Here is a 144,179-nt window from a genome sequence, read left to right as displayed (position 1 = left end):
AAGCACTTCTAGCCAGTTATCTTTATTACTTGTCTCTGAAAAACTTTTTAAAATGTATAAATCATGCCTAATTTTCTGGCTGTACAAAAACAGGCCAAATATGAACGTGGGCTTTAATTTGACCAGTGCTTCTTATAAGATTTCTCAAGAGGGGATCATGGGTACAGAGTTTCCTATGCTGTTAAATGGTTACAACTTTCTTTCTTTTCTTTCTTTCTTTCCCTCTTTCTTTTCTTTCTTTTCTTTCTTTCTTTCTTTCTTTCTTTCTTTCTTTCTTTCTTTCTTTCTTTCTTTCTTCTTTCTTTCTCTTTCTTTCCTTTCTCTCTCTCTCCTTACTTCCTTCCTTCTTCTTTCTTTCCTACCCTACCTCACTCTTCTTAACTTCCTTGCTTTCTTCCTTTGCTTCTTTGTTCCTTTCTTTCTACATTTCCTACTTTTTTTCTTATTTTAATAGCTTTATTGACATATAAATTACAAAAATATATGAGACATAAAGTGTGCAATTTGATAAGTTTTGACCTATGCACACAACTGTGAAAGCATTAACATAATATAGATAATGAACATATTTATACCCCCAAAAGTTTCCTTAGGACTTTTGTAATCCCTCTTTCCCTACTCTCCCCTCATCCTCAGGCTACACATCATCTGCTTTGGCACTAGAAATTAGTTTGTATTTCTAAACTTTTATGTAAATAAAATCACATAACTATTTTCTATATATTTTGTACTTGCAGTCAGCTTGGTTGGATATGAAATCCTTTCTTAATTCTCACGCACTGAATATTTTTAATATTTTTCTCCATTCTTACTTTTCTTTGGATGTTAATTTAGAAAAATATAAGTCTAAATCTTATCCTTTTGCCTTTGTAAGTTATTTGATGTCTTTGTGTCTGGAGTCTTTATGTCTGGAGGTTTTGGTGATTTTTCTTTATCTTTTCAACGTAATAGTGGTACCAATATATGTCTCAGGATTGATTATTTTGGGTTGGTTTTCTCAGCTGTCTCATGGGTTCGTCCAGTATCAAGGTTCATTTTCTTTTTTCTTAATTTCTGAAAAGTCTTTGGATTCCAGTTTTGAATATTAGTGGGGTTTTTGTTGTTGTTGTTTTTGTTGTTGTATTTTCATTCTTCTTGGACACCATTTATATGAATGTTGTTTCCACATTGCCTGATTCTTTACTTAATTTTTGTTCTTATGGCCTTTTTTTATTGACTTTTTAGAATTCATAATGCTATTATACTTTCTTAAATTAGTTTATTATGACATGAACCCCCACAGCCTAGTAGGTAACAATTTACTTCCCTCAGTGAGCTTCTTCAATGATAACTGAACTTCTTGTTGTGGCCAAACTTAAAGATTGTGCTCTTGAACAAACCCCTCAGTTTCTGCTTTATTAACCTTCTGTCCTGCTAAGCTGTCAGTGAGCAGTGCTCTGCTCAGCACGACTGTTCTCCTATAACTGCTGCATACACCTACATAATAGCAAACATAAAGGACATTGTTCACCCAAAACACAGAACAAGTAAAATTGTGTTGTAACAATTTGCAAACCATTCCTTGAAGGCTTTGGAATAAGAGAAGTATAAAATAGAAATATAGAATAATTACTACAGCCATGAAAAGTACTACTTTAGAGCCCATAATCTTTTGAGAAATGTCTGTTCATATACTTTGCCCAATTTTTGATGGAGTTGTTTGTTTTTTTCTTGTAAATTTGTTTAAATTCTTTGTAGATTCTGGATATTAGCCCTTTGTCAGGTGGATAGATTGCGAAAATTTTCTCCCATTCTGTAGGTTGCCTGTTCACTCTGATGATAGTTTTCTTGCTGTGCAGAAGCACTTTACTTTAAATAGATCCCATTTGTCAATTTTGGCTTTTGTTGCCATTGCCCTTGGTGCTTTAGTCATGAAGTCTTTGCCCATGCCTATTTCCTGAATGGTATTACCCAGGATTTCTTCCAGGGTTTTTATGGTTTTAGGTCTTAAGTTTAAGTCTTTAGGCCATCTTAAGTTAATTTTTGTATACGACGTAAGGAAGGGATCCAGTTTCAGCTTTCTGCATATGGCTAGCCAGTTTTCCCAACACCATTTATTAAATAGGGAATCCTTTCCCCATTGCTTGTTTTTCTCAGGTTTGTCAAAGATGTGTGGTGTTATTTCTGAGGCCTCTGTTCTGTTCTATTGGTCTATATATCTGTTTTGATACCAGTACCATGCTGTTTTGGTTACTATAGCCTTGTAGTATAGTTTGAAGTCAGGTACCGTGACGCCTCCAGGTTTGTTCTCTTTGATTAGGATAGTCTTGGCTATATGGGCTCTTTTTTGGTCCCATATAAACTTTAAAGTGTTTTTTTCCAATTCTGTGAAGAACGTCAACGGTAGCTTGATGGGGATAGCATTGAATCTATAAATTACTTTGGGCAGTATGGCCATTTTCACAATATTGATTCTTCCTATCCATGAGCATGGAATGTTTTTCCATTTGTTTGTGTCCTCACTTATTTTGTTGAGCAGTGGTTTGAAGTTCTCCTTGAAGAGGTCCTTCACAGCCCTTTTAAGTTGTATTCCTAGGTATTTTATTCTCTTTGTAGCAATTGTGAATGGGAGTTCACCCATGATTTCGCTCTCTGTTTGTCTGTTACTGGTGTAGGAATGCTTGTGATTTTTGCACATTGATTTTGTATCCTGAGACTTTGCTGAAGCTGCTTGTCAGCTTAAGGAGATTTTGGGCTGAGACGATGGGGTTTTCTAAATACATAATCATGTCATCTGCAAACAGAGACAATTTGACTTCCTCTTTCCCTAACCGAATACCCCTTATTTCTTTCTCTTGCCTGATTGCCCTGGCCAGAACTTCCAATACTATGTTGAGTAGGAGTGGTGAGAGAGGGCATCCTTGTCTTGGGCTGGTATTCAAAGGGAATGCTTCCAGTTTTTGCCCATTCAGTATAATATTGGCTGTGGGTTTGTCATAAATAGCTCTTATTATTTTGAGATACATTCCATCAATACCTAGTTTATTGAGAGTTTTTAGCATGAAGGGTGTTGAATATTGTCGAAGTCCTTTTCTGCATCTATTGAGATAATCATGTGGTTTTTGTCATTGGTTCCGTTTATGTGATGGATTACGTTTATTGATTTGCGTATGTTGAACCAGTCTTGCATCCTAGGGATGAAGCTGACTTGATCATGGTGGATAAGCTTTTTGATGTGCTGCTGGATTCGGTTTGCCAGTATTTTATTGAGGATTTTCGCATCGATGTTCATCAGAAATATTGGCCTGAAATTTTCTTTTTTTCTTGTGACTCTGCCAGGTTTTGGCATCACGATGATGCTGACCTCATAAAATGAGATAGGGAGGATTCCCACTTTTTCTATTCTTTGGAATAGTTTCGGAAGGAATGGTAGCAGCTCCTCTTTGTACCTCTGGTAGAATCTGGCTGTGAATCTGTCTGGCCCTGGCCTTTTTTTGGCTGGTAGGCTATTAATTACTGCCTCAATCTCAGAACTTGTTATTGGTCTATTCAGGATTCGACTTCTTGATTTAGTCTTGGGAGGATGTATGTGTCCAGGAACTTATCCATTTCTTCTGGATTTTCTAGTTTATTTGCATAGAGGTGTTTATAGTATTCTCTGATGGTAGCTTGTATTTCTGTGGGATCAGTGGTGATATCCCCTTTATCATTTTTTATTCTGTCTATTTGGTTCTTCTCTCTTTTCTTCTTTATTAGTCTTGCTAGCGGTCTATCAATTTTGTTGATCTTTTCAAAAAACCCGCTCCTGTATTCATTGATTTTTTTGAAGGATTTTTCTTTTCTCTATCTCCTTCAGTTCTGCTCTGATCTTAGTTATTTCTTGCCTTCTGCTAGCTTTTTAATTTGTTTGCTTTTGCTTCTCTAGTTCTTTTAATTGTGATGCTAGGGTGTCTATTGTAGATCTTTCCTGCTTTCTCTTGTGGGCATTTAGTGCTATAAATTTCCCTCTAGACACTGCTTTGAATGTGTCCCAGAGATTCTGGTATGTTGTGTCTTTGTTCTCATCGGTTTCAAAGAACATCTTTATTTCTGCCTTCATTTCGTTATTTACCCAGTAGTCATTGAGGAGCAGGTTGTTCATCTTGACATATACGTTTAACTATTGAAAGTCTTAAATTTTGTGTGAGACAGCTCAACAGCCATGAAAGAAAATCTTTGGACATCTCTAAATATTGAAGCATGGTTCCATTTATTCCCTTGATACTGAGAAAGGAAAAATAATCTTTTTCTTTCAAATCCATGACACCCTATATCTTTTCATACCATGGCATTATGATGTCATAGGGTGGTATGTTTGTTTATTTGAGTTATAAGTAAATATATTATGAGAGTATATTAAGTAAGGGAATTGTGGTTCAGACCATTAAATTGGAAGCAAAAGTGGTTTTCTCATAGCACTGGAACAGATTCCGACTCCCTCTACAGGTTCATAAAATCCTGTCTACATTGATATGAATTCCTGTGCACATACTCCGGGCATAAGAACAATTTATAAAACAACATGTTCATAGACAAGTTAATGGATGTATCGTCTGCCTTCTATTACACTGGATACAGTAGAGAAATGATAACTAAAACTATTCATTAGGGACAAATTGCATATTGTACTTCAACAGGGCTAAAGGAGTGAGCCAAACGTCCTGCCCTAAAGGAATTTTTTATCCATTTTAAAATTTATTTCATTTCAATAGTTTTTGGGAAACAGGAGGGATTTGTTTACATAGATATTTTCTTTAGTGATAAATTCTGAGATTTTGGTGCACCTGTCACTCAAACCATGTACACTGTACCAAATATATAGTCTTTAATCCCATACCTCCTCCCATTCTTCCTCCGAGTCCTGTAAGTCTATTATATCATTTTATGCCTTGGTGTCCTCATAGCTTAGCTTCTACTTATAAGTGAGAACATACAACATTTGGTTTTCCATTCCTGAGTTACTTGACTTAGAATAATTGTCTCCAACTCCAACCTGGTTGCTGCAAATGCCATTATTTTACTCCTTTTAATGTCTCACTAGTATTCCATGGTATATGTGTATACACTACATTTTTCTTTATCCACTTGTTGAGTGATGAGCATGTGGGCTGGTTTTATATGTTTGCAGTTGCAAATTGTGCTGCTATACACATGCATGTGCAAGTGTCTTTTCTATATAGTGAATTCTTTGCCTCTGGGTAGATACCCAGTAGTGGGATTGCTAAATCAATTTTTAAAACTAGAAGATCTCTTTTGAGATGTAAACAGCCTGATGAAACTCTAGGGATGAAGGTGTTGACTTGCTGTATGCATCTCTTTGTATTTCTTTTTCTCTCAGTACTAAATAAATTAAAAGCTTTAAGGATTTGAAATGGAAACAGAGCCCCATGTTATAATTTTAGATGTGGCAAATTAGACTGTTCTATTAAAAATATTGGATATTTCTGTATGTCCTTAAGGGTAACCTATATATTTTGCACAAGTTTCTCCAGTGCAAGAAGGAAAACAGCTCTGTTATCCATCATATTTTCAGAAACGATCCGATCTGGGTGACAACACACCAGGCTCAAATTACTTATTTATGCAATTAATGCCCAAGTATGTTTCTGTCTGAACAACTATTTGCCATTTTTCAAGACTGTTGACAATACTTTATACCAAAACACTATAAGAAGTTGAATCATCATGGATGGACTCCTAGACCGAGGTTTTTTTTTTGTTTGTTTGTTTTGTTTTTTTGAGGTGGAGTCTCACTGTGTCACCTAGGCTGGGGTGCATTGGCCCGATCTCAGTTCACTGCAACCTCCGTCTCCCCAGTTCAAGCGCTTATCCTGCCTTAGCCTCCCAGAGTGCTGGGATTAGAGGTGCACGCAACCACACCTGGCTAATTTTGTATTTTTTGTAGAGACGGGGTTTCAACATGTTGGCCAGGCTGGTGTGGAACTCCTGACCTCAGGTAATCCACCTGCCTCAGCCTCCCAAAGTGCTGTGATTACAAGCGTGAGCCACTGCGCCCGGCCTTCCTAGACTAAGTATTAACATGATAGGTGGAAAATATTGATACTAGAGCAAGAGCCATCATATTAGAATCATTGTAAGAAGACATTAAAGAATAGTAATAAGATGAATCAACTTAATGAAAGACCAGGAGGTACGCTTTCTCTTTCTTTATAATTGACAAGTATATTAGAGGCATTGCTTTTCAAACTGGGGGTCCCTGGGCCAGTAACATTGGCATCACCTAACATCAGAATGATACTCTAGTTTAACAAGGTAACCAGGTGATTTTTATTTATACCAAAATTTGAAAAAAACTATGGTAGAGTAGGTTAGTATGCATAACTTCATATTAAAATTTGTAGAGTTTTAAAATATCATCCACATTTTAGGTTTGGCATCTTCTCTCTCTCACTCATATTTTGCCTCCCTGTTCTCAAAAAGAAGAGGTGACTCCACTACCTTTAATTTAATTTTATTTTTATATTTTATTAATTTTATTTTCAAAGCCATAGACTGACATGAGAAAGAAGAGGGACAATCTCTTTCACAAAGAAAGAAGTTTGCCTTTTCCAAGATACCTTGGATTCAGAAAAGCTAGATAATTATTGCTTTAGACTCTAAGTTATGGCATACCCTGTCTTCCAGGAAGAACAGTTATTTTTCCTTCTTGGCTCTGAATTCTCACAATAATTAATACCTTTTATGTCAAGAACATATAGAGAAAATACAGTCTCGAGTCCCACTTTGTATGTCATTTTCACAGAGACTTTTCTTTATTGTTGACAATATAGGGAATCCTTGAGATTATGACTATTGCACTGACAACTCTCTTTTTTTAAATCTATGGATTATTCTTTCTCATTCTGTCCTTTTTTTCCTCTTATCGGGGTGCCAGGAAAATGGTATAAAACTTTAATCAGTAAATTTCACTGCGTGTTTTAAGCTTAAAACACATTTTAATGAGCTTAAAACACATTTTATAAGCTTAAAACTATTGTTTGAAATAAGGCCTCTCTTTCTCTCTGAATTTTAAATGTCATGCTATATGAATAATTGAAGGTAACCCTTTTACGTACTGTTAATTTTAATAAGCAGTACCATTACCATCAATGGCACTATGGTACAATTCTTGTGTATGTATTCATTAAACTAAATATAGTTACACGATACAATTTTTAAAATTACTGCCAAATGTAACAAAGCTGCACAAGGAAAAATAGGTTGCTTCCTTAGTAATTCTCTCAAAATATTTAGTTAGTATTTTTAGAATAAACACCAATTTTCAAAATGTAGTATCTTGGCTTCTTTAAAATCACATTGAATTAAATTTGATTTCATCCATTTGGTCATTTGAGACTTTACCTCCAAAAGCTACAATTCTGACATAATTTCAGAGGTGCTTGGCCAAGTACAATAGAAAAAGAAAATGTATAAAGAAATTTGAAAGGTAAAAGAAGTTACATAATTTTAGACACTAATATATTTAAGTGAACAAAAGTTCTATAATTATTTAAAAAGACACAAATACACTGGATGAAACATTATAGTTCAAATTTAGTATGAACTTTAAAGACTGATTTTCAACAGATTTATTTTATTAGGTTTGTGGAGATTCTACCATAATGCATTTTCTAACTCCTAGCTCCTGTCTGATGATTGATAGACTCATTTCAATATTTTGTCAGAAATGTTCAAGCTCAATAAATCATATAGGATGCTATGTTGCTTCCTATAATCTTCTGTGCTTTTGGTTTATTAAACAAGTGAGAGCAAGGATATGTATTAGCAGGAATGCAGGAGAAAACCATAAGAAAAAATTCGTTTTCACCATAGACTTCCTTATCTCGGAGCCCCATGCCCTCTATTCCACTAAAGTCTTTAATCATGGATTTTGGTGTGTTAAATTTTTTTAAAGAACATTAGCTTCCCCCACCACCAAATGTGAAAATAATACAATTTTATTTCAGTCAACTAGGAAAATGTATAAAAGTTTAAAAGGAGAGGAACTACTCTTGCTTCATCTGCAATCCTACTATCTAGGCATAATAAATACCAATATTTGCTGTGTACTTTACTAATCTTTTTCTCCCTTTGGAATGATACTGCATCTACTCTTTTGTACCTTGCTATTGAATGGCTAGTAATATAAAATTTTTATTTTTGCTTTGAAACATGCTCCCTTTTAAAATTAAAATATGTCTGGTTTAAAATTCAAAATAGAATACATAATGTAAAATTTCAAAGTCTTTAAAAATGTTCCATTTTCTACAGGTAACCAGAGTTATCGGTTTGATACACATTGGGACATTTTCTTTTATGCATTTAAGGTATGTGATGGGTGATATGTAAAACAGCTACTTTATATTTTATAATATAATTGGAGTATAGTGTATTAACTTCATATTGATAAACATTTAGTTTATTTCCAAATGTTTCCTATTAAGAGCATGTTTCAATAAACTCATGTGTGCATACAGTTTTACAAATTTAAAATAATTTTAAGCATTTTTGTAAGAATTCCTAGATTTGGGATTGCTTGCTTACTAGGCAAGGATATTTTATATTTTGATAAGTACTTTCAATTTTCTTCTAATACTTTCCTGGTGATTTCATTCATACACAGTGTTTGAGAGCATTTGATCTTTTGCTAATTCTGTATATCATCAATTCTTTTCATTTTTGCCAATATCATAGAAAAATTGAATTTCGCTTTTGTTTTAATTTGCAGAGATATTATTAGGATTTATTAGTGAAGTTCAGCATCTTTCATATGCATATTAAAATTTTTCATTTTTTTCTACTTTTTGGATCTGCTTGTTCATTTAGGTCAGTTTTATTTTATTGTTTATTTCTTACTGATTTGTAGAAGCTCTTTACCTGTTGTCTATGTTGCAAATATTTTTTCTAAGTGTATTTCCCGTGTTCTAAGCTTGTTTATGTCATCTTTAACAGATGTGCATTTATTTTTATATTGTAGTCTGTTTTTAAGCAGAATCTTTTTTGTAAATAAGAGTAATAGTTTGTCTACATAGCACTTACCATGTACCAGGCAGTATTCTAAATACTTTACAAATATTGACACATTTAGCTTTCATTGCAGCCCAGTAAGCCCCTGTTGTGATCATTTCATTATTCTCATTATAATAAATGAGAAAATTGAGGTACAGTGCCACAAATGCCTTAAACTGCTAAAGCTGTGACTAGAAAATAGTAAAAGTAGGACATGATCTTGGGCTGTTGGCTCAGAGCCTGTGCTTTAGCTTCTCTGTTACATTATCTCTTAAAAAAGAAATCTAAGTTCCTAGCTGTTCTTAGGCTGCTGGGATTTTAGAGAATACATCACAAAAGCTATGTGTGGGTGTGCAGAGTCTTGCCATATGTAGAGATGGACTGTTAACTGTACATGTGGGGCCATCCACGGGGAAATTCCCCTGGAGTTCCCATTTCCTCACCTGTTAAATTTTAATATCATTTCTCTTTTTCAACAGGAGATTTTGATGCTTCTTAAGATTTTAGAAGAAAAAAAGTTAATTAAATGTATATTAATAAAGATAATATTCTAAATGTTCACTCATGTTTACACATTTGCTAACTGTATTACAGATGACTTCATCAGAACAAGAATCTATTTGCAGAATAGAAAGGAAAGCATGGAAGCAATGAGAGCCTTAGGGTCTTAAATTTATCTTGCAGAGAGTAAAAGTGAGACCTAGAATGTCCAACAGGAGGCCCTGGAGTAAGAGACAATTTTAGCATATTTGCCCCGCAGGAGTTCTGTCCCAATTCCCACAGAATGAAGTGAAATTTGTGGGCTTGCTGCTTGAGCATATCAGTGTGGACACCCCAAACAATTCAAGATTACGCATCAATTTGTTTATACCACTTTTCATGTCTTATTGATCAAATTAGTCAACCATCAGATTTCCTCTTCATTTTATAACATATATATAGGCATTTGCATATGTCTATTTCAACTTTGCAAATGGTTTTATAGACATTTGAAATAAGCTATTAAGTTGGTTAAAATAATGGCATTTTATTAGCAACTAAAGTAATTGTATAATTTATATGCCTATATGATGTATATATGAAACTTTCTTTGCTTTTGATGATAAATATGTAAAATACAATTTCACCTTTTTCAGATAAAAGCATTGCTTATTCTCTTGCAACTTTAGTTCTTTTGTCCAAATATTTCTGTGGGTATAAGGCTGGTATATACATCTGGTAGTCTTCTCCAAAAGAATTGTTGTGTATTTTTGTAATCTATCATGTAGTCCCAGAGATAGTTGATTACAAAATTATTGTTTCTTGAAAGATCTGCGATATTATCTTTCAATAACATCTAGCATAAGAAGTTTAAAAGAAAAAATAACCAAATGCTTTAGGGCTTTTCAGCTTTATTCTTTCATGATTTCAGGGTGTGGGTGAAGCAGATTAAAATCGTATTGACTCAGAGTATTAAAGGATTGTATTTTTCTTAAAAACCTTCACAGGTGATTTCATTCCGTAAAGTCCCAAGACAATTATCAGTTCATTTTGGAATGGTGAGAAATCTGCTAAGCAAAAGTTTATCTGATAACATCAAATTGTGGATATCTTCTTCTTTACTATTACTATAGGAAACGAAAGTGAAAGTAATGCAAATGTAAAGAATACCTAAACTCAAGATACTAAAAACATCACTTTTAAATTTAAATCTAATTCTGTATCAATTTTACAAATTGAATATTGGTATTATATTGTTATAATATACAATATTTTGCTACTTGTATTTTAAAACAAAAGCAAAATGAGAACAGAACCACACCATTCCCCTACAGTTTTGCAAAAGTATGTATTGTCTTTATTCCTGTACATATATGTAACATTTTTTAAAAACTTGACTTTTTTAGGGCAATTTTAGGTTTATGGCAAAATTGAGAGGGAGGTACAGAATTATTCCACACATGGTCAGCCTCCCACATTATCAAGTCCCACACTAGAGTGGCACATACGTTACTATTGATGAACCTACATTGACACATCATTATCGTTAAAAGTCCATTAGGTTAGGGCTCATTCTTGGTGTTGTACAATCTGTAGGTTTGGACAAATGTATAAAGACATGTACCCACCATTATACTACATATGTATACATGTAGTATATACTCTTTATACATAGTGTGTATATATATATACATTATGTATTATACTATATATTATACATAGTATACATATATATAGTAATATACATAGCGTATATATATATATTTTCACTGTCCTAAGAACCCTCTGTTCTCTGCCTGTTCATCCCTCCCTCCCTCTCCTTTATAAATGTTTATGTCCTTTGCACATAGGCAGTGTATTGTCACATCATTTTCTTTCCTATGAGATTTGTTAGGTGTAGTTATTTCAGTCTGGCGGTATTTAGGTTTTGCTTTCTTGGTGTTCTTATTTTGAAAAACAGAGGAGGGTTGAGAGACAGTAGAAATGGCAGGGCTATACAAATTTTCATCTGCAACCAAGAATATGTATGACAACACTTTGCATAATATTTATACATGAACACACGTAATTTATAGAATTTAAGGCTAGATAGGACTTTGAGGGATCATCCAATCCAATGCATGAATATGTATTTATAAACATAAAACACATATGCGCTCTCTGCTGGCTCTGGTTTGGGTATTTCAGCTTTGGAATGCTCACTCACTAGGATTAAGGTTCGGCTGGACCACCCACAAAAGCAAGGCCACCCAAGGGAAAATTCGAGATCTGGACAAGCAGAGTTGCCAGACTTGCCTGGGAGAACAGCTGGCCATCCCGGCACCTGCTGCCCAGCTCAAGACAGCTGGGGATGAGGCCACGTGGGCCCAGCTGCTTTTAGGATGGGCACTGACAAAGACCACTGCCACTTGGCATCTGTCAACTCTTGCTATATTTGGCTGAGAAAGTTTGGCAGGGAGATGTGTGGTCTACCAAGTAAAATTTAGGCTGATTAGTCATAAACCAGGATCATAAAAATCACAGGGCTGGAAGGAACTTCCAGTGAAGTAGGTTTCAAACTTTGGTGTGAATTGGAATAATATTGGGAGCTTCCTGAAAATGTTCATTCCCAGACCCCACCCCTTACAGAGTCTGATTCAGTGGGTCTTGGGTGAAGCTGTTTACCATTTGCATTTTTTCAGAGACCTCCTCAGGTAGGTTTAATATATGTGAACCGAGGATTTTAAAAGTTCTAAGAAATATCACAGTTTATGACTAATCCGTCATTTGGGATGCTTGGTAAAAATAAGTATTACTAGGTCTTATCTTATTGACTCAAAAGGGCGTGTATGAATCTGTCTGTAATGGTGAATTCACCACTTGCTAAACACATAAATATAAGAGGATCATTAAAAATGACTATGTTTATATTTCTTACTGGTTAAATGGAGGGGATGAGTCTTACTACACATTTAAAAATTATTTACACATATGGGATCCCCTAGTTTTCTTTTGAAATAAACTCAAAAGAAAACTAAGGGATCCCATATGTGTAAATAATTTAAAAATTTTTAAGTTTAATTTTTTTTTCCACACAACATGTAGATCATTTATTTTCCTTCTAGTCCTGGGTTCAGTACATAGATGGCTTCTCTTCACCCTTTGGGTTGACAATTTTCTCCAAGTTGCTGCTGATGATATGATAAAGCTCAGCATAGAAGGCCCTCAGGTCCAGCACCATGGCCCTGAGCTCCCCATAGGCTGCCTCATCTGGCTCAAGCACCAAGGCCCGGTAATCCATTACATGAGTCTCCTCGGAGGCCTTGGCCACAGGATCCCCACGTTCTGAGAAGTACTTGGAAATGGTTGTCTGGAAAGCTTCCACTTTGATCTTGACGGCATTCACCCTCTCCAGCACCTTCTCCTGGATTGCTACCCCAAACTCATTTCCATCGTCAATCTTAGGGATCAGGTGTTGGATCCACGTAATCACCAGAATGCATTTCTGTTTGAGAGTCCAGACTTCTGGCTTAACCAGGGCAAAGAGGGACAGGACTTTCTCATTCCCAGGGAGAAATCCACACTTAGGGACGTCTTTCTTCTCCTGCTTATCTGTTTCCATCTCATCATCCTTGGGTGGAGGGTCTGGGATGGGGACGTCCAGTGGGGACCGGAGGGAAGTCAGGTCAGCCACATTGAGGGAGTCCTCTTGCAAGAGCTGATTCAGATATATGATTTTCTGTGGCAAGAATCTGCAGAGGAATTCTTCAGCCTCCTGGAAAAGATTCTGCCTGAAGACCTCCACCTGTTTAAGGGCTTCTCCGCTCAGGCGCACCCCACAAGGCTTGGCCATGCTGCTTCAGTCGCTACTAGAAGATCTCTTTTGAGATGTAAACAGCCTGATGAAACTCTAGGGATGAAGGTGTTGACTTGATGTATGCATCCCTTTGTATTTCTTTTTCTGTCAGTACTAAACAAATCAAAAGCTTTAAGGATTTGAAATGGAAACAGAACCCTGTGTTATAATTTTAGATGTGGTAAATCAGACTGTTCTGTTAAAAATATTGGATATTTCTGTATGGCCTTAAGGGCAACCTATATATTTTGCACAAGTTTCTCCAGTGCAAGAAGGAGAACAGCTCTGTTATCCACCATATTTTCAGAAAATGATCTGATCTGAGTGGCAGAAGTTCTGGGAAACTGTTTGCATACTCCTCTCTTCTGTCTAAGGATTTTTCTAGGCTTTAGAGCATCTATGAATTATCCCAAATTATATTAATGTGAGTTATATTTTCTGGAGAAGTGGTTCATGGCTTTCATTAGAATCTTAGAAAATGAAAAGCTAAGATTGACTGCATCTAATGGGATGGTAACTAAGCAGTGCAATCACCCAATACCATATTTTGTCAAGAAGGAAGGAGAAACAGCTATGTAAGACTTAAAACGTTCATGTTGGTGAATGTAATCTTTAAGCTTTCATAGTGTGATTTGTAATTTTTTTTTCTGTCAGGCAAGTAAAATATCTCAGTGAATCCAAATATAATTTTTAGTTTATAAAATAGTCTAAATGCAGCATGATAGTTTTGATATATATGCTTTGCATGGTGTGAAAGTCTGTGCAGCTTCTCTTTAATTTCACCATAAAGAGGTCCTATGCATTTGCCTCCCTGCTGTTTGATGCGGTTGGATCTTATCTATTCCACCATCTAATAATATGTGTCTCCTCCCCCCACAAACATGAGCATGCATACATTTTGAAGATCCCCATTTCTCTCTCTCTCATCCTTTTATTGCTGCTATGATAGATTTTTTTCTGATTCTTACTTGGGAGAGAATGGCAGAACGGGATCCCTAAAATCAGCCAAGCTGATTTAAAAATGTTTAAATTTTAAAACATTCCTGCTACATGGAAATGTGGAGCAGTTGATCTTCATGTGTCTGCAGTTCGAGAGTGATGGTTGTTCTGTTTGAGGAAGGAGGAAAAATGAAAGCAAGCAATCTAGTGCATGAGCATGAGAGAGGAGAGAGAGAGAGAGAGAGAATGAGAATGAATGTCTCCAGTATTTAAGCCCATTTATGAATGTTACTTCATTAAATGTTCCAAAATATATATAGCAGATTCATTGCAGGAATTGTTTAGAAGTTGTTGACATATTCTTTTGATCTGAAATCAAAATCTTAATTTTTATGTTGTTTTCAAGGCATTTTTTAGTTTATTAAAAAATGGTTTAAAGATAATTTTTTAATTCAACTCATATTCTTGGGTTTTTAGCAAATTTGGAGGAAAGCTGTTTTATTTTTATCAAAATTCCTCAATATGAGGCACAGATTGGTTGACTTTCATTGGCAACAAGGTTAGCGGTGGGGTTATGTCTTCCAACCACCTTTCCTTCCCAATTCTATCATGTGATATAATAAAAAATACGTTCGGGCTTCTTCCTGGGTTCCTGGCATAGAGTTCTTAAAACCCTTGGAAATTCCTCAGATATAACTGTCTTTTGTTATTCATCACAAGCCATCTGATTAAAGAGGTGGAACTTTCAATCCCACTCCCTAACCTGCTAAGAGAAGAGGGACTGGAGATTAAATTTAATCATGTGACCAATATTTTATTCAATCACATATACAAAAGAAAAGCCCGTATAAAAACCCTGAAACAATGAGGCTCAAGGAACCTCTGGGTTGGTGAGCCCACAGATGTGTTGGGAGCCTGGAAAGGATATGGAAGTTCTGCACAGGTCCTACGCCCCTAGCCTTGCCCTATGCGTCTCTTCCATTTGACTATTCCTGAGTTGTATCTTTTATAGTAAAACTGTAATAATAAATAGGGCACTCCTGAGTTTTGTCAGTCATTGCAGTGAATTATATAAAACTGAAAGAGGATCATGAGAACCCTGCATTTATAGCCAGTTGATCAATAGTATGGGTGGTCCCCATACCTCAGAAGTGTGAAACTTCTGAAGTGAGGGTAGTCTCGTGAGACTAAGCCCTCAAACCTGTGGTAACTGACATTAACTTTAGGTAGCTACTGTCAGAATTGAAGCGAATTGTAGGAATCCAGTTGGTGTTTGAGTGGAAATTACATACGCCACAACATATGAAATGTCTGGAAATAGAAGCAAGTCAAAGGGAGCTATGTTTTTAGGTTTCTGGCACCTTACTGATAACACCAACCCTTTTGACCAGGATGTCTCTGCAGTCATGGGCTCTCTATTAACATGAATTTCCTGAGTCCTGACTATGTGCAAATCACTATTCTAGAACTGCAAACGCCAGAAAGATGAATTAGACATTGCTTCTGTAATGAAGAATCTGAATTTACTAGCTAAAGAATTTCACATTCAAGAACTATACCATAAAATAGACAGATTATGTGGTAAAACCAAGGTATCATAAAAATGTGTAAAAGTGAACAGTTCCTGTAAGTTGGGAGAAAGTGAATACTACTACTACTACTACTACTAATAAACAGCTTCTGTGAAGAATGCTTATTTGGACTTGTCTTTGAAAAACTGAGCCAATTAAAGACATCCAAAGAGATACAGAAAAGCTCACCACCAATATGTTGAAAAATTTCTCACCTATATAACACTAGGTTATATAATTAGGAAGAAATAAGTCAAGAATGAGAGTTACTTTATGAAAGAGCAGATCCATTCAAGATACTGTTTCTTTTCCATTGGCACATTCTACAGTTTTAGTGTGGCACATTGAAGTATGCTACAAATGTTTGTTAAATAAAAGAATAAATAATCTTTGTTTTAAAAAGTCTTGTGCAAGTGCCATACTGAAGCTGGTGATAAAATGGCAAGAAAAAGAAAGACAGGGTCCTGGCCCTCATCTAAGTTTATGATTTGGGGTGAGAGAAACAATATTCTACTAATTTTACAGATACATATAAAATTATAGCTGTTGAAGTGCTATCAAAAAGAGGCTGTACAAGAGTGAAAACTGAATGAATGTGATGGTAGAGACTGGTTTAGTCAGGAAGGTTTGTCTGAGGAAATAAAAGAGTTAACTGGGTGAATGAGGCTAGAGTTTCATGCAAAGAGAATGGGACAAGGGTGATAACAAGGAAATAATGGGGCAATATAAGATTGGAGAAAGAAGATTAAGACTTCACATAGCAAATCATTATTTAAGACCAGTGGGGATCCATTAGTGAGTTAAACAGAAGGGGCTAGGTGACATGAGCTGTGTGTTTTTAAAAGATGCTTGGTGGATCCTGGGCTAGTCTTCTAACCTGTGAGTCATTTTCTTGATCTGCATAATGGAAATATTAACACTACCTTGCAGTGCTATTATGAGCATTTAGGAATAATAGATATGCATGTCCTGAAAAATATAATAGGGCTAGAGTAAATGATAGTTCTTTATCATTGGTTAATATTGGGGTGTCATGAAGATTGAATGGAATGACAAATGTGTTGTTCCTGAAAAAAATAAATGTTAAGTATGTATTTATCTCCTTCTCTTCTCTTCCTTGCATAGCATATTGAAAAGAGCATAAGAGTTTGAGTCAGAAAACTTGAGTGAGAGCTTTGATTATGATTCTCACCTTAGGCAGCTCCTTCTCTGAGGCTCAGTGCCTTCTCTGTAAAATCAAAACAATAATTCCTGACATATCTACTTTAAAATCATTGACAAGCTTTGGCAAGATAATGTATCTGAAAGTTCTCATAACCTGGGAAAATTTATAGAATAAATTGTGTTTTCATTATTTGACCTTCTCTTAATATTGGCAAGCATTTCAGTCTAATTCTGACAGTAAAGCCATCAATCACTGTGAATTTCTTCCCACTTCCATTACTTACAAATTCATCAATGTAGAGATTTCAGACTTTTGGTCAAATGATCCCACACCTGGGTAAACCTGTCAAACTGTCACCTTTGCATCTCACCTCTTAACTTTTCTGGCCTGTAGTGCAAATAATTTTTTTTAATGCCCAGTGTTCATCAGGAAAGACTAAGGTTTCACACTCTTTCAGTTCAGGTGCTAAATTCAATAATACCGAAATCCCTATTTTATTACTTTTCTTCGACTTCTGACTTCTTTCCTGAACTGATGTGATTTCTTCCTCAGTTAAGTTATAAAAGAGGACCAGACTTTTCACCTTGAAACCTAACCATTCTCTTGCTTGATTTTCTGCACTATTTATCAGATGTTCTTTTCATTCTTATTTTAGGTAAAAACGTAACATGGCTGTATTATATCTCATTTCCTTGATGAATAATTTATGTTTTAGGCTTATTAATTCTTTGAATTTTATTTTATCATGTTACCTGAGGCTTTTAACCTTTTATGAAAAAGTTAAGAAAAATATAGACACATAAAATTTTTGTATTTGTCTGCTAAATGATCTTGTAGCAAAGGAAAGATTAATTAAAGAACACGTCTGTGTTCAAATTTAAATTATGAAGAAGATATCTGTCAATACATTCAAAAGTGGAAGTTGTAATGTTATATAGTTTCACAAATGAGAGAAACAAAGTATACTACAGTGGAGTTGTGATTTACTTTGTATTGTCTTTCCTTGAATTCCTACTACCCAAATATGAAGTTTTAGTAAAGCATTTTATAACCTTAAGAATATAAATTTATATAGAAATCTCCTATTATACTTGAGGTTATAATATGAATGCAGGAAATAGAGCCATTAGTTTGCTATTGATTTTTTAATTTTTGACAGAAAAAGATAGCTTAAAAATTATTTTCATGTTTGCTCTTAGAACACAGCAGGCTTCTGTGTACATTCATTAAACACTCTGAGGAGGGAAGGATATGTCCTGAAGACATTATTTAGAAAGCCAGAAATATTCTTCAGTAAAGACAGTAAAGATGATAAGTGAAATATACAAATTTGCTAAAAAACTGAGAGGTACTGAAACCCAATTACCCTTTATAATCTTTTCATGCTTTTTGTTACCATAGGAATGTATAACTTGTGCAGTACAGCCTGTGCTGATAATACTAAGGAGTTAATGGGCATTCAATCTAGAGAAACATTGACCTGTTTGGATCCAGTGACTAAATCTATTTTTCTCCTTTATTGTAGCGAAGGAGGACAACCAACAAGGAATCTTGGGATCCCTCTCCCTATACCAATAGGTTTTACTGATCCCAGAGGTCAAAATTGGAGTTGGCTTCTGATATGGTTTGGCTGTGTCCCTACCCAAATCTAACCTTGTAGTTCCCATAATCTCCATGTGTTGTGGGAGGGAGCTGGCAGGAGGTAGTTAAACCATGGGGGCAGTTACCTCCATGCTGTTCTCGTGATAGTGAGTGAGTTCTCATGCGATCTGATGGTTTTATAAGGGGCTTTCCCCCTGCTTTGCTCAGCACTTCTCCTTGCTGCCACCATGTGAAGAAGGATGTGTTTGCTTTCCCTTCCACCATGATTGTAAGTTTCCCAAGGCCTCCCCAGCCCTGTGAAACTGTGAGTCAATTGACCTCTTTCCTTTATAAATTACCCAGTCCTGGATATTAGCAGCATGAGAACGAACTCATACAGCCTCTTTTTTCCTCTTTAGCTCTCTGTTGTTCACTCTTACCACTATCTCCAATTGTGCAAACAATAAAATAACTCACATTCAAAAAACTACTTTGTACTGGACACCTGCTATATGCCTTATGTCTAGCCCTAGTAATAATACTTTGATATTAGTACTATTATTAGTTTCATTTATATTCATAGGAAACCAGAAATTATGGAGTTTAAATAAGTTTCTAAGGATCACATAAGTAGGAAGTGATGGAGTTGGAATTCAAACCCAGGTATTGCATGCCAGGAAAATTAAATTGAGGCAAGAATGACATAATGCATCAAAGGAAGCCACCAATAACTAAAAGAGCAAACAAGAAAGAGATTTAGAGACTTCCATGGAAAACAAAACAAAATAAATCAAAAAACAAAACTTTTATTCTTAACATGGGATAGAATCATTTCTGTAATGGGTGCACTAATTTTTTTACAATAGATGAAAAATTTAATGAACCACAATGAAAGAATATTAGAAAAACACAGTCATGTATTTAGAAATAGCATGACACATAGCAACACCTGAGTAGGGGATGTCACAGTTTCCTTCTTTGAAGAGTATAAGGGAAATATAATACAACTCTCTGAGTTTGAAATTGTGAAGTTTCATGTGAAGATAAAGTCCATTGCTGTTCTACAATTCTTCCATTAAAACACAGTCACAGAAAGGGGCAAATAAAACCTTGCAAAGGCAGCTGCACGGACTAGAAATTTTGATCTTTAATATAAAGCTGTGAATATGGTAATGCTTGTCAAGAAAATTTAACTTAAGCTACAAATAATGTCATATAGGGGCAAAAGGAAGGCACCAGTAACTAAAATAGGAGCTTAGAGGCTAACCACACTGGTCTGAATGCTGGTGAGAATTTGAGAGTCCTCCAAAATACAATAAAGAGCAGCCCCACTGTAGGGCTGTGTAAGCTGTTGCATGAATGAAAGCCATGTTTCATGAACTCTATTTCGTAAGTGGAAACTGGGCTTTAGACTGGCTCTCTTGTCTCTCATTAGATGAAATGTTGGAATTTTTGATCCAAATTAGAGGTATACTTAAGAAATGGACATTAATAGAACCAATCAACAGTTTTAAAGAAATGCATTCAATTAATGGAACTATTTCTGGTGAAACGTGATACAAGCTTTTGAGAAATTTAAATGTTGGTCACTTTCTTTTAATAGTTAGCTTTGATACAAGTTTCTCCGATAAGAAATATAAGAACTCTGAGAAATCAATTTATGTTTTCATCAAGGTTGTAAAATAGCCTTTAAGTTTATAGAAAGTCTGATTCCAGCAACTAAAATATATTTACTTGTAGTATTCTGAAATCTCCAAGAGAAGCTATTGTATTACAGAGAGAATAGTGGACTGAGAAACAGATGGTGTTTGTTCCAGGTAGGGCTTTGTCTCATTTGGATATGTGGTAACAAGTGAATCACATCAACCTCTTGGGGCTAATTTTCTCATCTGTGAAAAAGTGTGAGTACTTTTTAGGTCATCAGTGAGGAATGTTTTGTTTCTAAGACTGCATAAAATTCCTCACTGTTATTCATGAGTTGAAAGTTAATAATTTGCATGGATAATTTTCTGTTTGATAAAAAGCACTGTTACCAAAAAGATGATTAAAATCACTTTGGAATTCTTATATAGTAAACTTGAGGAGCAGATGCCTGTTACTAATTGTTCTTGGCAGCTCACAGTGAGTTCCAAATGACAGAACTAGAAGCCATCACAAACAGTATTGGCATATTTAACAAGAAGCTCTGTTGATATTTGGTTTTGCAAATTCACATTAATGGAGACACCTGTTTAGAATATCAGCTACTACTGCGCAACCCCGTGGAAAGAAACAACAGAAAGAAAATTATTTAATTGGAATGAGTGTTACTAACTGCATAAACATTCTGTGGTCAATAATTTCAGTCCCAGCTGGAAAATAAATTGAAGAGACAGTGCATTAAGCAGATGATTGTGCTAAAGTAGCTTGCTGTATTCTTGTAAACAAGCATCAACTGATTTTTTTCTTTCTTATTCCTTTTACGTCATTGGTTCTCAAACACGGCTGTGCATTGTTGTTACCTGGGGAGCTTTAAAAAGCCCCCATTTCCCAGACTGCACTTCCATACAAATTAGAGCTGAATTTCCAGGCCTGGACTTCAGGCATTAGTGTTTTTAAAATTCCACACAGTATTCCAATGTGTAGAGTTGTTTGAGAACAACTATTCTACAGAAACAAGTTGTTTTTATATTCAAAGCTCTTATAAGTCTTAAAATGGGCTTGATTTAAGAAAAATAAAGGTCTATAAAAATTAAAATTAAAAGGCTTAAGAAAAATTAAGGTCCATAAAAATTAAAATGCTCATGATTTCAGGACCAGTGGAAATGCTTATTCAAGACATTTGTTTCCGAAATGTCAGTAGTAGATGTTATATTTTTACATAATTATTTCATTCACATTAATGTTGCTCTACTATGATATTGTAATAAATACAGATGTTAGCTTCATGGAAAAACTTAGAAATTTCCTTTTATTTAATTCAGCCTTAAAGAAATTTGACTCATGTTTACTAGTTAACTCTGAAATGCACTGAACTTTTCAATTTGTCATTAGAGTTCTTAGCTTTGCTAAGTCCACCTGAATATATTCATTATTAAGCTGAATCTTTTGATTTAACTCCCATATTTCAAGCTGTCTGTCTCTTGTCCATGGAAGACTTCCAGGTCTCCAGCTGCTAGGCTTTGCTTTCTTCCAAAAAGATTGTCATCTCCTTGGTCTTTGCTTCCTTTAATGCAAGTTCAAATTTTTGTTAAGTCAGACATATCGGGAACTTTAATTTTAACATTTTTTGCAGTTATATCTTTTTTTTTTTGCAATTGTGTCCTATGATTCCTGTATTAAATCAATTATTTCCCTTTTTAAAAACATATCCAAAGAATCCTTTCATTTCCTGTACCTTTTCAAACCTCTGCATATCCTGGGTGTCAAAGTCCATATTTTTCAAAGCAGCTTTGTTCTGAAATCCTGCTCTCCACAACTATGTCTTTTTTTCCCCAAGTGATTCCAATTGTTTCATTTTTTGTTTTTCCTTTCAACTTCTATTTTAGGTTCAGGGGATACATGTACGGGTTTGTTACATAGGTAAATTGCATGTTGTGGGCATTTAGCGTACAAACTATTTCATCACCCAGGGAATAAGCACAGTTTACAATAGGTAGTTTTTTGACCCTTACCCATCTCCCAGACTCCCCTCTCAAACAGACCCCAGTATCTATTATTCCCATCTTTATGCCCATTTGTACTCAATATTGAGCTCCTACTTGAAAGTGAAAACAGGCGGTATTTGGTTTTCTATTTCTGTGTCAATTTGCTTAGGATAATGGCCTTCAGCTTTATCCACATTGCTGCAAAGGACATGATTTCATTCTTTTTTATGACTGTGTAGTATTCCATGATGTATATGTACCACATTTTCTTTATCCAGTGCGGAGACCAGCTTGGTCAGGGAGACCCTAACCCAGCGGAGCTAGAGGAATTAAAGACACAGACACACACACACAGAAATATAGAGGTGTGAAGTGGGAAATCAGGGGCCTCACAACCTTCAGAGCTGAGAGCCCTGAACAGAGATTTACCCACGTATTTATTAACAGCAAACCAGTCATTAGCATTGTTTCTATAGATGTTAAATTAACTAAAAGTATCCCTTACGGAAACGAAGGGATGGGCTGAATTAAATAAATAGGTTGGGCTAGTTAACTGCAGCAGGAACATGCCCTTAAGTCATAAATCTCTCATGCTGTTGTCTGTGGCTTAAGAATGCCTTTAAGCGGTTTTCCGCCCTGGGCGGGCCAGGTGTTCCTTGCCCACATTCCCATAAATCCACAACCTTCCAGCTTGGCCATTATGGACATGTTACAGTGCTGCAGAGATTTTGTTTATAGCCAGTTTGGGGGCCAGTTTATGGCCAGATTTTGGGGGGCTTGCTCCAAACAATCCAGTCCACTATTGATGGGCACCTAGGTTGATTCCATGTTTTTGCTATTGTGAATAGTGCTGTGATGAACATGTACGTGCATGTGTCTTTATGGTGTAATGATTTATATTTTGGGGGGTATATACCCAGTAATGGTATTGCTGGTTCTAATGGTAGTTCTATTTTAAGTTCTTTGAGAAATCTCCAAACTGCTTTTCACAGTGGCTAAACTAATTTACATTCCCATCAGCAGTGTATAAGCATTCCCTTTTCTCTGCAATCTCACCAGCATCTGTTATTTTTTGACTTTGTGGCAATGGCTATTCTGGCTGGTGTGAGTTGGTGTCTCATTTTGTTTTTGATTTGCATTTCCCTAATGATCAGTGATATTGAGTATTTTTTCATATGCTTGTTGGCCACGTGTATGTCTTCTTTTGAGATGTGTCTGTTTGTGTCTTTTGCCCATTTTTTAAACGAGGTTGTTTGTTATTGGCTTATTGATTTCCCTCCATTATTAATACATCAAGTTTAGATTCACATTTACTTTTAAAAGATAGTGATTCATTTTCAAGTTTTACTTACAATGTTACTTCCAGAGGAAGTTTTAAATAATATCTCTTATTTCTACAGCTGTATTTTTTTAAAATGAGAATTCACAATGTTGTTTTTTCTGCAAGTATTTGACGTGGAAAAAGAGAAAGAATATTTGATTTTCAGAGGAAGTTGTAGTTTAAGTACCTTTGAAAACCAAGAGATGATAAACTGGCCCAACAAGTAGAGAAGTGACCTGAGAACACACACAAAAAAATTGTCATGAGCTAGAAGACAGGACTTTTAACTCAAAAACTTAACTGGGAATAAAAAAGAAGCATCTAGATTCTTCCAATAATTTTATTAGATAATCTATTCTGAGGAAGTCTTGGAAGAAAAATTAAACAATTTAAGAATAAAAAAATAAGAAATACTTTGATAGAAATAGCTGGCCATTATGAAATTAAATTATGATTACTCAAATGAAGAAGGAAACTTTATAAGGTGATGTGATGCAAATTTGACAGTAGACAATCAGTAGTGATATTAAAACCACATTGTCAACTCAGCAGCCATACACTCCCCATTCATCCCTAAATAACTCCTAATATACGACAACAACATAAAACATGAACAACATTCATTTGCTTTATTAATAATAATTTCATTGGCTATTTTCTGGTCAGTGAGGTCAGAAGGATTGGGCACATTGAATTGCAAATCACCTAAGGGCCAGAATCAAATGTCCTATGACTTATGTATTTTTCATGAGAATTGGCAGAGCAGAGGTTTTTGAAAACACTATCTTTAACTACCTTTTATTGTTTTTCCCCATTAGAAGTTACTCCACCCCTGGTTCAATTAATGGGTCTTTCCCCTTCAAGATGGCATGTTTCTCATGGTGCTTTGACTTTTATAGTTTAAAAAAAAAAACCTCAGAAGCTTGAAGGAATGTCTGCAGTGCATTTCTCTTGTGATTAGTCCACCATGGCCAGGTACTGGACCCTCAGGAGAGCAACATTAGGGGAGGAAGATATCCAACCTTTTCTATTTCCCCTTATCGAGGGTTTTTCTTCATATACGTATAATTATCACCCAGAGTGGAGAATTATATAATTATATAAATGCAAGAGGCCCAAGAAATAAAATATTCAATAGTAGGCAACCCAAATTTGGGAAAGCTCTGAATGTAGCATATCTGTAAAAATCAAAATGCTTATTTCTGCAGGATATTGCCCTTATCAAACAGCTTTTAAATAAATTATCTCCTTTGATTCATATGCAAACATCTTGAGATATAGGGCATGTTTTATTATGGCCACTTTATAGATCTAAAACTGTAGAAAGGTTAGGAAAACTATCCCCAGGTCCTAAAGCAGTAGTTGCAGCATGGGGCCTCACATTCCAATTTTGGATTATTTTTCTCAAGTTCTTTCACTGCGTCATGCAATACAGCAGTCTGTGCCTGTCACTAGAAGTCAGTAGAAATGAAGGTGAGTCTATTAGACTATATGTCTATTAATCTCTAGGTGTATCTATGAGCTTGTTGTGGCTAGATCCTATAGAAATTTTACCAACAGGAATAACTAAAAGCATATATTTTTTTTCAGATACTATGAAACTCTGTGAAGCAAGGATTAGAAAAAAGATTCAAAATACATTCCGAGGAGCAGATCTTTCTGTGGTAACACTGCATTCCAAATGTGCGAAAAAGACAGGGAAAAACATGAACTGCAATAAATTACGGCTAAAGTGAGTTAGCTTATTAACTTCCTTTCTCTGTTTCCTGGTGACTGGCAGCTAGCGGTTCTTAGAAGCTTTCAAAACCGGGAATGATAGGCATCCTCAAGTTCAAAGACTCCCTTGAAACTTTTGGGCCTACAACTGCAGCTAGAAGTCCTGTTGAAACAGGCTTCCCTGGGTAATTTCCAACACAGTTGGATACACAGCGCTGTGAGAACTAGCTCCCTCAAGGTTGTTCATCACTGACATTCTGGTCTTGTCTAGATTTGGGGAAACAATGGCTGCCTGTGAAACTGGCCTGGGGCGTGTACACCTGGCATCTCTAACCTGAGCCACCTGACCCTGGTCACTACCACAGTACTCAGAATCTCTCCCCTACACAGGTGTCAGGCCCCTCCTGGCATGCCTTACACATAATTAGAAAACACATCTCTACAGGCAGCTTGAAGGGGATTTTCCCTTAGAGAAGAAAACCCTGGCCACCTTTTTGAAAAATCCAAATCCAGAAAACTTTTTTTCTTACATGAGTCAGTTCCCTTGAGATAGATTGTCATCACTGATATTAAATCATATAAATATGGAAGATCCATATGTTCGCAATAATTGGCTAAGTAACCCGTGTTTAGGAACAGAGAAGAACTCTGCTGAGAAATAAAAGATGTTATGGTCTTTTCTTGATTGGTTCTAGTGAAAATGAAATTGGTAGAGGCAGCTTAACTCCTACGGGAATTATTCCCTTTCATTTTAGTGAGGAAGGTGGGTATGCTGAGCAAGAATGATCGTATCTGAAAGATGAAACACCGCTAACAAAAATTCCAACTTTTGCTTCTTAGTTCTTTGAAAAATAGCAAAGAATTCTGTAAGCAACTCTTAGTGGGGCTCTTCAAATAACAAAATTAGTGGCTTGGTAACGTTTTAATAAAACTCATCTGCCTCCATCAGGACCCAGGTTTTAGAAGCCAGTTGTGGAGTGCTTCATTAGATTTCACACACAGATCACTCTTCACCAGATGTAGTTTAGCTAAGACCAGAATCTGAAAGAGGTTATATCATAGGAACACTGGCTCTTGCTGAGAGCAGGTCCAAATACTGGCTATGAGAGAGTAGTCTTTGAGCCCACAAGGACCTTCATCTCAATGGATCTCAGGCCAAGGACGCTTCAGAAAAGAGATTGCTGAAAAAGGGACTGATTGCTCCAATGTCTAGCTCATTGTTAATTGGATTTAGTGTCCAGATCAAAGTCTTTCCTTCTATGTCCTTATGTAATCCCAAATGGTGACAGAATTGATTTATGGTCATGAGAGATCCTTCTCTACATTTGGTACTAGAAATTGGCAGCTGCTCTGAGAATCCTGAGAGGCAGAGTAACTTGAACACGGATTTGGGAAATTTACAAATTCTTCTGATGGGAAAATGATAGAGGGATATTAAATATCTTACAGAAAGTATAAGATACCTTGTCGTCTTTCTACAGACTAGATGGCTTAAATGTGATGTGCTGACATCTCTTCAAAGGCAGGTATATGTATTTCCAGTGTCTTTCAGTGAGAAATGTTCCTTATTTTTTTAGTATATTTTGCATCATTACCATGATAGTTTTCCTTCAGTCAAAACTACTTATTAAAAATTTATTTAAAAATAATTCAAAGTGCTTGTTGGAACTACAAAAATGTGCAATATTATTTTACGGTTCCTATATTAAGATGCTTAAGTTTAGTTTGCCAAGTAACCTGAAAGATCACTTGTTCTTGTGTGTTTTATAATCCACTCTAACACATGTGGGACTGAAGTTTGGAGCCAAAATATTTTTTTTCCCTTACTGTTAATTCATTTGCAATTCTAGACCTCCAACTGAGGTGAAACAACTTGCTTGTTGTTCCTCAGAATCTTTCAGTTTTGTGAAAGATAATGGTAAAGACAGACCCAACTAGCCCAAACATATCAATACGCAATGTAATAGATTTGTTTTCTGCTTATTATACTAGATTCAAATATACTTCTTGAAGAGCATGTTTCTTAACCACATTTTCATCAGAATTCACTGGAAGAAACATCATTTTGATTCTTTAATAAAGTGCTGTGTTTCTCTCAGGGTATAAACTGAATTAGTTCAATGCATTTCTTGAATTATCTGGAAGCAATTTTTTCCTAGGCTAACATATATAGAGACACTGCCCCACCCCTGCCCCCCACCCTGCCCCCATGCACACATGTTCCTTTTTCACTCTTAGGCTTTTATTCCTTGTTAGAAATTTTATAAAGAATATAATAAATATTTAATTTTTTCCTGAGTTATTGTTTCTGCAACTAGAACGCAAGCTCTATGAATGTAGGGGGTGTTGTCTATTTTGTTTATTGTTGCTCTCCAATACCAAAAATGTACCTTGTCCATTGTAGATGTTCAATAAACATTGGTTCCATGAATATGTGACTATTCCTGAAACTTGAATTCACTGGACAATGGCACAAGCTCTTCGCCGGTTCTTGGTTTATGTATCTGGACAGTCATTATAGCTCTAAACTAAACAGCAGAGAAAGGCTGGTTTATTCCACTAAAGAACCAGTAAAATATAATAATTAGGGTTTTTCAGGAAAAATATGATGGGAAGTTGAGCCTCCCTTCAAAGAAACTGAATTAGCCTTGTCAATTATGTATTGAGATTTAAAATGGGTTGCATATTATGGCAACTTTCTTTTTAAATGGAGCCTTTGCATCAATATAAACTTCATGGTTAAAAGTCACAGTAAGATATCTTGCTAACACATTTGAAATCTGACTTTTCCCCCATTAAGATATATCCAAAGAATAGTCAGATAATTTTTTAAAAGGTATAATGTTTAATTGTTTCAAGGAATACAATGAGGCTGTTCAAAAGTACTTAAGGTAAACACATATTTAAATATCAAATAATAAAATATTTTGGTATGTGCTTATTCAAATTTAACTCATAGTACAAATCTGGTTAAAAGAAAGGGATTACTGTAAATGAAGGGTAATTAAGGCACTACATTCTGCAGAATTGGGTTCTACTCCATTTTGAAACAAAATGTTGGTAATTGAATCAAAATCACAGCACAGAGAACAATAATGCTATAACATGTGCTGAAGTCAGATTTAGAATCACAATGAAAAGTATTGTTTCCCTGTTGCTGTTTTTTTTGTTTTGTTTTGTTTTTAGTGTTAATTATTTAGTAAGTAAAGTTTAGAGAACTAAGAAAGTAATAACTATAGACAATGAATTTGCTTGACATTCCTATGCTCTTCACATACATTTGCAGTAGTTTTATCACAATACAGAGTTTCTCTAATGGGCACAGAGCCATTCATTTGAGAGACCTTTTATGTGAGGGTAATATTTTACTTACTTGTAGCAGCAGCTTTGCAGCTGCTTTCTTCATACAGATTCTGTAATTATTGAATTTGGGGAACAATCAATCACTAAAATTAAGAAAATGACCCCAGCATACATTCACTAAAAAGTCAAGAGCATTTTTTTGTTGTTTTTCTCAAGGATCTACTTACTATAATTGTTGGAAATATGGCTTACTAATAATTCAGAAAAAAGGGTTGATTCAAGGAGAGGCTGGGTAAAAATGTTCCTTCCAGGGTTGATGAATCTACACTTGCCTCAACAACCTGAATATCCTTCCCATAAAGGACAATAAAAGAACTATGGCTAACTGATTTACAAAGAGATTTTGGAAGCAGGCAATTCTTTCTGTCCTGGAACAAATCTTTTCTAATGCATCCAGTCACATCAACAGAGATAGAAGTATTTGTCAAATGCATTTTTTTTACATAGTAAGATGCTACTCCTTAAAATGTGATACAATTAAAATTATGCAGAATGAATTATGAAGTGGTGCAATATTTGCTTTTATCTTTTCAGTCCCAATTTAAACTCTGCTTTACTTTGATAATAGTTAAAGTAATATTGCTAAATAGAGGAATTTGAATATAAAATTTCACCACCTGATTACAATTAATATTGTACATGTATGTGAATAATTTTTGACTTTTTTGTCCTTGTGTGGCACAGAACATGGGACTATTGTTCTGAGAAGTAAAACCTGAATGTTCCAATAATGGAATTTTTTTCTGCCTAACTTTTGCTATGTACAAAATAAGGTCATCAGTTTTTTACTGAGATGCCTCTCTGCTTTTATCTTCCTCTTTTCTTCTAGTTATAATTCCTATTATTCCAAAATTCAGAAAGGAACAATTCCCAAAAATGTGTTCTGAGATGATTGTTCATGCTGTTTTAAGCTTCCTTTTCCTATAATCCTAGGCTAAAACATTGCAAGAATCAATGTGTAACTAATACTTTGGGGAAAACATTAATTTCTACCACTAGCTTTGTAGGTTTTACATAATTCTTTATGGCACCTAATTATTATTATCATCACTAGGACAATATTGTTCTAAACCTTTTATGCCTCGAGGATTGAGGATCTTTCAGTCATACTGATTAAACAGCTTTGTTTTATGTGCAAGTGGCACATGTCTTATGTGGATTTTGTGAGATAATGGACAGGTTTTCAAATTCATTACTATGCTTCTGTGGCAATAAACATTTTCTAATTATATTCTCCTCTGATTTAAAAGAAAGCAGTAATGGTTTTAATACAAATAAATTATTTATAAATTGATAGCTCAGAAAAGTGCATGAGAAACATGGTTGTTTCCATTCCTTATTATTAGAAAGAGGCTCACACAAACCTTTGATATCAAAGTACTCAGCTGCTACCTCTATCATCTATGTTTTTTTCTGTATGCCAAATTGTCCCATATAGCTATAATTATCTTTAAATAAATTGTCAGAAAGAAATAAAATAACTTAGGAAAATGTCTCCTACAGCAAAACAGTCTTTGTAAATATTGCCTTTCTCATTCCCCTTCTCAGAAACTCAGTATCTAGCAAAGAATTATGTGCAAATGTCTCCCAACATATGTCACAATTGGTAAGTGAATTAAGGAATAATACTTTCTGATCATGTCATATTCAGCATTTTTCAGGTGAATGTAAAAAAATAACATCAACAACCAAAACTTTATAATGTTAAGTTTCAGTACCACCAGAGATTCTGGTAAAATATTAGCATGGACAAAGTAATGAACAGGTCTGTGTTTGAAGTCAGAAAAAAATCTATATATCCTGAATTTTCTAAATATTTCTTTTTGATGAGAAGTTTAGACATGGTGGGAATAAGTTTTCCTTCAAATGCTCTTATAAATCTATGTTTTCTTTGCCTTGATAAACTATTTTGGAATTATTAAATTGCAGCTGCAGAGGAAAGTGATTTCAGCAATACTGCACTCTGTATGCTGTCCAGAGTTTCAGTCAATGGGGGATTCACATACTGTGATATCAGGGATCTGATTTGAGGATCTGAAGAGGGAGACCTGGGAGAAGAAAGGATCCAGTGCTTGCTCATACATTATTTTAAAACCTTTATTAGCACTTTAGATGTCAGAGTAATGAGAAAGAGGGAAAATACCTTTGTCTCTAGTACATAATGAATCTACCCCTTAATAGACTGGTCATGCACAATGAAACATAACTGTGGTTTACTTACATATGTCAACCGACATTTCCCCAGGCTGCTTTGTGTGTAGGGAAGAGACGAGCTTTTGGAAATTAGGAATGTACTAGTAAGTAGGAGAGCTTGCAAATTGTCCCAATTGCAATAGGACTTTATTTCAGTCCATATTGGGTTCTAATAAAAGTATTCCCAGTGGGCCCAATTCAATAGCTTCCTGCCATAAAACATCTACATATGTTGCAGGAAGCATCAAGAGCAGAAGACCCTTGAGAGGAAAAAGTCAATAATAACGTATCTACAGAACCTCTCAGTATCAAGAAAACATACACCTGCACTTCCGCAGCTGGTGAACCAGAGATGCATCAGAATGCCACAGCTCTGTGTCTGTGCCCTGGACACATAGAAAGAAGAGTAAATATTGATGAATAATTTCCACTTCCCTTTACTTCCCTATTTTTGTGTTTAATACTCTAGGCAAGGGCAGCATTAAAAAAGCAGAGCCAATAATGACTTATGATGTGTGATTAGAAGGGGAAAGAGAAATAGACCCTCACCTTCAAATGGACCCTCCTTATGTTGTTTGAACTTTCCCATATTAAATACTTCCTAAAGTACCTTCATAAAAACTGATCATTTGAGCCGAGATTGGTACCTTTTCAGGAAGCCATCGCATTGGTTTCCTGCGTGTGCCACTCATGGCTGCCACATTCAGTGTCTGGTAGAATGGAGATCAAGTAGACAGAGTTTAATGAAGCAATAAATTGGGAGACTGTGCATTCTCCTAAACCAGGAAGAATACACAGGCAGCTGCTCCTCCCATACAGGACTCTCTAAGCACTGGGTCTCTGGGTTTTAGAGCAAGAACTAAACAGAAAGGTGGTTGGATCAAACCTCACCATCATTCTACCATTGATTGGGATCAGCCCTGACTAGAGGCATTTGTCAATGGTAAGTGAAAGTTATTTTGCTGAATCAAAGAGAGAAAATATCCAGAAAATATAGCAGCAATGCTTGAAATATCTATGTAGAGTCCATACTTAGCCCACCCAATGATGTCAGTCATTACTACAGATTTTAATAAAATAATTAAAGGCTTTTACTCCAATATCACCCTACTAAAACTACTTCCTTAAAAGTTATCAATGGCCTAATAATTAGTATATTTAATTATCTTTTTCACTCTTCATTGTTTTTTACACACACATTTTTATCCCTTACATTTTTTAATACTTCAGTGCCTTTGTCCATGAAAAGTGCCAGAGAGAGATAGTGTCTTGAATCTTGACTCAAAAGTGATCTCATGGATTTAAAACTACAAATTACTTTTCTGCTATGCATCAGAAGGCAGTTGCCCTCAGGCAACCTGATGCTTACTGCTTAAAAAAGCAATTAATTAGGCAATTGATTAAGAAAAGAAAGAAAAAGGAAGACTTCTTGCAGCATTACTCAGAACATATGTACATCTGTCCATGAGTTGATGGACTCCAGACGAATTTCCTTCTTCTCTATGCACAACTCAAAGTTAAAAATAGGTGGAGTTCAACTTCTAACCTGATGTGTATATTGTTGTTGCCTTTCTTCCATTGGTGAAACATACACAGGGCTAGATAAATTATTTACAATCTTTATTTTCTGACATTTATAAGCAATGTTCCTAATACTTTCAATAAGGGTTAGTCTTCTCTTTTAAGGTGTTTGGTTTTGAATTCAAAATATGAGGATTTATATGATTCTGGAACATCTCCAGATTTACAAATTCTTCGTTGCATTACAGCTCTTTAGAGGTAAGGGTGTGAAAGGACGTGTAAATATTTGGTGAGTAGCCTGAGTCATTCCAATGGAAATATTCTCCTTATAGTATTTTGGCATAAACTGAAAATGCCTCAGGCCTGGGCCTTGAGTTTTGATTCAAATGTAAAAGATTGAAAATGAATGTAATATATAGGGACATCTTTAATCATCCCCCTGAGTCCTATATTTTCCATAAATACCCATCATAAAATGGGAGTTTCCTAATGCGTGTTGAATTAGGAAAGTATAGTGTAGGTGTGATGTCTGAGAGAGGCCTTGGTGAGGCAGAAAGTGAGGACCAAGCCATCTCACTACTGCTACTTCCCAACTTAAGCAGGTAGAAAGCAAAGAGTTTTCTTAGGTTAAGTGAAATTTCCCAATTCTCTAATATAGCTGAGCCTCTGAACCAGTGGTATAAAATCTTAAAACTGGAGGATATGACTAGATTCTGCCTTTACTAATTGGCTTTTGCTATTTCAACTCTGTTTATGATTTTATGAGAACTGTACTATACATGTTACCTAATCTTTTTTATCATTCTTGTATTTTGTAATTTTTTTATTTAGATAATAACACATATACAAAAAATATTGAAATTTTTACATATATATCTACTGACTTTACCACAGCCTGGATTAAGATGTAGAACATGAAGTATATCACAAGAACTGTTCTCATGCCCCTGTCATCCATATCACCCCATTAAAGGTAATTCTTATTCTGGTTTTTATTACTATTAGTTCTACCTTTTTCCAAATTTCATATGAATAGAAATTTATAGTATATACTCATTTACGTTGTGGTTTTTTGGCCCAAATTATGCCTGCAGTAATCAGCTATAATGTTGTGTGTGGCAGTAGTTTTTTTTTTTTTTTTTTAATCACTGGGTAGAATTCTACTATGAATATATCACCGTTCACTTATCAATTCTACTGTTGAAAGACATGGTTGTTTCCAGGTTTTTGATAATTTTAACAAAGCTGTTTTGAACATTCTTGTACATGTCCTTTGCTGCACATATGCACTCATTTTTCTTTGGCATATATGTGGGGGTGAAATTTGCTGGGTCATAGGATAAGTAGTGATATGTTTTGGGTCTGTGACCCCACCCAAATCTCATGTCCAACTGTAATTCCCAGTTGTCGAGGGATGGACCTGGTGGAACATGATTGGCTCATAGGGGTGGTTTCCCCCACTGCTGTTCTCATGAGATCTGATGGTTTTATAAGGGGCTCTTCCCCCTTTGCTCTCTGCTCACACTCTCTCCTGCTGCTTTATGAAGAAGGTGCCTGCTGCTTCTTCCCGTGGTTGTAAGTTTCCTGAGGCCTCCCCACCCAAGCAGAACTGTGAGTCAATTAAACCTCTTTTCTTTATAAATTACCCAGTCTCAGTTAGTATCTTTACTACAGTGTGAGAATGGACTAATTCAAGTGGCATTAGATTATGCCAAACAGATTTTCAGAGTGGTTGAACCATTTTATAGTCTCCTTAGCAATACACAATGGTCTGGTTGCTCTACATCCTTGCCAAAGTTTGTGTAATTCAACCGTTGTGTAGCATGTAGCAGTTTTTCCTTCTTAATTCCCATGTAGTGTTTTACTATGAATATTCCACAACAAACAAATCCATTCTACTACTGAAAGACGTGTGAATCCTTAGCCATTATGGTGGGGTATAATGGTATTTCTCACGGCTTCAGTGTTTCATGATGTTGAATACTCTTCTCATAACTTTTGCAAATATGAGAACATGCCTAAAATATATGAATGTTATAGGTTGAATTGTGCTCCCCCCTCACTCATATGTTAAAATTCTAGCAGTAAGTACCTCAGAATGTGACCTTATTTGGAAATAAGGTTGTGGCAGATGTGATTCTTTATGTGAGGGTGAGGTCATACTGGAGTATGGTGAGGCCCTACCCCAAAATTACTGGTGTTCTTATAAAAGGGAAATTTGTACAAAGGGATGCAAACATGGAGGATGCCATCTAAAGATATATAGGAAGAAGATGGTCCTTCACGTCCCTTGTAAGTTGGATTCCTAGGTATTTTATTCTCTTTGAAGCAATTGTGAATGGGAGTTCACTCATGATTTGGCTCTCTGTTTGTCTGTTATTGGTGTATAAGAATGCTTGTGATTTTTGCACATTGATTTTGTATCCTGAGACTTTGCTGAAGTTGCATATCAGCTTAAGGAGATTCTGGGCTGAGACGATGGGGTTTTCTAGATATACAATCATGTCATCTGCAAACAGGGACAATTTGACTTCCCCTTATCCTAATTGAATACCCTTTATTTCCTTCTCCTGCCTGATTGCCCTGGCCAGAACTTCCAACACTATGTTGAATAGGAGTGGTGAGAGAGGGCATCCCTGTCTTGTGCCAGTTTTCAAAGGGAATGCTTCCAGTTTTTGCCCATTCAGTATGATATTAGCTGTGGGTTTGTCATAGATAGCTCTTATTATTTTGAGATACATCCCATCAATACCTAATTTATTGAGAGTTTTTAGCATGAAGCGTTGTTGAATTTTGTCAAAGGCCTTTTCTGCATCTATTGAGATAATCATATGTTTTTTGTCATTGGTTCTGTTTATATGCTGGATTACGTTTATTGATTTGCATATGTTGAACCAGCCTTGCATCCCAGGGACCTCTTCAAGGAGAACTACAAACCACTGCTCAATGAAATAAAAGAGGATACAAACAAATGGAAGACCATTCCATGCTCATGGGTAGGAAGAATCAATATCGTGAAAATGCCATACTGCCCAAGGTAATTTATAGATTCAATGCCATCCCCATCAAGCTACCAATGATTTTCTTCACAGAATTGGAAAAAACTACTTTAAAGTTCATATGGAACCAAAAAAGAGCCCGCACTGCCAAGTCAATCCTAAGCCAAAAGAACAAAGCTAGAGGCATCACACTACCTGACTTCAAGCTATACTACAAGGCTACAGTAACCAAAACAGCATGGTACTGGTACCAAAACAGAGATATAGATCAATGGAACAGAACAGAGACCTCAGAAATAATGCTGTGTATCTACAACCATCTGATCTTTGACGAACCTGAGAAAAACAAGCAATGGGGAAAGGATTCCCTATTTAATAAATGGTGCTGGGAAAACGCTAGCCATATGTAGAAAGCTGAAACTGGATCCTTTCCTTACACCTTATGCTAAAATTAATTCAAGATGGATTAAAGACTTACATGTTAGACCTGAAACCATAAAAACCTAGAAGAAAACCTAGGTAATAGCATTCAGGACATAGGCATGGGCAAGGACTTCATGTCTGAAACACCAAAAGCAATGGCAACAAAAGCCAAAATTGACAAATGGGATCTAATTAAACTCAAGAGCTTCTGCACAGCAAAAGAAACTACCATCAGAGTGAACAGGCAACCTACAAAATGGGAGACAATTTTTGCAATCTACTCATCTGACAAAGGGCTAATATCCAGAATCTACGATGAACTCCAACAAATTTACAAGAAAAAAACAAACAACCCCATCAACAAGTGGGCGAAGGATATGAACAGACACTTCTCAAAAGAAGATATTTATGCAGCCAAAAGACACATGAAAAAATGCTCATCATCACTGGCCATCAGAGAAATGCAAATCAAAACCACAATGAGATACCATCTCACGCCAGTTAGAATGGCGATCATTCAAAAGTCAGGAAACAACAGGTGCTGGAGAGGATGTGGAGAAATAGGAACACTTTTACACTGTTGGTGGGACTGTAAACTAGTTCAACCATTGTGGAAGTCAGTGTGGGGATTCCTCAGGGATCTAGAACTAGAAATACCATTTAACCCAGCCATCCCATTACTGGGTATATACCCAAAGGATTATAAATCATGCTGCTATAAAGACACGTGCACATGTATGTTTATTGCGGCACTATTCACAATAGCAAAGACTTGGAACCAACCCAAATGTCCAACAATGATAGACTGGATTAAGAAAATGTGGCACATATACTCCATGGAATACTATGCAGCCATAAAAAATGATGATTTCATGTCCTTTGTAGGGACATGGATGAAGCTGGAAACCATCATTCTCAGCAAACTATCACAAGGACAGAAAACCAAATACCGCATGTTCTCACTCATAGGTGGGAATTGAACAATGAGAACACATGGACACAGGAAGGGGAACATCACACACTGGGGACTGTTGTGGCGTGGGGGGAGGGGGGAGGGATAACCTTAGGAGATATAACTAATGTTAAATGACAAGTTAATGGGTGCAGCACACCAACATGGCACATGTATACATATGTAACTAACCTGCACGTTGTGCACATGTACCCTAAAACTTAAAGTATAATTAAAAAAAAAAAAGAAGATGGTCATATACCAGTCAAGGAAAGAGTCCTGAAACAGACCCTTCTCTCACTGTCTTCAGGAGGAATTTACGCTGCGAACACCTTGATTTCAGACTTCCAGCCTCCAGAACTGTGTGACTATACATCTTTGTGGTTCTAAGTAACTCAGTTTGTGGCCCTTGTCATAGCCATTCCAGAAAAGTAATACAATAAGCAATTATCTCCTCATCACTTCTTCCTACAATAGGACTGCTACGCCTATTGATGAGGTGTTACCTGTTTCTTCAAAGTAAATGTCATTTATATTGCAACCTGAATGGCAGCATTGTTGCTCATTGCTTTCTGTTTCAGCATTCTCTTCAGGATACATTTTGGAGCCTGCCATTACAGAAGTTAATTTGGGGATAAAATAGGATGGAGTTGAACATCGTAGATTTTCATGTAAAGCATAAGCAGAGCAGAAAACAATTTGAGAGTTCATTAACCCCTTTGCTAAAACAAGTCTCAAAGTAATGTTCCAACTTTGTTTTCTGCTTTGCCAATTCTGTTAAAGGAAAATAAATTTTCTGTCTGGCCTTTATTGAGAACGGCTTGCATTTCACAGTGCACTAAGCGTATTTGTGTGCCCCACTAACTGATTAGAAAGTTGATGTAAATGAAATAAAATTTATAAGTCTGGAATGAGATTCATGAGGGTTTATATATCAAAATATATACTTTACCTAGTAGATTTAAACTTGAATTGGAATTCAAACAATTCAATTTTTTTTCAGTTCTGCACTGTATTTGCCTGAGTTATCTGCCTGCACTGTAATTTTCACTCTAATATTATCTGACTCAGTGAATTAGAGATTGTAAGTAAAGCAAATGAAATACGAGAAAAAACATTTCTCTCCAAGGAATGTAAAATTTATAAGAGAGGTGCTTAGTAAAACAGCACACTTAATAGCATTGTATAAATACACCTTTATGTATTACAGATGGGAAAACATGCCTCAATAGCATTTGTTTCTGAGATACTTGCTGCATTACTAGAAAATAACAGCTGGAGCATCAAGAACAGAGAACTTAACACCCAAGGACGACACTGTGACCATCTGTGTTGGTGAATACGTTCCTAGGTAGGGGGTGTGCAAATGCATAACTGGTGGAAACGGATGACTTTTTATTTTTTTCCTTCTTTTTTCTCATTGAAATAAATATGGTTATATTAGAGAAGGTCAACTGACCTTAATACATAGTTTAGAAAAAACTAACCTGGACAAAGAATTGAGAGCTCTGAACTGCAATTAAAAGTGATAATTATCTTCATTTATTTTCTAAGTCAGAGTATCTGAGGGAAAGGCAGCAGGTTGGTATATCTGTATTTATGAAGCACTGACAGGGAAAATTAAGCTATATAAGAAGGTCAGCTTTCTTTCCTATCAACTCCTCCAGACTGTTCTTTAGAAAATGTCCTGAAGTGCATCCTGACATTCCTCGATGTGCATAATGGGCAGTGAAAGGTCACAGGTGGGCACACATTCAAGATGGTGTAGCTTCTAGTCTGCAACCATTTCTGTGAGTAGTCCACTAACATACCACTTTTTGGCACAACAATACAACACAGAATCTCTCTTTTCCAGATACCTAGGAGTCAGCCAATTCTTTGACCAAAGTTTATGTTAAAGTTTGGGACATGACCTATCTTATTGCTCAATGCTTTCTGTTTTAGTCATTTCCCCTGTGACTGGTTCACTATTCATAAATATTGAACCCCACAAATTGCAGTATCAATAGACACAGTTTTGCTTTAGCAAAAGCTTTGACTTGGAATTTTGCATCAATCAGGCCCCTTTGAATCCAAGCAAATAATGAGAAGTGGCAGCTCAACAGATAGAAATAGACATTTGTCACGTGAACCTACTGCATGTTAGATTTAGTAATTATAGAACAGGGACAGGATACAGCCCACCAGCGTTTAGGAAATATTCTTTGGGTTCCAGGTTCAGTATAAACATGTAAGGAGATACATAATTTTTACCCCAAATATTAAAATATGAAGTATCATTTTATCCTAGGATTCAAGGTGCTTTATAGTTCTAGTAATATTGAAACATCTCTTTCAAATAATGAAATAAATGTTACCTCTGGGACGTCACATCATCTTTGTATATTCTCCATATACAATCCTATATATATATATGTGTATATATATATATATGTGTATATATATATGTGTGTATATATATATATATATATATATACACACATATATATATATATATACATACAAATCTGAAGTGATTTTTATATACTGCAGGTAAACGAAACTTGAATTTCAAAACAAATACTCTTATAAATATCCCTGATATACCAGCTGTGTATTTATGGCCCAAGTTGTGAAGCAAGGGTTTCAAAATATTAGGCCAATACCCCCTCCATCTTGTCTACGTGTTAATCTGTTCTATTGGGATATATTATCTTGCTGTTTCCTCAAAATAAGGAGAGCGGGTGTACACATCAGAAACTTGCTCTTTTTAATTGATTCCTCATAACAGAATTTCAGGCCTGCAAAGGGTTTTAGAAGTCATTTAGTGCAGCCCTAAATTCACTGGCTACACATTGTCTACCAAGAAAAGCACCGAACATTTACTAATCATGTTCAGTATGTCTTCTTGTGCCTTGAGGTGTCTTTATTTATTTAAATCTCAGCAACACCTGGGACCCACAGACTGCAGACTGAGAGACGAGTGAAGGGGGCCTTTCAAAGTAACAAAACCAGATAAGGCAAGAGTATTTGAGGTCTATTTATTCTCCACTTGCCTTTCTCAACCTTTGTTGATACATGATGAGCCTGGACAAGAATTATAGTTGCTTTTGTTAAAAAAAAAAAGTTACTTTGTAATGTACTTTGGAAGAGAGGTGCTAGAAAGAGGGAAATTACTGTCTTCAAAATCTCTGCATTAATACACCAATCATGTACGATTGCCCAAAAACCTGAGTGTACTTACATTTTCACCTGCCCACATGCTATTCCTAGTTTTTTCTACTGTCATTTATGTCATTCTGTTAAGAGAATACAAGCTGATGTCTGTAGTAAAACAGACTCTCAGTTGCTTTTTAGAATTTCTTAGCAAGAACATACAGGATAGAACTGAAACATTCTCATTTACTGATTTTTTTCTAGTATTCCTCATATACCAGAAATATGATTTAACTAGAGGAAAATATAACAAAGCACTTTTGTCAGGTGCATAGTTCGCAAATATTTTCTCCCATTCCACAGGATATCTGCTTACTGTGTTGATAGTTTTATTTTTTAATTTTTTTTTTATTTTTATAGGTTATTGGAGAACAAGTGGTGTTTGGTTACATGAGTAAGTTCTTTAGTGGTGATTTGTGAAATGTTGGTGCACCCATCACCCGGGCAGTATACACTGCACCCAATGTGTGGTCTTTTATCCCTCATCCCCTTGTCACTCTTTCCCCTGAGTCTCCAAAGTCTATTTTGTCATTCTATGCCTTTGCATTCTCATAGCTTAGCTCCCACTTATGAGTGAGAATGTAATGATGTTTGCTTTTTCATTCCTGAGTTACTTCACTTAGAATAATAGTCTCCAGTCCCCTCCAGGACACTGGGAATGCCATTAATTCATTCCTTTTTATGTCTGAGTAGTATACCATCATACTCCATATATGTATATATGTGTGTGTGTGTATATATGTGTGTATATATATGTGTGTGTATATATGTATACATATACATATGTATATACACATATATACACACACATATATACATATATATACACATATATATATACACACACACACAGAGTTTATTTATCTACTTGTTGATTGGGTTGATTCCATGTTTTTGCAATTGTGAATTGCAAATTGCGAATTGTGCTGCTATAAATGTGTGTGCAAGTATCTTTTTTGTATAATGACTTCTTTTTATCTTGGTAGATACCCAGTAGTGGGATTGCTGGATCCTAGTTCTACTTTTAGTTCTTTGAGGAATCTCCACATTGTTTTTCATTGTGGTTGTACTAGTTAACATTCCCACTGTAGTGTAGAACTGTTCCTGTTGACTTCATGCACGCCAACATCTATTATTTTTTTATTATGGTCATTTTTGCAGGAGTAAGGTGGTATTGCATTGTGGTTTTGATTTGCATTTCCCTGATCATTAGTGATGTTGAGCATTTTTTCATATTTTTGTTGGCCATTTGTATATCTTCTTTTGAGAATTGTCTATTCATGTCTTTAGCCCACTTTTTGATGGGATTGTTTGCTTTTTTTTTCTTTTGCTAATTTGCTTCAGTTTGTTATAGATTATGGATATTAGTCCTTTGTCAGATGTATAGATTGTGAAAATTTTCCCCCACTCTGTGAGTTGTCTGTTTACTCTACTGACCATTCCTTTTGCCATGCAAAAGCTCTCTAGTTTAATTAAGTCCCAGCTATTTATATTTGTTTTTATTGCATTTGCTTTTGGGTTCTTGGACATGAAATCCTTGCCTAAGCCAATGTTTAGAAGGGGTTTTCCAATGTTATCTTCTAGAATTTTTAAAGTTTCAGGTCTTAGATTTAAGTCCTTGATCCATCTGGAGTTGGTTTTTGTATAAGGTGAGAGATGAGGATTCAGTTTCATTCTCCTACATGGCTTGCCAATTATCTCAGCACCATTTGTTGAATAGGGTGTCCTTTCCCCATTTTATGTTTTTGCTTGCTTTGGTGAAGATCAGTTGGCTATAAGTATCTGGGTTTATTTCTGGGTTGTCTCTTCTGTTCCACTGGTCTATGTGCCTGTTTGTATACCAGTACCATGCTGTTTTGCTGACTATGGCCTTATGGTATAGTTTGAAATCAGGTAATATGATGCCTCCAGATTTGTTCTTTTTGCTTAGTCTTTTTTGGTTCTATATGAATTCTGATTGTTTTTTTCTAATTCTGTGAAGAGTTATGGTGGTATTTTGTTGGGAATTGCAGTGAATTTGTAGATTGCTTTTGCAGTATATTCATTTTCACAATATTGATTGTACCCATCTATGAGCATGGGATGTGTTTCCATTTGTTTGTGTCATCTATAATTTATTTCAGCAGTGTTTTGTAGTTTTCCTTCTAGAGGTCTTTCACCTCCTTAGGTATATTCCTAAGTATTTTATTTTATTTTTTGCAGTTATTCTAAAAGTGGTTGAGTTCTTGATTTGATTCTCAGCTTAGTTGCTGTTGGTGTATAGAAGAGCTACTGATTTGTGTACATTGATTTTGTATCTGGAAGCTTTGCTGAATTCTTTTATCAGTTCTAGGAGCTTTCTGGAAGAGTCTTTAGAGTTTTCTAGGAAAATAGTCATATTATCAGCAAATAGTGACAGCTTAGCTTCCTCTTTACTGATTTGGATGTCCTTTATTTCTTTCTCTTATCTGATCGCTTTGGCTAGGACTTCAAGTACTATGCTAAAGAGGAGTGGTGAGAACTGGCATTCTTGTCTAGTTCCAGGTCTCAGAGGGAACGCTTTCAACTTTTCCCCATTCAGTATTATGTTGGCTGTGGTTTTGTCATAGATAGCTTTCATTACATTGAGGTGTGTTCCTTGTATGCCAATTTTGCTGAGAGTTTTAATCATAAAGATTGCTGGATTTTGTCAAATGGTTTTTCTGTATCTATTGAGATGATCATGTGTTTTTTGTTTTTAATTATGTTTATGTGGTGTATCACATTTTTGAACTTGAGTATGTTAAATCACCTCTGCATGCCTGGTATGAAACCCACTTGATCATGATAGAATAACTTTTTGATATATTGTGGGATTTGGTTAGCCAGTATTTTGTTAAGGATTTTAGCATCTATGTTCATCAGGGATATTGGTCTATAGTTTCTATAGTTTTCTTTTTTGGTTATGCCCTTCCCTGGTTTTGGTATTAGGGTGATACTGACTTCATAGAATGAATTAGGGAGGGTTCCCTCTTTCTCTATCTTGTGGAATAGTGTCAATAGGGTTGGTACTAATTCTTATTTAATGTCTAGTAGAATTCTGCTGTGAATCTGTCTGGTCTTGGACTTTTTTTTGTTGGTAATTTTTTATTACCATTTTAATCTCACTGCTTGTTATTGGTCTGTTCAGGGTATCTACTTCTTCTTGATTTAAGCTAAGAAGGTTGTAACTTTCCTGGAATTTATCCATCTCCTCTAGGTTTTCTAGTTTATGTGGGTAAAGGTGCTCATAGTAGCCTTGAATCTTTTGTATTTCAGTTGTTTCAGTAGTAATATTTCCTGTTTTGTTTCTAATTGAGCTTGTTTGGATTTTCTCTCTTCTTTTCTTGGTTAATCTTGCTAATGTTCTATCAATTTTATTTATCTTTTCAAAGAACCAGCTTTTTTTTTCATTTATCTTTCATAATTTTTATGTTTCAATTTCATTTAGTTCTGCTTTCATTTGGTTATTTCCTTTCTTCTGCTGGGTTTGGGTTTGGTTTGTTCTTGTTTGTCTAGCTTCTTGAGGTGTGACCTGAGATTGTCTGTTTGTGCTCTTTCAGACTTTTTAATGCTATGAACTTTCCTCTTAGCACTGCCTTTGCTGTATGCAATAGGTTTTGATAGGTTGTGTCACTACTGTCATTCAGTTTAAATACTTTTTTAATTTCCATCTTGATACATTTTTGACCCAATGCTCATTCAGGAGCAGGTTACTTAATTTTCAAGTATTTGCAAAGTTTTGAAGTTTCCTTTTGGAGTTGATTTCCAGTTTTATTCCACTGTGGTCTGAGAGAGTGCTGGATATAATTCAATTTTCTTAAATATATCAAGGCTTGCTTTGTGGCCTATCATGTGGTCTATCTTGGAGAAAGTTCCATGTACTGTTGAATAGAATGTATATTTTGCAGCTGTTGGTTACAATGTTCTATATATATCTGTTAAGTCTTTTTGTTCCGGGGTATAGTTTAAATCCATTGTTTTTTTTGTTGACTTTCTGTCTCAATGACCTGTCTAGTGCTGTCAGTGGAGTACTGAAGTCTCCATTATTATTGTGTTGCTATCTATCTTATTTCTTAGGTCTATTAGTAATTGTTTTATAAATGTGGAAGCTCCAGTGTTAGGTACATTTATATTTAGGATTGTGATATTTTCCTGTTTGTTGGACAAGGCATTTCATCATTGTATAATGTCCCTCTTTGTCTTTTTTAACTGCTGTTGCTTTAGAGTTTGTTTTGTTTGATATAAGAATAGCTATTCCTACTTGCTTTTGGTGTCCATTTGCATGGAATGTCTTTTTCCACCCCTTTACTTTAAGTTTATGTGAGTCCTTATGTGTTAAGTGAGTCTCTTGAAGGCAGCAGATAGTTAGTTGGTGAGTTCTTATCCATTCTGAAATTCTGTATCTTTTAAGTGGAGCATTTAGGTCATTTATATTCAATGTTAGTACTGAGATGTGATGTAGCATTCCATTCATCATGCTATTTGTTGCCTGTATACCCTGTTTTTTTTTTATTTAATTGTATTTTGTTTCATAGGTCCTGTGAAATTTATGCTTTAAAGAGGTTCTGTTTTGATGTGTTTTCAGGATTTGTTACAAGATTTAGAGCTCCTTTTAGCAGTTCTTGTAGGGCTGGCTTGGTAGTGGCAAATTCTCTCAGCATTTGGTTGTCTGAAAAAGACTATCTTTCCTTCATTTATGAAGCTTAGTTTTGCTGGATACAAAATTCTTGGCTTAGAATTGTTTTGCTTGAGGAGGCTGAAGATAGGGCTCCAGTTCCTTCTAGCTTGTAGGATTTCTGCTGAGAAATCTGCTGTTAATCTGACAGGTTTTTCTTTATAGGTTACTTGGTGTTTTGCCTCACAGCTCGTAAGATTCTTTCCTTCATCTTAACTTTAGATGACCTGATACAATATGCCTAGGTGATGTTCTTTTTGTGATGAATTTCCCAGGTGTTCTTTGAGCTTTTTGTATTTGGATGTTTAGGTCTCTAGCAAGGCTGGGAAAATTTTCCTTGATTATTTCCCCAAATATGTTTTCCAAACTTTTAGATTTCTCTTCTTCCTTAGGAATGCCAATTGCTTTTAGGTTTGGTCATTTAACATAATCCCAGACTTCTTGGATGCTTTGTTCATACTTTCGTATTCTTTTTTCTTTGTCTTTGTTGGATTGAGTTAATTCAAATACCTTATCTTTGAGCTCTGAAGTTCTTTCTTCTGCTTGTTTGATTCTATTGCTGAGATTTTCCAGGGCATTTTGCATTTTTATAAGTATGTCCATTGTTTCCTGAAGTTTTGAATGTTTTCTATTTATGCGATCTATTTTTCATTGACTATTTTTCCCTCCACTTCTTGTATCATCTTTTAAATTTCCTTAGAGTGGGCTTTGCATTTCTCTGGTGCCTCCATGTTTAGCTTAATAACTAACTTTCTGAATTCCTTTTCAAGTAAATCAAGGATTTCTTCCTGGTTTGGATCCATTGCTGGTGAGCTAGTGTGATTTTTTTTGGGGGGAGTGGTGGTATTAAATAACTTGTTCTGTCATATTACTAGAGTTGGTTTTCTGGTTCCTTCTCTTTCGGGTAGGATCTGTCAGAGGCAAGGTCTAGGGCTCAAGGCTGTTGTTCTGATTCTTTTGTCCCATGGGGTGTTCCCTTGATGTTGTACTCTTTCCCTTCTCCTAGGCATGTGGCTTCCTGAGAGCTGAGCTATAGTGATTGTTATCTCTCTGCTGGATCTAGCCACCCAGCAAGTCTACCAGACTCAGGGCTGGTACTGGGAGTGGTCTGCACAGAGTCCTGTGATGTAAACTGTCTATGGGTCTCTCAGCCATGGATACCAGCCCCTGATCCAGTGGAGAATGCAGGGAGGTAAGATGGACTCTGTGAGGGTCTTTGGCTTTGGTTGCTTAATGCACTATTTTTGCACTGGTTGGCCTCCTGCCAGGAGGTGGCGTGTTCAAGACAGCATCAGCTCTAGAGCTCCCAAGAGTATATACCCTTTGTCCTCAGTTACCAGGGTGGGTAGGGAAGGACCATTAGGTGGGGGCAGGGCTAGTCATGTCTGAACTCAGACCCTCCTTGGGCTGGTCTTGCTGCAGCTGCTTTGGGAGATGGGGGTGAGGTTCCCAGGTCAATACGATTATGTTCCTAGGAGGATTATGGCTGCCTGTACTGTGTCATGCAGGTTGTCAAGGAAGTGGGGGAAAGCCAGCAGTCACCTAGCTCCCACGTAACCCAAAGGGCTTGTCTCACTCCCACTGTGCCTCTCCAGGCAGTGAGCAAGCAGGTAAGAGAACTTGCCCCAGGCTACCCACCTCCTAGCTGCAAAAGCAATTAGGGCTTTTGTTCTTCCCCTGCCTGTGGAGTCTACACACCGGATTCAAACTCTCTCCTGAATTCTGGCCAGGAGACTTCTCGATGGGTTCAAATTGTTAACGAAGTTCAGCTGGAGGTTTCGTTCTCCTGGAAGCCTTTTTCTAGTACCTCTGGCTGCCCTCTCCAAGGACCCCTGTGAGGCAGGGTAGAAATAGCTTGCTTGGGGACCCAGCAAGCCCACAGGGCTCTTCCAGCTGCTTTCTCTACCCATGTATTCCTCTCAGGTCTCTAAATTGACTCACTCCAGGTAAGATAAGAATCTTCTCCTGTAATCTAGACCTTCGGGTTCCCCAGTGTGGGGGTGTGTTCTGAGGCAGACAATCCTCTTTTCCAGCTTCCACAGTTTGGGCACTCACAGTATTTGGGTGTCTCCTGAGTCCTGCAGGAGCAATCTGCTTCCTTCAGAGGGTCTGTGGGTTCTCTTGGCTTTCCTAATGCATTCCTGCAGTAGTTCTGGAGCAAAAGTTCACAATACAAGCCTCCACACACTGCTCTGAGTGGGAGCTGTAATCTAGTCCTGCCTCCCATCTGCCATGATCTGTGTTGATATTTTCTCTTGTTGTTCAGAAGCTCTTAAGTTTAATTAAATCCCATTTGTCAATTTTTGCTTTTGTTGCAATTTTTTGGCATCTCTTTTTTTTTTTTAAGACAGAGTCTTGCTCTGTCGCCCAGGCTGGACTGCAGTGGCACAATCTCAGCTCACTGCAAACTCTGCCTCCCGTGTTCACACCATTCTCCTGTTTCAGCCTCCCGAGTAACTGGGACTACAGGCTCCCGCCACCATGCCTGGCTAATTTTTTGTATTTTTAGTAGAGATGGGGTTTCACTACTAACATGGTTTCACAGTGTTAGGTGATGGTCTCGATCTCCTGACCTCGTGATCCACCTGTCTCGGCCTCCCAAAGTGCTGGGATTACAGGCATGAGCCACTGCGCCCGGCCTTGGCATCTTTTTCATAAAATTTTTGCTAGTTCCTGTGTCCAGAATGGTATTGCCTAGGTTGTCTTTCAGGGTTTTCATAGTTCTGGGTTTTACATTTAAGTCTTTAATTCATTTTGAGTCGATTTTTGTATATGGTATAAGGAAGGGATCCAGTTTCAATCTTCTGCATATGGTTACCCACTTATTCCAGCACCATTTATTCAATAGGGAGTCCTTTCCCCATTGCTTGTTTCTGCTAACTTTGTGCAGATCAGATGGTTGTAGGTGTGTGGCCTTATTTCTAGGCTCTCTATTCTATTCCATTGGTCTATATCCAGCATGTACAAGGAATTTGAACATATTTACAAGAAAAAAACAAAAGGAGATACTTTTCAAAAGAAGACATACATGCGGCCAACAAGCATATGAAAAACTCAGTATCACTGATCATTAAAGAATTGCAAATCAACACCACAATGAGACACCATCTCACACCAGTCAGAATGACTGTTATCAAAAAGTCAAAAAATAATAGATGCTAGCAAAGTTGAGAAAAGAGAATGTTTATATACTGTTGGTGGGATTGTAAATTAGTTCAACTATTATGGAAGTAGTGTGGTGATTCCTCAAAGAGCTAAAAACAAATCTACCATCTGACCCAGCAATCCCATTACTAGATATATACCCAAAGGAATAGAAATCATTCTATTATAAAAACACATGCATGCATACATTCATTGTAGCACTATTCACAATAGCAAAAACATGGAATCAATCTAAATGCTTGATATGGCTTGGGAACCTCCACTTAGATTTCAGAGGATGTATGATACACCTGGATGTTCAGGCAGAAGTTTGCCACAGGGGTGGAGAGCTCATGAAGAACCTCTGCTAGGGCAGTGCAGAAGGGAAATGTGGGGTTGGAGCCCCCACACAGAGTTTCCACTGGGATACTGCCTACTGAAGCTGTGAGAAGAGGGCCACTGTCCACCAGACTCCAGAGTAGTAGATACACTGATAGCTTGTACCATGTGCCTGGAAAAGCCACAGACACTCAACGCCAGCCTGTGAAAGCAGCAGGGAGGGTGGCTGTATCCTGCAAGGCCACAGGGGCAGAGGACCCCACCTGTTGCATCAGCATGACCTAGATGTGAGACATGGAGTCAAAGGAGATTATTTATGAGCTTTAAGATTTTATGATCAACCCACTTGATTTTGTACGTGCATAGAGCCTGTAGCCCCTTTGTTTTGGCCAATTTCTCCCATTTGGAATGGCAACATTTATCCAATGCCTGTAACCCCATTGTATCTTGGAAGGAACTAACTTGCTTTTGATTTTACAGGCTCATAGTCAGAAGGGACTTGCCTTTTCTCAGATGAGATTTTGGAATCGGATTTTTAAGTTAGTGCTGAAATGAGTTAAGACTTTGTGAGACTGTTGGGAAGGTATTATTGGTTTTGAAATGTGAGAACATAAGATTTGGGAGGGGCAAGGGGTGGAAAGGCATGGTTTAGCTTTGTGTTGCCACCCAAATCTCATCTTTAATTATAATCCCCAGGTGTTGAGGAAGAGACCAAGTGGGAAGTGAATAGACTATGGGGCAGTTTCCCCCATGCTGTTCTCATGGTAGTGAGTAAATTCTCATGAGATCTGATGGTTTTATAAGTGGTAGTTTTTCCTGCACTCATATACACACATATACACACTCTCTCCTGCTGCCATGTAAGACATACCTGCTTCCCCTTCCACCATGATTGTAAGTTTCCTGAAGCCTTGCCAACCATGCAGAACTGGGAGTCAATTAAACCTGTTTTCTTTATAAATCCCTCAGTCTAGGGTATGTCTTTTAGCAGTGTGAGAACAAACTGATACAAAGCCTATCAATGGCAGAATGGATAAAGAAAATGTGGTACATATATACCAGGGAATACTATACAGCCATAAAAAAACCAAAGAGATCACATCCTTTGCAGGAACATGGATGGAGCTGTAAGCCATTATTTTTAGCAAACTAGAGCAGGAACAGAAAAACAAATACTGTGCATGTTCTCACTTATAAGTGGGAGCTAAATAATAGAAGCACATGGACACAAAGAGGGGAACAACAGACACTGGCACCTACTTGAGGGTGAAAGGTGGGAAAAGGGAAAGGATCAGAAAAAATAACTGTAGGGTACTATGCTTAATAACTGGGTGATGAAATAATCTGTACAACAAACCCCTGTAACATGAGTTTACCTGTATAACAAACCTGCACATGTATCTCTGAACCTAAATAAAAGTTTTTAAACATTTCAAAAAGTAATAATGTTTAAAAAAAAAAGCACCTAATAATTTGCAAGGTTGGCAACACACAGGAATATAGCTAGAAACATGATGTGCCCTTTTTAGGACACACATATATTATGAGTTTTTGTGTTGCTGAAGCCCATTGAGAATTGACAGATTTGCCTGGTGCATTTGATCACAGTTGGGATACATAAACATATTTTCTGTTTGTCTTGGAGTATTTTCCATCAGAAATGTTATTTGAAGATATTTCATGAACTGAGGCTAATGAAGAAAATGCATAAAGGGACAGAATGATGAGTAAAACTGGAAAATTCTGGATATTGATTGAAATTGGGAAAAGGAAACAGTGAGGCATATTTATATTATTTATATAATGAAACAAAGGGAAAAATTTCAATAACATATATGATTTTCCAGATGCATGACAAATCATAAACTTTCACTAAGACAAACTTAAAGAAAGCAGGCATTTCCTAATTTTCCCTGGCAAGAATATACTATGGATATGTATATATGTTTATTAAAAAATATATAGAAATATATATTTGTGAATATATGTTTACACAATTACCTACAATGTGAATTCTCCAGTGTAAACTTTGCATATTAGTGGGCAAAGATAGCTACAGTACATTCCTAGGCATAAATATTTTCAAGAACTATATGTGTCAATATATTTGTTTTTCCACCTGAGTTAAAGAAGAAAGTTTACTGTGAACTAAGAGGAGGTAAAGGGGTTACATTATAGGTTAATGCAAAGATAAGATTGTTTACTACCCTTTACAAAAGGGTGTTCCTATGTGCTGATGTGATAATAAATGAGATCTTGAGGTGTAGTAGCTGCAGAAAATAAAAGGAGGGGTGTTTGTTGCAGTGTGGGGATATACCTATGATCTTGGGTTAAAATAAGGTTGCTGCACCCAAGTGCACAATTCATTTCTGAAATCAGTACCTAAAAGGCCGAATGAATCATTTGTACTAAACAGAAATGGGTGAGAGAGAGAATTCTCATCATCATATATGTAGGACCACCTCTTAACATGCAAATCTATCAATCCAGTAAAATGTATAGTTTTATAAATGTATAATATAAAAACAAAAGAGACTATATTTCTTCAAAATATTAGGGATAAGAAGTCAAAAATGAAAACTGAGAGCCTTTGGAAAGATACAAATATATATAAACATAGAATTAAAAATACTTTTCTCTCCCATGGAAATAGGATTAGAAAATTATTACTCTTTACTGTTTTTAGATAATTGAATTAAGATCTATATGATTTCACAAAAACAAAATCCCAGTTACCTTGATTTGATCATTACACATTGCATGCTTGTATCAAAAGTTCACATGTACCCCATAAATATGTACAACTATAATATATACAGGGAAATTAAAAATTAAAACTTTAAAAAAATTATAAAATAAAATGCACATATTTTAACAAATGGAACATTTAATTCTTAGTTGCTGTATTGTTATTATAAAAAAACAGAGGGGAAATTGGTCATCAAATGCATTTCAAATGAGGTAATGCTGCTTTGATCCAGTCTCACCATGACCAATGATTTCTGCACCTGAGAGGTAAAAAAGGGGAACAGAAAAGGTTTGATCCCTTTGAAACAATCACATGGTTAAAATGTTATGCTGTTTATTACTATGAATAAAGAAATAGTGAAAATCCTTTGGTAAGTCATATATTTTTTTTATTTTTAAAGAGTAAACATTAGGCCCACTCTAGAAAAGAAGGATACTCTTAAGTAATAGCACTTAGCACAGGGTGTGGCACATAGCAGCACCTCTAGCGTATAGCACCTCTAGCATATGTTCGTTAAATCCACTGATAAATAAATGAAACTGAGGAGTAACTGAGAAAGGTTGTGGTCAGAAAGAAAAGGACTTGTATACCTTAATAATGAGTTTAAAATATATTCTCCAAACAACTAAGAGTCATCCAAAAATTGTAAGCAAGGAAATGACACAAATAGATTGTGCTCTTTAAATATAATTCTGAGAACATTGTAATAGATACAGTTGAGAGACTCAATTAATAAGCAAAATTTTTCTCAGAGTATTTTAGGAATTATTTCATTTTTTCATGGAAGAAATGACCACATTCTAACCTAAAATATTTGCAATGGGGATGGAAAAGAGAACACACATGCAAAAAGTAGCTTAGTGGTAAAATTTGTTGATTGATTCATGACAGGAAAGAAGTTGAGCTGACCCCATGACTTCTGGTCTTAAGAATAGCATGGATGGCAATGCAGGAGCCAAGTCTAAGGTTGATGTGAATTATGTGTAGATAAGAGTGTTTCACAACATCCAGTATTTGAAGTGCCTATAGAACCTCCACTGGACATATCCAGGAGGCTTTTAGAAATATTCATGAGGATATCAGAGAAGAGGTAGACAAATAGACTAGAAAGTCATTGCATGTATGTAGTAGGCAAATTCAAGTGCAAATTAGTTCATTTATTTATTTATTTTGCAAATCCCTACTCAGCACCTCTTTTTCATCAAGGACTGCTCTGGGTAATTGGGATGTATCTATGAACTAATCAAATGAACATTTCTGCTCTCTTGCAGCCTATATTTTATTTGGGGCCACAAATGCTATGTCAAACCATACAAAATTCTGTTAGTGCCCTGCCTATGGTCCCTTAGTACTAATAATTCCCATCACTGTTAACTTCCAACTATCTGTATATTTTTTCTGAGGACTCTCTTATGCCTTGTCAAAAGAAGCCCACAAACAATAATGTAAAACAGCTGGCAAAAATGTGCCCCATCTCCTTTATACCTTTCATGTGCATTATTTATGCTATCTATCAGTCTCTTTTCCAGCTGTATTGCAAATATTTTAGTTTAGAACTTGTCATTTCTTGTATGAAAACAGCAATAACATCTGAAATATCCTGAAAACAATTCTGCTGGTTAATTTGAGTCTCTCAGCTGTATTTCTTTACAATGTTTTTAGAGTTATATTTAAAGAGCACAATCCAGTTGTGCTATTTGCTTGCATACATTTTTTGGAGGACTCTTCGTCACTTGGAGAATATTAGGATTATCTCCAGTTGCCCATAGTAGTACCTCGCTTGATAGTACATCTTTTATTGGCTTTGCTCCTTTCTCTATCCTTCTTCCCTACTCCACTTCCCCCTAAAACACAATTGTCAGTAGAATCCTTTTCTGAGGTTCTGCATCTACAAAGTGAGTAAGCATATTAAGTAAGCGAATTAGCATATTAAATAACCAAATAATATAGTGTTTTAGTAGGTGATATGTGCTACAAAGGAAAAAGGTTAGTAGAGTAGAGGCTTATGTCCCTGGAAGAGAGAGAGATAGGGTGAGATAGGATGAGATGTACGGTGAGAGATAGGGTGAGAGAGTGTGTGAGAGATCGGTTGAGAGAGTGTGTGAGGAAGGAAGGAGGTAGCAGGCAGAAGACAGAAAGTTGTAGCCCCCCTGAAGAAGTATGGTCTTTATTGAGATAAAAATAAGGAGACATTAGAGGGATTTGAGCAGAGTCCTATCATGGTTCAACTCACACCTTCAAACTTTTACAGTGACTTTCATTGAGAATAGACAATAAGAGGTAAGAGTTAAAGTAAGGCAACAGTTGGAAACTACTATAGTAATTCAAGTTAGAGGATACAATAGCTTGTGCCAAGGTGGTAGCAGTTGAGGGGTGAGTAATGGTCAGATTCTGAATGTTTCAAAAGTTGAGTCACCAGGCTTTTGGGGGATATGAGAGAAAGGGAGGAGTCACAGATGACTGCAATGATTTTGACCTCAGCAATTGGAAGATAGAGTTGCTATCAACTGAGATGGGAATGTCTAGCCCAAGAATTACATCTGAGCTATATTGGGTTTGCAGCATTTATTAGACATTCATATGGATATGTCCAGTAAACAGCTGGTTATGTGCATGTGGAATTTGGAAGGGCTGGGGAGATATAATCCCTTGAAACTGAATGAGAAACTGAAGAAATTAATGTGGATATATAAGACAAGAGGGTCCAAGAGATGAGTTCTATGGCATCATAATATTTATATATCGAGGAAAAGAGGCAGAGCCAGCAAAGCAGACTGAGGAAGTGACTAGTGTGTTAGGACAAAAATCAATAGTTTGTACCTATTTTAAACTGTAAGGGGGAAAAGCCTTTCTGCCATGAGTCTAAAAGAAAATCAAGGACAGGAATTAAATGCAGAGAATATAGATTACTCTTCTGAAGAATTCTACTGAAAAGGATTTCACAAAAATGGACGGTAGATAGTCAGGAAAAGGTGTTGAGAGATGATATTTTTCTTTTGAGATGTGAGGGAGAATTTGTAGGTTGTAGGTTCAGAGGAATTAGCCAGTAGAGAGAAAATTAATGATGTAGAAATGGAAGGTTAGAATTGCCAGCATGTTCTTGATGAGGCAATGGGGATGGGATCTAGTGTAAAAGTGGTGGTACCTGCTCATGGTTATTCTTCTGGGTAACATTAAGTAAGGCATATGTGAGTTCAGATGCTGAAATGTGGGTGAATATTTTGAGAGGATTATTGAAGCTCTCTTCTGAATCATTCAATCTTCTTGATAAAATTAGAAGCTAAATTATCAGGGCAATGTGAAGCTAGGAGAGGAGCTATCGGAGATTTGAAGAAAAGATGTGTGACATAGTCACCTAAGAAAGTAGGTGAATGCATGGACTCCTGAAGTGTAGTGTGATTACCAAGAGCAATTAGAGCCAACTTTGTATGAGTAGCCATCACATTAAAGAGTTAATAGTATTACTGGGGATTTTTTTCTTCATTTTATTCAGCTGCACAGATACAGGCACGGAATAGATGGAAGACAGATTTAACCAGGATTTTAGTTTTGCCAAGAGATTACCACAGAAGTACAGATGGGCAAGGGAAAGAGTATATACAAGGGAATAAAGAAGATAGACAATAGAATTTCAGCTAGAGGAGAGTAGGAAAAGTACTAGAGTGAGGGACCTGGGTAGATAGGAGGGGCTGTCAGAGGGTGGGATGCAGGGAATTGCATTTCAAAAAGGTATGGGTGGTGCTAATAACAAAATTTGGAGTATGACAGAAGGAGTGAGTGGATAAATTAATGAGCCATATAAGATCTTTAAGGAAGAGAAGTTCAAGCACTTGAGAGGTCAGAGTGCTTAAGACTAACTCACTTGTACATATATTGAATTTGGAAAAAATAATGACAATGACATTCCTCAGAAATGAGGGATATGACTTGGGGTTCAGTAGAGTGTAGCAATAATCAGAGAGTGGGGATACACTTATGACATAAGGGTTTCTGTTGAAAGGGGAAAGTGAATGTTATAAAAGTGGAAATGAGGAAATACCTTATCCCTAGGGCCCAGTGTTATTACAGAAAATAGATACTTTTTGGAGGGTCCCAGAGGAAGCAGTGTTCTCAGGGCAAAGCCAGATTTCCTGTAGAGCAAGAAGGTGAGATGAATGTTCAAAGCACAGGTTGAGGGGTTCTGTAAATGATGCTCTGCATCTACAGAAGCAAAGGAGAAGAATTTCAAGATTTGAGGAGGAATGCTAGATAGGAAAAGATGTGCAGAGTGAGATTCCATAGGAAAAGAAAGTGAAGTGAAACAAGCTATCCAAGGACCAAAACTGGAAAAGACAAAAGCAAAGAATAAATATAAATGTAAGACAATGATAGGAGTGATTAGAAAGAAAATAATGAGTGATTGGAAAAAAAGAAAGTAATCAAATAGTGTCACTTCGGTTAAGGTGAAAAAGAATCATATTCCTCATAGAATTGCTCATTTCTTATTTTTGATACAGTTGTATTTTCTGCCATTTTCCAGCCCTCCTCTTAACTCTTCTCATCCATGTCTTTTAAGACAGCAACCATGACTTTAGGAAGCACATGTTACCTCCTTATAGGTTGTTTACCAGGACAAAGCTATTTGGCCCTTTAAGGTAGGGGTCCCCAACCCCGGTCCACAGATCAGTAACAGTCTGTGGCCTGTTAGGATCAGGGATGCACAGCAGGAGGTGAGTGGCCTGGGAGGGAGCATTAACACCTAACCTCCGTCTCCTGTTAGAACAGCCAGGGTCGTTAGAGTCTCATAGGAGCATGAAACCTATTGTGGAACTCTCTATCTCCCCTACCCCACCTCCACCCCCGACCCCATGCATGGAAACATTGTCTCCCATGAAACCAGTCCCTGGATCCCAAAAGGTTGGGGATCGCTGCTTAAAGGGACATTATAAGGAACTATGATCCTTTAGTCCAGTAGTTAGAAATTTTTTATCACTCTCTAGCTTTACTTCTAACAGCTGCTTCAAATTGCCCTGTATTCTCCCTAATGATCAGCTTATACCAGATGGAAAACCAGAGGGATAGTTATCCTATCTCACCACAAGCAGACAAAAGGCAAAGGAAACTCAGGCTTCGCCTCTTGACATTTTCAGAGTCTTATAGATCAAAAAAGTGAGCCCAACCCTATTTCTTACTGTGCATTTTAATTACAGCCAAAGCAACAGGTAAGGATATTAGGCACATATGCTAATTACTCCTTGGATTCATATTCTTTGACAACGACTTAGAGAGATAAGGTTCAAATTAAATTTGGTTAATGTCTAGCATTTTTGTTGTTTTTGTAAGTTGTTAAATTTGAGTCAATGGAATAAATACCCTTTTTACAAAAATAAAATATAAAAACTTGATTTGTGTACAGGGATTTATTTGATATGCTTACTATGTAATTTAAAGGTGAGAGGACTTAACAAATTTACTTCAATGTAATCAGCTTGGGCTTAATTACTGAGCATTTTTTAGTCCTTTTATAGTTACACTTTTCTCAAATGACAGTGCTTCTCAGGAAATTACTGATGCTTATATATTTTGTTTAACGAAATTTAACCAAGCAAGTAAAAATCAAAAGGATGACATTATGTTTCAGATACAGATCAAATTAGGGCTGGTTTGTGTAAATGTTTTGCTTTATTTGCTGTAATCTGAAGCACAATTTTCCACATATTTTCTTACCAGCCATCAAGCCTTGTCTGCTCTTCATCATCTCCATTAATTAAACCTTCGCATTTTTATAGAGTTTTTGACCTTTTGCAATACCCTAAAGGTCCCTAAAGTCTATAATTTCTTCTGGGGTGAAGACCAAGGAGAAATTGGTATATAAATTTCACAAAAATATTTTTGATCATTTCAAGCTTCTAGCAAAGTTAGAACTGGTAGAAAACAGCAAAAATCATCTAAAAATATTTAGAGATAAAATATCTAAAAATATCTAAAAATATTTAGAGATAAAAATATTTATGAGAGCATGATGGCTCCTAAAACTATTTTCAAATTAAATTAACTCATTGTAAATGTTAATGAACATTTGATTTAAACTTATTAAAATGTATAACTATATAAATTCTCATTTTAAAAAAAGGCAAGCTAGCTTAAAATTGTATCAGGAATGGGACTTTATGGGCCAGTTTTTCAGAATGTTGATTTCAATGGAATCAAAATAGCATCTATGCTACCTCATCTACACACCACAGAAAAATGTTTCACTTCTTCAACTCCATGTTGCTAAACTACAGAATTCTGTGAAGAGTAACTTGTGATCTCAGACATGACTTTATGAAATCCTGCATCTTATTTCTCAAACAGTACGAATATATGATCTTTATTGCAAAAAATGTCTTACTTCATTCTGCTCAGCATATTCTGGTAAGTAATCTTGTCTTCTTTCCCCTAATTTACTGAGTCCAAAGATTCAAATGAAACCTACTAATCAATCTCTGCTTTTGAGACAAACTCAACAAAAGAGAAAATAAAGTTACTGGAAATGATTTGCTTTTAGTAAATTGGTATGTGCTCCTAGTGAAAAGTGAGTGGGTTTTTTACTAAATTTTTAGATCATCAGTTGGAGAATCTATCATAGTATTTTTTGGGGGAAGGTCACTGTCAAATATCCATCGTTTACATCATTTAGAAAGTCTTACCTTATTGGTCTTTCTTTTGTCTTCTGACATTATTCTCATCTCCTTGACATTTTTAAAGATTGATTTAGTTTTAATGAGCTCCTTCTGTAAATTTTTCACACAACTCAGGATATAACTCATCCAGATATAGAAGCTTCCTTTGCCGGATCAATCACCTTACTCAACCTCATTTTCCCAACTGCATCGATGTTGTCTGTACACAAGACTCATGACTCATGATCTACCTCTTCTATATGGAGTAACTCACAGTTATGTTGGTTTTAAAATTCTATCAGTGTGTACCTGATCCTTCAAACAACAATTTGCTATCAGAAATAAGCTAGCAATTTGTTGTTACAGACATTTTAAGAGGTGATTGATGAAAACTCACTGAGTATATTAAGGGTCATTTTATTACCCTCATTATTCATTAAGACAACTTGAAGTGGAAGCTGTAAGTTCTAGCATTAAAACTTTAAATTTCCTTTTGGGTTTTCTGCAATGTTTTCCTTTTTGCAGGATTAATTTGGCTACTAGTACCATTTGTATAGTTTTTACATTTCATGTGTTATTTTAATAATCTCACTCTATTGCCGTATACAGTTAAAATATAACTTTTAGAAATGAAAGAAAAATAATCTTCCTCTTATTACTACCCAAGTATAAACATTAGGAGGTGAGAATGAAAATTTATTAAATGTTTATTCTCTGGAGTCTTATGAATAGCTATAAAGCCATTACAGCCACAAAACAAGGAACAGAATGATCATTTCCTAACACGTTGGGATAAATTACCAGTTGGCTTTTAATCAATGAATTTGGACAAGAGATGCAGACAATTGTGTGACTTAACTCGTATGGTTTTTACAGTCCTTTTGAGTTGCCATGAATAAAATAACAGCTTTTGGGCATAAGGTACAAAAAGTGAATCAAAGCTTTTAGGGTTTACATGCTGTATTATCCATGTAACGTGTAGAACTTATGTGAAAAATTCAAAAGAAGAGAAAAAGTTTTAAATTATGTATCTATATATTTAAATTATTTATATATTTAAATTATTTATCTATATATTTATTCACCTACTCTGTTATTTAAAAAGTAATGATCTCACTGGGTTTAATGACCCCAAGTTTAGAAAGTTGCTAATTTCTCTTTGTCTTTGAATTAGTGCTCAGCATCTTGTCTTACCATTCAAAATTTCCAAGAAGCTTGCTAAATGCCCACTGTATCTAGCATAAATAATATTCGTAAATAAGATGGACTCATAGAAAAATATTTTCATATTATATCAAATGCCTTTATAGTAATTTCACAAGTGTAAGTACTAAATATTCAGTTTCAAATTAATATAATATAAAATTAAATAATTATTCTGGTTACATTAATTTGTGATAATTTTAAAATTAAAGAATTTATCTTCATCTTTCATTCTTTAACACTGTATTTTCAAATTCTCTATTTTTTTCTGATGTAAACTTTTTCAGAAATATTGCTATTTTATCTACATATGAATTTTTCAGCATATAGTCATTTATTATATTCCTTCATCATTCTATTTAATTTCTATATTATCTGAGTAGTTAAAATGTTTAATTTGTTTCATGAAAAATAACAAATTAAAAAACCTAATACTCAACTTTTTTAAAAAAAGTTTTCATTTTGCAATGGGGGAATTAATAAAAGGAAAGGAGACAGGTTGTGTCCATTGGAAGAAAATACAGGGAATTTGTACAGTATGGAAAATGTACGTAGAAAACATTCACCGTCCTTTCCCCTGAGATTAGAAAGTGCTGGAGTGAAGAAAGAAAGGGAAAAAAATCCCTGAGGGGATATTTCTGTGGTTCTTAAAAAGTGTAATGACCAGATTGTATTGAAAAGAAGCAGCTGAATTGTCTAAGGGAAAGCAAAAGACATTGTTTCTGTTGTGAAAATTTCAAGGTTCAGTAACTCTCTAGTGTAAAATATGGCAGACATGTTTCCATTCTTAGAAAAGTATGGATAGCTAAAAGTGAATTCTAAAAATTTGGTAGAACAAGGTATTGCATAGAGTAAGCATAGATAAATGTTAAAATATATTATTTTCTCTTTCAAAAATTATGGGATGAATGATTCTCACTTCCTAATATATTTTGTTTCCAAATTAGTAACTTAACTGTATGCTGGAGTTAATTTTTAGGTGAGGATTTGATAGGTGCAGCAAACCACCATGACACATGTTTACCTGTGTAACAAACCTGTACATCCTGCACATATACTGCAAAACTTACATAAATAAATAGAAAAAATAAGTACCCCCCAAAATAATGTATGAAAAATAAATAATAAATATTAAAGAGGCAGATATTCTCAAGTGCTAATGTAAACATGTTAGGTTTAAGGCACCATGCTAGATATTGCAGTTGGGAATTCAAAAGAAATAATAGACATGGTCCTTCTACTCTAGGATCTTTGAACTCATGGGAATACTATAGGAACAATTCTGGGAATTTAGATTCAATACTTTTTCCTTAATCTTCTAGACTGTAGACTCTATCCTGCAGCCAGAAGTTGTATGTACAATGGGTAAGGGGTGCAGATGAGATACATTATTGAACAAATTTCAGTAAGTGTTGGATGGACAAAACAATGTGTTAGGAGATTGATTTGGAGACTGACACAGTAAGATTAAATTCTTAAAACACTGAATGTATAAAATCAAATTTGGAGGTTTTGAATTGTTTATTATATAACACTGTAAGGGTGAGGAGTACAAATCTGAGCTTGTTTACAATTGTCTACCAAATAGGCCTTAAGGCAGAGATTTTTAGTTTACTTATCTTAGGGACTCTAGACAGCTGATTCTTCTCTTGAGTAAAGAACAGTTCCCCTACAAGAGCCTGTGGGAGTGAGAAGATGTGAATGGCCTGTGCTGTGGGTTAGATGTGCACATCCCTGCAAACGAATGAGTGAGTTGTTTCTTAAGCCAGAGCCCATGGTGAATCCAGAGAAACTTGCTTGGCTTTGGTGTTTCTGAGAATTTAAATGCGTAGGAATGACCTGGCTTCATTATGGTCCTACCAACAGTGCATTCAGCAAAGCTCAGTCGTCTCCATAGTGTCAGGTGATGGTTCAGTTCTGCTAGCCTGTGTGTATCTCAAGGCAGAGCCTGATCTATCTTTCTACTGACTTTCACCCTCAGAGGTGGTACAGGAGGATCCATGGCTCCTGAAGTTCATTTTTAACTTCGTTTCCCTCTAACACCACTGAATAAGCTATAAGGCATTGTATTGTATACTTGCGTGACTACCTCAAGGGGAAAATTTGGCTTAGAAAGAGCTAATGTGTATTTTCATGTGGCCTCCATGTTAACTAAGATAACAAAAAACATAATCCTTCAACAACCATCCACTTGCCTCCCTCCATCCTCTTGGATGCGTATGTGGAGTTGACAGAGCAGGTGGTGATGTCCCCCAAGCCCTCACCAACACTTTCTCAGGGTTACACTGTTACAGCCATTGCTTTTGGTGCAATTAGTGAGGCCCAATAATTCTTCCACTAAGCCCAGAGCTACTATTTTAAAGATAAAAATATTTTTACTTAAGTTTTTTAAATTGCATGTGTGGGGACACATGTACCTATACATATACACACTATTTTATAGTATTACTTAATGAAAGGTTTTATACTGTACTATTTAAAAATACATTTTAGCGTTAATCCATTTGGGGACAATGTTAATAAATTAAAGTGACAAGTTTAATTTTTCTTGGGTACATATTTTCACTTTATAGAAATAATTTATCTTTATTCACTTTTGGCTAAGGTTTATTTTTTTTCTTGAATAACATCTCACTCTAACACAGATCTCCTATATAGTTATATAGTGGATAAGAACACACACTATGAAATCACACAGATCTTTGCTCAAATGTCAGCATTCCCATTTGACTCTTTAGACAGTTATTTAATCTTTCTATAAAATGGGAATAATAATAATAATACCATTCTGGGAATTGTTTGAGTTAATAATGCATGTACTACAATTTGCACTGTGCCTGGCACATAATAAGCAGACAATTGATCCTATCTGAACTTCACTTAGTATATAGTCCCTGATATATATTAGCAATGTAATAAACAGCAAGAAGAAAGGAAGGTGGGGGAAGGAAGGGAAAAGGAAAGGGGAAGGGAAAAGGGAAAGGAAGCAGAAGCAGAAGGGGAAGGGAAGGGATTCTCTTGAATGAGACAGAAGCCTAGATGTATTACAAAGTATTGTAATGATCTGCTTACATATCTTTCTCTCCCACAAAACTGTAAGCATCATGCAGGCCAAAAGGATTGTGTTGTTTTCATGTCCGTAGAATCCAGAACTACTAACGCATTATTTTACAAGTGGTAGATACACACACATTTTTAAGTGAACTAAACCAAATAAGAATATGTATTTATAGGATAAGATTTGTTTAATGTCTGTCACCATATTAAATTGTAAGCTTCATGAAAGCAAGGAAAGGACTTGTATTTTTTTTCACCGCTATATCATTATCAGTTAGAATACTTGGTGCAGTAAATGGCTATATTGGACTTCAGGGAAGAAATTTCCAAAGGTATCTACATCCCTGGATAGTCTGATCTATAAGTAGCACCTCCTACATGAACATGAGAGAAATAATCCTGGAAGGCATTACCATGAATTAGGTAATCAATTTTTCGGTAACATTGCAGATGTTCATTGCTTTACCTTGTATGTACAACATTCCTGAAAACTTTTGAACATAATATCTACTTAAAAATTATAGCACTAAAGATAATTTTACTATCATTATGTTAGGCATTTAAAATATCTTTGAGAATTTGTTTAATATTTTCAATCACAATGTGTTGTTGTGATTGAAACAAATAGCCTTTGTTCCTAGGACTTAGAACAGATAGCCTTGTTCCACCTCTAAGCAGCTAGAGAGCAATCTAAGGTCAGTTCACGTAAGAATTGGGGTTGATCATGCAGGATGTTGCCTGGCCACATAACTCCCAGAATGGCCTGTGAGGTTACCCAAACAAGCACTTTTCACCCGCAGTGAGAAATTACAAGATGTAGCCATCCCATGTTGGGAGAGATTCTTGCCATTCTGCTGTCATCTTGATTTTTTCTTTTTGGGTGTGTAACAAAGAAAATGGATCCCATGGGGCAGCTCTCACACTTGTTACCCTCCATTTCCTCAGTCTAACTGAGTGTAAGTAATGGAACTGTGTTTTAATGGCCCACTCTCCCAAACGCCCTCCTAACCCTTCAGCAGAGCTGCTTTGTAGCTGACAAATATGACAGGCAAGGCTAACGAACCCTTAGGCCAGCAATATTCTCATCTTTAATCCATCACAGACATCAAAAAATAATGAGATTTCTTGAAACCATGCCAACAGTGAGCTCATATGACACTGAGATGATGAATTTACTCAACCACTTACAAAGAAGTAGCCAGCACACCAAAAGACCCAGGTAATTTCACAAGGCAGAGTGGCACTGCCTGGAAACATTAATGTTTGCCACATTTTCTAGGTGGTGTCTCATCCCAGAATCTAGTCCATTTGAATTTTTATCCCTGATTCTAAGTTGTGCCTGTTATTTCTTAGTGTGTTGCATGGAAATTTAATTCTGCCATCCTTCTCCCGGGAAAGCTGATAAGGGATACTCAAGCTTATGTGCATCATGCTATTGCTGCTGTAAAACTGTGATAAAATGAGACATTTTAAAAAGAGAGTTATTTTTTTTTAAAATGGAGAATTTGTGTTTGTTTATTTGCTTGTATTTTAAGATTTAAGTTGAAATGGTATAATCCGGGGGACCTGAATATGATTTTGTAGTTTTGGGTATTTTATTTGTATTACATTGATAAACTATAGGTGTATATATATAATGCTTAAATATACTTATGGGGTAAAAAGTATGTTATGATTTTGGAATACAATGTAGAATGCATAAATCATGCTAATTAACATCTATCACCTCAAGTATTACTATTATTTTGTGACAGCATTTGAAATTTACTCTCTTAGCAATACTGAAATCTATAGTAGTCAATTATAAGCTATGTTTACCATGCTGTGCAATGGATCTCCAAAAAAAACAAACAAACAAACAAACAAAATAAATCAAACTTATTCCTCCTATCTAAGAGGCTTGTACTCTTCAGTTACCATCTCCCTGTTCTCCACCCTGCCCCAGCCCCTGCAATCAGCTTTCTACTCTCTGCTTCTATGAGTTAAATAGTTTTAGATTTCACATATAAGTGAGAACACATGATATTTTGCTTTCTGTGTTTGGCTATTTCATTTAGCCTAATGTTCTCTAGTTTCATCCACATTGTCACAATTGACAGAATTTCTTTCCTTTTTAAGGCTGAATAATATTCCATAGTGTATGTATACCACATTTTCTTTATCCTTTCATACCTTGATGGACACTTCTTGGCTATAGTGAATAGTGCTACAGTGAATACAGAAATGCAGACATGTCTTTGACATTCTGATTTCAAATCTTTGGGTAAATACCCAGTAGTGGGATTGCTAGGTCATATGATAATTCTATTTTTAGTTTTTTAAGGAATCTCCAAACTGTTTTTCATAATGGTTGTGCTGATTTACATCCTCACCAACAGTGTATAAGGGTTCTCTTGTCTCTACATCCTTGCCAACACTTGTTATCATTTGTCTTCTGATAATAGACATTCTAACAGTTGTGAAGTCATTTTAATTTGCATCTTCTTATGATTAGTAATGTTGAGCACTTTCTCATATATCTAATAGCCATTCGTATGTCTTTTTTGAGAAATGTCTATTCAGGTCCTTTGTTCATTTCTTAATCACAGTATTTGTTTTTCTTCTATGGAATTGTTTGGGTTCCTTCTATATTTTGGAGATAGATCTCTTATCAGATATATGACTTGCAAATATTTCTCCCAAACTGTAAGTTCATTGTTTCTTTTATTGTGCAGACACTTTTAAATTTTGATGTAACTCCATTTGTGTACTTTTGCTTTTGTTGCCTATGCTTTTAGGGTCAAATCTAAAAAAATCATTGCCCAAATCAATGTAATGGAGTTTTTCTCCTATGTTTTCCTCTAGCAGTTTCATAGTTTCAAGTCTTATGTTTAAAGTCTTTAATACACTTTGAGGTGATTTTTGTCCATATGATTTTTGTCCTTTATTCTGCTGATGTGGTGTATCATATTTATCAATTTGTGAATGTTGAATCATCCTTGTATCTTAGGGACGAATCTCTCTGGATTATGGTGAATGATCCTTTTAATGTGTTGCTGAATTCAGTTTGCTAGTATTTAGTTGTGGAGTTTTGCATCACGTTCATTAATGACATTGGCCTGTAGTTTTCTTTTCATGTGATGTCCTTGTCTGGCTTTGGTATCAGAAAAATATCGGCCTTGTAAACAGAGTTTAGAAGTGTTCCCTTCTCTTTAATTTCTTGAAAAGTTTGTAGAGAATTGGTATTAACTCTGTTACTGACAAAGCTGGTTCCCCAAAAGATGGGGTCCTTCTCTGTTCAGTATCACAAAGCCAATATCTAAAACTGAAATTGTCAAGCAGTGCAGGCTTTATTCAATGGCCATGGGATTGAGAAGTAAAAGCATGGCTCACAAATCAACTTCTCAACTAGTGAGGGGTGAAAGGGTTAAAATATAGGATTTCTCTAATGAAAGGGTTCGCCTTAAAAGTGAGAAGAGGAATATTCATGTCTTTTCTGGTAATGGGAGGGAAATGTCCCAGAACCTGAGAGCTGCCTTTCCTTTTGTCCTTTCATGGCTTCTTTTGGTCATTGTCATGGTGATTGTCAGTGGTCATGGTGCCATTTAGCATGGAAATGTGATCATAATGGAGCCTGAGGTCTTTTTGAAGTGTTTTGATTGGCTGTCTTGGTTCTTACCAGTCTCAGCTCATAAAGGTTACAAAGGGAATTTTTTATTACAGGTGTCCTGTTTCTTAAAGATAAGCAGAGTTAAAGCTGGGTAGAAATTCAGCTATGTCATATTACCATTAAACTGTGTAACAAATTCCTCCTTTTCTCTACATTTACTCCTCATTCTTGAGGGGTATGAAGGGATGAAGGTCCATCTTCTATAACTTCTTTAAGCTGAATCCAGGTGTTGATATGGGACCCATTAGAGCAGTGAAATCTTTCCTAGCTAGTCTTGGGTAGGTCTAGTTATCTCCTGGGTATAAGCCTAGCTGTTCATATTGCTATATGGCCTCAACTTGCTTAGACACAAAAGAAACAAGGCAGTTTAAGAAACGGGGCCCAAAGATCAAGAGAAGTAGGATATCAGCTAAAGTGCCCAGGAAGGGTAAGAACCATGTGAGATTAGAGATGGCCTGTTTTATAATTTTTCCATATTCCCTGAGGGCCCATGCCCTTTTGGTTAAATTGGTGCAACCACTTGGTCTGGTTGTAGATGACTTTAATGTATTTTTTAATTTATCTAAAATTATTTACCCAAGCACAACAGGAAGTGTTGGTGACTACACACACCCTACCTTGTTCTGCCAAGAGGTCATCAAGAGCCGGATGGTTATAACGCACGATATTGGCTAGTAAGTCTGGGGAGACTGTGAGGCAGATAACGCCATCGCTGGTCTTATAGGCTGAAGTTTCTATAACTGTTTCAAAGTTGTGGAGGGTAACTTTATTGTAGGCAAACCTTCCCTAAGGGGCAAGGAGACTGCCCACTATCCTGATGCCAGCCAGAATAAGCCTAATCGCCGTTTTATTCCTTGAGCAAGAAGGGAATGGAAAACAATTAAATATTTTGACTTGTCTGGGCGTTAGGTTCTCTAACTGCACTCTCCTTGATGTCATGTGTTTTCCAAACAGGGGTAGACTCTGGATGAAACAAGGTGACTCCAAGAGCAAAGCTTAGAATACCTGAATACCTGCAAGCAAGACAAGTAGATTAAGTCCTGACAGAAAAGTATACGCGGGCCCAAGGTAACCTATCTGTTTGAGGTTTCTTGTCCATCCTTTTGAAAAGGAACCTTAGGTCTGAGAGTGCTTCAGCTCGGTAAGTGGCACTTTCTTCCTTAGGTTCTGTGGCTGCCTTTATCTGGGTGTGGTGGACCCAAGGCGTCACTCCCTGTAACTCTAAGGCAGAGTTAGTTGTGAGAATTACCAGATAAGGTCTTGTCTATTTAGGTTCTAAATAATCTTGTGGTCTTCCCACTTTTAGGTTTTTAACAAAACCCAGTCCTGGGTTGTAAAAGATGAAGGGCCAAATGAGATGATGAAGGTAATCCTTGAATTCTGTATTCCTGAAAGGCCTTTATTATTTTTCTAACCTTGGTAGCATATTTTATTTTTTTCATGTTTCTGAGGACCTCCTGGTTACCTTACCAGACCTGGACCAGTTGGCCATACATTAGCTCATAAGGGCTCAGTTTGATTTTTCCTTTTGGAGTTTTTCTTATTTTTAACAAGGCTGTGGGGAGTAATGAAATCCATGGGAGATGGGTTTTCTGGCTTACTTTGGCTAAAGTCCTTTTAAGGGTCTGGTTGGTGTGCTCTATTTTGCCTGAGACTGTGGTCTCCAGGTGGTATGTAGAGATCATTTTATTTCTAAGCTCCAAGAAGCAGCCTTAGTAATGAAAGCTATAAATGCTGGTTTATTATCACTGTGGATTGACCAAGGCAGCTTGAATCTGGGGACGTTTGCCACCTCATGTGCAATTTCAGTGTGGGTGGCAAAGGCTTCTACCCATCCTGAAAAGGTGTCTGTAAGAACCAGGAGGTATATACGTTTTTAAAGCCCCTGGGCATAACTGTGAAACCGATTTACCAATCTTTCCCTGGGTGTCTACCTTGGTATTAGACCAGCTGAGTAGGCTCCCTTCCCTTCTCCCCACCCACTGCATAAGGTGGATATTAGGGTTATTAACATAGCAGATGGGGCTAGTCTCAACCACCTCTTTGATTAGCTCCCTGAGGGTTGGGACAGTTATACTTTTGCAAAGCCAGTGAAAGGGCCTCTTGATCAGTGAGTGTTAGAATGGTTTTTGTTTTAACGGTCTGCAAGGCAACTGCTTTTGGGAAAAGAAATTGTCCATGAGGGCTTATTAGCCATCTTGACTGATCAGTACTTTTGGTATAACCCCATTTGGAGGCTTTTTTCCATTCCTTTTGAGAGTAAGACAGGATCAAAAGAGCGGGACCCAGGAAAGAAGGTGAAGGTGGCATTTAGAAAGTGACCTTCCCTAAAGTCACCTGTTTTGACACTAGGTTGGCTTTATTCTTTTCTTTGGTTACCTTAACATCCCACTTCTGGTGGCTGCAGTAATGAACTACTGCCACCTGGGCTAGTTTTCTTACAGTCTCTAATAACCTTAAAATGATGGTGCCATTTTTGACCTGTTTATTGTCAGAGGATAACATGCCCCTTTTCCTCTAACTAGTGCCGTGTGTGTGTAAGATGGAATATTAGTACCTGGAATCAGCGTATACTTAAGTGCATTCCCTTCACTCAATTTTTATGCCCTGGTTAGAGCAATAAGCTCTGCCTTCTGTCCCCCAAAAGATGGGGCCTTTCTCTGTTCAGTATCACAAAGCCAATACAATGAAACTGAAAGTGAGGGTCAAGCAGTGCGGGCTTGACGGTGCAGGCTAAGAGCATCCTGGTAGAAGAGTGCCTGCTTCTACGGTATCAGTGAGAGAGACCATAGCACAGCCGGCCCTCCCCTGTTCCTTTTGCATATAGCCTCTCCCATTGGGGAACCACTGGGATTCTGCATTCTCAATAGATTCACATTTAAGGTCCGGCCTACTGGAGTAAACTTACTCCATCACCTCTGAGCAGTTGTGAGATAAGTGACCATCTTCAGGTGGAAGGAGTGTGGCTGTGTTCAAGCTATTAGATACCTTCAGAGTTATGTGATGGTTGTCTGTAACTGGAGAGTATTGCCTGGGGACAGCCATTCTGCCCTGCTTTCATTCATGAAGGTCTGGGTATGGTGGGGAGTCCAGATAGTTAGGGGTTGGCCAAAGGTTAACTTTTCTGCTTCTTTTAAAAGGAGGGCAGTGACTGACACTGACCCAAGGCAAGGGAGTCCAGTGTTTAGCAAGTAATTCCAGTTGCTTGGAAAAGTAGATCGTTTATCCAGGTCAGTGGGCCCAACCTTCAAGTTAGTATTACTAGAGCAATTCCTTCCTCTTATGAAACATAAAGATGAAAAGGTTTGTTTAGGTTGGTTAGGGCTAATGGTGGTGGCCTCGTGAGTTGGGTTTTAAGTTTTCAGAATGCTGGTCAAATTGTGCCATCCATTCAGAAGAATCAGGTGCTCCAGGTCCCTAGCTAAGGCTTCTCTAAATATTGTGGGGGAGTTTTTGGATGCCTGGGTCCACACAGTGATATAGGAGTGGGGCAGGGCAGTGCTGGGTAGAGACAGGCAGGTCCCTGGCAAGGGCTTCACCCCCATGAAACTAGGTGAGGACAGGCACTCCTGCTTTCATGCCCAAATGTTGCATTTTTCAAGACCATCCTGACCCACCAGGCCCCTATCCTAGGCCTATAAAAACCCAAGATCTTAGTGGGCAGACACACAGGCAGCCAGATATCAAGAGGAACACATCAGCAGAAGAAGACACAAGTGGCTGGACGTGAGAGGATGGGGAGGGAGCATGCCATCAGAAGAGCATACCGACAGATGCAGGCAGGCACGCTAGCACATCACAGGCCATCCACTAGTGGGATGAGGCAGAGTTTAGCTAGGGCAGTCAGAGAAAGTCTGCCCAACTCCAGGGGAAAACCATCTCCCCTCTGACTCCCCCATCTGCTGAGAGCTACTTCTACTCAATAAAACCTTGCACTCCTTCTCCAAGCCCACGTGTGATCTGATTTTTCTGGTACACCAAGGCAAGAAACCCTGGGATACAGAAATCGTTCTGTCCTTGTGATAAGGAAGGGGGTCTAATTGAGCTGGTTATCACAAGTCACCTATAGAGGGAAACTAAAAGAGGTCCCTGTAACACACACCCACTGGGGCTTCAGCTGTAAACGTTCACCCCTAGACACTGCCGTGGGGTTGTTGCCCCACAGCCTGCCTGTGTGTATGCTCCCCTAGAGGTTCCAGCAGTGGGGCACTGGAGAAGCAAGCCACACCCGCATCACATTCCCTGCTAGGGGGACAAGGGAACCTTTCCCATTTCAACTGGGGCCTCGCCCAGTATCCTGGAAGGTGAGTGTGAAGGAATGTGAAAATGTTGGGTCTGCCTCTCTTCCAAAACCGTGCCACCTGTCTTTCTTTCCTGCAGGTAAGAGGCTCTGTTTCCCTTCACTGAGTTTTAAATATAAAATAATTAGCAAATCTGGACAAAAATATATCCTAACAATATTGAAGACATGTTTAAAATTTTTATTTTATTAATTTGAAAACCATTTTTATCAAAGATTACTAAATTCTTGTGAACTTGAAGAGCATTTGGACTTACCTAATTCATGAGTACTTATTTAGTTATAAGCCACTTTGGTGGTATGCTAGACTTCCCACATAAGATAATACATCTGTACATACACAAAGATCCAAGAGCTTTTACCTCAGAATTTTAGCCATGAGATACAATACAGACTCACCATTTTATAAGTGATAAAATAGTGGATTTAATTTTTTTTAATTGGAAAATTTGGGTAAAGCAGTATTTATGGCAGTTTTTTTTTTTGTAATCCTCCTTTACAGTTTTTTTTTTCAGTTTCAAATGGGTTTTCAATGTCTCCATTTCAGTTAGACCAGAAATAATAAGTCTTATCTCAGCACCAGCAACTGAATAACAGGGGATTCACAGCAGGCAAAGAAAAGAGAGGAAGATAGCTTTAGAAAACTACTTAACTCAATAAGTGCAGGCTAGCCATTTGAACTCTAAATATTTCTTACCGTGCACAAAGCTACTATTTATCATTGCATGCAGGCATCCCTGATATCTCCTTGAAGGCCAGCTAGGCATCCTTGGCACTTCTCCTTTTAGGAGAGTAGCCAAGGCCACCTTGTCCTTGTGGCTTTGTCAAAGAGTAGGAGGAGGTGTTTTCCAAGAAGGATGAAACCCAAGCTTCTCCAGTGCAAGAAAAATGGTATGTTGGAGGTTTTTACGGATGTAAGAGAACAAACACTAAGAGGAGTAAACAGAGAGAAACAGAGAAGGACACACACACACACACACAAACACAAACACACACACACACACACAATTTACCTATAGGCTATTTCCTAATCCTGCAGTCTGGACTGTCAGCCCTTCAGTTCTTCTCTCATCTTTTCAAGAACCTTTTTCAGGCCCTCTATTTGGGGCATAGCCACCCTTCAGTTCCTTTCTCACCTTTGCTGAGACACTTAAGGGAGTCTTGGGACGTAAGGACCCATTTACTGAGGTTGGGACAGTAATGTGGTGCCAGGAGTCCCCATGCAGAACCATAATCCTGGGAAAATGTCCCATCGTACATTGCTCAGCGGGTCCTTCCCAGTACAGTTTTATAACCCTTTGCCTGCCTGCTTACTCCATCACAACAATAATATATTACATTCCTCAAAGCTGATCCCTGGCACCGAGAGACAGGATAAACGTACATTCTTTGATGTAGGTGTTTATTGGTATGAACATTTTTTTAGAACTGTTTTTGCTGCATCCCATAAGTTATGATATGCTGTGTTTCCATTTTGTTTGTCTCACGATATTTTAAACTTCCCTTTTAATTGGTTGTTCTGGGACATACTGTTTAACTTCTGGGTATTTGCAAATTTACCAAAATTTCTGTTGTTATTGATTGTGACTGGAAAAGATTATTGATATAATTTGATCTTTTCAAATTTGCTAACATTAATATTGTTACCTAACATCAATCTATCCTGGAGAATGTTTTGTATGTTCTTGAGAAGAATGTGTATTCTGTCGGATGGAATATTCTGTATAGGTCAGAATTCTTTGTCAGCTGATGCTGTTGGGTGCCAGTTGCTGGGTCTCCAGGGAGATAAGGGGCTTCCCATATAGGGAGGTGGACCATTTAGTCCAGGGCCCCACACTGGTTAACCAGTTCTGTTACTGACAAAGCTGGTCCCCTATAAGATGGAGTCTTTCCCTGTTCAGTGTCATGAAACCAAATGTGGGAAACTGAAAGTGATTTTCAAGCAGTACAGACTTATTTAATGGTCATGGAATTGAGAAGTGGGAGCATGGCTCATGAGTCAACTTCTTGACTAGCAAATGGTGAGTGGGTTAAAATATGGGGTATCTCTAATGCATGGGGTGGACATTAAAAGTGAGGGAAAGGATATTCATGTCTTTTTTTGTAAATGGGTGGTGAACTTTTTGGAAATGGAGTGCTTCCTCCCTTTTTCTTCCTTTTATGGCTTCTTTTGGTCATTGTCACAGCAATTGTCAACTGTCATGGCACTGAAGGTAGTGTCATTTAGTGTAGAAATAGATTATAATAAAGCCTGAGGTCTTTTTGAAGTCATTTAATTGGCTATCTTGGTTCTAAACAATCTCAAAACAAAGAGGTCTGGTTCTAACCAGTCTGATTACAACGAGAATTTTAATCATAGGCGTCTTGTTTCTTAAAGATAAGCAGAGTTAGGGCAGGGTAGAAATTCAGCTATGTCACATAGCCATTATCCCAGGTAACAGTTCTTTAAATGCTTGGTAGAGTCTAACGATCACACTATCAGGTCCTGGAATTTTCTTTGATGGAAGACTTTTTTTTTTTTTTTTTTTTTTTTTCCAGTCAGAGTCTTGCTCTGTTGCCCAGGCTGGAGGGTAGTGCAGCAATCTCAGCTCACTGCAACCTCTGCCTCCCAGGCTCAAGCAATTCTCATGCCTCAGCCTCCTGAGTAGCTGAGGTTACAGACATGTGCCACCAAGCCTGGCTAATTTTTTTGTATTTTTAGTAGAGACAGGGTTTTACCATGTTGGCCAGGCTGGTTTGGAACTCTTGGCCTCAAGTTGATCTGCTTGCCTTGGCCTCCCAGAGTTCTGGGATTACAGGCATGAGCCACTGCACCCAGCTGAAGACTTTTTATTACTGATTCAATCTCTTTACTCATTATTCCAAAGCATCTTTATTTTTAATGCCTCTTTTACAGTTTTTCTTTTACATTTTTTGGTCTGTTCAGATTTTCTGTTTTTTTTTTTTTTTTTTTTTTTTTTTTTTTTTTTTTGTGATTCAGTCTTGGTAGGTTGTATGTGTCTAGGAATTTATTCATTTCTTCTAGGTTATCCAATTTTTTTTGGCATATAATTGCTTATAACAGTCTCATATTTTTATTTGATGTGAGTTGTAATATCTCCTTTCTAATATCTTGTTTTATTTATTTGAGCCTTTTTTTGTTTTTTCTAGATAAAGATTTGTCAATTTTATCTTTTTGAAGAAAACTCTTCATTTTGTTAATCTTTTGTATTGTTTTCCTAGTCTCTATTTCATTTATTTCTGCTCTGATCTTTATTATTTGTTTTCTTCTGCTAACGTTGGGCTTAGCGTATTCTTCTTTGTCTATTTTCTTAAGACAAAATGTTATTTATTTGTTAATTTTTTTTAAGAGATGGAATCTCACTTTGTCACTCAGGCTGAAGTGCAGTGGCATGATCATAGCTCATGCAGTCTAGACTCCTGGGCTCAAGTGATTCTCCCCCTCAGCCTCCTGAGTAACAGGAATTACAGGTGTGATCTTCCTTTTTGATGTCGGTGTTTATTGGTATAAACTTCTTTTTAGAACTGTTTTTGCTGCATCCCATAAGTTTTGGTATTTTGTGTTTCCATTTTGTCTTGTGATATTTTAAATTTCCCTTTTAACTGGTTGTTCTAGGGGCATATTGTCCTGGAATTATGGCCAACATTCTACAGGGCAACAGGTCATTGATTCTGATCCTGCCAGCCTCCACCCATCTTATTGGTGGGCATCATCCCAGGGTGAACCTGTGAAAGATATTGCTTAGTACTGCTTGGAGGTAAGGTATCTTCAACAAGCAACCTGGAGAAAGGAGGGTTATGGCCCAATTATATGGCTTCTGTGCAAGGCATGAAACCAGGAAGAGGCACATACATTTCTCCAGAAATTGCTCTTGTGGTGGGGGGAGGCAGAAGTGGTGGTGCTCTCTATGATGGACCCAAATCCAGAGAACCATCTGCAGTTTTAGCATCGATTCATAAAGTGTCTAAAGCTGTAGGTGGTCATAGCATAGCACTGAAGATCCTTAAACCCAAAAGTCTGGACACATCCTCATTAACTGGGATACAATGCAGCAACTATGAATGAATATACAATGGGTAGGCAGTATCTGCAATAGTAATAGATCTGAGAATTGAGATCAGTGGAGAGGACCTGTGAACTAGGTCCTCAGAGAATTATTGTCTTTGTATGTAATTTTTCTGTTTGCTTTCAGCTCATTTCTCTGTTCTTCCTCTGCTTTGCTCTGAATTACAGGGAGCTGATTGACCCCACAAATTCAAAAATCACCTTTCTTAGCTTCTTTGTCCATTGGCTTCTGACTAAGCTTCATCAGTGGGAAGCACTAGTGGGAAACTGGAAGGTGGAAGGAAGAGAGAAGCCAGAGTATTCCCCTTACCTTTTTGGTTTCAGACAGTCTTTAGCAGTGGCTGTGTCTCCTTCTCCATAGTCCCAGCTCCCCTAAATTGACTCTGATTTCTCACTGCATGGCCCTGGTTTATCAGTTTGTATAACATCTTCTCCCTGTGTCTTCGCCTTTGCCATCTTAGTAATGCTAGTCACTTCCTGATGTTGCTAATTTGTTCCTTCTTTGTTTTATCATCCTCCTGGAAGCTTTATAACTAGTTTGCCATATAAAATTTGATTTTCTTAATGTAATCACTTGTTATGAGTTTCCTGACACAATTGACTGTCCAAGAGTCTTAGGCAAGAGGGAATACAGAATGTGGGATATGGGGTGGGGTATCTGTTAGCATAGGCTTGCTCCAGCAGGCAGGCTGGGCTGGAATCAAAGGAAAATTGAGCCATAGATTCTAGGGGCAAAACTAGAATCAGGCCTCATAAGCAGCCAATTAGTCTTAGTATGCAAGGGGTTAGGCAGAAAGAAGGAAACTAGTGTAACCAAGTAATATGAGTGAGGTCATAGAGAAGGAAGCACTATTTCAATATTGAAAAAGAAAAATGAATGCAAATGTTTACTAAATATGCTCAAAGTGGTACAATAAAGAGGTTATGTTGCCTAATGCACAGCAAAATTTCTCTTCACTCTTCTCTCTACTCAGTTTCACTCACCATGACTGTTCTTTTACTACACATGTTTAATCTAATTACCTATCTATCTAATCTCTTTCTGGTCCAAACTCTTTCCTTTGCTTTTTCCTTCTCTTGTATCTTTCCTAACACCTCTTCTCTTCCAGAAGGAGCCTTTTCTCATGTAAATCAATCAGAGGGGATGTATGCTTATTATAATTTATTATATTTTTGTGTCTCTCTCACAAAAGATAATAAAAACCAGAATGAAATTTTGAGATATTAGATCAGAATAAACTGGACTGAAAGAAAAGTGGAAAGATGAGCCCAGAGATATTACTCTTATTAGGACTAAAAATTACCTTTTATGTAATGATTTTGCCTTGTCCCTGCAAAAGGAAATCTCTGCTACTGGGACTCAACTGGTTCAAATAGTTGGGATCTAATGCTGCATGTGGAAATCAGCTGTTTTGAATTCAGAGCATGTTCATGCATAGGGATAAATTATGTACTAGGTGGGTTTTCAATGCCACAGAGACCACACTCAATGGATGTTTAATAAATGAATGCATAATATGTGAAGTACAACATGGTATCTGACCAAGAATTCTAGAGAAAAATAGGTACCAGATATAGATATGTTACTATAATAGAATTCATTCAGAATTCCAATTTGGAATAGAAGAAACAAATCCTTCAGGTTATGAACTTGAAATCGCCTTTTCTCATCTTTCCCCTTCTCTACATGCTGATCAAATTCTTTAAACTCCAAGGGGAGCAGATAAAAATAGGTATTTCTAGAAAGACACTTCCCAACCCAGGAACAAAATTTAGAAACTTAGATCTTCTTCTTCTTTTTTTTTTTTTTAATTTGACACGGAGTCTCGCTCTGTTGACAGGCTGGAGTGAGTGCAGCGGCATGATCTCCGCTCACTGCAACCTCCACCTCCTGGGTTCAAGTGATTCTCCTGCCTCAGCCTCCCAAGTAGCTGGGACTACAGGCATGTGCCACCATGCCCAGCTAATTTTTGTATTTTTAGTAGAAACGGGGTTTAGATCTTCTCTTGTTTTTTAATATGGCTCCAAGGAGTGGCTTATGAGCTTCAACTTATTGCTTCTGATTAAGATTTCATTTATCTTTTACTGTTCATCAGAACAGACAATCCTTGCATTCTTTCCTATCCTAGCCTATCTTTAAAATGAACTCAGCTCTTTGGAAGATAATAAGCAGCTTATTGGTAGCAACAAAAGGGGGAATATATCAGAAGTGAAAAATAGCAACAACCTTAGGTGTTCTCAAATATTTTTAAAGTATCAGTTATAAATAACATGAGAGCTACAGATACTAGTTAATGGTAAGAAACTGGACATTTTCCATCTAAGATCAAGATAAGATGAGGATGTCCCCTTTACCACACCTATTCAATACTATCATGGAAGTGGTAGCTAATGCAATAAAACAAGAAAAAGAAAGAAATATAATAGTCTTTGTTCACAAAGAGTGTGATAAAATCCCAATTAACAATGACAACAAAATATACTGGAATTAATAAGGATGCAGGATACTAGGATACTATGTTTTTCTACATACCAGCAATAAACATAACAATGCCATTTGCAATAACACCCAAAAATGGAATATTTGGGCATAAATCTAACAAAATATGTACATAATTTATATGCTAAAAGCTATTAATACGAAACTGTGGAAAATCAAAGAGCTCTAATTGAATGGAGTGATATTCCATGTTCATGGATTAGAAAACTCGGTGTTGTAAAGATGTTTCTTCTTCCCAATTTGCTCTATAGATTCAACATAAATCTCAAATCTATAGATTTCAACTAAATCTCAAAAAGCTATCTTTTCAATATTGACAAATTCATTCTAAAATTTATATAGAAAGGCCAAGAACCTAGAATATCCAATATAATATTGTAGAAGAAGAAAAAGTTGGAGAAATTCTATCCAATTCCAAAACTTACTATAATTTCAGTAAGTAAGAGGAAGGAGGAGGAGGAGGAAGAGGAGGAGTAGGAGGAGGGAAGGATAACAAGAAGGAGAAGAAAAGAAAAAGAAGAAGAAGAAGAAGAAGACCCAATACAAAATAGACAAAGGATAAAACATATGACCAGGCAACTCACCAAAGAAGATACAGAGATGACAAATTAGAATATAAAAAGATGACAACATCATACATCATTAGGGAATTATAAATTAAAACAAGGAAATACTGCTAAATACCTCTTAGAATTGCTAAAAAAAAAAAATCCTCACAAACCCAGTTCTGGTGAGAATGAGGAGGAGCAAAGAGCAACTGAAATCTTACTTATTTCCTCTTGAGAGTGCAAAATGCCACAGTCACTTTAGAAGAGTTTGGCAGTTTTTTTATAAAGCTAAAAATAGTCTTACCTTACCATTATACAGCATTGTGCCATAGGCATTATCCCAACTGACTTGAAAATTTAATGTCCATGCCAAAAACTGCATGTTAAGTTTATAGCAGCTTTAGTCATCATTAAAAAATAAGAATTAATGAAGATGGACTTTAATAAGCAAATGAGTAAACAAACCTTGGTACATTCATATAATAGAATATTAATCAGTGATAAAAAGAAATGAGCCATCAAGCTATGGAAAGATAGAACCTTAAATGCAGATTGCTAAGTGAAAAAGCTGTTCTGAAAAGGCTATATATTGTATAATTTTAATTGTATGATATTCTAAAAGGGACATACAGACAGTAGAATGATTAGTAATTGCCAGGGGTTTGGTTATAGGTGTAGAGAGTTGAATAGTTGAAGCACAGGGGATTGTTTTTAGGGTAGTGAAACTGTTCTGTATGACACTTAATGACACTTTATGCACACTTGAAAACCCATAAAACTTTACAGTATGAGGACAGAACCTTAATGTTTGAAAATTTAAAGAAAAATTAGGAGGTCAGTGAAGCTCAGGATGGAATGCACCATGACAAAATAATCTAACTGTGTCATAGGTGCATGAAACAACCTCATTGAAAGGGGTTGAGGAAAAAGGTGCTGACCTAAATAACTTTAAAATGAGTAGAGTTCGTAAGAATAAAAAGGCAAAAGAAACTGCACATAAGCATTGTATTTCAGTTGATAAAGTTTTTTCCCATGGAGGTATGAGTTAACAATCTTAATATTGTTTTACATATATTTGAACTAAGCAATTAAGTAAATGAATGGCAAATGGTAGGAGCCAGTCTTCTCATTGTTAAAGTAAGAATAACAAACAAGTAAGGGGAAAAGTCTATAATAATCCATATAGTAATGGATTAGAATTAGTGACATCAGTATGGACTCACATTTAACTTAATATAGATAAAAATAGTTACATCTAGAAATTTTTATAGATATGCATATGTACACTGGGTAATACAAACACTTACATTTTCTTGATCTTCCATTAGAGAGAGCCTAAAAAAAAATGGCTGGGCCTCTTGACTTAACACCTGTAATCCCACCAGTTTGGAAGGCCAAGGCAGGAGGATTGCTTGAGCCCAGGCATTTGAAACCAGCCTGGGTAACATAGAGAGACCCTGTAGCAACAAAAAATAAAGTAAATTAGCCAGGCATGGTGGCATGCACCTGTGGTCCCAGCTACTCAGGAGGCTGAGGTGGGAGGATCACTTGAGCCTGGGAGATTGAGGCTGCAGTGAGCTGTGATCCCATCACTGCACTTCAGCCTGGATTGCAGAGCAAGACCTGGTCTCAAAAAAGAAGAAAAAAAAATGATAGGCATTTGTCAAAGAACACAGGAACAAGTTGAAAGACCTCCCAATGGCCAAAGCTGTAACAATTTGTGCAACAAAAAGAGGTAGTATTGTATTATAACCTAAAATATAAAATAAATACCTGTTGACCCATATTGATATAAATAAATAATTGCATATCTCTTGTGCAGCAGAACTCCAAATAATTTATTTAGATACATTGCCTTCAAGGAGGTAGAACATAATTCCCCACTACTTAAAGAGTAGGATGTGCATAATGGCTTCATTCCAAAGAGTACTGTATGTAAAGAGAAAAAAAGAGTAACTTTATAGTGAAAAATTCAGACAAGCACAACTTCAGCCAGTGATAAAGGTCAATATCATCAGTGATAAGTCATTTTGATAGTATGTTCTTTTAATATGATGCCGGAAAGATGACAGTTTACCCTTTGATGTTTCCACCTAAGCTCACAACCTCAGTTTAATCAAGAGAAACACACCAGGCAAATTCCATAGAGATTTGTAGAGAGATGTTCTACCAAATACCTGTCTAGTACTCCTTAAAACTGCCAAGGTTATCAACAACCGAGAAAGTCTGTGTAAATGTCACAGCCAAGAGGAGCCTGAAGAGACAGGACAATTACATGTAATGTGGTATCCTGGGTGGGATTCTGGAACAACAACAACAAAACATATGTAAAACTAAAAAATGTTGAATAAATTGTGGAATTTACTTACTAAAAAGGCATCAATTGTAATAAAACTATCATACTAATGTAAAATATGAAAAACAGGAGAAACCTGGTGTGGCATCTGTAAGAGCTCTCTGTATTATCTTTGCAACTGTTCTAAAAATAAAGTTTATTTAAAAAATAATGTGGAACTTGGAACCAACCCAAATGCCCATCAATGATAGACTGGATAAAGAAAACGTGACACATATACACCATGGAATACTATGCAGCCACATAAAAGGATGAGTTTATGTCCTTCACAGGGACATGGACGAAGCTGGAAACCATCATTCTCAGCAAATTAACACAGGAACAGAAAACCAAACACCACATGTTCTCACTCATAAGTGGGAGTTGAGCAATGAGAACACATGGACACAGGGAGGGGAACATCACACGCCAGGGCCTGTTGGGGGGTGGGGGGTTAGGGGAGGGATAGCATTAGGAGAAATATCTAATGTAGATGACAGGTTGATGGGTGCAGGAAACCACCATGGCATGTATATACCTATGTAACAAACCTGTGCATTCTATACATGTATCCTAGTACTTAAAGTATAATAAATTAAAATAATGTGGAAGAATGAGAAGTGTTATAGAATAAATATGCTTAACCATAAGTTAATAATTATTGAAGCTGCATATAAATACACGGGTCCACTATAATATTCTGTTTACTCATATGCATATTTAACATTTTTATACTAAGATGTTAAAAAGTAAATCAGCAATTTAAAAACTCACCAGAAGAAAAGTTATTCATAATATTTATTCTATTTTCATTGAAAATAGATCCTACTTTCTTCCCATATTTATGAGAACCTCACTTAATCACTGGCAATTTGTTGGACCTGGAATAGAACTTTAACTGCAGTGATTATATAATTTATTGTCCAGAATGGGACACTTTGGAGACTGAAAGGAATGCTATTATATAATTACATTGGGACAACGATAGTCAGCTGGGAGTAATCTGGGTAAAATCAGGTTATCCTGTTTTTTATTCTTTTTTTTTTTTTGACCTAACATGTCCTCTATCTGTGTACTGCTTGCTTCCCCCATCTCCATCTAGGAAAAGGCAATGTTTACATAGATGACAACAGTGAATTTGGGGTTTCTAGAGCCCTGAACTAAGATTAAAGCTAGACTGCTGCCGACTGTTTTCTTTTATCACCAAGAAAGACTTGGAAGTTTAACATAGAAATTAAAGGTGACAGCCTCAGTATGTGGTGGTAAAAAAAGAAGAGAGAACTCGTTAAGACATGCTTCTCCCACCCTCAAACCCTAACACAAAGAAATTCTAGCAACAAATAAGCAGCCAGAATTCAGTGGAGGTTACGGGTCTGGGTCTGTACCAAGTGGGTGAAGGGAGAATGTGGACAAAGGGTAACCTAGTGTGGTGGTGTAATGGCAAAAAGGGCTTCACAGCCCTTTGGGATAGCAATTCCATGAAATGAAATCTAAGTTGGCTTGGTATGTGTTATCATTTTAACAGAAGTTTAACTTTGGAAATTGTTTCAATCTGAACTACTATTGATGTAAAAGCCACATTTCTATACATGTCTGTAAGCATCTTCAGAACAGTACTGCATCTTATGGAGCTTCATTTTTTTAACCACCTTTCACAATGCCCTCAACATTGTAAAGCTCATTGATGTTCATGGAGATGAATCGTTACATGTACATTTCAAAACCTAGAAAAACCCACTATGGAAGATTTTGTCACTGATTTGCAAAAAATGTACTGCACTAAAATGTACAGTTTGTAAGGTCTTAGTTGGCTCAGACCACCTGTATCTGCCTTGCGTGTACAGTGGAATCCTCAGTCTTACCCCATCTAAAATATTCTATTATGTTTCTCACTAATCCAGCAATATTCTTTTATTGATGAAGCTGTCAGAAGAGAGGAAAATCCCAGGGTGAAAAGATTAAGGAAAAGAGAAAATAAGAATGGAAAATGGATGACAGATGAGAAGAAATGGCTTGAAATACCTGTTGGAAATTTCTATCTGATGACACAAACAGTCCATTACCACGGCTTCATAAATTCACATCATAATCTATCTCTCTTCAGTTTTCCTCTTTCCCTGTTGCTTTATAATACATAAAATAATCTAGAGAGAACTACAGAAAATAAAAATTAAAATGCAAACTTATTCCCAACAAGCTTTCTTTTTCTTGTAGATGTTTGCATCACTTTTTAAAATATTTCCCATGGTTTTACTTCATTCATATTAGAACCTAAGCTCTTCAAGAAGACAGTAACTTTTTATTATTTTACTATCATAGACATCAATTAAATATCAGCACATAAGGCTACTGACATTTAATTATCTAAGATTTTTTTTTGAGAAAGTCTTTATTTACCAAGATTTTCAATGACCTTCTGTGTCAAACTCTGGGCTCTTCTTCATCATTGATACTTGCCTTTCTGAGATACTCAATATCATTAAACACCCTCTCCTTCAGGTAGCAGGCTGTTCCATTTTACCATTCTTCCTGCTTGTTCTTCACCTTTTATTTTTTGTCTTTAAAAGAAAAGATTATGTTCTTTCTCCTTTATAAAAATATGTTCCAGCCATACTGAATTACTTCCTGTGCTTTGTGCCCACTGTGCTACCTCATGCCTTCCTGCCTCTCCCTTTACTTCTCCTGACACCTGAAACACCTGCCAACCCCTCTTTGCCAAGTGAATGTTCCTCAATGACTCAGCTGAGATCTGCATTTTTGATGTATTTCCTAATCTTTCCAGGCTAAGACAAGTAAGTTGTTTTGTTCTGTACTCGTCCAATATGCTCTTTAGGTCACTTATTTCATTGTATCGAAAGGATTAATTTTCTTAACTATCTCATTAGATTGTGAGCAGTTTGAGGTCAGGAATTGTGTCTTATTAATCTGAAATGTGTCTAACACATAGAAGGCATAATAAACACATTATTAGTGCTAAGTCAATAAAGATGTGTGCATTATTGTCTAACCATAAAAAATCAGAATTCATTATTCTCTACTATAGAAATCTGTTCACCTTATGTGAGCATCATTTTATTCTCACTGTTATATTTAGGCTTTTGCTGAAACATGCTCCCAGCCCCAAGAAGTCATTCCTCTACCACTTCAGAAGTTGTGGCAGCTATTATATATTTTCAGCCTTGAAAATAGTAAGCCCTATATTTGGATTTGTTGGAAGGAATTAAAGACTGTGCCTTTGGACAAGATAAGCATTTCATTCATTACCCATCATTCCAGAGATACCCCCTGGGTGCTTTCACTTCTATCAGCCTGGTCAGGCTGACATCTGTTGCTTTGTCTCCCAAGACTTCTCTTGAAACTGTGTTAAATTGGATTGAAATATTTCAATTACTTTTCTATATGTAAATTCCGTCCACTATGATGAATTAATTATAACATGAAATCCATGAAATTGTACTATTTTGATCTGAGTTCCTTACTGATTATTATGTGTCCTAATTATCTTTAATATTATGTGTCCTAATTAAGGCTTTTTTCAGGAGGGTTTTGTAACATTGTTGGAACTGTAGGTGAGACCATCAGGGAGTCTAAACTCACGGAATTCATTCTTATCATTTAGTTATTTGCTTTTTCTGAGATCTTCAAGAGAATAAAACACTTGTCCTCTCCGGCTGTGTGCTATTCCAAGCAGGGATATAAAAGTTTTTATGGGTTGCATTGTGTCTTCTCAAAAATCATCATTGAAGTCCTAACCCTCAGTACTTTAGAATGTGACCTCATTTAATGATAAGGTCTTGACAGAGGTTAGCAAGTTAAAATGAGGTCACTCGGTGGGCCCTGATCCAATTTGACTGATGTCCTTGTAAAAAAGAGAAACTTGGAGAAAGATAGACACACAGGGAGATGGCCATGTGAAGATGAAGTCAGTGATCAATGTGATGCATCTATAAGCCAAGGAATGCCAAAGATTAGCAAAAAATCACCCTCTGGTGAAGTCAACTTCTGGGGGACAAGGCATAGAACAGATTTTTCCTCACAGCTCTTGGAAGGCGTTAACCCTTCTCTCACCTTAATCTTGGACTTCTAGCCTCCAGAACTGTGAAATAATAAATTTCTGTTGCTTAAGCCACTCAGTTTGTAGCACTTTGTTATGCAGCCTTAGGAAACTCTTCCAGACCGCTGCTTAAGTACTGTCCCCACAGACCTTTGTGCAATAAGCTATGGCCAGGTGTGCTCATGAAGACACTGGGTAGACATGCATGAGTTTCTAGTCACTACAGAGTAGATGCAGACAAAGAAGTATTGAAAATTGGAATGTAAAGAGGGTGGGGGAAACAGAGAGAGAGAAAGGGCATAAGTGCTGTCACAGTAGGGATTTCCACCAAGTGCCGGTGCAGGAAGAATGTCACGGCTCAAAACCCAAACATAAGGCCCCAGTGATGTCAGCGATTTTGTTTACGAGTAACAGGTCTGTTTATTCATTCAGTATTTATTTATTGAGTGCCTAAAATGTGTCAAGCACTGTTACAGACACTGGGTACTTAGCAATTTTAAAAAAGCATAGAAAAATTCCTGTCTTCAAGGAGTTTACATTCTGGGAAAGAAATAGATAATAACTGAAGACATAAGCAAAATGTGTTACATATCACATGGAGAAAGCTAAAGCAGGAAAGAGCAGGGAGGATAGTGTGTGCATCTGGAGTTGTTTCATTTTGGTCAGTGGTCATACAAGACTACAGATACAAGATGCTATTTTAAGAAAGACCTGATACACGCAAGGAAGGAAGACATGCAGAGTCCAAGGGAAAGTATACTAGGCAGAAACAACATCAAGGAAAGGGGCTCTGAAGTAAGAGCAGGATTGACATGTCTAAAGAACAGAATAGAAAGAAAGCCAGTGCAGCTGGGACAGAGTGAGCATGGGGAGGGGTCCTAAGGGATGAGGCCATAGGGGAAAGTCTTGTGGGGCATGCTAGTGCTTTTGATTTTTAGCCAGTATGAACTGGAAAGCCACTGCATTTTGTAAGCGCATTAGAGACCATCTGACTAGCAGGATTGCTCAGATTGCTATGCTGAGAAGAGACTGAAGGCAGCAGGGGTAAAGGCAGAAGACTGGTTAGGAGGGAGAACATGGTAGCTTTGACAAGGAAGGCGGTGGTGAGATTGGTAGACGGAGTTGATTCTGAATTTAAATTTAAAGTGGAACTAACATGATATACTGACAGAGTAGAGAGGACACAAAGATGGGTCCGAGGTCTTTTTGTTTCTTGGCCCGAGGAAACTGGAAAGCTTGTATTATCATTTTCAGGTATAAGAAAGACAGTAAGAGTAGTATGTTTTGGAAAGAAGATCAGGAGTTGAATTTGGATGTAGAATTATCTTTCCCTGTTTGAATTCGTTCCGTTCCTAGATTTGTGTGACCGAAGGTTAAATAGTAAGAGTTGGGATAAATAGAAAAATCTGTAGTAAGATCCCACTGTCTTAGATATTTAAGTAAAGATGCTGAATAGTTAGCAGAATAGTGGGACATATGATTCTGGACTCTAAGAGGAGAGGTCTGGACTAGTGAGAGAAATTTGCAAAGTATACAAATCTAAGTAGTATTTATAACTGTGAGAGCAGATAAGATCAATAAGTGAGTGAGTATAGACTTGAAAGAAAAAATATCCAAGCACCAAGTCCTGAAGCTCTCCAAAAATATAAGGATGGGAAGATGAGGTAGAAGCTGAAAAGAAACAAAGCGAGTGGCCAATAAGGTAGAAAACCAGGAGAGTGTGATTTCTGAAGCCAAGTAAGTAAGAAAGTAATGCTCAAATGTGCCAAATAATGCTTACATGGCTGATAAAAGGAAATCTCATTTGACAACACGTAGAATATGGGTCAGCTGTGAAGGAGAAAGCTGTGAAGTATATTGAAAGTTGGATTAAATCAAGAATGTGGTTGTTTACTGGGACAAAGCAAGAGAGAGACAAAGGAGTTGACAGTGCATAGAAAAGAATGATTACAACTGATCGTGAAAAACCAACCAGAGAAGGAGGGAAGCAAGGGTATGAAAGGGGAGAGAAAGAGTGAAAAGGTGGGAGGATCAATGGATTGTAGATACCTATGTGGGTAAGGTATTTCTGAAATTCCATCATGTCAGGGAGAAAACTAGAAAAATCATAACAAGTCTAAGGAATAACCATAGAGTAAGTGGCTCAGGGAATGGAAGAAAAGATCACTAGAGAGAGGAATTCAAGGAATTGAGAGACTATGGTATTAGAAGAAATAGCTGCATGGACATTAAAATCACCAAGAATTAAAACAGCGTTGTCTTGGAGAGAGTGACGGTGAGTCTTTAAGAAACAAGGAGAAGTGCTTGAAAGGTTGATCACTGAGGGCAACAAGGAGGGTAGTGGGGCTCATGAAGATGAAATGAGATGCAAAGCTAGGGGTCGAGGTGTGCATGGAGAAGAGTCTGAATTGTTTGCAATAGGAATGGGAGGCAAGGAGGACTGTTAACTTACCTCCAAGCCCAGCAGTAAAGTGCTTGAGGAAGAGAAAAAGCCCTCACTTGAGGGGACCACAAAGGAAGTGTTGTCTTCGTTTTTTTTTTTTTTTTTTTTTAATATTTAAGGCATTTTAATAGCACTTTATTTTATTTTATTTTATTTTATTATTATTATATTTAAGTTTTAGGGTACATGTGCACAATGTGCAGGTTAGTTACATATGTATACATGTGCCATGCTGGTGTGCTGCACCCATTAACTCGTCATTTAGCATTAGGTATATCTCCTAATGCTATCCCTCCTCCCTCCCCCGACCCCACAACAGTCCCCAGAGTGTGATGTTCCCCTTCCTGTGTCCATGTGATCTCATTGTTCAATTCCCACCTATGAGTGAGAACATGCGGTGTTTGGTTTTTTGTCCTTGAGATAGTTTACTGAGAATGATGATTTCCATCTTCATCCATGTCCCTACAAAGGACATGAAATCATCATTTTTTATGGCTGCATAGTATTCCATGGTGTATATGTGCCACATTTTCTTAATCCAGTCTACCACTGTTGGACATTTGGGTTGGTTCCAAGTCTTTGCTATTGTGAATAGTGCCGCAATAAACATACGTGTGCATGTGTCTTTATAGCAGCATGATTTATAGTCCTTTGGGTATATACCCAGTAATGGGATGGCTGGGTCAAATGGTATTTCTAGTTCTAGATCCCTGAGGAATCCCCACACTGACTTCCACAATGGTTGAACTAGTTTACAGTCCCACCAACAGTGTAAAAGTGTTCCTATTTCTCCACATCCTCTCCAGCACTTGTTGTTTCCTGACATTTTAATGACTGGCATTCTAACTGGTGTGAGATGGTATCTCACTGTGGTTTTGATTTTCATTTCTCTGATGGCCAGTGATGGTGAGCATTTTTTAATGTGTTTTTTGGCTGCATAAATGTCTTCTTTTGAGAAGTGTCTGTTCATGTGCTTTGCCCACTTTTAGATGGGGTTGTTTGTTTTTTTCTTGTAAATTTGTTTGAGTTCATTGTAGATTCTGAATATTAGCCCTTTGTCAGATGAGTAGGTTGTGAAAATTGTCTCCCATTCTGTAGGTTGCCTGTTCACTCTGATGGTAGTTTCTTTTGCTGTGCAGAAGCTCTTTAGTTTAATTAGATCCCATTTGTCAGTTTTTGCTTTAGTTGCCATTGCTTTTGGTGTTTTAGACTTGAAGTCCTTGCCCATGCCTATGTCCTGAATGGTATTGCCTAAGTTTTCTTCTAGGATTTTTATGGTTTTAGGTCTAACGTTTAAGTCTTTAATGCATCTTGAGTTAATTTTTGTATAAGGTGTAAGGAAGGGATCCGATTTCAGCTTTCTACATATGGCTAGCCAGTTTTCCCAGCACCATTTATTAAATAGGGAATCGTTTCCCCATTTCTTGTTTTTCTCATGTTTGTCAAAGATCAGATAGTTGTAGATATGTGGCATTATTTCTGAGGGCTCTGTTCTGTTCCATTGGTCCATATCTCTGTTTTGGTACCAGTACCATGCTGTTTTGGTTACTGTAGCCTTGTAGTATAGTTTGAAGTCAGGTAGCGTGATGCCTCCAGCTTTGTTCTTTTGGCTTAGGATTGACTTGGCGACGCGGGCTCTTTTTTGGTTCCATATGAACTTTAAAGTTTTTTCCAATTCTGTGAAGAAAGTCATTGGTAGCTTGATGGGGATGGCATTGAATCTATAAATTCCCTTGGGCAATATGGCCATTTTCACGATATTGATTCTTCCTAACCATGAGCATGGAATGTTCTTCCATTTCTTTGTATCCTCTTTTATTTCACTGAGCAGTGGTTTGTAGTTCTCCTTGAAGAGGTCCTTCACATCCCTTGTAAGTTGGATTCCTAGGTATTTTATTCTCTTTGAAGCAATTGTGAATGGGAGTTCACTCATGATTTGGCTCTCTGTTTGTCTGTTATTGGTGTATAAGAATGCTTGTGATTTTTGCACATTGATTTTGTATCCTGAGACTTTGCTGAAGTTGCTTATCAGCTTAAGGAGATTTTGGGCTGAGACAATGGGGTTTTCTAGATATACAATCATGTCATCTGCAAACAGGGACAATTTGACTTCCTCTTTTCCTAATTGAATACCCTTAATTTCCTTCTCCTGCCTAATTGTCCTGGCCAGAACTTCCAACACTATGTTGAATAGGAGTGGTGAGAGAGGGCATCCCTGTCTTGTGCCAGTTTTCAAAGGGAATGCTTCCAGTTTTTGCCCATTCAGTATGATATTGGCTGTGGGTTTGTCATAGATAGCTCTTATTATTTTGAGATACATCCCATCAATACCTAATTTATTGAGAGTTTTTAGCATGAAGGGTTGTTCAATTTTGTCAAAGGCCTTTTCTGCATCTCTTGAGATAATCATGTGGTTTTTGTCTTTGGTTCTGTTTATATGCTGGATTACATTTATTGATTTGTGTATATTGAACCAGACTTGCATCCCAGTGATGAAGCCCACTTGATCATGGTGGATAAGCTTTTTGATGTGCTGCTGGATTCGGTTTGCCAGTATTTTATTGAGGATTTTTGCATCAATGTTCATCAAGGATATTGGTCTAACATTCTCTTTTTTGGTTGTGTCTCTGCCCGGCTTTGATATCAGGATGATGCTGGCCTCATAAAATGAGTTCGGGAGGATTCCCTCTTTTTCTATCAATTGGAATAGTTTCAGCGGGAATGGTACCAGTTCCTCCTTGTACCTCAAGTAGAATTCGGCTGTGAATCCATCTGGTCCTGGACTCTTTTTGGTTGGTAAGCTATTGATTATTGCCACAATTTCAGAGCCTGTTATTGGTCTATTCAGAGATTCAACTTCTTCCTGGTTTAGTCTTGGGAGGGCATCTGTGTCGAGGAATTTACCCATTTCTTCTAGATTTTCTAGTTTATTTGCGTAGAGGTGTTTGTAGTATTCTCTGATGGTAGTTTGTATTTCTGTGGGATCGGTGGTGATATCCCCTTTATCATTTTTTACTGCATCTATTTGATTCTTCTCTCTTTTCTTCTTTATTAGTCTTGCTAGCAGTCTATCAGTTTTGTTGATCCTTTCAAAAAACCAGCTCCTGGATTCATTAATTTTTTGAAGGGTTTTTTGTGTCTCTACTGCCTTCAGTTCTGCTCTGATTTTAGTCATTTTTTGCCTTCTGCTAGCTTTTGAATGTGTTTGCTCTTGCTTTTCTAGTTCTTTTAATTGTGATGTTAGGGTGCCAATTTTGGATCTTTCGTGCTTTCCCTTGTGGGCATTTAGTGCTATAAATTTCCCTCTAGACACTGCTTTCAATGTGTCTCAGAGATTCTGGTATGTTGTGTCTTTGTTCTCGTTGGTTTCAAAGAACATCTTTATTTCTGCCTTCATTTCGTTATGTTCCCAGTAGTCATTCAGGAGCAGGTTGTTCAGTTTCCATGTAGTTGAGTGGTTTTGAGTGAGTTTCTTAATCCTGAGTTCTAGTTTGATTGCACTGTGGTCTGAGAGACAGTTTGTTATAATTTCTGTTCTTTTACATTTGCTGAGGAGAGCTTTACTTCCAAGTATGTGGTCAATTTTGGAATAGGTGTGGTGTGGTGCTGAAAAAAATGTATATTCTGTTGATTTGGGTGGAGAGTTCTGTAGATGTCTATTAGGTCTGCTTGGTGCAGAGCCGAGTTCAATTCCTGAGTATCCTTGTTAACTTTCTGTCTCATTGATCTGTCTAATGTTGACAGTGGGGTGTTAAAGTCTCCCATTATTATTGTGTGGGAGTCTAAGTCTCTTTGTAGGTCACTCAGGACTTGCTTTATGAATCTGGGTGCTCCTGTATTGGGTGCATATATATTTAGGATCGTTAGCTCTTCTTGTTGAATTGATCCCTTTACCATTATGTAATGGCATTCTTTGACTCTTTTGATCTTTGTTGGTTTAAAGTCTGTTTTATCAGAGACTAGGATTGCAACCCCTGCCTTTTTTTGTTTTCCATTTGCTTGGTAGATCTTCCTCCATCCTTTTGTTTTGAGCCTATGTGTGTCTCTGCACGTGAGGTGGGTTTCCTGAATACAACACACTGATGGGTCTTGACTGTTTATCCAATTTGCCAGTCTGTGTCTTTTAATTGGAGCATTTAGTCCATTTACATTTAAAGTTAATATTGTTATGTGTGAATTTGATCCTGTCATTATGATGTTAGCTGGTTATTTTGCTCGTTAGTTGATGTAGTTTCTTCCTAGCCTCGATGGTCTTTACAATTTGGCATGATTTTGCAGTGGCTGGTTCCAGTTGTTCCTTTCCATGTTTAGTGCTTCCTTCAGGAGCTCTTTTAGGGCAGGCCTGGTGGTGGCAAAATGTCTCAGCATTTGCTTGTCTCCTTCACTTAATGAAGCTTAGTTTGGCTGGATATGAAATTCTGGGTTGAAAATTCTTTTAAGGATGTTGAATATTGGCCCCCACTCTCTTCTGGCTTGTAGAGTTTCTGCTGAGAGATCAGCCGTTAGTCTGATGGGCTTCCCTTTCTGGGTAACCTGACCTTTCTCTCTGGCTGCCCTTAACATTTTTTCCTTCATTTCAACTTTGGTGAATCTGACAATTATGTGTCTTGGAGTTGCTCTTCTCGAGGAGTATCTTTGTGGTGTTTTCTGTATTTCGTAAATCTGAATGTTGACCTGCCTTGCTAGATTGGGGAAGTTCTCCTGCATAATATCTTGCAGAGTGTTTTCCAACTTGGTTCCATTCTCCCCGTCACTTTCAGGTACACCAATCAGAAGTAGATTTGGTCTTTTCACTAGTCCTATATTTCTTGGAGGCTTTGTTCATTTCTTTTTATTCTTTTTTCTCTAAACTTCTCTTCTTGCTTCATTTCATTCATTTCATCTTCTATCACTGATACCCTTTCTTCCAGTTGATCGCATCGGCTCATGAGGCTTCTGCATTCTTCACGTAGTTCTTAAGCCTTGGCTTTTAGCTCCATCAGCTCCTTTAAGCACTTCTCTGTATTGGTTATTCTAGTTATACATTCGTCTAAATTTTTTTCAAAGTTTTTAACTTCTTTGCCTTTGGTTTGAATTTCCTCCTGTGGCTCGGAGTACTTTGATCATCTGAAGCCTTCTTCTCTCAGCTCCTCAAAGTCATTTTCTGTCCAGCTTTGTTCCGTTGCTGGTGAGGAGCTGCGTTCCTTTGAAGGAGGAGAGGCGCTCTGTCTTTCAGATTTTCCAGTTTTTCTGCTCTGTTTTTTCCCATCTTTGTGGTTTTATCTACTTTTGGTCTTTGATGATGGTGATGTACAGATGGGTTTTTGTTGTGGATGTCCTTTCTGTTTGTTAGTTTTCCTTCTAACAGATGGGACCCTCAGCTGCAGGTCTGTTGGAGTTTGCTAGAGGTCCACTGCAGACCCTGTTTGCCTGGGTATCCACGGCGGTTGCTGCAGAACAGCGGATTTTCGTCAACCGCAAATGCTGCTGTCTGATCGTTCCTCTGGAAGTTTTGTCTCAGAGGAGTACCCGGCCGTCTGAGGTGTCAGTCTGCCCTTACTGGGAGGTGCCTCCCAGTTAGGCTGCTCGGTGGTCAGGGGCCAGGGACCCACTTGAGGAGGCAGTCTGTCGGTTCTCAGATCTCCAGCTGTGTACTGGGAGAACTACTGCTCCAGGAAGTCTTGTCTTTAAGGGAGGCCCCATTTTCATTTAGAGCCAGATAGAGAAGTGAGCAGTTGAAGGATTTGAGAGTATAGGATATTTTGCTGATGAATTTTTCCCTTTAAATTCCAGAGAGTATAATAGAAGGGTTTCAGGAATCAGGAAGGGAATATACAAAAATTATGGAAATTAGACAGTGAAGGATGACCTGGGACACCTGGGTTTCTGTGACTGACAAAAACATAAATAAAGAATATGATAAAATAAGTCCTGATGGTTCCAAGGCATATCAAAGTGGAATATCTATCAGTGTTGTTTGGGGGAAGGTTGGAAGTCTTGCCGGGAGTTCTGGGGTTCTTGCGAGACTCCTGCTGATGAATGCATATAGGAAGGGAGAAGTGCCCTCTCCCTCTGAGCATGCAAGTTCCTGATGCTTCTCTGGCGGATCATTAGACTTCTTTAATATCTGTCAATAGATGGAAGCTTGTAGATCAGAAGGACCCAAAATGTACAAGGTTCTTATCTGACCTTTACAAATGGAGGCCAGCATGCTAGTGCAGGTTGTTTCTAGGCAGTGATATGACCCCTCTAAGAAGCAGTAGAAAGAACTGCCTTTCAGCTCTGGCAGATTTCACACCCACTTGGGCCACTGAACCAACTGAATATGTCTCTAAATGATACAGAAGCGACCTGCTGTGGGTTTGGCTTTACTCAGGAGTATAATTTTCATATATATATGTATATATGTGTGTGTATATATATGTGTATGTGTGTGTGTGTATATATATATGTACATATGTATTTTTTGTGCTCAATTAAGTTTGTGAGAAGAAGCCAATATGTTCTGTGAGGCTCATTTTCTTCCAGTCTTCTAATCTAGTCCCACTTCTCTATAACTAAGGCCCAGGATACTATGGTTATAACTTCATCTTTAATATGTAGTGTTCTTAGCTCTGTTGTGACAGAGACACACCCAAGTACCCTGACAATTCCCTCTGGCTTTTGTACCTAATACATACATTTAGGTCATGGCTCAAACATAACACAGAAAATCAAACAGCAGATACATAGGTATTTCAAAGTAGGGCATTTTCTAATTAATTACCTAAATCGAGTCCCAGTTGGAGTGCAAATGGTAAAGAGACAGCATTTCTTTTATAGAGGGGGCTGCTGACAGAAGACCCAATGAAAACTACTAAAGTCACTGCATAGTTTGTTCTTTTTCTTTTGGGAACACTGGTAAAATTTCAAGGCAATTCAAGAGAAAAACGTATCAATTACTGTGTAAATCCCATTGAGCACCTCAGGTTTTGCAGCATTTCATATTATTTTTATTTGGGAGTAGCAAATTTATACAATTTCTGACTATTGCTTAATGATTACAAGACTCTATACTGTGCCAAACCATCATCTATCAATTCGCAAGCTGCCTAGTTAACTAGTGTGCCTCCTGCTGAAATTGTAACTCCAGATTAATGTCAAACCCTTGCAATTTACAGAGTGTCTGCATATCCAAGCCAGAAAAGACACAGTTTTCAAAATCTAGAAAAGACATCCCCTCCACATTTGCTTGAAAAATATAGATTAAGATTTTTCCCTACAATGAGAGTGTAAGAGTTTGGGAACTCCCGAATTTCTTCCATTATGGAATAGCTTACATTTCTCTTTGTAACACTTGCTTTCAGGCCCATGTCCTAGGTGACCTCTCTTCCTAGGACTGCTTATGCTGCCCCTCACTGATAGCTGGGTTTTCCTTTTCTTAATTTGAGTTAGACTTATGATTATGTATGGTCACCTGATTGAGCTATCTGGCTGTGCAGCTGAGCTCCCATGTTCATTCCTAAATGTCTTTCACTGGCAAACAGTCCTGAGACCTGAGATATGTGGGGTGAATTTTGGTGGCCTTGTAGCTTTCAAGTAACAGTATTTCCAACTGCCGTACTGAACCAGCCCAGTGTCCAGGATACTCCATTTTCAAATTCCCTAATGTGGTCAAATTGTGTAATTTCTGTAAATGTTTGTTTTTACATCTGTAATATGGAGAGAACAATACTTACTTCATGGGGTTGCTGGAATGCTAACATGAGTCCACACCAAAAGAGAATCTTTATATTCTATTGATGCTTTAGATGCACGACATGCAATCACTTTTATGAACAAATTTTCCAGCATCACCTGCTGCTTTGTATGACTTTTGCATTGGACTGCCAACTGAAATAATGTTGCAATTGTCTCTTCACTGAATTTGACATCATGGTATTTAAAGACTAACTGAATTGCATTTGATATGACTACAACCCCTCAACCTTTAATGTTTATACAAATATACTAGGCATCTTGTTAAATGCAGGTTTGGATTCAGTAAAGTCCAAGATGGGGCCCAAGATTCTACATTTCTTACAAGCTTCGAGATGATGGTGATGCTATGGATTACATTTTGACTATCAGGACTTTAGATAACTGGTTCTCAACATTGTCAAGTCATCTGGGGAGCTTTCAAAACTCAATATTCAGGCTAAATGCCAAAGCGATTAAATCAAAGTCCTACCCTCCCTGCCTTCCTAACTTACTTCTTTTATTAATTCAGGAAATATATACTGAGTGTCTACTATCACTAAATACTATATAAATAATATTGACTAATAAAAACGATTGCTTTCACAAAAATAGAAAAGGAGTTTCAAGAAGAAAATTGAGTATATATTCAGAAATATGCTAATATCCTAAAAGTTACCTTAGGTTGATAAGAATCCTGATACAGAGTGCTTACTTTATACCAGGCACATTGCAGGGGCCAGTTTATCTCATTTTGAGAGGGATAGTATTTCACCATTTTGAGATGAGGTTCAGAAAAAGTCGTTCGAATTTAAACATCTGGAAGGAGACAGATGTGGAAGAGAGAATTATGCCTCTCTTAGTTTACAGGCCCTTTTCTTTCTACCACATCTATTCTCAGGTGTTCCCATGCTACCTATATAAGAACTGTACATCTGTAGTATGGGCTCAGGTCATTGGATGCAATTAAATACAATTTAGGAGGGCATGTAATTTATATTTCACACACACACTTTCAAGAGCTATAAGCTATCACTTACTGAATTTCAAAGGGGTCTGATTTATTTATAATTGATTATGTTAGTGAGGGTAGGTTAACTGCTATTAAAATTATATCAAAAATATCACCAGTTTAGTGCACCGTAATTCACGCAACCATCTTAAGGCGATGTTCTTTGTCTTAGCAGCTGTCCTTGTAGTAGTGACTAAGGTATGCAAGCTCCTGTGGCTCTGCCTTCCCCTAGGTCATTTGAGTTCTCTCTGAGGCAGATGGGCAAAGTGCATGGAGGATCTCACGTAGGAAGTTTTGTGGGAGATAACTGTGTGTCATGCATTACTTCCACCCACATCCCAATGGCTAAAATGCATGTGCATGGCTCTATCTAACTGCAAGGGAGCCTGGAAAATGTAGTCTACCTGGGTACTAAAAAGAAAAAGAGAAAAAAGATTTTTTTCAACTAAAATAAAATATAAAATGCAGATATAATTGTTTAGTTCACATGTGTGGAACAACACTTGCCATGACTTTTTCTTTCTTTTACTATTTCTGGTTCTTTTAAAAATTACTCATTAATATTTTCCAAATGAGATACTACCACTTCGTGTCATTGACAAGGGAAGGGTAAATGCTCAGAGAGTAGGAGAAATGCACCTCTGAACACGCCTGCTTTAATTGCCTTGTTTCTGAGACTCTAAGTTTAGTGAAACCACACCATCCCCTCACTCTTAAGTAGAATTCTGTGCATGCCATTCTTTACCAGGGTAAGATATACCTTTATATTTCTTCATTCCATTCTCATCATTTTATGCTAGAAACACAGGAAGTCTGAACTCAAATGTCAATGTACCAGATACAAGATATCATATTAACTTTGATTCAGGTGCTGTTAAAGAATAATACATTCTATGATGAGCATTTAAATTTTTTATGTAAGTATCTATTTTGGACGCCTTTTTAATTGACTGTTCTTTGAGGTAATAAAATTTTAATATATAAGCTGTCACTTATCTTGCAGCTTTTCAAATTCTTTAAATTTTTCCTACATTAGGAAAAAAGTCTTCAAAGCTTACTATGCCTTTAACACAACTTACCGATAACTACTGACTATTTAAGAGAGAAAAGGTACTGGATTGGGCTGTCTACAGATAGCAACAGCCGGAATAATGAGAGAAGAACAGTAGGCGAGATCAGAAGTGGGTTTAAGTTAGCCGGAAGCAAGTGAACCCAGTATAGACCTCCTGTTTAATATTCTGAACTAGAACCACAAAGCCTTAAATCTGGAGGCTATGCTCTATTTGCATGAGCCAGTTATAAACCCCATGCCTTTTTGTGATCATTACATCTTGTTACAGGTTTGCTCAGGTTTTCTGAGGCAGTTCCTCAAAATCAGATAACCTTTAGGATTTGGTAAAACCTCACGATGGTCATCCTGGAAAGTGGCACCACTTTGGAATATAGGCCATCTGGAGTGGTTTTTCCCAACCCTCTGAATAAGGCAGTCAATGTATGTGACAATTTGGTCAACACCCTGTCAGCAATAAATAGCTGCATCCATATGGTTTCTTATGCCCAGTTTACATTGTGCTTAAGCCAGGCTTTGAATCCCTTCCAATTCCAACCACATGAGAGAAAACGCATTAACAAACACATGAAAGAGACCTGTTTTCACTTTGTCCATTTTCATTAAGATTGGAAAACCCGTAATCTTCCCATTCAAGAGCTCATTTGCTAAATGAATGATGACTGTGGAGCATGTTGTTTGGAGACATGTATAATTTTCCTTTTACTTGCTTGAATCTCTACACGCACTCCGTCTATTATTATTTTTAAGATAAATTTAGAACAGCAAATACAATCACAGTCATGCATATCACATAATGATGTTTTGGTCAACAACAAACCATGTATAGGGTGATTGCTCCATAATATTATTTCCAAGCTGAAAAATTTCAAATCCCTAGTGATGTCATAGCTATTATAATGTCATAGCATAATGCATTACTAACATATTTGTGGTGATGCTGGTGTAAAAAAATCTGTACCACTGGTTGTATGAAAGTATAGCATATACAATTATGTACAGCATGAAATACTTGATAATGATAATATTGATTTATTTATTACTTTTATCATTTTATTTATTTAATATATATTATTATTTATTTACATTTTTAAAGATGAGTTATTTCTCTGTCACTCTGGCTGGAGTGCAGTGGTATGATCATGGCTCACTGTAGCCTTGAATTCCTGGATTCAAATGATCCTCCTGCCTGAGCCTCCTGAGTAGTTGAGACTGTAGACAAGCACTACCACGCATAGCTAATTTATTTATTTGTTTGTTTGTTTTGATAGAGACAGGCTCTCCCTATGTTGTCCAGGCTGGTCTTAAATATTTGGCCTCAAGCTATCCTCCTACATCAGCCTCCCAAACTGCTGGAATTACAGGCAGGAGTCACTGTACCTAGCTTATCATTTTTTTTTTTAAGAATGTATTTCTTCTACTTAGAAAAAAAGAAGGTTAATTGTAAATCAGGCTTTGACAGATCCTTCAGGAGGTATTTCAGAAGAAGACATTGTTACTATAGAAGATGAAAGCTTCATGCCTGAAGACCTTCCAGTGAGACAAGATGTAGAGGTGGGAGATAGTGATATTGGTGTTCCTGGCCATATGTAGGCCTAGGCTAATATGCATTCTTGTGTCTTTGTTATTTTTTTTTAAGTTTAAAAAGTAAAAAAAAAAGCCTAAAAAAATATAAAAAATTTATATACAGCTGTACAATGTGTTTGTGCCTTAAGCTAAGTGTACTGCAAAAGAGACAAAAGGTTTAAAAAATTAAAATGTTTATAAAGTCAAAAAATTATAGTAATATAAGGTTAATTCACTATTGAAGAAAGACTTTTTTTAAAAAAAAAAAAGAATTAGTGTTAGCTAAGTGTACAGTGTTTATGTCTACAGTAGTATACAGTAATGTTCTAGGCCTTCACATTCACTCACCACTCACTCACTAAGACCCAGAGCAACTTCCGGTTTTGCAAGCTCCATTCACGGTAAATGCCCTATACAGGTATACTATTTTCAAAATCTCTTATATTATGTTTTTACTCTATCTTTTCTATGTTTAGATATGATTAGATACACAAATACTAACACTGGGTTACAATTACCTACAGTATTCAGTACAGTAATATGCTATACAGGTTTGTAGCTTAGAAGCAAGGGACTATATCATATAGCCTAGGTGTGTAATAGGCTATACCATTTAGGTATGTGTAAGTACATTCTATGATGTGTGCACAATGATAAAGTATTCTAATGATACGTTTCTAAAAATATCCTTAAGGTTAGGTGATACATGACTATAACAGCTATTTTTAGAACTACCGTGTACATCTAGGCAGCTGGTGCTGTATGATGGACAAGAGCCTGTAATTATTGCCTTAGCAGACCTGGGTTGTGAGTCCAGTTCTGCCATCTAGGAGCTTCATTACTTAGGACTGGTGATTTAAGCTCTCTGTGAAGTGAAGGGATATGAGAAGACCTCCTTTGGAGTATGTGGAAAGGATTAAGTGTGATGGTGCATGTTGTTTTAGTCTATTTTTCTGCTGCTTTAACAGAATAACACAGACTGGGAAATTTACAAAGAAAAGAGGTTTATTTGCCTTATGGTTCTGGAGGCTGGGACATTCAAGAACATGTGTTGGCATCTTGAGAGAGTCAACCCATTCACTAATGGTGAAAGGGTGGAAGGCAAAAGAGAGCTTGCTTTTATAACAAAGCCACTCAAACAGTAACTAACCCACTTCCTCGATAATGTGATTAATCCATCATGAGAGTAGAGCCTTCACGACCTAATCACTTTTTTAAGCCCCACCTCTTAATATTGTTACAAGGATAATTGCATTTCAACATGAGTTTTAGAGAGGACATTCAAACCACAGCACATGGGAAGTACTCAGTCCAATGAATGGCTGCTGGCAGGTGTTCATCACAGCTATTATTAACATCACCATATGCCAGCACTTAGCAAAAGAACTTACCTTCATTCTCTACTGACACACACAATAGAAAGTGAGTTTTTAAACACTATATTGTAGAGGAAGAAATTTAAACTCAGGGTTGAGCTACATAGGTATGATGCAGAAGAGCTACTTACTCAAGAAAAGTCACGCCATTTTCAAGCTACTCTAGCCTAATGTAGGATGTGTTGAATGACAGCTCTAAAGATATGAAACACGGTTTTCCAAAATAACTACTGACCTAATATATAAGTTGAAAGTAACAAAGCAGAAATGAACGGACATCTTTTTTTTTTTTTTTTTTAGTAGCTAGCTATCTTGTTTGGAATGTCTGCCCTATCTCAAGTATGCAGAGGGAGGAGAAGATGCTGTTATCAAAAATGAAAAGATTTAGTGCTATTCTCACCTTCTAATGACTTTCCTGTGATTGGTGGACATCAAATAATGAAGAAAATATCAACACAAGTTGTGAAAATTCATTCATTTATTTACTTACACATTAACTTACTAATTCATTAAGCATTTATTGAGCACCTACTTGTCAAAAAACATATTGAAAAAAATATGTTGATAAAAACCCTATAATTCTTATCTTGGAGGAACCCACAGTCTAGTTTAATAAAAAAGTTATAAGAGCTATATGTGAATTTCCTTCTTATTTGTATTTTTAAATTTATGTTTATGAGACTGATGCTGGGAACATTTAATGTGATAAGGCAGTGCATATCAAAGTTATAGGCATGGGCTTGGGAGTTAATCAGACCCTGGTTTGAGTCCTTGATCAATCTCATACTAATAGTGTGACAAAATATTGTTTTCTTATCTGTAAAATCAGAATTTTAATTCTTACATTAGAGGTTTTTTTTTTTAAAAAAATTCTTTTTGGTTTTGGGTGCATATGCAGGATGTACAGGTTTGTTACACAGTTAAATGTGTGCCATGGTGGCTGCTGCACCTATCAACCCATCACCTAGGTATTAAGCCCAGCATGCATTAGCTATTCTTTCTAATGCTCTCCCTCTCTCCACCCTACCCCCACAACAGGCCCCAGTGTGTACTGTTCCCCTCCCTGTGTCCATGTGTTCTCATTGTTTAGCTCCCACTTGTAAGTGAGAACATCTGGTGTTTGGTTTTCTGTTTCTGCATTAGTTTGCCGAGGATAACGGCTTCCAGCTCCATCCACATCCTTACAAAAGACATGATCTTGATCCTTTTTATGGCTGCATAGTATTTCATGGTGTATATATACCACATTTTCTTTATCCAGTCTATCATTAATGGGCATTTGGGTTGATTCTATGTCTTTGCTATTGTGAACAGTGATGCAATTAAAATACACATGCATGTATCTTTGTAATGGAATGGTTTGTATTCCCTTTGGGTATATAACCAGTAATGGGATTGCTGGATCAAATGGTGTTTCTGGTTCTAGACCTTTAAGGAATGACCACACTGTCTTCCACAATGGTTGAACTAGTTTATACTCCCACCAACAGTGTAAAAGTGCTCCTATTTCTCCACAACCTTGCCCACATCTGTTATTTCTTGACTTTTTAATAATCGCCATTCAGACTGGCATGAGATGATATCTCATGGTTTTGATTTTCATTTGTCTAATGATCACTGATGTTAAGCTTTTTTTCTACATTTGTTGGCTGCATGAATGTCTTCTTTTGATAAGTGTCTGTTCATGTCCTTTGCCCACTTTTTAATGGGGTTGTTTGTTTTTTTCACTTGCAAATTTGTTTAAGTTCCTTGTAGATTATGGATATTAGACCTTTGTCAGATGGATAGACTGCAAAAATATTCTCCCATTCTGTAGGTTGCCTGTTCACTCTGATAATAGTTTCTTTTGCAGTGCAGAAGATCTGTAGTTCAATTACATCCAATTTGTCAATTTTTGCATTTGTTGCAATTGCTTTTGGTGATTTCGTCATGAAGTCTTTGCCCATGCCTATGTCCTGAATGGTATTGCCTAAATTTTCTTCTATGGCTTTTATAGTTTTGGGTTTTAAATTTAAGTCTTTAATGCATCTTGAGTTACTTTTTGTGTATTGTGTATGGAAGGGGTTCAGTTTCAATTTTCTGCATATGGCTAGCCATTTCTCCCAGCACCATTTATTAAACAGGGAACCATTTTCCCATTTCTTGTTTTTGTCAGATTTGTTAAAAATCAGATGGTTGTAGATGTGCAGTCTTATTTCTGAGTTCTCTATCCTGTTTTATTGTTGTATGTGTCTGTTTTTGTAACATACTATGCTGTTTTGGTTACTAAAGCCTTGTAGTATAGTTTGAACTTGGGTAGTGTGATGCCTCCAGCTTTGTTCTTTTTGCTTAGGATTGTCTTGGCTATTCAAGCTTTATTGGTTCCTTATGAATTTTAAAATAGTTGCTTCTAATTCTGTGAAGAATTTCAATGGTAGTTTAATGGGAATAACATTGAATCTATAAATTACTTTGAGCAGTATGACCATTTTCACGATATTGATTCTTCCTACCTATGAGGATACAATGTTTTTCCATTTGTTTGTCTCCTCTGATTTCCTTGAGCAGTGGTTTGTAGTTCTCCTTAAAGAGGTCCTTTACTTCCCTTGTTGGCTGTCCAAGGTATTTTATTTTCTTTGTAGGAATAGTGAATGGGAGTTCATACATGATTTGCTTCTTTGCTTATCTGTTGTTGGTGTATAGGAATGCTTGTGACTTTTGCCTATTGATTTTGTATCCTAAGACTTTGCTGAAGTTGATTATCAGCTTAAGAAACTCTTGGGCTGAGATGATAGGGTTTTCCAGATATAGGATCATGCCATTTGCAAACAAAGACAATTTGACTTCCTCTCTTCCTATTTAAATACTTTTTATTTCTTTTTCTTGTGTGATTGCCCTGGCCAGAACTTCCAATACTGTATTGAATAGGAGTGGTGAGAGAGGGCATCCTTGTCTTCTGCTGGTTTTCAAAAGAAATGCTTTCAGATTTTGCCCATTCAGTATGATATTGGCTGTGGGTTTGTCATAAATGGCTCTTATTATCTCGATGTATGTTCCCTCAATACCTAGTTCATTGAGAGTTCTTAACATGAAGGGATGTTGAATTTCATTGAAGGTGTTTCTGCATCTACTGAAATAATCATGTGTCTTTTGTCTTTGGTTCCGATTATGTGATAAATTACATTTATTGATTTGCATATATTGAACAAGCCTTGCATTCCAGGGAAAAAGCCAACTTGATTGTAGTGGATAAGCTTTTTGCTGTGCTGCTGGATTCAGTTTGCCAGTATTTTATTGAGAATTTTTGCATCGATGTTCATCAGGGATATTGGTCTGAAGTTTTCTTTTTTTGTTGTTGTGTCTCTGCCAGGTTTTTGTATCAGGATGATGCTGGCCTCATAAAATGAGTTAGGGAAGAGTCCTTTCTTTTCAATTATTTGGAATAGTTTCAGAAGAAAGGATACCACCTTCTCTTTGTACCTCTGGTAGAATTCAGCTGTAAATTCACCTGAATCTGGCCTTTTTTTGGTTGGTAGGCGATTTATTACTGCCTCAATTTCAGAACTTGTTATTGGTCTGTTCAGGGATTCAACTTCTTCCTGGTTCAGTCTTGGGAGGGTGTATGTGTCCAGGAATTTGTCTATTGCTTCCAGATTTTCTAGTTTGTTTGCATAGAGTTGTTTATATTATTCTCTGATGGTTGTTTGTATTTCTGTGGGGTCTGTGGTGATATCCTCTTTATGATTTTTTATTCTGTGTATTTGATTCACCTCTCTTTTCCTCTTTATTAGTCAAGCTAGTGGTCTATTTTATTAATTTTTTCAAAAAAAAGCTCCTAAATTCATTGATTTTTTTGAAGGGTTTTCTGTGTCTATATCTCCTTCAGTTCCACTCTGAGCTTCCTTATTTCTTGTCTTCTGCTAGCCTTGGGGTTTCTTTGCTCTTGGTTCTCTAATTCCTTTAGTTGTGATATTACAACATTGATTGAGATCTTTCTAGCTTTTTGATGTGGACATTTAGTGCTATAAATTTCTCTGAACACCATTTTAGCTGCATTCCACAGACTGGTACATTGTCTCTTTGTTCTCATTAGTTTCAAAAAACTTCTTAATTTCTGCCTTAATTTCATTATTTACCCAGGAGTCATTCTGGAGCAAGTCGTTCAATTTTCATGGAGTTGTATGGTCTTGAGTGAGTTTTTAAATCTTGAGTTCTAATTTGATTGTGCTATGGTATAAGAGATTTTTATTATGATTTCAGTTCTTTTCCATTTGCTGAGGAGTGACTTATTTCCAACTAAGTTATCAGATTTAGAGTAAGTGCCATGTGGCACTGAGAAGACTGTACATCCTGTTGTTTGGGGTGGAGAGTTCTCTAGATATCTACCAGGCCCACTTGATCCAGAGCTGAGTTCAAGTTCTGAATATCTTTGTTAATTTTCTGTCTCAATGATGTGTTTAATATTGACAGTTTGGTGTTAAAGTCTCCCACCATTATTGTGTGAGAGTCTAAGCCTCTTTGTAGTGCTCTAAGAACTTGCTTTATGAATCTGGGTGCTCCTGTATTGGGTGGATATATATTTAGGATAGTTAGCTCTTCTTGTTGAATTGACCCCATTAGCATTATGTAATGCCCTTCTTTGTCTTTTTTGATCTTTGTTGGTTTAAAGTCTATTTTGTCAGAAACTAAGATTGGAACTTCTGCTTTTTTTCTGTTTTCCATTTGCTTGGTACATTTTTCTTTATCCTTTTATTTTGAGTCTATGTGTGTCTTTGCACATGAGATGGGTCTCTTCAATACAGCACAACAACGAATCTTGATTATCCAGTTTGCCATTCTGTGTCTTTTAATTGGGCATTTAGCCCATTTACATTTAAGATTAATATTGTCATGTGTGAATTTGATCCTGTCATCATGATGCTAGCTGGTTATTTTGCACACTAGTTGATGCACTTTCTTCATGCTGTCATTGGTTTTTGTACTTTGGTGTGTTTTTGCAGTAGCTGGTACCAGTTTTTCCTTTCCATATTTAGTACTTCCTTCAGAAGCTCTTGTAATGCAGGCCTGGTGGTGATGAACTCCCTCAGCATTTGCTTGTCTGAAAAGGATTTTATTTCTCCTTTGCTTATGAAGCTTAGTTTGGCTAGATATGAAATTCTAGGTTGGAAATTCTTTTCTTTAAGAATGTTGAATATTGCCCCCTGCTGTCCCCCAATCTCTTCTGGCTTGTAGGATATCTGCTGAGTGGTCTGCTGCTAATCTGGTGAGCTTCTCTTTATAGGTGACCTGATTTTTCTCTCTGGCTGCCCTAACTTTTTTCTTTCATTTTCACCTTGGAAAATCTGGTGATTATGTGTCTTGGGGTTGAGCTTCTCATGGAGTGTCTTACTGTAGTTCTCTGCATTTCCTGAATTTGAATGTTAGTCTGTCTTTTTTGGTAGGGGAACTTCTCCTGGATTATATCCTGAGGTAGTATGTTTTCCAACTTGGTTCTATTCTCCCTGTCTTTTTGAGGTACCCCAATCAGTTATAGGTTCTGTCTTTATACATCATCCCATAGTTCTCAGAGGTTTTGTTCATTCCTTTTCATTCCTTTTTCTCTAATCTTGTCTGCCTGCCTCATTTCAGCAAGATAGTCTTTAAGTTCTGATATCCTTTCTTCCACTTGGTCTATTTGGCTATTGATACTTGTGTTTGCATTGTGAAGTTCTCATGTTATGTTTTTCAGCTCTATCAGGTCATTTTAGTATCTCTCAAAACTTGTTATTCCAGTTAACAGCTCCTGTAATGTTTTATCATGGTTCTTAGCTTCTTTGCATAGGTTAGAACATATTCCTTTAGCACGGTGAAGTTCTTTATTACCCATCTTCTGAAGCCTACTTCTGTCAATTCACCCACCTCAGCCTCAGCCCAGTTCTGTGCCCTGGCTGGAGAAGTTTTTCAATCCTTTTCAGGAAAAGAGACATTCTGGCTTTTTGAGTTTTCAGCATTTTTGTGTTGATTCTTTCTCATCTTCATGAGTTTGTCTACCTTTGATCTTTGATGCTGCTGACCTTTGGGTGGGGTTTTTGTGGGGTCTTTTTTGTTGATGTTGTTGTTGTTGCTCTCTGTTTGTTTTTCTTAGCAGTAAGGCCCGTCTTCCATAGGGCTGCTGCAGTTTGCTGGGGGTCCATTTGAGACCTTATTTGCCTGGGTCCCTCCTACACCTGGAATTATCACCAGTGGAGGCTGCAGGACAGCAAAGATGGCAGCCTGGTCCTTTCTCTGAGATCTCTGTGCCAGAGGGGCACCAACCTGATGCTGGCCAGAATACTCCCGTATGAGGTGTCTGGAGACTCTCAATAGGAGGTCTCACCCAGTCAGGAAGAACAGGATCAGGGACCTGCTTAAATAAGCAGCCTGGCTGCCCCTTTGCAGAGCAGATGTGCTGTGCAGGGGGTAATCCCCCTTGTCTGGGCTATCCTGACTCTCCAGACCTGGTAGGCATAAAAGACTAAGACCGCTGATTCATGATACCATGGCCACCTTTCCTCCTAGGAGCTCCTCTGAGAGAAATCAGAGTTCTGTCCATAAACCCCTGGCTGGCGATGCTGAGAATCCTGCAGGGAGGCCCTGCCCAGTGAGAAGAAATGGGTCAGGGTCCCACTTAAAGAAGTCTTGCCATGAACTCTCACAGCCGCTAGGCTGCGCTGTGGGGAATTCCTCCCAGACCAAACCACCCGGTCTTGCGGACATTGGCAGCAGGGGAATATGACTGACTGGAGCCGCAGTGATGGCAGCCACCCCTCCCTGTCCCCGAATTCAGTCTTCTTAGGCAGTCCCCAGCCTGCTGCATTGGCTGACAGGAATTCCAAGTCAGTAGGTTTTAGCTTGTGGGGGTCTGTGGGAGTGGGGCCTGCTGAGCAAGGCTGCTTGGCTCCCTGGCTTTAGCCCCATCCCATGGGAGTGGATGAATCTCCTGCCACACCAGAGTTCCTGGAGCCAGAGTATGCAAAAACTTCCGTGTTTCAGTGCCTGCTTGAGTGGCCACCCACCCGAGCAGGCACCATGAGTCTGCAGAGCTGTGTGCTTGGGACCCAGGCCCCGGTGGCATGAGCTCACAGGGGGACCTCCTTATCCAGGGGTTGCAGAGATTCATGGGAAAATCATGGTTTTCAGGGCGGGGTAGCACAATCCCTAATCACCTTGGAGAGGGAGCTCCTTTTGCCCCGTGCAGCTTCCAGGTGGGCCCTCGCTCCACCCTGCTTTTCCTCACTCTCCCTGGGTGCACGCCAATCACCCAAGTCAGTCCCAGTGAGAGAACCTGGGTACCTCAATTAAAGATGCAGAATTCACTGACTGTTTTCATTCTTCTCAGTGGGAGCGGCAGACTGGAACTGTTTCTGTTTGGCCATCTTGGCTGTTCCTTTGTGAATTTCTTTCTTTTTAAGGCAATGGCAATTTGAGAATCTTTGTCTTCTTGCAGAAACATGTGTTCTGTATTATAAAAACATGACCCTTCAAAGTGAATATCTTCCTTAAAATTTGGTAAGAATTTATGAATTCATTAACTGTCTCTGTCAGAGTATGATTCAGATAATTATCTTGTATTTCCTTTCTCTAAAGATATTTAATTTAATTAAATTGAACGTAGAATTATCTTTTCATAAATGGAGTAATTAGGTAGAAGTTTTAAGGAGCAACTGACCAGTGGGTGTTATTTATTCTTGATTATTTTGATTAAGAACATGGGCCTTGTGGTTCAGCAATTTGGAATTGAAACCTGCTTCTGCCTTTATTAGCTGTGTAATTTTGAGAAAATTACTTGAAATATAAAAATAGTTAATATTGCCTATTTTTCTAGTGTTATGAAGATTAAGTTGTAAGCACTGAATAATGTTAGATATTATTAGTTATTATTGTTATGTTAGCCAAATCACTTAGCACAAAAAAGTAAAAATGTCCAGGGGAACTCAAGAAAACAAGCAACCTCAAGTGGTCCATATACTTTTTGGAAAAGCACTAACTGTAGAATTCCATTAAAGAATAACTATGTAATGTTGATTACATAAAACCAAATGTAACCCCAAATGTACTTTTATTGTATGATTACTATCAAAAAAATCAAGTATTGAATAATTTTGCTGATAACTCTTTATGAAATTTATTCCAACTTAGCTCAACAATAATTTATTCATCCTCTAATCTACATAAGAAATTATATTATAGGTTGAAGCATAGATAAACACAAATAAGCCCTGATCTGCCCCCTCAAAATGTTTAGAGTTCAGGAAGAAGAGGAAAAATGGATTTCTGCAAGTTGCTTCACTAGAGAAAATAATAATAATATGTCACAAAACAGAGAATGGGAAGTAGCTAAGGAGATTTAAGGACAGGAGAGAGAGAGATACATCTTGGAATTAGATCCTCAGTGGTTGGTTATTAGGTTCCTCAGTCAGTTTGCACTGGTTGGAAGGGTTCTGAATCTGTGATGAGTATTGCTCTCTCGATTCTAGCCTTGGTCCCACCAAAAGAGAACTTTGCAGCCCAAAGCAAATTTGCTTACCCTCTAGGAATTCACTTCCTCACTTACAGCACAGGCTACCTCCCAGGATAGGTATAATGACAAAATTTAAAAAAAATTAATATGAAAAAGCTTTAAAATATGTCACAGAATTAAACAAAAGAGGGATGCAGTTTTATCACTTTTAAGAAACAAAAGATTTTTTCTTTAATTTGGGAATTTTAATTTTATTTATTACATATTTTATTATTAAAAACGAATATTTTATTATATGTCTTTGAAGACAGGCATGTAAATTATTATAAAATATCCTAACTTTGCCTTATAGTGCTTTTTTTTCATTATACTTTAAGTTTTAGGGTACATGTGCACAACATGCATGTTTGTTACATATGTATAAATGTGCCATGTTGGTGTGCTGCACCCATTAACTCATCACTTACATTAGGTATATCTCCTAATGCTATCCCTTTCCCCTCCCGCCACCCCACAACAGGCCCCGGTGTGTGATGTTCCCCTTCCTCTGTCCATGTGTTCTCATTGTTCAATTCCCATCTATGAGTGAGAACATGCGGTGTTTGGTTTTTTGTCCTTGCGATAGTTTGCTGAGAATGATGGTTTCCATCTTCATCCATGTCCCTACAAAGGACATGAACTCATCATTTTTATGACTGCATAGTATTCCATGGTGTATATGTGCCACATTTTCTTAATCCAGTCTATCACTGTTGGACATTTGGGTTGGTTCCAAGTCTTTGCTATTGTGAATAGTGCCACAATAAACATACGTGTGCATGTATCTTTATAGCAGCATGATTTATAATCCTTTGGGTATATACCCAGTAATGGGATGGCTGGGTCAAATGGTATTTCTAGTTCTAGATCCCTGAGGAATCGCCACACTGTCTTCCACAATGGTTGAACTAGTTCACAGTCCCACCAACAGTGTAAAAGTGTTCCTATTTCTCCACATCCTCTCCAGCACCTCTTGTTCCCTGACTTTTAATGATTGTCATTCTAACTGGTGTGAGATGGTATCTCATTGTGGTTTTGATTTGCATTTCTCTGATGGCCAGTGATGGTGAGCATTTTTTCATGTGTCTGTTGGTTGCATAAAAAGTCTTCTTTTTAGAAGTGTCTGTTCATATCCTTTGCCCACTTGTTGATGGGGCTGTTTGATTTTTTCTTGTAAATTTGTTTGAGTTCTTTGTAGATTCTGGATATTAGCCCTTTGTCAGATGAGTAGATTGCAAAAATTGTCTCCCATTCTGTAGGTTGCCTGTTCGCTCTGATGGTAGTTGTTTTTTTTTTTTTTTTCTGCTGTGCAGAAGCTCTTTACTTTAATTAGATCCCATTGGTCCATTTTGGCTTTTGTTGCCATTGCTTTTGGTGTTTTAGACATGAAGTCCTTGCCCATGCCTATGTCCTGAATGGTATTGCCTAGGATTTCTTCTAGGGTTTTTATGGTTTTAGGTATAACATTTAAGTCTTTAATCCATCTTGAATTAATTTTAGCATAAAGTGTAAGGAAGGGATCCAGTTTCAGTTTTCTACATATGGCTAGCCAGTTTTCCCAGCACCATTTATTACATAGGGAATCCTTTCCCCATTTCTTGTTTTTGTCAGGTTTGTCAAAGATCAGACAGTTGTAGATATGTGGCATTATTTCTGAGGGCTCTGTTCTATTCCATTGGTCTAAATCTCTGTTTTGGTACCAGTACCATGCTGTTTTGGTTACTGTAGCCTTGTAGTATAGTTTGAAGTCAGGTAGCATGATGCCTCCGGCTTTGTTCTTTTGGCTTAAGATTGACTTGGCGATGCGGGCTCTTTTTTGGTTCCACATGAACTTTAAAGTAGTTTATTCCAATTCTGTGAAGAAAGTCATTGGTAGCTTGATGGGGATGGCATTGAATCTATAAATTACCTTAGGCAGCATGGCCATTTTCATGATATTGATTCTTCCTACCCATGAGCATGGAATGCTCTTCCATTTGTTTGTATCCTCTTTTATTTCCTTGAGCAGTGGTTTGTAGTTCTCCTTGAAGACGTCCTTCATGTCCCTTGTAAGTTGGATTGCTAGGTATTTTATTCTCTTTGAAGCAGTTCTGAATGGGACTTCACTCACGATTTGGCTGTTTGTCTGTTATTGGTGTATAAGAATGCTTGTGATTCTTGCACATTGATTTTATATCCTGAGACTTTGTGAAGTTGCTTATCAGCTTAAGGAGATTTTGGGCTCAGACGATGGGGTTTTCTAGATATACAATCATGTCATCTGCAAACAGGGACAATTTGACTTCCTCTTTTCCTCATTGAATACCCTTTATTTCCTTCTCTTGCCTGATTGTCCTGGCCAGAACTTCCAACACTACGTTGAATAGGAGTGGTGAGAGAGGGCATGCATGTCTTGGGCCAGTTTTCAAAGGGAATGCTTTCAGTTTTTGCCCATTCAGGATGATATTGACTGTGGATTTGTCATAGATAGCTCTTATTATTTTGAGATACATCCCATCAATACCCAATTTATTGAGAGTTTTTAGCACGAAGCGTTGTTGAATTTTGTCAAAGGCCTTTCCTGCATCTATTGAGATAATCATGTGGTTTTTGTCTTTGGTTCTGTTTATATGCTGGATTACATTTATTGATTTGCATATGTTGAACCAGCCTTGCATCCCAGGGATGAAGCCCACTTGATCATGGTGGATAAGCTTTTTGATGTGCTGCTGGATTCTATTTGCCAGTATTTTATTGAGGACTTTTGCATCAATGTTCATCAGGGATATTGGTCTAAAATTCTCTTTTTTTGTTGTGTCTCTGTCAGGCTTTGGTATCAGGATGATGCTGGCCTCCTAAAATGAGTTAGGGAGGATTCCCTCTTTTTCTATTTATTGGAATAGTTTCAGAAGGAAGGGTACCAGCTCCTCCTTGTACCTCTGGCAGAATTCAGCTGTGAATCCATCTGGTCCTGGACTTTTTTCAGTTGGTAAGCTATTAATTATTGCCTCAATTTCACAGCCTGTTATTGGTCTATTCAGAGACTGAACTTCTTCCTGGTTTATTCTTGGGAGGGTGTATGTGTCGAGGATTTATCCATTTCTTCTTGATTTTCTAGTTTATTTGCATAGAAGTGTTTATTGTATTCTCTGATGGTAGTTCGTATTTCTGTGGGATTGGTGGTGATATCCCCTTTATCATTTTTTATTGCATCTATTTGATTCTTCTCTCTTTTCTTCTTTGTTAGTCTTGCTAGCAGTCTATCAATTTTGTTGCTCTTTTCAAAAAACCAGCTCCTGGATTCATTGATTTTTTGAAGGGATTTTGTGTCTCTATTTCCTTCAGTTCTGCTCTGATCTTAGTTATTTCTTGCCTTCTGCTAGCTTTTGAATGTGATTGCTCTTGCTTCTCTAGTTCTTTTAATTGTGATGTTAGGGTGTCAATTTTAGATCTTTCCTGCTTTGTCTTGTGGGCATTTGGTGCTATAAATTTCCTGCTACAACACTGCTTTAAATGTGTCCCAGAGATTCTGGTATGTTGTGTCTTTGTTCTTGTTGGTTTCAAAGAACATCTTTATTTCTGCCTTCATTTTGTTATGTTCCCAGTAGTCATTCAGGAGCAGGTTGTTCAGTTTCCATGTAGTTGAGTGGTTTTGAGTGAGTTTCTTAATCCTGAGTTCTAGTTTGATTACACTGTGGTCTGAGAGACAGTTTGTTATAATTTCTGTTCCTTTATATTTGCTGAGGAGTGCTTTACTATGTGGTCAGTTTTGGAATAAGTGTGGAGTGGTGCTGAGGAGAATGTATATTCTGTTGATTTGGGGTGGAGAGTTCTGTAGATGTCTGTTATGTCCACTTGGTGCAGAGCCGAGTTCAATTCCTGAATATCCTTTTTAACTTTCTGTCTCGTTGATCTGTCTAATGTTGACAGTGGGGTGTTAAAGTCTCCCATTATTATTGTGTGGGAGTCTAAGTCTCTTTGTAGGTCACTCAGGACTTGCTTTATGAATCTGGGTGCTCCTGTATTGGGTGCATATATATTTAGGATCGTTAGCTCTTCTTGTTGAATTGATCCTTTACCATTATGTAATGGCCTTCTTTGTCTCCTTTGATCTTTGTTGGTTTAAAGTCTGTTTTATCAGAGACTAGGATTGCAACCCCTGCCTTTTTTTGTTTTCCATTTGCTTGGTAGATCTTCCTCCATCCCTTTATTTTGAGCCTATGTGTGTCTCTGCATGTGAGATGGGTTTCCTGAATACAGCACGCTGATGGGTCTTGACTGTTTATCCAATTTGCCAGTCTGTGTCTTTTAATTGGAACATTTGGCCCATTTCCATTTAAGGTTAATATTGTTATGTGTGAATTTGATCCTGTCATTATGATGTTAGCTGGTTATTTTGCTCGTTAGTTGATGCAATTTCTTCCTAGCCTCGATGGTCTTTACAATTTGGCATGTTTTTGCAGTGGCTGGTACCAGTTGTTCCTTTCCATGTTTAGTGCTTCCTTCAGGAGCTCTTTTAGGGCAGGCCTGGTGGTGACAAAATCTCTCAGCATTTGCTTGTCTGTAAAGGATTTTATTTCTCCTTCACTTAATGAAGCTTAGTCTGGCTGGATATGAAATTCTGGGTTGAAAATTCTTTTCTTTAAGAATGTTGAATATTGTCCCCCACTCTCTTCTGGCTTGTAGAGTTTCTGCTGAGAGATCAGCTGTTAGTCTGATGGTCTTCCTTTTGTGGGTAACCCGACCTTTCTCTCTGGCTGCCCTTAACATTTTTTCCTTCATTTCAACTTTGGTGAATCTGATATATGTGTCTTGGAGTTGCTCTTCTGGAGGAATATCTTTGTGGTGTTGTCTGTATTTCCTGAATCTGAATGTTGGCCTGCTTTGCTAGATTGGGGAAGTTCTCCTGGATAATATCCTGCAGAGTGTTTTCCAACTTGGTTCCGTTCTCCCTGTCACTTTCAGGTACACCAATCAGACGTTGATTTGGTCTTTTCACATAGTCCCATATTTCTTGGAGGCTTTGTTTGTTTATTTTTATTCTTTTTTCTCTAAACTCCTCTTCTCACTTCATTTCATTCATTTGATCTTCCATCACTGATAACCTTTCTTCCAGTTGATCAAATCGGTTACTGAAGCTTGTGCATTCGTCATGTAGTTCTCTTGCTGTGGTTTTCAGCTCCATCAGGTCGTTTAAGGACTTCTCTGCCTTGGTTATTCTAGTTAGCCATTCATCTAATCTTTTTTCAAGGTTTTTAAGTTCTTTGCCATGGGTTTGAACTTCCTCCTTTAGTTCAGAGAAGTTTGATCGTCTGAAGCCTTCTTCTCTCAACTCGTCAAAGTCATTCTCCATCCAGCTTTGTTCCATTGCTGGTGAGGAATTGCATTCCTTTGGAGGAGGAGAGGCACTCTGATTTTCAGAATTTTCAGTTTTTATGCTCTGTTTTTTCCCCATCTTTGTGGTTTTATCTACCTTTGGTCTTTGATAATGGTGACGTACAGATGGGGTTTTGGTGTGGATGTCCTTTCTGTTTGTTAGTTTTCCTTCTAACAGTCAGGACCCTCAGCTGCAGGTCTGTTGGAGTTTCCTGGATGTCCACTCCAGACCCTGTTTGCCTGGGTAACAGCAGTGGAGGCTGCAGAACAGTGAATATTGGTGAACAGCAAATGATGCTGCCTGATTGTTCCTCTGGAAGTTTTTTCTCAGAGGAGTACCAGGCCGTGTGAGGTGTCAGTCTGCCCCTACTTGGGGTTGCCTCCCAGTTAGGCTACTCGGGAGTCAGGGACCCACTTGAGGAGGCAGTCTGTCTGTTCTCAGATCTCCACCTGTGTGCTGGGAGAACCACTACTCTCTTCAAAACTGTCAGACAGGGACATTTAAGTCTGCAGAGGTTTCTGCTACCTTTTGTTTGGCTATGCCCTGCTCCCAGAGGTGGAGTCTACAGAGGCAGGCAGGCCTCCTTGAGCTGCGTTGGGGTCCTCCCAGTTGGAGCTTCTGGGCTGCTTTGTTAACCTACTCAAGCCTAGGCAATGGCGGGTGCCCCTCCCCCAGCCTCGCTGCTGCCTTGCAGTTTGATCTCAGACTGCTGTGCTAGCAATGAGCGGGGCTTTGTGGGCATAGGACCCTCCGAGCCACGCGCGGGATATAATCTCCTGGTGTGCTGTTTGCTAAGACCATCGGAAAAGTGCAGTATTAGGGTGGGAGTGACCCGATTTTCCAGGTGCCGTCTGTCACCCCTTTCCTTGTCTAGGAAAGGGAATTCCCTGACCCCTTGCACTTCCCAGGTGAGGCGATGCCTCGCCCTGCTTCGGTTCACACTCAGTGCACTGCACCCACTGTCCTGCACCCACTGTCCGACAATCCCCAGTGAGATGAACCCGGTACTTTAGTTGGAAATGCAGAAATCATTCGTCTTCTGCATCACTCATGCTGGGAGCTATAGACTGGAGCTGTTCCTATTCGGCCATCTTGGAACTGCCCCCCAGATAATCGCCTTATAGTGCTTTCAGGGTAATGTGTGAGAGAACTAGAGCAGTAGTCCCCAACCACTTTAGCACCAGGAATTGGTTTTGCAGAAGACAATTTTTCCACAGACAGTGTGGTGTGGGGAGGATGGTTTCAGAGACTGTTCCACATCAGATCACCAGGCATTAGCTATATTCTCATAAGGAGCGCACAACCTAGGTCCTTTGCATGTGCAGTTCACAATAGGGTTCATGTTCTTATGAGAATCTAATACTGCTGCTGATCTGACAGGAAACAGAGCTCAGCTTTGCTCTCCAGCTGCTCATCTCCTAGTGTGCAGCCTGGTTTCTAACAGGCCATGGACCGAGACCATGGCCTGGGGATTGGGGACCCCTTGAACTAGGGATCAGTAAAAAGTAGGAAAACATTTTGGATTTCTTAAAAATGGTGGCTATTTAAATTAATTCATTATTTTTCTCACCCTTAACTCTCCTGTTATTTGTTAGACAATGAGTATCTGCTAGGTGCTGTGATATGCATAATTTATAAGAAAGGCAGGATTTCTGTCCTTGATGAGCTTAATGTCAAGCTTGGAAGATAGACACAGAATAGGCCGGGTGCAGTGGTTCAAACCTGTAATCCCAGCACTTTGGGAGGCTGAGGTGGTTGGATCACCAGGTCAGGAGTTCTGGACCAGCCTGGCCAACATGGTGAAATCCCAACTCTACTAAAAATATAAAATTTAGAATTTAGCCAGGCATGGTGGCACGCACCTGTAATCCCAGCTACTCGGGAGCCTGAGGCAGGAGAATTGCTTGAACCCAGGAAGCAGAGGTTTCAATTAGCCAAGATTGCACCACTGCACTCCAGCTTGGGTGACAGAGCAAGACTCCGTCACAAAAATAAAAAAAATAAAAAAAATAAAGATAGACACAGAATGTTACTTATATGTAAGTATTATGAAGGAAAAGTACAGAGTACAACAGAAGCATATAGCAGGGAATCTTTTATAACTTAATTTTGGAAGTGACATAACATCACCTCTGCCATATTCTATTGGTCACACTGATCTGGAATCTCCTGGAACAATATACATGGAAACTACCCAAATATATAAACATCAGGAGGTGGAGATCATTGGGGGCCATTTGGAAGCTGGTTATCCAAGGATCCTAGCCTAGATTTGCAATTGTAACATTGTCTTTGCTACTTAGACACACAAAAATAGCTAGTAAATGTGATAAAATAGTTATATATAAAATTTAAGGACAAAACCAAAGAAATATTACAATCTCAATGCTTTTAAATTATTTGTAAGAAGCTAATCATTTGCTGTGGAAAGCATCCATGAGTGATCTGTGTCCAATGCACGTTCAAGAATTCTTGAATCTAGGCATGAAAACCAAGCAATATGGCAGCAGAGAGCCCTGTTTCCCTTTCCACTCACATGGTTACAGAATCATGAATGAACTCAGACTAATCAAATTCAAAGAAGAACAATGTTAGCAAGGGCTAGTGTAACCAGAGAATCTGCAAACTACAAGTACATTAGAGAAGTTCCAGTAGTTGCCTATAGGGATGCTGTCCCTAGCACCTCTGCTATGTGAGGATGTCTGTCTTGCTGCAACACTGTATAGCCTGTTCTGCTAAGGAAACAGAGACACTGGTGGGTTTTTTCCACTAATGCTTATCTAATTCTTCATATAACTATCACTTATTTTAGCAGTATATTTTTCCCCTAATGAGAGAATTGTTTAACCCAACAGTCAAAATAAATAACAATTTAATTTCTGCAGTAAACTGCTCTGACATTTGCTACAATAAACAAGAACAAGATTATGTGCTTGCTTTATCATTTTGAAAAGACTGTTATTAAATATTCAATCCTTAGAAATTGTAATTTATATTTATGGAATATTAGGAGAAATTATATGTGATTATTCATAGATATATATTTGTATTTCAAGTAAATGAGGAAAAAGGAACCAAACTAAAATGCATTTTTGTTTCTCTTTGTCTACTTTATGTACCTTATTTTACTACAAATCTGGAGACCTAGAATTCACTACCCAAAGAATTTGCTATGACCTCATTCTTACCAGATTAAGCTAAGAATGGTAAGAGCATGTGAAAATTCAATAAAGATAGTGATCATTTCTTTAATTATGTAAACATTTGAGGATTTTCTTTTACATTTGGGATCAACAAGCTGATAATATTTGTGTACTATTTTTTAAAAATAACTATTTGTGTGTGTATGCGTTTAATTAATTTTACTTATAAAATGTTTCTATCAGTCCCTTAGCTCAGGGGTTCCCCAACCATCAGGCCGCAGACTGGTACCCTCCATGGTCTGTTATAAACCAGGCCACACAGCAGGAGATGAGTGGTGGGCGAGCCAGCATTACCACCTAAGCTCCTCCTTCTGTCAGATTAGATCAGCAGCAGCATGAGATTCTCAATAGTAGCTTCTACCCTGTATTCCAACTGGGCATGTGAGGGATCTAGATTGTGCACCTATGAGAATATCTGATGATCTGAGGTGGAACACTTTCCAAAACCATTCCCCACAACCCTCCCCCCACCCCGCCCAACAAATCCTTCCCATCCATGGAAAAATTGTCTTCCACGAAACTGGTCTCTGGTGCCAAAAAGGTTGGAGACCACTGCTTAGCTAGTTCTTAAGTGAGACAAATTTGAACACACTGTATAATTAGATTAAAGTAAACATTTCTGAACCCAGCTTTTTTCTTAATTTTACTTTGAGCAACAGGTGATGGTAACTGTGCCTAGTATTTCCTATATTTCATGTTCATGCATGTTTATCAAGCAAGTGCAATATGTAGCATAGCTCCGTAGTGATCCCTGCTTCCTGTGAGAGAGTCGGCTCAAAGTTTATGAATATTTGGAGGATGAGGCAGAGCAGCAATCTTATCAGCTTTAATTTGTCACTCTACAGCTTGCCTCCATATTAAGTCCTCACATCCAGAGATGGTCCATAACTTTGAGATTAGCTAAGCCTATGAGATAATGCATTTTATTTCATTAACCATCTGTGGTGTGCTGCCAGGGATTTATAAATGCTGGTCGATGCTTGTGTTCCCTTAAGGATAATTTTGCAATCAGTCTGCAAAAGATGTGAATAGAAACCACCCAGCCCTGAGGAAAGATGACATCGTCACTCAGATAAATAAAGATATAGGGAAAAAATGATGACTAAATAAAATATATGGTATCTAAGCCAAATTAGAGAAGACAAACTTCCTAGAAGGAGCCATAGAAAGATAAAATAATGAGAACTTTAAAGACAATCTGGTTCTATTTCTTCACTTTAATGATGAGAAAAAATGTGCTCCAAAAAGAGCTTCTTTTCTTCTTCTTTTTCTTTCTTTCTTTTTTTTTTTTTTTTCAGGGTCATGGGCTATGTGAGTTGAAGACAACTCTGAGTCTAGTGTTTTCACTGGGAAGCCTTTCTCTCTGGAGCATCTCACAGAGAGGTTACTGCAAGCACACCACACCCCAGCAGTCTGGGAGCCTGTATTCTTTTAAAACAGAACTTAACAAAGGACACAGACACACAAACCCACAAAAAGATTACTGTTAGCAAACAGATGACTGAATCACTGGGTCTTTTCCACTTTTGATTTGAGGGGTATATGATGATTAATGCAGGATGATGTGAGAGGCTGCTTTCTGCACAAAAAAAGTCTGGAGCACTAGGGAAAAAGTGGAAAAGGAAAAAAAGCTGATGTTCAAAACCACAGAATCATATGTGACAGAAGGAGCCAGAACCTCTCCAACTAAGGCTCACAGAGCACACCACATAGAGGCTAGCGTGGCTCAGGCTGCCTGTGCCAGTCTACTAGGCTGGTACTCTCTGCTCTGAAGGCGGGGGAAGGAAGAGGATTGGAAAGCAGCAAGGTCAGGTGGCTCTGGCACTCTACCTGTAATGCCTTAAACACATCCCAAGGCTTGCATGGACGAAAGATGGGCTTTCTGAGGCTACATGGACTTTAAAGATTGAATACAATTCCAAATGAAGGTACAATTTGCATTTAGCACACATGGATCCCTTTGAAATGTTTCACTGGAGCTGGTGGTAAAAATTTTTGTTTATGAACAAAAATTTTCCAGTTGTCTCTGGATATATTCCTAAGACCCTCTGACTAAACATACACTGCATATATTTGTTTAACATACAATCAGATTGATTCTGTACAAAATATGTAATGTGATTATATTTGCTTATATGGTAAAAAAAAAAAAAAACTTCACATCTGTCTGCATGCATCTGTCAGAAATACCTATGGCAATATACTGACAGAGGAAATTCTTTCACTATTTATTATGCATAATGTGGACTTATAATTGCATAAGAACAGAAACAGAAAAGTTGATGTGAAAATGTACCCCACACTTGGACAATGAATGATTCCCCAGTCCAAGCTTTTAAAGTATTTTACATACAATTCTTAAACAGATTAAAATACAAATATAGATCAAGAATGATTCACCTGATCTTTGCCTGATCCCAAGCTGGCTTATAAAAACCTCACTTAAATTACAGTTTATCTTCTACTGCCCACCAGAATCCCATAGGCTTCATGTATGGAAAATCTAATTCAGAAGGATCAAACTGGGGTTAGGAATGTATGTTTTAAAAAGCTCTAGATATCTAAGTAATTTGTCATATTTTTAACTTTAAGAACTTCTGACTCACAGCACCATCACTTCCCCTAACGCAAATCCCAAACATAAAGTTTACTGTCTCATGCTTGAAGAATATGAGAACTGTTCTGATGAACCAAAGCTGTGAGGACATGGGAAAGAGTAGTTATTCTAAAGGGCCAGTATTAGGCCCAGATGTTTAGGTAAAGAGAATTGAGAGTCAGTCCCTCAAGCTAGCATATCAGACTCCTCAAGGGCAGCATTTGTGTCTCATTTGCATCCTCACTTCTGGCACAGAATTTTATGCTGAAAAGGGCTTGATCAATGAAAGCAGCATTCTCACTGGGGAGAGTGGACCATCAACATTTTTTAAGGTCTATGCAACTCAGAGGAGAAGACCAAAAATTAAAAAGAACTAGGGGAAGTATATTAGATATAGATGTCTATTATCTACTTTCATACTGCATGAAGTTTGGACTAACATTTAAATGATCAAGGACATGGAAGTTGGACAGCTATATTTAGCTCTACTTTAAAAGATCAGTGAGTGGCTCTAGTGTTTATTCCTTGCTTTTCCTCAGAGTGTCATATATCTGTTTCAATAGCTATGGAATCTAATATATACACATAATGTAAGATAAATGTATGTGTATTGATCCCTTTCTCCTAAAATTAATGAGATGAATCTAGCTATTTGCAAAGGATTCATTGATAAGGATGCTGAAAGGAAAGAAACATGGAGGTTAACGGGCCCATTTTGTCATGTAACCATTTTGATGAATAGTGAGAAGGTAGATCCCTGCTGTACTAAAGTCTTTTCTCTTTAAATAAATAATAATGATTTACTTCTATAACCACTGAGCTTTTATGCCTTAGGTCTAACTAAGACTTTAACGGGAGAATAAGGGAGGTACAAGAAGGATACCACCTGAGATAACATGAACTAAGTCTTTATTAACCATAACTTGACATTAGCTGGCAACTCATTTCCTCTAAAATGCAGTATTACAAAGGTTTTACTGTGTGTATACCCATGTCTATATGGTAATGAGATGGGTTTTTTATGTGGTTTATGGAAAGCAGCAATCATTATTTTATAGCCACTTCCCACCCTTTTCCCTATTCTCAGCAGTAAATTCTCTTTCTTTTAATGTTCTCTATATCCCCACCTCAATTTCTAATGTCTCTTAGGTCAACAATGTTCTAAATGTCCAATAAATTCAACTTCAGGTTTCTCTTATTGTTTTTCATCTCTGATCTATCTGAACATACCACTCATTAGGAGTGAGAGCAAGAGAAAAATTTATTTTTGTTGAGAGATTTATATTTAGCATTTTACAATTTCTATTGCATAAACAGGAAAGTTAAATCATATAATAATAAGATGATTGTTTTAGATTACTAAATAGTTCATCTAAAAGGAAAACAGAAAAAAAAGAAACCAACCTGTGTTTAAATATTTTAAGAAATTAAAGGTTTTTTTTTTTTTTTTTTTTTTTTTTTTTTTTTTTTTTTTTACCTAACTTTTAACCAACAAGTTCTTTAGTTAGACAGAAATGGGAAGAAATTGTGGGGTTCAAAGACCATAAGAATACAGCCAGCAGGTTTAGAAAGAAGATTTGTTTGTGGGAAAAAAAGTACAAGTATGTTATCAATTAGAAACATATCATAGCCTTTTTCTGTTGGAAAAAGGAATTATTTTTGGACTGTAACATGTTAGTCTCACGGTGTTTCTCCCCTTAGATTTGGAGTTTAAATAATATTAAAAAAAAAAAAAGCTGTCTGGTTTCCCACAATCCACAGGAGGTTTGTGTGTCTGCACTCTTGCTCACACCCTGAAATTCCGTTATATTAGTCTCCTTCCCTCTCTGGGGAGCAGATGATGCCTCTTCATCTTTGCAGAGCTTGCCTTCACATGGTAATGAAACCCACTAAGGAATGCAAGAAAAATTATGAAAAAAAAAGGCTAGGTTAAATGATACTTCAACTGCTAAATCTCAATGATGTCAGCTCCTCAAGAAACATGTGCATATGTGGTTTCCCCCAAGAAATCCTACCTAAACTTCCTATCCTCCTAGTCTCTGATATTTTTGATATTTTCTCAAATGAAAGAATACCACCAAAGCATACAGCATGTACACACTAAATTATACTTTAAGTACCATATGACATTTACAGAAAGGGTCTTAAAAACACTAAACATCTGTTTGGACATGAAGAGGAAATGACCATTGTGAAATTTCTCAGGAAAATCAGTTTACTGGGAATGACATGGAAGGTCAGGAGCAATTATATTTTCTGTTGCAGCTGCTTAAACACTGGCTAGAAATTAAAACATTGGAATAACTTCTTTGCTTTATGGTCATGATGCAACTCAGTGGTTTTAAACTTGTTACCAAGGACAAGCCAATCCCGAAAATAGGTCCATTTTTCACTAATGCTTTAGAAAAGAAAATGTTTAGCTTTCCCCAGTCTGTCAATCTTGTGGTAAGGAAATGCCACCAGGGTACCTTTATAAGAATTTGGGCTCAGAAACAGCTGTACAAATCATAAAATAAGTTTTTTCCCCTTTAATCCAACTGGCATTCAAGTCAATGAGCATTTTCAGAAACAAATTATAAAGCAGACTCGCTTCGAAACCCAACCTGAAAAGAGAGACACACACAACCATGACAACCTGTTTACAACTGGATATTCTGATTTTCAACACTGGAAAATGAGGGGAAATCGTCTATGATACTGTAAGCAAAGCTCTCCTAGTGTTCTCTACTTGCCTGTAGATGGAAAAGCAAATCAATGCAATAGCCCCAGGTTTCTGGAAGAACGAGAAAAAATGTCCTTGAGAGATGATACGAAGGATATTATTCTTTCACGAACTAATATTCTCTCCTTATTGGTTTTTAAATGAACAAAGGACTTAAATCCCCCAATGGGAAGCTAAATAAAGCCTTTGCAGTACACAGCAATAACAAGTGAATCACTGAAACTAATTTTAACCCCAGAGTGACAGAAATGGTAAACCGTTTCCTTCCCCCTTGCACCCTCCCCTCCCTGCACGCAAAATTTTGCTGTTAGATTTCACCACATTAAAATGTAATTTCATCTTATTCAATGCCTGCCTTTGTTACTTCTAAGAGTCTAGCTTCCTTTCTTCCCACACTAGTAGGGAAGAAGGCACAATTTTTTATTATTTATTTTTAAAAACATATGTGTTTTTTTAAATTTTATTTTATTGTGGTGAGAATGCAACATGAGATCTATTCTTTTCACACATTTTTAAGTGTACAGTATATTATTGTTGACAGTGGTTACAGCAGATCTCTAGAGCCTGTTTATTTTGCTTCACTGAAACTCTGCGCATTTTATTGACAGTGGGCAGAACCATAGCTGCCCTGGTAAGATACTGCCAGTAAGCACTGGCAATTAAATTGGGCAGTGCAATATGTCCCCCACAAGAGTTCTGAAAGCCTGTTGTAAAGATATCTAAGATGGTAGAGTGTGTTTAGGAAAGATCACCTTTCCTGGTTCTCTTCTTTCTCCTATGAGAAAGACTCTGTCAGCGGAGGAGCCAGACACACAGGCCAAGGAGAGGTTTTTTTTATTTAAATCGGTGCAATATGTTCTGAGCCTCTCACCTTGTGCCTTGCACAGAGATTTTGCCCTAAGGAATCTTGCTTCCTGAGTGAGCAGATCTCAGAAAAGCAAACAACAGAGTTCTGTTACAAATAAATTATTATGAAACCATTTCTGTGTTTGAACATCTGAAGGGCTCTGTATGGCTTTGTAGAGCAGCAAGATCTAGAGGAAAGGGATGCTGTGGTAATCACCCAGGACTTAACCCAGGGGATTGAAAAATAACCCAGAGTTTGGCCAGTAGAAGACAAGGGGAAGGTTCAGATTGCTAAACTCAAAGCTGTTGAGAAACTAAGTGTTGATGAGAGAACACTCAAATCATTAGGATAAAAAGAATCAGCAAACTCTTTGGTAGAAAGGTAAACAAAGGGAGATGACCCACCTTCCCCTTTCTTCCCTACCCTCAGTTCTCCGTATTCACTTTGAACAGCTGAGTATCATTCAACAGCAATCAACATTTAATGAGCGCATATTATGAGAGGCAAAGAGCACAATCCTAATCACACATGAGCCAGGCACAGAGCAAGATCCTAATCACATAAAGTGAATCAAGACATGGTTCCTAACCATAACACCCATAAAAATTCTTCAATGGAGTGCTGCCCACACGGCTTTGAATCTATCATTAGTTGGATAATTGATGGTGTGGTTTTTTCAAGGCCTAAACTTTCTGAGTGCTCAATGGGCCAACAACTCTGCAAGCCATTTAAACTGTAATCTTTCTGATTAGACCTATAAGTTAAACATCACCTACCACCATTTTACTGACATGAACTAAATTATGAACAATGAAGAAACTTGCCCAAGCTTTGCTGTAAATGGCAGAATTGAGATTTAGATGTTTTTATGACTCAACACCAATGGGCTGTTAACATGTAAGTGCTGGTGTTCTTCATTTAGGTAGTTTATATAACAGATATTAATTACCTCCTCCTACTGTTGTTTAAAAAGCATTTTATGCAGAAATGGAAACAAAAGAAAAAATGATCATAAAATACAGGTCTTTCTCGTCAATGCGAATGTTCAAATTGGATACACACTCACTTGAATGTATAAATGCATTGTCTCTCCTTCATCCCCCAGGAGATGTGGCTCTGCATATCTGGTTGCCAGAGAGAGATTGCAGCTGGCTGGAAACATTACACAGCACTGTGCGAGCCTGCAGTGCATTATCACTATTATATTTTCTGATTATGGCAAAGATTAAGCTCGCAGCTTCCTCATGTTAGATAGTATTAGCGAAGTTCAGCATGAATAAAGAGAATCAATCCAAACAATAATTTAACCCACTTTTCATGGGTCTGCCAGTTTCCTGTAATCATTAAAAAATTATGTATCACAGATTTCAATTTTGAATGTTATAAACATTTTGATTTCTTTTTACTTTACCCATTTTCCATACAAATTCATTTATATTTTATAAATTAATAAACATGTTAAAAAACTTTCATGGCTGGGCACGGTGGCTAATGCCTGTAATCCCAGCACTTTGGGAGGCCAAGGCGGGCAGATCACAAGGTCAGGAGATCGAGACCATCCTGGCTAATACGGTGAAACCCCGTCTCTACTAAAAATACAAAAAATTAGCTGGGCATGGTGGTGGGTGCCTGTAGTCCCAGCTACTCGGAAGGCTGAGGCAGGAGAATGGCGTGAACCCGGCAGGTGGAGCTTGCAGTGAGCCGAGATCATGCCACTGCACTCCAGCCTGGGTGACAGAGCGAGACTCTGTCTCAAAAAAAAAAAAAAAAAAAAAAAAAAAACTTTCACATAACTAATAGCAAAATAAGTTGGTTACAGATTTTTAATGTTATTAACATAATAATTTCTTTTTATGATTTGTATAGCTGGAAAACAGATTAGGTACAAAACATGCATATTTTAAGTTCACGTGATCTATTCTAAAATATTGTAAAATATATTATTACATACTGACCTTTTAGGTTTATGAAAATATTCACTTGATACATAGTTATGCATTTATTTTTGGAGGGAAGTAGTTCAGTGGATAACCACCAATGAGTAACTGGGAATAGACATAGCATTTAGATGAGATGGCCTTGTAAGTCACATAATAGAACACTGGCTTTCATCCTTAGCCCTTACAAATGGCAACAGAGGTAAGTGAGAGGTATGAAACATTCATTCATTCAATAAATACTTATTAGGCATTTACTATGAAAGGAGCGTATTCCAAGCGGAAGGAAAAACAACTCTGCAAGGTCTATTTTGTATTATTCAATGATGAGAAACAAAATCAGTGTGGATGAAGTAGAATGTGCTGGGGTACAGCTGCAGCAGATGAAGTCAGATGGTATAGATATGTCAAATCATGTTTGGATGTGTTTGTAGGAATACTGAATTCTATTCTCAGTTAAATGGGAAGCTGATGGAGACTATTCATTAGGGGCATTGCATGACCTCAGAATCCAATACTATCTGGACTTGTTTCTGCTCTTTTGATGAATATCTATAAGCTGGATCTTTACGGGCAATATATATTCTTGAGTTCCATGTATAAGAACACCAGTTTAGGGATTATGACTAGGTCCATTAATGGAATATTTAGTGAGAAATATTTGTGAGCCAGAGTTGGGTTGGGGACAGGTTGGAGGAATGTTGGACCAAAAATAAGAAGTAAGCAGATCTTTTGTATTGGCCAAGAATAGATGGATAAGATAGGGAGGAAAAACAAATGACAAATTGGAAATGGTGAGTTATGATGTCACAGCAGAAATAGAGGGGTGGGAGCATCAAAGATGAGTATGTAACCAATACCAGATGATGTTGGTAGCTTCATGGAGTCCAGATGAATTTCTCTAGATAATTTCCTGCCACTACAAATAAGGTCTCATACATGACAGAGTCAAAATTTTGTTAAAATTTCGGTAAAGAATTAAATGATCCCATCTATTTGATAGCATCTTTGAGTTTAATGGACTTTAATTTAATTTTATCTTAAAATAATTTTGCCATTTCTCAGTTGAAAAAACAAAATTTAGAGACTTTAAAGCAAAACGAATAGGGACAAATCAGTTATTAAACTCAAATATTTTGACTCTCAACCCTTTGCTGAGAGTTTTAACCTTGTCACTAATTTAAACTTTTAAAAATATGCTGCTTGCATGATTTCAGACCATTTGAATTGGAAGTTCAACATAACATTTCATATATTTTTAGGAGTCATTGAAATGAAATGTTAATTCAGGCTCTAAATATGTAATTTTCTTGTTCATATTTGATAGTAATTAAAAAGAAGATAGCTGCTGATAGTTGGATTCTTTGGGTAATGAATCTACTACTTAATTGAGTAATGAGATCTTGGACCTTTTGGTGAAGCTTCATTTTTAATACAGACAGGAGCCTAAAATCAAATCTGTGAAATAATTGGATAACTCAGGTTATAATTAAAATCAGGGTATGACAAAAATCATGGGATCGTTTCCTTGCAAATTTGAAATTAAGTAATTAAAGATAAGTGCTGACATTTCTGTTCAACCTCAAGTCTGCCTTGTGTGTATTAAGTAAAAAAGAACATCATTATATGTAAAGAACATACAGGGGCCAGGAATGGTGGCTTATACCTTTAATCCTAGCACTTTAGAAGGCTGAGGCAGGCAGATTGCTTGAGCCCAGCTGTTTGAGACCAGCCTGGGTAACATGGTGAAACCCCATCTCTATAAAAAATAGAAAAATTAGCCAGGCATAGTGGCACACCTGTGGTCCCATCTACTTGGGAGGCTGAAGTGGAAAGATAGTGTGAGCCCAGGAGGTGGAGGCTGCAGTGAGCTTTGATCATGCCATGCACTCCAGCCTGGGTGACAGAGCAAAATCCTGTCAAAAAAAAAAAAAAAAGAAAAACAAAAACAAAAATCATACAAGGAGTTAGTCACTGAAAAATGTCAAAAGTGTCTTGGCAAAGAAGCCAGGATTTTCTTCCCCAATGATTATGTAAAAATCCAATCAAGCAAGCAGATAGATTCTATTCCTCAATAAAATGCTTGTCAAGAAATGAGTAAAATTCTGTAATTGACATCTTGGAAAAACAACAGATGAGTAGAAAAAGAAGCCAAGATATAGTGCCACTGAGTCACAAGTGGTAATAGATACCTGAGAATATATCAGATTTAACAAAAGTAGCATCTAAATAAAAATTTAGAAGATCTGTATCAATTGATCTAATCAATGACTGATTCTGCTCCCCCAGGAGACATTTGACAATGTCTGGAGAGGTTTTTGTTTGTTTGTTTGTTTTTGTTTCAATTTTCACAAATATGGTGCTATTGGCATATAGTGAGTGGAGCTACGGATGCTGCTAAATATCCTACAATACATGTTAAAAGTGCCAAGGTTCAGAAGTACTCATCTAAATAAAGATTTTACTATGAAATCACTTGGAGGAGAATTAGTCTTTCCTAAATTAATTGCAATCAAGAAATCAGTGGTGGATGGTGCCATAAACCAGGGCTAAATAATATAGGAGAGTTGGAGGCACTTTGAGTCACCATCACTAAAAGAGAAAATAAAGGAAAAGTCATGGATGTCCACCACAGAGTACTATACAGCAGTTAGAAACAAAAGGTTAGATAGACTCATAGCACTATACAGAAACAGAGCACTGATTTAAACATAAGGAACAGTGGGAAATATCTATCAAAATACTTTTTACAAATATACCAAGTACAATAAGCAGCAAAATACAAATAAAACAACAATGCACATTTTGCAAGAACACAAATAAGCAAAACGATGTGTTAAATTTCTTAGCATCATTGCATGTCTAGAGGGAGAAAACAGAGAACTATGGCAGGAAGATAATTGATCAATTAATCAGTCAATCAAGAGAGAAGCTAATAAAAATAATGTGTTATGCACTGATTTATGATTACTTCAATCCTCTTTACCTTATGCCCAAATACATATTATATATGTATTATATATAATTCTTAGCATATATAATATGCTACTTGTATGCATGCTAGTATATATAATACGCTATACACATAATATAATATATATGCTAAGAATATTGACACTAGGTGTGAATACTTGAAATCAGTACAGATGGTAATCAAATAGAATTTTAATTATTCACATCTGGATTCATGGATTTTTCTCATTAAGGATAGGTATGAGGAATACATTTTTGGGAGAATAAATAACTGCTTCTTAGATTAAGTAATTTTAGAATTCACATGGAAAGGAAGTACACTAAGTTCTGCATAAAAGACAGGAAGTGAATCACGAATTATACAAATCATTATATATTAGTGATTAGTATATGATTAAGTTTCACTTTCTACTGAGGGTGGAAAAGCCAAGAAACATAGAACACATGCTAACTCACTTTTGGAAAAGAGACCTACATCAAAATGTGAATATTAGAATAAAATGCAAGGGAGTTGGAAAAAAAAAAAAGCAAATAATCTACCAGAAACCTGGAAACTGTTTAAAACACCTTATTAGAAGCCCAGGGAAAATACGTGCCAAGGATCAAGAAACCCAGGTGCTCAAACAAAAACCCTGTATGGCTAACTGGCAAAGCAAAAGAGGTCATTGTGGGTGAGGAAAAGGAGATGGCATTTTTTAAAGGTACAATTGGTAAAGGGGACAAAACGAGAAAATCTATTAAGTAAGGTAAATCAGGTGCAAAAAACCCCATAAGACTAGCTAAAAAAAAAAGACTTTAAGGAATACTGTGCTTTATATTCCAAAGAAAATAATAAAAGCTTTAAAAAAAAAAAAATCAACAGCCAGACGTGAAGGCTCATGCCTGTAATCCCAGAACTTTGGGAGGCCGAGGCAGGCAGATCACCTGAGGTCAGGAGTTCGAGACCAACCTGACCAACATGGAGAAACCCTGTCTCTACTAAAAATACAAAACTAGCTGGGTGTGGTGGTGCATGCCTGTAATCTTAGCTACTCAGGAGGCTGAGGCAGGAGACTCTCTTGAACCCGGGAGGCAGAGGTTGCAGTGAGCCGAGATCACGCCATTGCACACCAGCCTGGGTAAGAAGAGTGAAACGCTATCTTTAAATAAATAAATAAATAAATAAATAGTAGGATGCCAGCTTAAGAATCACCAGGACTATACAATGATGGTAGTTGAAAAGCTGACCTTTGAAATAGAATTCAACAAATAGAATAAATGGATTCTTTATTTTGATTTTTATTATGAAAAAGTTAGCTAAATATTTAGCTATACATAATTGTAAAAAATAAAAAAACAGATAATTAATAAAAATACTTTGTAAATCCAAATATTCTCTTCATCAATGGCTTAGAATTAGAAAAGTAAAATTTTAAAATTATGGATCTGGGGGCCTACAATTGTATTTTTCATAAGTTTCCATGTGATTTTGATGATTGGTTTGTTTAGGAATCACTGTTCCAGATCTAATAGCAATCTAGAATTTAAATATAAACAATATCATGGCTAAAGTAAGTAATTATTCAGCTCATTTGTCAAGAAACAACATCCAAATCCATATTCTGCTGAACAACTGGAACAAGCTCATAGCTAATGTGATTTGCACCCAGAAAAGACCCTGAAAAGTACAAACTGTTAAAATACACTACCATATCTGACTGTCTGGAATTACAATAAAAGGCAAGATTATTTTACACTTAAATATGCATAGAAATTTAGTGGAAAGGCAATATGATATTCTTTCAAGGGAAATTGTTTCTATTAACTTTAGAATTATTTGACAGATTATTTATATGAGAAACAGTTAATACAATTTATTCAGAATTTAAATTATACAAAATTATGTAATTAAGGGTATTAAAAGCAGTTGATCAGTATGAAGTGGGAAGAACAAATTCTTTAAAGAGGGAATGACTCATAGACAGAAAAACAAAGGCTAGGGAGAGATAGGCTCCTTTCAAAAATGAGAAACAGATACCATGATGTGACAGTGGCCACAGGTGCCCAGATAGTTGGACAAACATTATTCTGGGTGGTTCTGTGAGAGTATTTTTAAATGAGATTAACATTTAAGTCATTAGAGTAAAGCAGATTGCCCTCCATAGTGTGGGTGGGCCTCATCCAATCAGTTGAAGGCCTACATAGAAGAAAAGGCTGACAATTTCTTGAGTGAGAGAATTCTCCTGCCTGATGGTCCTCAAACTGGAACATCAGCTCTTCCTGGTTCTACAGCAGCTTTCCAATTTCAGTCACCAACTGGGACATTGGCTCTGCAGATTTTGGGTTTGCCAACATCTATAATCATGTGAGCCAATTCCTTACCATAAATCACTCTTTCTTTCTATATATTCAATTGGTTTTGTTTCTCTGGAGAACCCTGACTAATACATAAGATTTAACCTACTTGGTGGCCTGCCAAGACCTACCTGAACAACTTCACTATGAAAGAAAGTCAGCAGGGAAACTTCATGACTTTCAAATAGCACTAAATATTTAAAGAAAGTGAAATGTCTGGTGGAGGAGTATAGGCTACAACTGAGTCTTACGTATAAATTGGCATATGAGTAGAAGCTAAGTATCTGAATGAACTAGTATAATAATGCATTTGAAAAATAAAAATTACACACACACACAATACCCACATACATACTTTCTATACTGCGAGGAAAATGCATTCATCTTGTAGAATCATTCCTAAGAATATTTTCTGAAAAACATGAGGCCAACAGAACAATAAGGCTTATTATTGAGAATGTAGTTAAAAGGAAAATTAGCTAGTAAGTTTATTCTTATCCTTGAGTAAAATATAATTTATTGAAATTAATGTACTGAATGCAGTTCTGTATGCCATACCTTAAGAAAGAAATAACAGTATAGAAACTGATCCAGAAAAGAACAACCATACAAAGATGAATGGGCTTTTTAAGATATGTGATTTAAAGAGACAAAAACTTAGAGGTAAGGGTGAATGTAGGGTTGGAAGAATCAAAGTTTATAAAATTATAAAAGATGTGAATATGATTAATATTTGTTTATCCAGATCTAGAATATTAGAACTAGAAGGCATCTCATTAAGTATAGAAGAATCATTAAATAAAATAATCAGGATCAATAAATAAAAATAGGTAATAAAACTTAGAGACAGCAAATGTAAATAGCATGGTGCCAATTATTTGGCCACAATGTTCATAATTATCGATTTTCTCAAATGAGAAAAAATGATATTTGTGGATTATAAAGTGAATAAATGCCATTTATATCACATAGATTATAGACTTGGAAAACACTTTTTATAAATATTGCATTAAAAAATGGCAATCTGGGCATGGTAGCATGTGCCTGTGGTCCCAGCTACTCTGGAGGTTGAGGTGGGAATGATTCCTTGAACCCAGGAGGTCAAGGCTGTGGAGAGCTATGATCATACCACTGCACTCCAGCCTGGGTGACAGAGTGAGAATCTGCATCCAAAAAAAAAAAAAAGCAAAAAGAAAGAAAGGAAGGAAGATGGAAGGAAGGAAGGAAAGAAAGAAAGAAAGAAATGTCAATCCTTGGAAATGAGAAGAAAACAATTTCTCCACGTGTCACTTTTTTTTTCTTCAAAGGTTTTCTATATCCTGAAGGAACTTAAATTTAAAAAGCTGCCATGATAGATACACTATTAAAAACCATATTCAGACCAAAGATGTGAGCTCCTATGTCTGACACCTTATGCATAAATCAATACTTACAGTCCTGTTAGTAAGATACATGCCTGGGATAATAGATATACAAAATGAAAGGCCTTAGATCAGAGCTTGCTTAGCAGGCCATTTAGGTTTATATCTTACTTTCTTCAAGGCATTTATTTACTTTAGGAGATGCTGGGCCACAGAGGTTTCATTGGAATGTGTAAGCCATTATTACTCAATGTAACTCACATTTGCCTTTCTAAGCATGATGCAATTGCTTCTTCCTTTCCTTCATTTCTAGCTGAAATTATGCAGCTTTAGCAATTGATCTTCAACAGAATCAATAAATTATTCCATCACAACCTCGGAGAACATGTAAATGCTCAAGGAACATTTCATACCTTAGAATAACTTACATTGCGGAGGTAAATTATTAGGTAAACATTTATTCCACTTATTACACACTCAAGTCTGTTCAAAAGATTGTGCTACATGTCTGAAGTGACTTTGACATTGAACTTAAAACAATGACTCTGGTTATTAGCTGATCAGTCTCATTTTATATCACATTCACAATTACTTGTTCAACCTTCAACTGCAGCTGCAATATCAGGCTATTCACAATTTTAATAGTACTACTTGTGACTCCAATCTACTTCACACAGTACTTTGAGATCTGTTTACAATGCAACTTGCACTTTAAAATTAGAATAATTGATAAAGTTCTCATGCCTCCATTTCCTTATCCGTAAGTAAAATTGCCCCCAAAATATACACAACCCAAAAAGCTGCAAATACTGGACTAGAGTATAAATTATAGAATTAAAAAGCTAAAAGAATAGAAATCCACAGAATTTGATTTTCTTAACTGGTAGTTCATGATGGCCTTGGGGATGGGTTGGTGGAAAAGTGATTTCATCCATCTGAATACATTTAGGAGTCATTCAAATGTTTTGTCTAGTAATTAAAAGAGGAAAGAACACCTCACATCTGCAAAAATTAGTTCAAACTACATAATTCTCTGTCTCTTATGTATTTTAAAGTGATAGTCCTACTGTATTAGTTCATTCTCAGATTGCTATAAAGAATTACCTAAGACTGTTTATGAAGAAGAGAAGTTTAATTGACTCACAATTCCACAGGCTTAACAGGAAGCATGACTGCGAGACCTCGGGAAACTTAGAATCATGGTGGAAGGCAAAGGGGAAACAAGCACCTTCTTCACATCGTAGTGAGAGAGAGAGAGAGAGAAAGAGAAAGTACCACATATTTTTAAACCATCAGATCTTGTGAGAACTCACTATCATGAGAACAGCATGGGGGAAATCCACCCCCATGATCTAATCACCTCCTACCTCTGGGTTCCTCCCCAAAACTGGGAGTTACAATTCAACATGAGATTTGCATAGGGACACAGAGCCAAGCCATATCACCTACATTAAATGCTCCAAATAAATTTCATTTGAATTTGATACAGAAGGATAATTTATTCTGATGATATTAAAGACTCAGAAAAAAAAAGTTTTTAATGCAACCACTCATTTTTAACATAAGATTTTTTTCTTGGCTGAGATGAAGGATACCAAGAAAATGCCATTTTCTTCCCCCTACTCTATCCGGGAGCTTTTTCTTTGGATTTTCACAAAAGAAAGACTTTTTAAAAATTATTTTTAAAATGAATCAGTGATGCCTTAATTTTATGTGTCATCATCTACATTTCATTTTCAACTTTTGCTGTTTTATCTTCTTCCTTGTTAGGCTCTTTGAATCTGGCTTTGTTGTTCCTGTTCCTGACATTTATGAATAAATAAAAACTATGGAACTCAACAAGTGAGACAATCCTAGAATAATAGATGCATAATGAAGAATCTCACAGAAGTTTCTTTCTAGTGGGCCACCTAACCCTTGCCTCACCCTCACCTAAGTATATAAGTAAAGATGAAGTTTTAGATGAAACCTCTGGTGTACAGAGATTTCATCTAGGAATGTTGCTACAGTGCAAACTGTCATTATCTAGATAAAATCACATATATTTTCCTCAAAATAATGATACTCTCACTTGCTTTCCTTCACAGCCCAGCTGAAACCATTTAGCCTTAGGACTTTGTCTTCAGTGGGACATATTGATTATACCATCATATCTCAAGAGACACACATCCACATACCCAAATCATTCCACATCTTAAAATAATTTTCACTGCAGAGAAACATCAATGAGTGTGCATTTGCTCCTCTTATCTGGTGTTTCACACTGAATTCTGTTCAGAAAATATTGATCAGCATGCTTGGATTTGGTTAAGAATATGAATAAATTTAATCAACGTATCAGCTGAAAATGCCATGAAAAAAATCCACACAAAATAGAAATCTACAGGTTAATTAAACACACTCAAAATACATTCATAAAATAAGAACATGGTGGGGGAACAGGGTAAAAGAAACAGATGAACTAAACTGACTTTTCTTGCAAATAGGTATATAACAGAGTGGACTCAAGGTTATCCTGCATAAAATGAATGTGGCAAAAGAGTCCTGCTAATGACTTTCCAATTGCTACACAATAGTTGTTTTCAAATAAAACCAACAAGCTAATTACAGGCATATTACCTGAGGCCACATATTAGGTTGGTGCAAAAGGGATTGCAGTGCTTGCCATTAGAAGTAATTAAAAGTAATGGCGAACACTGCAATTACCTGATAAATCTTGTTTTTCTTAGTGACATTTTTGTACACTCTTGCAACAACTTCTTTGAATGTGAATAGGTTGTATATATGCAAAAATATGTGACTATATAAATATAGAATATGTTATGATCATTGAAAAGCCTGGCTCAAAATACCTATGCCATATTTATTTATCCATGCTTTTATCTCTAAACCCCTTTATTAACATATCTGGCCTCTACCTCTACTATTTTCACAATATTTTTCATTTGTATATATTACTATTGATATGACACATGATACAACATGATTTTATCTGGATTCTTCTATTTATAGCTATTTTTAGCCTCTGTGGACAGCTCCATAGGGAGAATGAACTATTCGTCAACGTCACCCATATTTTACTGAAGATTTTGAAGGTATTCCAATGTGACTGACTACTACGTTTCCTCACATGTGTGCTGCTGTATCTGAGATCACCATGTTTTCAATTATCTCATATGAACCTGTAAGTAAGATAAATCTACTTTTAAAAACATTAGAGATATTGGAACAGTAAGGAAAATATTTTTAATTAAAATATCTGCTACTGGCAACTTTGTCATCTTCCAAATGTAAATATAGAACTTCCATAACCATAAAGTTTGTTGTAAAACTTCGTGATGATCCTTTCATCCAAGGGAGTAGCAAGGTCATGTTAAAATTACCTGGAGAGAGAAATAGAGGTGTGTTCACATTTTTTTTCTTTTTTTAAAATTTTTTTTTATTATACTTTAAGTTCTGGGGTACATGTGCTTAATGTGCAGTAAGGTGTGTTCACATTTTAAAACTATTAATAAGAACTCAAGAGGCCCTCCTGCCCCAAATAGACTCTCCTTAAAAACTGTATCTGATATAATTCCACTTATCTGGGAACAGAACCTAAACTATTTTTTCCCCAAGTAAATGCTGCTGTTTCTTATGTCTGCATCTTCCCACACACAACTCTCTGGAATACTCTTTATTTTCTCTCTCTCTGGTAAAGGCCTACTTTCATTTGAGATTCATATTCTCTGAGACATACTCCTTGAGAACATTCTAGGCTTATGAAAGTCCCCTCTCCCATCTCTGTGCTCCCATGACATTTTGCCCCTATGATATTTATCACCCATCACAAAATTGTTATTATTATTACTATTATTATTATTATATGAGACAGGATCTTGCTCTCTTGCCCAGCCTGGAGTGCAGTAGCATGATCATGGCTCACTGCAGACTTGACCTCCTGGGCTCAAGTGTTCTCCCACCTCAGCATCCTAAATGGCTGGGAGTACAGGCGTAGGCCACTACAGCTGACTAATTTCTGTATTTTTTGTAGAGACAGGGTCTCATTCTGTTGCCCAGGCTGCTCTCAAACTCCTAGGCTCAAGCAATCCACCCACCTTGTCCTCCAAAAGTGCTGGGATTATAGGTGTGAGACACCATACCTGACCTGTTTTTAAGTGTTAGATTCTCCTACTACACTAGGTATCTCTGAAGAGAAGAATTAAGCAAGAATAAAATCTTATTCTAAAATCGCTTATCACAGAGGTAGCAAGTTAATGTCAACATAGTCTAAATTCTGATTTGTAGGTATTTTTTTCACTTTTATGGTGTTTTACAAATATTGAAATTTTTGTATGAAGGTACAAATTTCTGGCTCCTCTTGAAAAATCTAAAATCTTACAACACTAGGCCTTCATTCCCACATGATAACATGAGGCTACAGTTGAATAATGGATGTCCATTTTGGACATGGTCCCTGTCTCCAGTTTGTCTCAGTTTTCATCATTCAATTTGTTCTATATCTTGCTTTACTTTCCTTGGTAATACTATATGCCTGCTATAGTATTTAATTGTGTTAGAGATTCCAGGCCTATTCAAAGTAATCTTTAAGGCTATTAGAAAATACATGAAATAATAGAACACAATGATAATAGCAGAAACTGACTTTCATAGCACATAGAGCATTGTGGAAGGCCAGGCCTGTTCCAGGTACAAAAGATGAAAATCTGGGTTGTAATGGGCACAAGCAGAAAGTGGTAGGAAGTTGTTAGACCCTCAAAGGAAGATGAGGATGACAGAATGCAGAATAGGAAATGTATAAAATTAATTTCACCTTCTTTACAGCTTTGCTTAAGGGCAGGATTAGTGATAAGATTTGAAACTGAATCTGCAAAGCTCACATTAAAACATTCAATGTTGTAAAAGGAAAGATTTGCAGAACAGTACCATATGATCTTCCTAGAAGGTCTTTTGTGAAAGATATTCTACTTCTCCCAGTATTTTGGCTTTTCTTCACCTCAGTTCATGTATTTCTGTACCTGATAATTTTTGAGTTATGAATTTGAATGATCTTTGTTGCTGAATTTTATTAGGCTCTGTATGTGCAAAATCCCCAGACGTGATGGTCTTATGGATAGTGGGTGCATGTGTGCGTATGTGTATATGAGTGTGTGTGTTGTAGGAAAATTGGAATTAAGAGAGAATAGGAAAAGAAGAGTGATAGGAAGGTATAGAAATGGTTAGATGATATATGGTTAATAGATTTAACCAGTTGTTAAATCTAAAAATATATATATTAAATATGTATTAAATATTGACTATTATGATCACTTTCTCTTATTGTTACCTTCATCCTGTAGATCAGGCAAACAGAACTGATTGTCTTGAAATCTTGAACTTTGAATGCTCAGACTGTTCATGTTCCTCCATGTAATGCTTTAAAAGAAGATTGGTAATAAGGAAAAGGTCTCTGCAATGATAACATAACAGTCACATATTCTAAGCAAGTAATAAAGATGACTATGATTACAGTAATAGAAAATGGTGGGAAGAGAAAATTGCAATACCCAAGAAAGAAGTAGGTTCCTGTCTGTGCCTCCTCAAAAATTTTACTCAATTTTAACAGATAACCAGTTATTACATATTTATCTTTTTTACCACTGTGGTAGGCATTTTGGGAGACATGGAGACAGAATCTCCTTTCTCAAATGGCTTATGTGTAGAAGTGAAATTATTGGTGTTAAGGATATATATCTGTTTAGGTTACAATTGTTAACTAACTCTACATCTATAGCATTACAGTACCATTTTCAAGGTAGAGTGCCCTGCATTTTGCTCCATGCATCAATCACTGTTGCCATCATATATCATTGGGAGATATCCTATCTGTTAGGACATTAGTATAGATTGGAAAGTAGAATGATAGTTACCAGGTGTTGGGGTGGTTGGCTGGGGGGCAGGGGAGAGATGCTGGTCAAAGGATACAAAATTTTAGCTAGGGAAAAGGGTTCAATTCAAGAGATCTATCATACCACATGGTGACCATAGCTAACAATAAATTATATTCTTGAAAAATGCTGAGAGTGGATATAAAATCTTTGCATCACAAAAGTCATAATTATGAGAGGTAATGCATGTTAATTAGCTATACTTAGTCTTTCCATAGTGTATACAGACTTCAAAACAACTTGTTGTTTCATTTGTCAATTTAAACAGTTTCATTTGTCAATTTAAAAATTCTAAAAAAAATAAGAAATTTTGGGCCAGGCACAGTGGCTCATGTCTGTGGGAGGCTGAGGCAGGCAGACTGCTTGAGCCCAGCAACTCAGGACTAGCCTGGGCAACATAATGATACCTTGTCTCTACAAAAAAAAAATACAAAACTTAGCACACGCCGGTAGTCCCAGCTACTCCAGAAGCTAAGCAGGAGACTCGCTTCATCCTGGGAAGTTATGGGTACAGTGAGCCATGATCCTGCCACGTGACAGAGGGATACCCTGTCTTAAATAAATAAATAAATAAATATAAAAAATAAAGATATTTTCCTTTTATTCATAATCTACATATTCCTTTTGTTCAAATCACAAATACATGTTGAATTTTTACCAGAAAAGGAAATTTCTAAATTATGACAAAAATTCATAGAGATGATAAATTAATCACACATCAGGAATTATATTGCTACATGATCCCTAGTTTGGGGGCTAATTGTTTAATCAGGGTGCTATGGTTTGGCTGTGTCCCCACCCATATCTCATCTTGAACTGTAATCTCCACGTGTCCAGGGAGGTACCTGGTGGGAGGTGATTGGATCGTGGGGGCCATTTCCCCCATGATGATTTAAAAGTGTCAGTTTCCCCTGTGCTCTCTCTCTCCTGCCATCTTTTGAAGATGTGCCTTGCTTCCCCTTCACCTCCATTGTAAGTTTCCTGAGGCCTCCCAGCCATGCGGAACTGTGAGTCAATTAAATCTTTCCTTTATACATTACCCAGTCATAGGTAGTATCTTTTTTTTTTTTTTTTTTTTTGAGACAGAATCTCGCTCTGTCACCAAGGCTGTAGTGCAGTGGCACGATCTTGGCTCACTGCAACCTCTGCCTTTAATTCCTAGGATTTAACCCTAGTTTGAGTCAAATGTAGAGTAAGAATGTCTAGCACCACCTATGGTAGCCCGTCATTGGGATAATTCATCCAACAACCAGGCATTTGGACAATAAAAAATGACTGAAAAATGCCCCTACACTTAAAGGACTCAGCCTCTGGAGGGAGGAGGGGGCGCATAATCACAATTCATTTTTTATTGTCCAAATGCCTGGTTGTTGGATGTTGTAATTCATGTTCATACAAAGTGATGGGATCAAGAAAAAGAGTTGGGGACTTATCCTGCTATGACACAGAAACTGATGAGTTCTTGAATGATCGCAAGAGTTCTCTAGCAGAAGAAATGTTTCTATTTTAGGAAAGATCATGTGCAATGTGCATAGACAAAGGAGGATGCAGTAATCATATTTGTTTTACAAATGAGAAACTGGAGGTAGAGCAGCTAAAATATGACATTGGAGACAGTAAGATGGATAAGGGGGTATTTCAAAAGTCTAGACAAAAGATTTTGATGGTTATTTTCCTATATTCTCTCTCAGTAATAAGGACATTATAATTCATCCAGCCTAACATGATAGCCATCTCAAATCAGTTCTGACTTCTACTTTTCTCATGAGTCTGACCTTTAATTCATCAAGTACTTTGTCCCGCCTCCTGAAGAAATTTCACTTCTAGCCTTTGACCTTCTTCATGTCCAATCCATTGACTAAATTCTAACCAGCATAGCCTTGCCAGCAAAGATTATTTATTTAAGAGTTAAGAGTGGCGGTTTGGGGATAGCACCAGGAGATATCAGCTGTGATGGCTTGGAGAAACAGTGTAAACTGGCAGTGTAAACAAGAGCAGGGCATGTATGAGTAGTTGAGAATGGTGAATAGGAGTATGACTAGACAGAAGATAGTAGGGATGACAAGTTTTTTGGGGCACAGTCCAAGTTGGTCTGGTGTCTAGAATGAGACTGGGGCCTAATAAAAAGGAGCGTCTATACAGGAGCTCAAATGGGCTGTACCTTGTCGCATTCCGAGGACAGGCCTGAATTCTGAGAAGGGAAAGTGGTAAAAGTATTGTCTACAAAATGCAATGATTCTGCTTATTATTGGAACACAAATGTAATTGTTTTTTATAATAACTCTTATAGCTTTCTTTTACAATATCTACATGAGAAAAGCTTATTTGCTAGAGCTGTCAACTAGAATGAAGTAGACAATCTTCTCTTGATGCAGTCCTCATTCAATTTCTAAACATAGATGTGTTCAGCTCCTCAGTCCATACTGACTGTTTAATCTTATTGAGCATTTATGTAATACTTCATTCTTCAACAATCTGAAGAGTTGAATAAGTACTAAAGCAGAGCAGCAAGGTTATAATGCAATCCCTTCTATTTAAAAACTGTAAGGATGTTTGAACAATCAAATGAAAAATAGTGAATTATGATGATATCTTAACAATGTGTTGAACAAATAACTCTAGTTCTATGTAACCACAGGGATAAAATATTGAAAGAAGAAAAACAAGACTGAAATGAACGAATGGCTTTTAGCTTTGCTGAATCCTAGTACTTACAAAGATTAGTCTGGTTTCCAGCCTTTGACTCCCTCATCTCCCTCACCTACCTCACCTATCCATTTCTATCAAGGATTACATTTTGATATTGGGCTCAAAACTAAAGCCTCAGCTTTATCTTTAATTCCTAGGATTTAACCCTAGTTAAACATGCTTGATAGGTACAAATTTGGTTTTGAGTATGCTTGGTTAAGATGCCTGAAAATAACCTGGTGCCTGACTAACAGGTGAAGATACTCAATAGGAAGCTGGAAATGTGAGTCTTAAATGAGTTGGGGGCTGAAGATAACATGTTGATACTCATTAGTATAATTATCCATGTCAAAATCCCAGACTTCATTACTTATAAGCAGAAAATAGCTTTATCCTTTCTTTTCACTGCCCCTTAAAACTCTCACAAAGAGCTATTTTCTAACCACTTGGATAACATCTTCAACAGATCCTTCTCTACATAATTCCTTATTATAAAAATAACTGTGGTCATTTTTTTTATTTTCAAGAAAAGAGGAGCTCTGAGGTTACATGAAAGCCAGGTTTTGAGAATTATCTAGACTCGTCATTGTATTCAGCTTTATGACTTTCCCACAGATATGTAATATTGAAAACAAAATACTTTTCTTATTAACTGTTGGCATAATTAAGGATAATGGTGGGCTGTGAAGTAGCTTGAGCTTTGTATTACTAGATATTTATTATAATGTACTGCTGTTTCCTTTTGTTTTTCTGTCTTGTCACATTCTAGGATCCTAGAAAAATGACTTAATATATAATTATATATTATATATATAATTATATATATAATATATATTTGTGAATATATAATTTGAAATCTATAGGCTTACCTATGCATGTTCTAAAACACATTCAAAAACTGCTCATCTAGAAAGTAGATTTGTATAGATATTTTTATTCCTAAATATTGCTGGTTCTCACTTTTGGTGTTCTTAGTGTCTCTTCTTTAAAATGCTTCAGCTACTCTTCACTTTCATTGCTTATAGTAGATTACTTAGGATTATATGAAAATAGTGAATTATATGAAATTATATTCTAACATTTATGAATAGTTTGGCTGTATTTTTTAATCTCGCTGTGAAGTTAAATAATGAACATCAAGTAAGGTCGAATAAATCAACAAATACAAATATTTTTACAAATAAGTATTGTTTTGGCTTGTTTTCTTTGAATTAAAAATGCTGTAGTTTTATGACATGCCAAGTCATAAGTGCTGTCCAGCCTGTGTGAGCTAGTTTTCCATGGGTGAAGTACCTGTGCTGGCTCCAAACAGCTATGCCAAGGTGGGTTTAGGGTGGCCTAGAACTTAACATGGCCACCTGGTTGCCTTTGCCATGAGGCACCTTCAATTATTAAGAAATGTTGGCTCAATGAATATTTTGATCGTTGTGCCTAGTACACCCTTATCCTCTCTCCTCTTTCTTGTATTTCTGTCCTTATCATCACTTCCCAGGCTCCCTGAACCCCTTCCCTGATCTCTTCATTGACTGCCTGTCTCTTGTTTCCTTCAGATATTCTTATAAAAAAAGTTGTTGCTTAGTAAAGTTAAAGAATGGTAAAATAGATTACTAAATTTTTTTTAGAGTCTTGAGTGTAGCTATACATTTTTATATGTTAGCAAAGTTTATTTCTGTATTTCATTCAGGTTTCTGTTCAGAAAAAATCCTTCCCTGGTGATCCTATTGTGGTAGACATAAAACTGTGCCACCCAGATCCCATTCCAGGGAAGAATATGCTGCTGAGCTGTTGGAAGTACAATCAGTGGAAAACCTTGGTCTGTCAGCAACTTCAAGGTTTGCCTCCTTTGCAGAAATGGTCCATTCAAAGTCATGCCCTTCCTATAGCAGTCTACATTCAACCACTGAGTGAGGCAGAAATAAAAAAGTGCTGATAATTTTCAACCTACAAGGGCATTAATGAGCAATACCTGCTCCAGAGCTCCACAGTGGGTTCTCAGAAGATGTGTCTTGCCTGCAGCACAGCTTGACTCCTTCCACTATTCATTTTTTCTTCTTTTCCTTTTACTTCAGAGGCATTAAAAATGAATAAAAATCTTGAACTCCAGACTCTGTCTCAGTACCTGCTTAGTATTTCACAGAACCTAGAGTGAGATACCTACCTGAAACTATTTCCTGTTACTTCACTTCCTCTTTGTCTAGTATACATGTTTTCATAGCAACTAAGGCAAGGCTGTGTATTTACTTGTTTTTTTTGTTGTTTTTTGTGTGGTTTTTTTTTTTGACGGAGTCTCGCTCTGTCGCTCACTGCAGCCTCTGCCTCCCAGGTTTAAGCAATTCTCCTGCCTCAGCCTCCCAAGTAGCTAGGACTACAGACGTACGCCACCACGCCCAGCTAACTTTTGTATTTTTAGTAGAGACGGGGTTTCACAATGTTGGGCAGGATGGTTTCGATCTCTTGACCTCATGATCTGCCTGCCTCGGCCTTCCAAAGTGCTGGGATTACAGGTGTGAGCCACTGCGCCCGGGCTTATTTGCTTTTTTGTTTGTTCATTTATTGCTCTTTGTGGGCAAGGACTCATCCCTGTTGTTCGTTGTTGTATTTGTATTCCAAGAACATAAATTACTGCCTGGCACATAAAGAGTGTTCCATAATTTCATGTGCGTCCGTGTGAAGAGACCACCAAACAGGCTTTGTGTGAGCAATAAAGCTGTTTATTTCACCTGGGTGCAGGCGGGCTGAGTCTGAAAAGAGAGTCAGTGAAGGGAGATAGAGGTGGGGCATTTTATAGGATTTGGGTAGGTAAAGGAAAAAGGATGGTTGTTCTGTGGTGGGCAGGAGTGGGGGTCACAAGGTGCTCAGTAGGGGAGCTTTTGAGCCAGGATGAGCCAGGAGAAGGAATTTCACAAGATAATGTCATCAGTTAAGGCAGGAACAGGCCATTTTCACTTCTTTTGTGGTGGAATGTCATCAGTTAAGGCAGGAACCAGCCATCTGGATGTGTACATGCAGGTCACAGGGGATATGATGGCTTAGCTTGGGCTCAGAGGCCTGACATTCCTGTCTTCTTATATTAATAAGAAAAATAAAATGAAATAGTGGTAAAGTGTTGGGGCAGTGAAAATTTTGGGGGGTGGTATGGAGAGATAATGGGTGATGTTTCTCAGGGCTGCTTCGAGCGGGATTAGGGGCAGTGTGGGAACCTGGAGTGGGAGAGATTAAGCTGAAGGTTTTGTGGCAAGGGGTGATATTGTGGGGTTGTTAGAAGAAACATTTGTCATTTAGAATTATTGGTGATGGCCTGGATACAGTTTTGTATGAATTGAAAACTAAATGGAATAAGAGAAGGAGAAAAACAGGTATTAAAGGACTAATAATTGGGAGGACCTAGGACATCTAATTAGAGAGTGCCTAAGGAGGTTCAGCATAGCCTTGCCCAGCAAAGATTATTTATTTAAGAGTTAAGAGTGGCGGTTTGGGGATAGCTCCAGGAGATATCAGCTGTGATGGCTTGGAGAAACAGTGTAAACTGGCAGTGTAAACAAGAGCAGGGCATGTATGAGTAGTTGAGAATGGTGAGCAGGAGTATGACTAGACAGAAGATAGTAGGGATGACGAGTTTTTTGGGGCACAGTCCAAGTTGGTCTGGTGTCTGGAATGAGACCGGGGCCTAATAAAAAGGAGCGTCTATACAGGAGCTCAAATGGGCTGTACCTTGTCGCATTCTGAGGACAGGCCTGAATTCTGAGAAGGGAAAGTGGTAAAAGTATTGTCCAGTCCTCTTTAAATTGGTGGCTGAGCTTGATGAGGTGTGTTTTTAAAAGACCATTAGTCTGTTCTACCTTTCCTGAAGACTGAGGACTGTAAGGGATATAAAGGTTTCACTGAATACTAAGAGCCTGAAAAAATGCTTGGCTGATTTGGCTAATAAAGGCTGGTCCATTATCAGACTATATAGAGGTGGGAAGGCCAAACCGAGGAATTATGTCTGACAGAAGGGAAGAAATGACCGCAGTGGACTTCTCAGACCTTGTGGGAAAGGCCTCTACCCATCCAGTGAAAGTGTCTACTTAGACTAAGAGATATTTTAGTTCTCTGACTCAGGGCATATGAGTAAAGTCAATTTGCCAGTCCTGGGCAGGGACAAATCCTCGAGCTTGATGTGTAGGAAAGGGAGGGGGCCTGAACAATCCCTGAGGGTTAGTAGAATAGCAGATGGAACAACTGAGACGTGATCTCCTTGAGGATAGATTTCCATGATGGAAAGGAAATGAGAGGTTCTAAGAGACGGGCTAGCAGCTTGTAACCTACATGGAAGAGGTTATGAAATGACGACAGAATAGAATGGGCCTGTGAGGCTGGAAGGAGATATTTTCCTTGGTCTTAGAACTATTTGCCTTGTGTGGGAAGAGATTGGTAGGTGGAAGTTTCAGCGGGGGAGTAGGTGGGAGTGACCAATGCGAAGGAGAAAAATTGGCTGTGAGGGACAGAAGTTGGGAAGCTAGCTGCTTGTCTAGCCACCTTATCAGCATAAGCGTTGCCTAGAGCAATGGGATCTGATGCCTTTTGATGGCCTTTGCAGTGAATGACTCCAGCTTCCTTTGGAAGTAAAGTGGCCTTGAGCAGAGTTTTTATTAAAGAGGCATTAATGACGGAGAACCTTTGCGTAGTGAGGAAACCTCTTTCAGCCTATATAACAGCATGGTGGTGCAGAATATGACAGGCATATTTAGAGTCACTATAAATATTGACGTGTAGTCCTTTTGCAAGAGTGAGGGCTTGAGTTAAGGCAACTAGTTTGGCTTGCTGAGAGGTAGTGGAGGGGGGCAGAGCGGTAGCCTTAATGATAGATGGGGAAGATACTATAGCATAGCCTGCCTTTGCTGGTGAGTGGTGATTAGGCCTGGCGGAGCTGCCATCAATAAACTAAATGTGATCAGGGTGAGGAACAGGAAAGAAGGAAATATGGGGAAATGGGATGAATGTCAGGTGGATCAGAGAGATACAGTCATGAGGGTCAGGTGTGGTATCCAGAATAATGTGGAAGGCCAGATTGAAGTCCGTGCCAGGAACAATGGTAATTGTGGGAGACTCAACAAAGAATGAGTATAGCTGAAGGAGCTGGGGAGCAGAAAGTATGTGCATCAGGTGGGAGGAAGAAAATAGATTTTGGAAGTTATGAGAAATGTAGAGAGTGAGTTGAGCATAGTTTATGATTTTTAGGGCCTTTAAAAGTATTAAAGCAGCGGCAGCTGATGCACACAGACATGAGGGCTAGGCTAAAACAGTAAGGTCAAGTTGTTTGGATAAAAAGGCTACAGGGTGTGGTCCTGGCTCTTGGGTAAGAATTCTGACCGCACTAACCATGCCTAGGAAGGAAAGGAGTTGTTGTTTTGTAGAAGGGATTGGG

The 144,179-nt window shown here is 37.2% G+C and overlaps 1 long non-coding RNA gene and 2 pseudogenes across 1 annotated transcript; 1 reads left to right on the top strand and 2 right to left on the bottom strand.

Moving 5' to 3' along the window:
- Positions 12,576-13,368, bottom strand: PSME2P1 (proteasome activator subunit 2 pseudogene 1; annotated as a pseudogene).
- Positions 21,548-22,064, bottom strand: LOC100420130 (RB1 inducible coiled-coil 1 pseudogene; annotated as a pseudogene).
- LINC01846 (long intergenic non-protein coding RNA 1846) lies at positions 65,502-140,875 on the top strand. Its single transcript, NR_146477.1, has 5 exons — positions 65,502-65,794; positions 65,949-66,041; positions 66,322-66,435; positions 133,170-133,341; positions 140,457-140,875. It is a non-coding gene; the product is annotated as a long intergenic non-protein coding RNA 1846 (long non-coding RNA).
- Positions 140,876-144,179: the final 3,304 nt, after the last annotated feature.

Source organism: Homo sapiens, chromosome 5, assembly GCF_000001405.40.
Source record: "Homo sapiens chromosome 5, GRCh38.p14 Primary Assembly".
NCBI lineage: Eukaryota > Metazoa > Chordata > Mammalia > Primates > Hominidae > Homo > Homo sapiens.
This window is presented reverse-complemented; position numbering and strand designations above follow the sequence as displayed.